At 37.7% G+C, this 139,793-nt stretch overlaps 16 protein-coding genes and 1 long non-coding RNA gene across 72 annotated transcripts; 9 read left to right on the top strand and 8 right to left on the bottom strand.

Moving 5' to 3' along the window:
- Positions 1-2,341: 2,341 nt before the first annotated feature.
- On the top strand, positions 2,342-4,814 carry LOC126611630 (uncharacterized). The gene is made up of 3 exons (XR_007618914.1): positions 2,342-3,302; positions 3,626-3,698; positions 4,468-4,814. It is a non-coding gene; the product is annotated as an uncharacterized LOC126611630 (long non-coding RNA).
- Positions 4,815-7,583: 2,769 nt separating this feature from the next.
- On the top strand, positions 7,584-16,763 carry LOC126611614 (protein TOPLESS). Of its 2 annotated transcripts, XM_050279929.1 has the most exons (27): positions 7,585-7,766; positions 8,182-8,319; positions 8,444-8,623; positions 8,739-8,852; positions 8,935-9,093; positions 9,594-9,771; positions 9,865-9,991; positions 10,154-10,263; positions 10,363-10,528; positions 10,666-10,775; positions 10,890-10,959; positions 11,068-11,141; positions 11,247-11,342; positions 11,423-11,518; positions 11,634-11,761; positions 11,865-12,099; positions 12,181-12,345; positions 12,431-12,514; positions 12,719-12,865; positions 13,434-13,544; positions 13,650-13,829; positions 13,917-14,045; positions 14,128-14,223; positions 14,702-14,890; positions 14,980-15,146; positions 16,142-16,413; positions 16,547-16,763. In XM_050279929.1, the coding sequence occupies exons 2-26, from the start codon at positions 8,240-8,242 to the stop codon at positions 16,347-16,349; spliced, it is 3,399 nt and encodes a 1,132-aa protein (XP_050135886.1). In that variant the 5' UTR covers positions 7,585-7,766; positions 8,182-8,239; the 3' UTR covers positions 16,350-16,413; positions 16,547-16,763. The 2 variants fall into 2 exon arrangements, with proteins under 2 accessions (XP_050135885.1, XP_050135886.1); XM_050279928.1 differs by having other exon boundaries at positions 7,584-7,766; positions 10,890-11,141.
- A 2,299-nt stretch (positions 16,764-19,062) lies between these two features.
- LOC126611623 (uncharacterized) lies at positions 19,063-32,023 on the bottom strand. 2 transcript variants are annotated; one of them, XM_050279983.1, is made up of 16 exons: positions 31,860-32,023; positions 29,688-29,980; positions 29,474-29,602; positions 29,133-29,340; positions 28,035-28,181; positions 27,335-27,409; positions 26,485-26,556; positions 26,094-26,165; positions 25,423-25,494; positions 25,198-25,269; positions 24,823-24,894; positions 23,083-23,154; positions 21,428-21,580; positions 21,235-21,306; positions 20,210-20,356; positions 19,063-19,584 (listed from the first exon to the last, which is right to left on the bottom strand). In XM_050279983.1, exons 2-16 carry the CDS (start codon positions 29,883-29,885, stop codon positions 19,394-19,396), a joined length of 1,752 nt encoding a protein of 583 aa, XP_050135940.1. In that variant the 5' UTR covers positions 29,886-29,980; positions 31,860-32,023; the 3' UTR covers positions 19,063-19,393. The 2 variants fall into 2 exon arrangements, with proteins under 2 accessions (XP_050135940.1, XP_050135941.1); XM_050279984.1 differs by having other exon boundaries at positions 21,437-21,580.
- A 5,485-nt stretch (positions 32,024-37,508) lies between these two features.
- LOC126611625 (uncharacterized) lies at positions 37,509-42,300 on the top strand. The gene is made up of 10 exons (XM_050279986.1): positions 37,509-37,953; positions 38,066-38,131; positions 38,218-38,398; positions 38,546-38,742; positions 39,046-39,096; positions 39,198-39,289; positions 39,943-40,052; positions 41,396-41,490; positions 41,677-41,781; positions 41,953-42,300. Exons 1-10 carry the CDS (start codon positions 37,627-37,629, stop codon positions 42,088-42,090), a joined length of 1,362 nt encoding a protein of 453 aa, XP_050135943.1. The 5' UTR covers positions 37,509-37,626; the 3' UTR covers positions 42,091-42,300.
- A 2,982-nt stretch (positions 42,301-45,282) lies between these two features.
- Positions 45,283-47,418, top strand: LOC126611926 (uncharacterized). Its single transcript, XM_050280238.1, has one exon. It carries the CDS (start codon positions 45,283-45,285, stop codon positions 47,416-47,418), a length of 2,136 nt encoding a protein of 711 aa, XP_050136195.1.
- A 10,091-nt stretch (positions 47,419-57,509) lies between these two features.
- LOC126611615 (uncharacterized) lies at positions 57,510-75,706 on the top strand. 50 transcript variants are annotated; one of them, XM_050279978.1, is made up of 14 exons: positions 57,510-58,885; positions 59,195-59,372; positions 59,508-59,657; positions 59,843-59,971; positions 60,344-60,423; positions 60,709-60,901; positions 60,983-61,036; positions 61,172-61,252; positions 62,760-62,805; positions 63,584-63,629; positions 64,793-64,864; positions 65,395-65,467; positions 74,606-74,701; positions 74,967-75,706. In XM_050279978.1, exons 1-14 carry the CDS (start codon positions 57,735-57,737, stop codon positions 75,489-75,491), a joined length of 2,874 nt encoding a protein of 957 aa, XP_050135935.1. In that variant the 5' UTR covers positions 57,510-57,734; the 3' UTR covers positions 75,492-75,706. The 50 variants fall into 50 exon arrangements, with proteins under 50 accessions (XP_050135935.1, XP_050135930.1, XP_050135927.1 ...); XM_050279973.1 differs by having other exon boundaries at positions 57,511-58,885; positions 60,709-60,847; positions 61,091-61,252; XM_050279970.1 differs by lacking the exon at positions 60,983-61,036 and adding an exon at positions 60,929-60,955 and having other exon boundaries at positions 57,511-58,885; positions 60,709-60,847; positions 61,064-61,252.
- Positions 75,707-76,609: 903 nt separating this feature from the next.
- On the top strand, positions 76,610-77,473 carry LOC126611626 (triphosphate tunnel metalloenzyme 3-like). Its single transcript, XM_050279987.1, has one exon. The coding sequence runs from the start codon at positions 76,625-76,627 to the stop codon at positions 77,345-77,347; it is 723 nt and encodes a 240-aa protein (XP_050135944.1). The 5' UTR covers positions 76,610-76,624; the 3' UTR covers positions 77,348-77,473.
- A 129-nt stretch (positions 77,474-77,602) lies between these two features.
- LOC126611628 (uncharacterized) lies at positions 77,603-80,944 on the bottom strand. Its single transcript, XM_050279990.1, has 3 exons — positions 80,608-80,944; positions 78,380-78,438; positions 77,603-78,096 (listed from the first exon to the last, which is right to left on the bottom strand). Exons 1-3 carry the CDS (start codon positions 80,716-80,718, stop codon positions 77,748-77,750), a joined length of 519 nt encoding a protein of 172 aa, XP_050135947.1. The 5' UTR covers positions 80,719-80,944; the 3' UTR covers positions 77,603-77,747.
- Positions 80,945-81,349: 405 nt separating this feature from the next.
- On the top strand, positions 81,350-84,308 carry LOC126611611 (DEAD-box ATP-dependent RNA helicase 35-like). 2 transcript variants are annotated; one of them, XM_050279922.1, is made up of 3 exons: positions 81,350-81,484; positions 81,800-82,709; positions 83,221-84,308. In XM_050279922.1, the coding sequence occupies exons 2-3, from the start codon at positions 81,811-81,813 to the stop codon at positions 84,083-84,085; spliced, it is 1,764 nt and encodes a 587-aa protein (XP_050135879.1). In that variant the 5' UTR covers positions 81,350-81,484; positions 81,800-81,810; the 3' UTR covers positions 84,086-84,308. The 2 variants fall into 2 exon arrangements, with proteins under 2 accessions (XP_050135879.1, XP_050135878.1); XM_050279921.1 differs by having other exon boundaries at positions 81,358-81,484; positions 81,782-82,709.
- Positions 84,309-84,424: 116 nt separating this feature from the next.
- LOC126611613 (uncharacterized) lies at positions 84,425-85,549 on the bottom strand. Of its 2 annotated transcripts, none has more exons than XM_050279926.1 (2): positions 84,781-85,549; positions 84,425-84,698 (listed from the first exon to the last, which is right to left on the bottom strand). In XM_050279926.1, exons 1-2 carry the CDS (start codon positions 85,471-85,473, stop codon positions 84,537-84,539), a joined length of 855 nt encoding a protein of 284 aa, XP_050135883.1. In that variant the 5' UTR covers positions 85,474-85,549; the 3' UTR covers positions 84,425-84,536. The 2 variants fall into 2 exon arrangements, with proteins under 2 accessions (XP_050135883.1, XP_050135884.1); XM_050279927.1 differs by having other exon boundaries at positions 84,425-84,641; positions 84,781-85,544.
- A 717-nt stretch (positions 85,550-86,266) lies between these two features.
- On the bottom strand, positions 86,267-90,750 carry LOC126611612 (uncharacterized). 3 transcript variants are annotated; one of them, XM_050279923.1, is made up of 8 exons: positions 90,435-90,750; positions 90,107-90,201; positions 89,867-89,991; positions 89,661-89,757; positions 89,206-89,315; positions 88,742-88,942; positions 88,010-88,084; positions 86,267-86,642 (listed from the first exon to the last, which is right to left on the bottom strand). In XM_050279923.1, the coding sequence occupies exons 2-8, from the start codon at positions 90,174-90,176 to the stop codon at positions 86,592-86,594; spliced, it is 729 nt and encodes a 242-aa protein (XP_050135880.1). In that variant the 5' UTR covers positions 90,177-90,201; positions 90,435-90,750; the 3' UTR covers positions 86,267-86,591. The 3 variants fall into 3 exon arrangements, with proteins under 3 accessions (XP_050135880.1, XP_050135882.1, XP_050135881.1); XM_050279925.1 differs by having other exon boundaries at positions 90,107-90,193; positions 90,435-90,583; XM_050279924.1 differs by lacking the exon at positions 88,742-88,942 and having other exon boundaries at positions 90,435-90,744.
- Positions 90,751-91,627: 877 nt separating this feature from the next.
- LOC126611610 (NADH dehydrogenase [ubiquinone] flavoprotein 2, mitochondrial-like) lies at positions 91,628-96,006 on the bottom strand. The gene is made up of 10 exons (XM_050279920.1): positions 95,829-96,006; positions 95,704-95,736; positions 95,541-95,606; positions 94,812-94,928; positions 93,124-93,201; positions 92,929-93,034; positions 92,774-92,820; positions 92,231-92,308; positions 92,071-92,136; positions 91,628-91,953 (listed from the first exon to the last, which is right to left on the bottom strand). The coding sequence occupies exons 1-10, from the start codon at positions 95,883-95,885 to the stop codon at positions 91,846-91,848; spliced, it is 756 nt and encodes a 251-aa protein (XP_050135877.1). The 5' UTR covers positions 95,886-96,006; the 3' UTR covers positions 91,628-91,845.
- Positions 96,007-96,312: 306 nt separating this feature from the next.
- On the top strand, positions 96,313-99,595 carry LOC126611607 (uncharacterized). Its single transcript, XM_050279917.1, has 2 exons — positions 96,313-99,135; positions 99,264-99,595. Exon 1 carries the CDS (start codon positions 96,313-96,315, stop codon positions 98,107-98,109), a length of 1,797 nt encoding a protein of 598 aa, XP_050135874.1. The 3' UTR covers positions 98,110-99,135; positions 99,264-99,595.
- Positions 99,596-100,290: 695 nt separating this feature from the next.
- Positions 100,291-104,758, bottom strand: LOC126611609 (NADH dehydrogenase [ubiquinone] flavoprotein 2, mitochondrial). The gene is made up of 10 exons (XM_050279919.1): positions 104,523-104,758; positions 104,401-104,433; positions 104,238-104,303; positions 103,506-103,622; positions 101,758-101,835; positions 101,563-101,668; positions 101,400-101,446; positions 100,853-100,930; positions 100,700-100,765; positions 100,291-100,614 (listed from the first exon to the last, which is right to left on the bottom strand). Exons 1-10 carry the CDS (start codon positions 104,577-104,579, stop codon positions 100,507-100,509), a joined length of 756 nt encoding a protein of 251 aa, XP_050135876.1. The 5' UTR covers positions 104,580-104,758; the 3' UTR covers positions 100,291-100,506.
- Positions 104,759-105,401: 643 nt separating this feature from the next.
- On the bottom strand, positions 105,402-108,034 carry LOC126611608 (arogenate dehydrogenase 2, chloroplastic-like). Its single transcript, XM_050279918.1, has 2 exons — positions 106,804-108,034; positions 105,402-105,915 (listed from the first exon to the last, which is right to left on the bottom strand). The coding sequence occupies exons 1-2, from the start codon at positions 107,933-107,935 to the stop codon at positions 105,896-105,898; spliced, it is 1,152 nt and encodes a 383-aa protein (XP_050135875.1). The 5' UTR covers positions 107,936-108,034; the 3' UTR covers positions 105,402-105,895.
- Positions 108,035-111,377: 3,343 nt separating this feature from the next.
- LOC126611606 (pyrophosphate-energized vacuolar membrane proton pump-like) lies at positions 111,378-116,620 on the bottom strand. Its single transcript, XM_050279916.1, has 8 exons — positions 116,234-116,620; positions 114,299-114,873; positions 113,830-114,209; positions 113,560-113,646; positions 113,147-113,477; positions 112,237-112,647; positions 112,035-112,094; positions 111,378-111,847 (listed from the first exon to the last, which is right to left on the bottom strand). The coding sequence occupies exons 1-8, from the start codon at positions 116,484-116,486 to the stop codon at positions 111,641-111,643; spliced, it is 2,304 nt and encodes a 767-aa protein (XP_050135873.1). The 5' UTR covers positions 116,487-116,620; the 3' UTR covers positions 111,378-111,640.
- A 14,627-nt stretch (positions 116,621-131,247) lies between these two features.
- Positions 131,248-135,058, top strand: LOC126611605 (glycerol kinase-like). Its single transcript, XM_050279915.1, has 5 exons — positions 131,248-131,722; positions 131,811-132,032; positions 132,700-133,666; positions 134,408-134,654; positions 134,740-135,058. The coding sequence occupies exons 1-4, from the start codon at positions 131,565-131,567 to the stop codon at positions 134,651-134,653; spliced, it is 1,593 nt and encodes a 530-aa protein (XP_050135872.1). The 5' UTR covers positions 131,248-131,564; the 3' UTR covers position 134,654; positions 134,740-135,058.
- The last annotated feature ends 4,735 nt before the right edge of the window (positions 135,059-139,793 follow it).

Raw genomic sequence — 139,793 nt, 5'->3', positions numbered from 1 at the left:
AATCTATATACACTCAATTCACTTTTAATGTATTATTTATCTTCTTCAATTATCAAAACTCCTCAAACCCTCCATTGTTGAACAAAACCCTAACCAATGAAACTACAAACATGTTGATTGAGAAAAATTATTTTTGACGAATGAAACAGGAAATCGATATTTCAGAAGTTTCACATGAGATAAGAATTCATATTTTTTTTATTGTTTTAGTGATTTTGATGATATCGATAATTATTTAATCTTGCTTTTGATGCGTTATTCAAGTTTCTATATTCGTATTCATCTTTTAGGGATCACATGGATTACATGAAGAATTAAACATCTAAAATTACCACCAAATATAAAAAACAGATGACATGAGTTTTAACTTTTAATGGTGGAATTAAAAACAACCCACATATGCTTTAAATCTCAAGCTGCATCTTTTGTCAAAATTCTAGTCGGCATTTTTTGTCCAAATTAAAAGCTTTATAAGATTTGAGAAATGTGAGGTGTATAGAAAAAATAGGGTGCATGTAGAAAATGTAAGATGTATATTAAGAATATGGGAAGATGTGAGATTTGTGAATGCTTAAAATATACTATGAAATCTCTCCAATTCCCTCTAATTCCTCAACTTTCTCAAATTCTTTAAAATCAATTTCTAATTGAATACACCTGGAATGTTATAAACTTCTTTAAAATCTTAATTGAATACACCTGAATTTATAAGAATTTTAATAAACTATTTTAAAATTCTAATTGAATACACCTAGAATTTCAGAGAATTACTTAAAATCTTGATTGAATACCCCTAGATTCATTAAAAGAATTAAAATCCATTAAAATCCCAATTGAATACACCCCCTTATTCAATAATTTATGGAATGTTAATAAAATAAGCCTTTTGGCAAAACATGTTAATATTTTATTATTCTTTTAATAAATCTTCCTGGGCATGTGACCTTAGGCTTAAAGGAGATTAGTCATTATCCAACCAACTAATAAAAAAAAAAAGATTAAAAAAGAAGATAAAAAGTTTGAAAAAGTCATTTTTTCTGTCTTTTTCAATAAAAGACAAGTTGATGAGTTCGTCACATTAATTTATTATTTAAAGGTTAAAAAAATTAACAGATGCATTTTAATCTCTTTCAAATCATCATTATTTGATTCACTAATGTAAAAAATCAAATTTAAAAAATACCATGTTAAATACAAATAGAAAATTCGTCTCGATTACTAGATGACTACTCTGTTGGATTGAAAAAGTCATTGATAGAGTGGAGAAGGATCACCACTTTCCCCACAAAAGGGAGCCCACTGGGGCTTACTGTCACTGACAACTGACCTCTAAAAGAAAGAGGAAGGCACAAGGCAGAGAAGAGATCAAGGATGAAGGAACCAATGTGAATAAATCGTTTCTCATTTTCTCCTGATAATTTGATGAAATTGGGATCCGGTGATCCAACTGGCTTGACTACCGTCGCTAGTTTTCTGTATAAAATATGCATCCCCACTAGGCGAAAGTGACATGTCGCCAAACCCTTGTCAGATAGGCTACGTGAAAGCCACAACTCATAGATAGGGCTCTTTTAGCATCAATGTTTCCAGGGTTTTCATTAGGTTTTTCATTTCCTTGCCGTATGGATGCGTTTTGCATACAATCACATGTTTATCTTTTATTATGTGTCACGTAATAATATATAATCATGTGTTGTATTTGTACACCACAAGATAGACATATAAATAATTATATACAATTGATTTGTATACAAGATCAAAGTCGGTTTATTGATTTTTGAGGCTCAGAGCAAACGCCAAATTAAGCGTCCTAGTATGTCTTTTGTTATAAAAAAAAATTGTTTTATTATTAATATGTTTACATACTCATTTTTTCTTCTTTCATACAACGATATTGGAACATTAGTGATTGAAATTGAAACATCTCCATTACAAGTAAAGAAAAAAACACTAGATCGTAGTAGCTACACATGGGAGGCTCAACAACGTTGAATTTGTCCGCATATGAAATCTAGAAGTTGGAATTCTAAATTTCATCTAAAGTTTAAGGAAAACTAATGAAAAAGGCTTGAAAACTTTGAGTTTTAATGATAAGGACAAACTAAAAGGTAAAGTGAATAGTACCAGGATTGACTTTTTAGTGTAACAATGTGGTTTTTCGTTAAAGTGAACAGTACCGGGTGCTTTTCGTTAAAGTTCCCTAAAGTTTATGCACGTGTTCTTAATTTATTTTTACATGGACACAAGAAATCCGATTAACCACGGTCATATGGATGAATTTAATATGATTAAACGAAATCCAACATTTTGCTAACTGTGAATGTTAATATAATTATTTATGCTCATATGTCCCGCCAAATTTCCGCATATGTATACTACAATAGTCCACAACTCAACATTATCAACTCATAGAAATTTGCCACATGTACATTTTTTAGGAAAAATAAAAAGAAAACTAATGAAAATAACTTAAAAACTTTGAGTTTTAACAACAAAAACAAAATAAAGGGTAAAGTAAATAGTACCATGATTGACTTTTTAGTGTAAAAATGTTGTTTTTTGTTAAAGTGAATAGTATCGGGAGTTTTTCGTTAAAGTCCCCAAAAATAAATTATCTTTTGTAGTTGGAGTATTCCAATTGTTGTGATGCATAGTTGACATGTAGCATGAAATACACACAATAAACTCCTCAAATCATGGACGGAAAAAAATACCAAATTTCCCAAACCAAACCAAAAAATTTCCGAAACCAAACCGAAAATCCCGAAACGTATGGTACCCAATACCGAATCAAACCGAAATTTTCAGTATGGGAATCGGTTTCAAGTCTTCGTTTTTTCGGTATTTCCAAACCAAACTGAAATAAAAAAAATATATTATTTAATTTTTAAATATATATTTGAAATTGTAACAGCCGTTGGATTCGGTTGAGATTTAATCTCAACCGTTGAATAGAAATCAAACCCTACACTTTACACTATGTCTCTCCCGTCTCTCTCGACACTCAGTTCACTCACTCTTTCTTGCGGCTCTCCTCAGACTCAAACCCTCACCTCACCACCCTTGTCGCCAATTTTTCTGTCCGTTTTCGAATCCGGCCACATAAGTGACTCACTTAAGTCACGTCTCTCTCAACTATCACTTCTCTGATCTCTCTCTCAGTCTCTCTCGACTTCTCATCCCACACAGAGTCACAATGGAGGATTCTTCCTTCACAAATCACGACCACCAGCGTCACTCTCCTTCTCAGTCTCTCTCGATTCTAGTCATCCAGTGCACTGTGCAATTCTCCACCAAATCAGGTAAAGTTCACAAGCTAATTTAGGGTTTGAATTTTAATTTAGGGTTAGAATTCTAGATTAGGGTTTGTGAAATTTAGCACTTGGAAGATAGAGTATACTGCATATTGAGGGTTTAGGGGTTGAATTGGTGGTTGGAATTCGAGATTAGGGTTTCTCTTCTGTCACAGACTCACAATTGAAGCATAAGTTTGTTACGGGTTGATAGTTCATAGTTCATAGTTGTAGTAATAATTGCAGCTGCTAAAATGAATTTCGAGAGTTGGTGAAAAATGACGAATGGAGTTCAGAATTAACCGTGGGATTTTGGGATGTTTGTAATGCAGCACCATAAATGTATTTACAGTTTGCATTTGGTTAAAAGCGAGAAAGGAGGAAGCACGCAAGCAAGAAATTGAGGTATTGTGGCAATACAGTCAATGTGTTAATTTGCATTTGCATTTGTATGCTAATGGAGTTGAACAAATAGGACTTGACTGATGTGCAATCTGAATATTGCTATCATTTTTTTGAACTCAACATTTACCTGCATTATTATTGACAACGAAACGTGAGGACCTTTTCTTATATCTGTTATGCTCTTTCTCTCTCTCTCTCTCTCTCTCTCTCTCTCTCTCTCTCTCTCTCTCTCTCTCTCTCTCTCTCTCTCTTTTCATTTTGAATCTGATATGATGCATATGATTGTAGCTAGTGTTGGGCATTGGCCATGGTTGCTTTCCTTGTTATGTTTTTATGCTAACAATTATCTACAAAAAGTTTGTTTCCTTTTTTTTTCGTAAGAATAGTTGCGAAAAACTATTGCAACATGTGTACTTATTAATGAGATAGTGATTATTATGTTGAATGTTTCTGGATGAAGGTTACCATTTTATGATTTTATCCCACTATATTATGAATGTGACATTACATATTAGAACAGCCTGCAATATATGTTGAAGAATATAAAAATTACAAGATAGGCTGGAGCAACAGAGGAGCTCTAGTATTATGTTGATCAATGATCATTGTATCATGATTCATGCCTTTTTGAATGAAGAATGATCAACATTTTAAATATGTTGCCATAATCGAATTGACTGTAACTTCTTTGGTCATGTTGGTTATATGATATTGAATGTCTTTGGTCCTCTCTACTTTAATTTTTGATGTTCCTACATGATTTTTACAGGTTGTCCAACGTTTTCAAGAACTTTTTACCCAAACGAAGTACAAAGAAGCTACTGAGCTTGCTGCGGATACTGTTGCTAAATTTCGGGTTCCCATTTTGCTTATGTATTTGTACATGTTTCTTTCTTTAGGCAGTATTTCTCTCTTCAATTTTTAGTACAATAGCCCAAAAGTCCAAAACTATTTTGGGATTTCCAATTGTCCCGAAACTATTTCGGGATTCCCGAAAATTTGGTTTGGGATCAATATTGAATTTGGGATTCCCGAAAACTTTGGTTTGGGAATCAGGACTTGCATTTCAATTCGGTATTCCATACCGAACCAGCCCTAAATCATATTAGTCGACATAAAATCTTCCATTTATATGAGGGTAAAAATACCTAGATTCAAGTGCTAATAGCATATGCTTCATCAATTGTCACATGATCGTTTTACTTTCAGGATCCAAAGTTACAAAGTAAAAATTTCTAGCGGTCTAGACAGAAGAATAACAAGGAAAAATCCTTTGTTGTCGGCTCTTGCCTTTGATCTTGGTGTAGAATGTCGCTATGAATCATTGTAGTTGTCATTTGGCCCATGCACGCGAGAGATATTTTAGTATAATAGGTGATACAACATGTGTTATTATATAAATGGTGGGATATGTGTGTTAAAAAAATTAATAACTTAAAAAATAAAATTTTCCACCCCTTATACAAAAAAATACATGATGTACCACACGTATTTCGGTCACAATGAAAATTTTCCCCATGCACTCAACCAACATAACATTTGGGCTCTAACTATAGTATTTGATATGGGTGTGGAGCGACAAGGTGCATCGGATTGCGTTGAGTTCAAATTTAGCCAGTATAAAATTATGAGTTTAGCCAATACGACACTATGACGCCCTTTGGGTTTGTCCTTTTAGTTTTTTTTTTTTTTTTTTAATAAGAGCTAGAAACTCATTGTTGGATAACAATTCAGAAAATAAATAAAATAACAAAAATTGAAATACTAATTCTTTATTAACGAAATATACTTGCAATACAGAATGATATTACAGAAATAAATACAGGAATTTAAATTTAAACTAACTTGATTGAATCACAAATAGAGGCTAGCGCAAAAGCTATGTCAATCGAACAGTATTTCCGTCTCACTCTTGTGCTTGTGGTTCTGTGACGTCTGTTCGACCAGGATACAAGTATCTAATTTTACAACCCGTACTGAATTATAGAATTCTGACGAATTGCTTTGAGTGTTTACTCTCTGTAAGGTTTTGTATGGGAGAGATGGGAAAAAGAAAGAGATGATCTACGACGGAACCGAGACTCCAATTATATAAGCTTTTTCATACCTTTTCAAATACTTTTTGAATATATCTGAAGCTACACAACTCTTTCCAAAAAGTTCTATATATTAATCAAAATATTTTTAATCAAAAACTTAATTCAAAATTAAAATGAATGATCTGATTAATTTTAATTCTTAGACACCAAATATAGTAAAAGCGATGGAGCTCTTTGATTTGCAGAATTTACGTTACTCGTTGCTTTGGGCTCATGGCGGTGGTTAGGTAATGCGGTCAGACACATGGGTATCATATTCCCTGCCCCGGTATGACTTGAGATGTCTGTGAAGTCTCCACTCATCAACACACACACACACACACACACACACACACACACACACAAAGCTTTTAATGCCGTACAAAACTCACTATTATAATTCTAGTTTGACCCCTACTAAAAGCCCTTTTAACCTTCCTTCTTCCGGATAATTTTTAGTTGTGACGGAAGCCTGGATGATACACATGATGAAAGTTTTTAATTTTTAAGTTATTAACCTTTTAACATACATATCTTATCATTTGTATGAAAACACATGGTTTACCACCTTACGTGACGATCATACCGAAAAATCTCTCCCTTCTTCCTAACCCAGACTATCTCTTTCTTCTTCCTCTGATGAATATTCTCGACACACCGAATTTCGGGTCCATAGTTTTCTTCTGCCGCCCTAAAGGATAACCCAATTCGCTAGAATTTTTGGTACATTGGGTTGAAAAATATAAACACATTAATTAATAATACGTAATAAAAAAAATTATCAATAACCACGTCTTATAATTTATAAAACTTGTTTTAAATAAGGGGTGTGATATCCACACATTATTTTTTACTTCTCTCATACATTTTTAGTTTTCGATTGTCGGATCGAATGAATTGAAGAAGATCAACATACAAAAATTAATAAGGATATGTGAGAAGTAAAAAAAAGATATGGATAGCACACCTCTTAAATAATTAGCCTGCCTCGTACTATTTTTTTCTAAAGAGAACCCAATTTGTGTCAGTGGTCCAGGTACTTCCGGAACTGGTGAGGTGGACAAAACCCCACGTTACGACTCTAAAACCACAGCCTTAACTATATATCCAATATCCTCAATAAATCCTTCCCAGCTAAATTAAATGAATAATTGCCATACGAAATCTCAAACCTCATATCGCGAGCCAGTAAACGAAAACCACTTCGTGACTTTAAAATATCATATCGCAATCATCACCTGTCTCACCGTATCACGTGATACACAATGAATTTAAACCGTATTAAGTGTCCCAGTGGTATGTTTCGTAATATTTCGCAAAATCTGGGGTCGAACTTTTGTGGGACCGTCCGAGAGAGCTTGTCGTTTGTTAAGGGGATCTGATGGTAGTGAATTTCGCTTTCCAAGTTCAGTTCCCATCCTTTTCAGGTTCGCATCAGGTTAATTTCAGCCGTTTATATTTTCAGAAAAGTCAAATGTCTACCTTATTTGATACATCCAGCGGCATGACGTACGGGTGCACAATTGTCTGCGATGTACGGGATAACTGCTCTAGGTCTTGTTCAACTCTTCAGCTGAAGTACAGTGTCAGCTACAGATTCCGCTCCGGTGGACTCGACAAACGTAGCCGGCCAAGTGGGGCCCACCTCCATTCGCCCTACGCATAAGCGACTGTGCAGATCATAGAACCCTATCACAGGCTACGATAACCTATTGCTTGATAAGTCGAGGATGGATGATAAGCGCAAGTACTTATCATCTTGTTTATCTGTCGCCCGGCCTCCTATAAAATCACCCATTTCCGTAAGTTTAACGTCCTCGTTTCTCTCTGAAAAATATAAATACAAAAATTTTCTGGAGAGAGGAGAGTTTACTATAAGTTTCTAGAGAGAGAAAGCTTTCTCCGAGCTCTGTCTCTCTCTCTCTCTCTCTCTCTCTTTTTCTTCTTCTTCTGGATGTGTGGCTGTTTGTTCTGATTTGGTTTTCTCAAGGTGCGAGTTTCTCTCTCCTGAAATCTCTAACTTCTAATTTTTCTCTTGAAGTTTTTATTTTTATTTATTTTTTGTTTTGGGTTGATATTTTTTTGGGGGTTTTCGAATTTTCGAAACCTTTTTCTTTTGCATCTTCGATTCCCACATGGGTCTTAAGAAAGCTGCTTTCTTTGCCTCTTTGATCTCCAAAAAAGTTCAAAAAATTGTCCTCTTTTTCTAAATTTTACTTAAAACATGAGTGAAAATATATGAAATTATTGGCAAAACTGGTGTTTTAGCTTTGTGATCTAGTTCTGGGTATTTTCCTTTTGAATTTAATTTTTTGTTTTGTAATTTATTTTGATTTTTGAGCTGTCTAAGTTGACCCCTTTCATATTTATGTGGTTTTTTTTAATAATATTTTTTATTTTTGCAGATCTGGTTATATTGTTGGTGATATTTCTGGTTCTGGAATCAAAGAGGGGGCGGTCAAGATGTCTTCTCTGAGTAGGGAGCTGGTGTTCCTGATCTTGCAGTTTCTCGATGAGGAAAAATTCAAAGAGACCGTTCACAAGTAGGGCTGACTTCTGTAGTTTTAAATTAATTTTTTTAATTAATGCTTTTTTGTTGGCATAATTGCTGATTATGTACTGGTATACTGCGTCATTAATTGCTTTTGTGATGTAAATACAAAATAGGCTGGAGCAGGAATCTGGGTTTTTCTTCAATATGAAATATTTTGAGGATGAGGTGCATAATGGCAATTGGGATGAAGTTGAGAAGTACCTCTCCGGCTTCACTAAAGTGGACGATAACCGCTACTCCATGAAAATCTTTTTCGAGATAAGGAAGCAGAAGTATCTCGAGGCACTGGACAAGTAAGCTTACAATGTTTTGATGTCATTTCATTGGTAACTTTCGTGGGTTGAATTTTATGATCGGTATTGAGGAATTATATGGTTGAATTGCATGTAATGTGACTGGACTTTGCAGGCATGATCGTTCCAAAGCCGTGGATATTTTAGTAAAGGATTTAAAGGTTTTTGCCACATTCAATGAAGAACTTTTCAAGGAAATCACTCAGCTCTTGACATTGGAGAACTTTAGGTATGAGAATTCCGTTATATGAAGGTCTCTTTAGATAACAGTTATGGCAAATTTACTGAAAAATGGTCTCTTGCATTATTAGGGAGAATGAACAACTATCCAAGTATGGAGATACAAAGTCTGCCAGGGCAATCATGTTGGTTGAACTTAAGAAACTGATTGAAGCAAATCCCTTATTCCGTGATAAATTGCAGTTTCCAAACCTTAAGAATTCGAGGCTACGGACTCTCATTAACCAAAGGTACTTACTCAGAAACCACAACTTCAGTTATATAAGATTAGCTTCGCACTTCTTTGGGACTTTTGGATATTGTTGCAAATACTGGTCTTGCTTTAATGTTTGCATGTATGGAATGAGTGCTTTTGTCTCCCATTGCATTCAGAAAGAGAATTTCATCAAGTTGATAGCAGTAGCTAATGAGTCTATTGTTTAAGTACGTTGTCTGTGTGGCCAATCAAAAAGTTGGCTATGGCTTGAATTCTGTGGAAACAAAAAGAAGTCATTAGTATTCTTGCAATGCCTAAAAATGTGCCTGAATCTTAATTTAGCATATGGTTCGTTACTACATATAGCACGGGCTACATCACTGCTTGATTCCAGCGTCTGGTGTCAGGATTCTTTTGTTTTTTTGTTGATGAACGGTGTCAGAAGTTTCCACACACCAGTAACTATTATTTGTGCAAATTATGGCCTTTCTGGTTCTTTTGAGAGAGAACTAATTTTCTTTCTGTAAATTCAAGCTTAAATTGGCAGCATCAACTTTGTAAGAACCCAAGACCAAATCCTGATATAAAAACACTTTTTGTGGATCACTCATGTGGACAACCGAACGGTGCACGGGCACCATCGCCTGCAAACAACCCACTGCTAGGGTCCTTGCCAAAAGCTGGAGGGTTTCCTCAAATAGGTGCACATGGGGTAAGTTATCTAGCTTAACTGTTCATACGCTAATGAAGTAGACACTTTATTGTTATTAACTTTTTGTTAATGTGCTTGGCTTTGCACTTTCAGCCTTTTCAACCTACACAAGCCCCGGTTCCAATTCCCCTTGCAGGTTGGATGTCCAATCCTTCCACTGTTACACATCCAGCAGTTTCTGAAGGAGGAGGTATTGGTCTTGGTGGTCCATCAATAACAGGTAATGCATTTGTTGATACTCAATCTCTTCGTTTTCATTTATCATGATCCCGATAAGATGGTTCTTGATTGTGGTGTTTCGGGATCAATATGGTTTTTGATTGTGGTGCGTATGATCCTGATAAGATGGTTTTTGATTGTGGTGTTTCATAACCTTGTATAGCTGCCTTGAAACATCCAAGGACTCCTCCAACTAATCCTTCTGTGGAGTACCCGTCCGGGGATTCTGATCATGTTTCTAAAAGAACAAGGCCGATGGGGCTTTCTACCGAAGTATGTACATGCTTGCAAAGATCAACTTTTGAATGATGATCTCTATATTCGTCCTCATTTAGCTTTTATTTGTATTTGACAGTTTGTTCTTTCGTGCAGGTTAATCTCCCTGTTAACATGTTGCCAGTAACATTTCAAGGGCACGGTCATAATCAAGCTTTGAATGCACCTGATGACTTGCCTAAGAATGTCACACGGACTTTGAATCAGGGTTCATCACCCATGAGCATGGATTTTCATCCTTCACAGCAGACTTTGCTTCTTGGTTTGTATTTTTGAAGTAGCTCCTTATATTTGTTTGTACACCTTCGGGCTCCACGTTTATGTTTGCTAATTGGGGTTTTCCCTTCCAGTCTTGGTGCTCATAATTGACTGTTGATTGTTCTCTATGTGATGCTTCAGTTGGTACCAATGTGGGGGACATTGGGCTGTGGGAAGTTGGATCTAGGGAGCGACTAGTTATAAGGAACTTCAAAGTATGGGATCTTAGTTCATGCTCAATGCCCCTGCAGGTCTTTCCCTTTCTATACTGGTTCATATATGACAAAAAAAATTGTGTGCACTGTATTCTTTGTGATTGTATGAGTTGGTTGACTGAAAAATAAATTTGTCTTCGTGAAATTCAGGCTGCTCTAGTTAAGGAACCTGGTGTGTCTGTTAACCGTGTGATTTGGAGCCCTGATGGTGCTTTATTTGGTAAGCTTGAGCATACTGAAGTAACCGTGGCAAATGTTTTATGGCTTTATAATTATTTAAGGACTGAACTAGATCCTAATTATTGTATCATTTACAATCCAATTACAGGTGTTGCTTACTCAAGGCATATTGTTCAAATATATTCTTACCATGGGGGAGATGACGTACGACAACACCTAGAGGTATATACTGAAGATGCTGTTTCAATTTTTTCCACTTTTGTTTTGATATCTATGAGTTTCTATGAGTTTTATGTACTAATGGTTACTCTGGAATTACTGTCGTAGATTGATGCACATGTTGGTGGAGTAAATGATCTAGCTTTCTCCCATCCCAATAAGCAGCTTTGTGTGATTACCTGTGGGGATGACAAGACCATCAAGGTTGGTTTGTTGTCTAACATATTTGCTTGTCTCACTGGAGAGCGTTATCTGTTTCTTGCTGATTTCCTTCATAAATTTAGGTGTGGGATGCTACAACCGGTGCAAAACAATATACTTTTGAAGGTCACGAGGCTCCAGTTTATTCTGTCTGCCCGCATTATAAGGAAAACATTCAGGTGTTGTGGTATTTTATTTTGTTTTTTCATTCTTACTAATTACACCTTGTGTTTCTGTCTCTGGTGCCTGTTTGTCCTTGTCTTTTGATACTCACTGTTTGCTGCTATGCTTCAGTTTATCTTTTCAACGGCACTGGATGGAAAGATAAAGGCTTGGCTGTATGACAATTTGGGATCTCGAGTTGATTATGATGCTCCCGGTCGCTGGTGCACAACAATGGCTTATAGTGCTGATGGTACAAGGTTAGTTTACTTAGCTCAGAGTTTCCTTTTTCCTTTTGCTGGATGGGCAAACTATATGGTTATTTATTTCTTTTCGTTGTTTTTCTTTCCTGGTGGGTTGCAGGCTATTTTCATGTGGGACAAGTAAAGATGGTGAGTCATATATTGTTGAATGGAATGAAAGTGAAGGCGCTGTGAAGAGGACCTATCAAGGCTTTCGCAAGCGTTCTTTTGGTGTTGTGCAATTCGATACTACTAAAAACCGGTTTTTGGCTGCTGGTGATGATTTTTCAATTAAATTTTGGGACATGGACAACACTCAACTTATGACAACTGTTGATGCTGATGGAGGCCTCCCAGTAGGTTCATTCCCTTAAAGTAAATTAAAATAATAGAATCTAAAATACCAGCTGCTCATCTTTACTCTTCCTAATTCCTAGGCAAGCCCTCGTATCCGCTTTAACAAGGATGGCACTCTCTTGGCTGTTTCTGCCAACGAGAATGGGATTAAAGTTTTGGCAAATGCAGATGGAATGCGGTTGTTGCGAACATTTGAGAACCATCTTTCTTATGAGGCGTCAAGGACCTCTGAAGTTGTGACAAAGGTATTTTAATTGATTTTGCCTACCTACATTTAATTAAGCTTATCCTTTATTAACTTAAGCATGCCTAACACTCAACCTGTTTCAGCCTGCAATAACCCCAATTCAAGCAGCTGCTAGCAGTGCTGGACTGGCTGAACGAAGTGCAGCTGCAGCTGCTCTTTCTGGAATGGTTCGTTGTATATCCTTTTTTTTTTTTTTTTGTGTTGATTGGACTGTCATTATTTTGCTTGTTTCGTATTGCATTTTGATCTGCAATTAGTCTCTCATGGTCATTTGTTGTTCTTAAGTCAGACTTCTTTTATTATATGTAAATTAGAGTTTAAAATTACCTACACTTATGATTCTTTTAATTATTCAAACATATTTATACCAGAATGGGGATGCTCGGAATTTGGGGGATGTGAAACCTAGAATAGCTGAAGAATCCAATGACAAATCAAAGATTTGGAAACTCACTGAAATCAGTGAACCATCCCAATGCCGTTCCTTGAGGCTACCTGAAAACATGAGAGTAACCAAGGTATGATATTGCTAATTGCCTTATTCTTGGAAAATTCATGTCTATTGATGGATTTGTTTGTTCCTGGTCTGGTTAATCCTTCTCATGGTACTTTATAAATACTTCCTTGTGTTCTACAACTTACGGTATAAATCTGTATGTGGTCTTGGAACATTTACTACATGGTACAAGTTAATGTATGTGTTCATCAACAAAAATATTATTACCTTTTTCTTGGCCCTGACCCTGCTTCTCGAAATGAGTGATTTATTTCCGTTCATAGTAGTTTTTATATGAAACAAATAATATTTTGTTTTCAGAATGGTGCTTCACATGATTTCATTCTTCAAAAATATGAAAGTGAAATAGACAACTTATGCAGCAGCAACAACTGAGTTATAACTTATATATGGCTTTTTGTTAATCTCTCTTTATCTTTCAATATGACATGAATGCTTTCCATTACCTATATTAATTACAGGTTGTTCCAAATAGTTTGATTCGTTGCATTTTTACATGGTATATTTTGAGTTAACCAAGAGATAATTCTTGGTGCCGTATCAATGTGATGAATCCTTGATTTTTACAGATTTCGAGGTTAATCTATACTAACTCAGGAAGTGCAATTTTGGCATTAGCATCAAACGCCATCCATTTGTTATGGAAATGGCAGAGGAGTGAGCGTAACTCTACTAGCAAGGTGTGTAAATGCTTAGTAGTAGTTTCCATCAATCATTTGTAGTTCTTTCATCATAAATTTGAGAGGTGAGTCTCGTAATGCCAAAACAATTTTTATACCCTGCAGGCAACTGCTAGTGTTTCACCTCAACTGTGGCAACCCACAAGTGGCATTTTAATGACCAATGATATTACTGACACAAGTCCTGAAGAAGCTGTTCCTTGCTTCGCTTTGTCCAAGAATGATTCTTATGTAATGTCAGCATCTGGTGGAAAGATTTCCCTGTTCAATATGATGACATTTAAGGTAACACGTCTTAAAAATAGATAGCCCTCTTTTTTCCCTCGTTCCATTTTTCATCTGGCTATAATCACAACTTGTTGGCGAGTGCAGACAATGACAACTTTCATGCCACCTCCGCCTGCCGCAACATTTCTTGCTTTCCATCCTCAAGATAACAATATTATAGCTATTGGAATGGATGATTCAACAATTCAGATATATAATGTCCGCGTAGATGAGGTATGATGACATACGTATGCAATTTGTCTTTGAACTTACTGTTTGAGATGGTTCTTAATTTGTTGTAATTTTCTTGATGCAGGTTAAGAGCAAGCTTAAAGGCCACTCTAAAAGGATAACTGGCCTGGCATTTTCTCATGTACTGAATGTGCTAGTTTCATCAGGAGCAGATGCACAGGTATTAGAACTTATCAACTTTGGTGTCATGAATTAATATTCCTTATTTAGTTGTCCTCCCTGGTACACTGAAACTGAATCTGACTCCCGAATACCTTTCCTCAACAAGTATGCTCTAACCAAAGTAAGAAAATTACTAGAGACATTGAAAAAACCACTGTTTGTGTATTTTACTTGCAAATCTATGGCCTTTAATTACAACTCATATCTTAGAGAATAACAGTGTTCTAGTTTCTGATCCAACATGCATTCATTTTACCTTTTCAAACTTTTTCCAGCGACTCCAACTTTTCTCATTAAAGAATTAATTCAATTGTCAAATTCGGAATTATTTTTCTCTTTGAAGAATTTATTCAATTGTTAAATTTGGAATCGCGCAACACAAGCATTTCTGTAAATGTAATAGTCCTTGTGAAAACAATACTGAAATCACTAATGTTCGTTGGGGTATTCCTTTTTTTCCCCCCTCCTTTCTTCAGCTTTGCGTATGGAGCTCTGATGGATGGGAAAAGCTGAAGTCCAGATTCTTGCCGCTTCCAGCTGGAAGAACGACAGCTTCACTATCAGACACGCGTGTACAGTTTCATCACGACCAGCAACAGTTCTTGGTTGTTCACGAGACTCAACTTGCCATATATGAAACAACAAAACTAGAATGTGTCAAGCAGGTAGATTTGTCTATAGGAGCATTGTTGTGAAGATTTATCACCTCCCCAATAATTGTTTGTTTAAATTAATTTTTTTTCCCTGGTTTTAGTGGGTCCCACGTGATTCTGCTGCACCAATTTCTCATGCAACATTCTCATGCGATAGCCAGCTTGTATATGCCAGCTTTTTAGATGCAACCGTTTGTGTGTTTAGTGCTGCAAATCTCAGACTACGGTGTCGTATTAATCCTTCTGCTTATCTTCCTGCTAATGTCAGGTAATTCCTTCTTCATTTCAATGGTTCATTTCAAGTTTTAATATGGGTTGTACTTGTTCATTATCACTTTCGAGTCCGGAATATGTTTGATTTTTTTTTTGAGCAACAGTTTAAACACGATCTTCGTGTTAGGGTTTAAGATTACACTTTGAATTCTGGGTTATGTGCCCAACCTTAGAAAATCACGAGGGACCAAGCAAGTTTAGTATACTTACATAGGATGGATATAGGTTCTTCTTCTTCATTGCTGTCCCTAGGAAGCTGCTGTCATCCTTGACCATCATGGCAGTATGATCTAAAACCTTATAATCTTAATCAGCTGAACCTTCAGTGCATACATGTTTTATGCACTATAATTTGAGAGAGGGTCATAAACTAAACAATTTAACATGATTCTTAATGCACTATAATTCCTGATCCATGTGATAAGAATAATGATGCGCCTGTCCGATTTATGCTATAACATAATCTAGTGGTATAGCTAGAACTTTTACTTGTAACGAATACGTAATTTGCAATGGTTTTTTTTAAAAAAAAAGTTGCCAAGTTTAGCTGCTACTTCCTTAAAAACCCAACATTTGATGCTTATGGCCTAATAGAATAGGAATTTAGTAATTCACCGATACTAGCCTTCACGGCTTATAAAAAAAATCGTACGTTGGAGTGATGATCTCTGCATGCAGTCCAAACAGAAACGTTCTTTTCCAATCTAAATATGTATATGAGCTTTAACTACCCGTTTGACAAAATTATAGTAAACTGCAGATAACTAGTCGTAATTGCAGTGCCTCTTTGATTACTTTTTATTGCCACTCTGAATAAGCAATCCTGCGCTCTTTTGTAAAAGAATGAAGGGAGATTAGCATTGAGGAGTGCATGATTACTGTTTTGGCGTGCAAATAACAACTCCCAATAAAGTTACTAGTTAGGTAAAACTAACTGGGTTTGTGATAGCTGTTGAAAATTCCAACGCTTTTGCTTCCCCTGTGCTGCAGTTCTAACGTGCAGCCCCTCGTGATTGCGGCGCATCCGCAAGAAGCAAATCAGTTCGCATTAGGACTATCGGATGGTGCTGTTCATGTCTTTGAGCCCCTTGAATCTGAAGGCAAATGGGGTGTGGCCCCACCAGTTGAAAATGGGTCAGCAAGCAGTGCGCCGGCTAATCAAGTTGGAGCTGCAGGATCAGATCAAGTGCAGAGATGATTGAGTGGCTGGCAGAGCACAAGTTGTTTTACATGCTTGGCTTGCTGGCCTATTCCAAATACAGGTATGCTTTTACATTTGACTAGTTTCTATTTTCGATTCAAGCAATATTTTTATTCGCTGATTTCTAGAGCAATCATTCGACACTTTATGCCTATTTTTTCCTTTTAACACGTTTTCATTTTGCGTTGTTGCAGTTGTGTTCTTCATGCAGTGTAATTTAATCGAGGAATGATGTGCAGATAATGTAGATTTAACAAGTTGGTTCAGAATCTCAAGTAAGTTAAATGCAGGAGTATTAGCAGTGAAATGTATTTAAATTATGTGTCGGAAATGAAGAGTAATACGTTTCTCAGGTATGCTTTATTTCCAAAGATGATCAGATCATGAATATAGTTCTAGTGTTTTTTTTAATGTCAAATTGCGTTGCTGTCGCGTTCTTCATTTGTCTTTCCTCCGTCGTTAGTTGGATGTTAGACATAACCTGCAAGTCAGTGTTTGGACAAATAAGATTTCAGTTTCTCTATGTCCAAAATAGGGCGCAGCCTATGAATCTATGATAAAAGTTGTGTGACATCAGTGATAATTTTCATCCATGTTCTTCTGTGTTTGGGGGAAAACAAAGTGCACCGAGAAAAAAACGACATAGAACGTGCATAAACTTGTACATGTACCACGAATCACTGTCGTAAAAAATGCATACCCTCGTACAAGCGCTTCATTACCATGCCGGAAATTCAGTTTTTACAGGCACCACAATAGATGTTTACACAAGCTTTTTCAGACTCAAAACTCCATGCCGGAAAATCGACTTTTACAGGCACAAGTGCTGCTGAATAAGGATTGAGTGTAAGAATTTACTATTTTCTTGTTTTTAACAACTCAAAGGGTGATGAGAATGAATTTGATGTACCGTCGGCATCTTAGTGATATGTGTAGAACCGAAAGAAAAGGCCATTCGGAAGTTTTCGTCGCGTTAGGTGCCTCAATGAGCGAGCATAGCCAACTCCCAAAGTCGACGAGCAGCACTAGTACGTTCCCACAAAGCATGCATGACATTGACAGTCAACCAAAGAAGCAGGTCTGATCTGATTCGAATTAAAGAAAAGCTTGTGCAACAAGCTCTACAAACAGGAGTTTGAAAGAGTGAGTCATAGGCAGGAGGGAGCTCAGAGCCGCAGCACCGATGAAACTGATGGGGGTGCAGGCAACAAGAAATAGTGTAGCCCGAGGAAATATGGCGCCAACGGGACAACAACGATAAGATTGTCACCAAGGACCCCCACAGTCGAGTGCTGTTCTCTGCATTTTGAGTATGTCTCCTTCCAGTTCAGAGCTTCAACGAGTGTTTCCGAATTGTGGGCTCGTGCAACGGATTACTTCTCTTCTCAGATGATTACCTTACAGAAACCAACACATTCTTTCTATGGAACCCATCAGTTCAAAAGTTCATCACACTCGCAAAACCTCGCGCGCCACAAAACTCGCCCTGTTATTATGTTTATGGGTTCGGCCTTGATTCGAAGAAAAACCTATTACAAGGTAATGAAACTGGCGTATCTCTGCCGAAGCTCGGCCTGAAGTTGAGCTCTTGGAGAACCATTAGAGCACCAGCAGCAGCTCCTCACAAACTTGCATTTCTAGTTGCCAAAGAGCTCTAGCTATCAAAAGCCAATGGTAGCTGTATGCTTCTCCAGAGCTGTAATCTGTACTTCACAGTACGCCATCCGGCAAGCATCCCCAAAGCAAATTCCGTCAGGTAAACGACATGGAACATCGCCAAGCTTGACCTGAAAAAGATTCGAGTTAGGAAAGTACTTGGATCGCAAGAAAACACCGACGAGCAAATTAGGGTTGACCAAGATTCTCCAGCAAGTCATAAAACTGCAAAATCTCTAAGAGTTGCTTGGACTTGTTCCAATAGTAACATGCCATACCACGCCAGTTGCTTCTAAGCACCAGAGAGTCGAGCAGTAAGTACGTAGGAGAGAAATAGAGAGACAAAATACTGCTGCAACCTCAAGGACGTAGGCATACTTGCCGAACCACATAAATATTATGCCTCATTTATTTTACCAACCACGATCGTATCTGTCTATTTTACCAGAAGGAATAAATTGTCGAGAAAGGTGACTTAAAACAATGAAACGTGTAGCGAGGAATACCCAATTAAGGCTAGGCAAGCAGTCCGATGGCTAAATTCCGAGGAGTACGGTTCTTTCAACCCGCATTTCAGGAAGAGTAGGACTACAAATATTCGATGAACTCGTATAATTCAGCTCGCCTAATCCATCGTCACACAGCCATTTTTACCTCCCACACATCCTTATTAATTTGTGACAATTGATCTTCTTCAAATTATTTGATCCGACAGCCAAAAATTGAGAGGGACGTGAGAAATAAAAATAGATGTGTGGATAGCATTATCCTATCCAAAATCATGGTTACAATGTAAAGGATTATAAAATGAATGTACAAGCGGCGTGTAGCTCAGTGGGTTCAACACATTCCCCTACAATCCGAGATCCCAATTTCGAATCAGCCATCCCGCAATATCACCTTGGTTATAAAAATATAGGAAAACTAATTAAAATAGCTTGAAAACTTTGAGTTTTAACGACAAGGACAAAATAAAAGGTAAAATGAAAAATACCAGGATTGACTTTTTAGTGTAAAAATGTGATTTTTCGTTAAAGTAAACAGTACCGAAAGCTTTTCGTTAAAGTTCCCTATAAATATTTATAAATAAACAAGTCTGTCTTAACAAATGATCGCCTTCTACACTAAAAACGTAGGATGGGACTCGACAAAATAGACATTGGAGGAAAGCTTTATCCACACTATCTTCCATGAGAATTCGATGACAGAAGAAAGCTTCACATGAAAACGGAGCAAATTATTTTCTGAATCCGTAGTTCTATAGACATTTGGAAAACCACATCCACGTCCAACCATATACACAAGTACCAGATGTCTTCTTTCCATAGTGTTTTTATATACACAGTTGTCTGTCCACGCTGCCAGAAGCTTAAATGTTACGAATTTCATTTACCTCCAGGGCGGAAGTTTACCAGGTTTGGAAGGTCAGTCATCTGAAGCTTCCTTATTTCGTTTGCTGTTACCTTGCAGGACTCCAATGTCAGAGATTTCAAATTCTTCAGCATTTTCAAATGCTTAAGTCCAGAATTTGTGATACGAGAATTTGATACATTTAAAGATATCAATCCTGTCAACCCTGCATTCCCCATAGAAAAGTGTGACAATTAAAAGATAATAATGACGTTAACCAACATAATTAAAATTGAAGTGTCCCATTGCTTCACAGAATCAATACTGAACCAAGGGTGTACGGATACGAGCACTCTCAGAGTCGTTTTGATATGCTCTCTGGTACTGCCAACTTTAAAACTTAGGCAGAGAAACTATAACATGCCTCAATTTTCCCTAAACAAACAACCAGGTATGCCTTGCTAATACTTGGAAGGCACTCCAACCAACCCTCTCTCCCTTTCTCATGGCCATCAACGCACGTCAGGGTTGAAAAAGAATGGGATCATGCAGTTGTCATGGTCATAATTGCAAAACAAAAGGACATTCCCAGTAGCTACGAAGATTGAAAAGTCAGCTAATCAATACTCTATATCTCAAGACGACGACGGTCACTAAATGAAAATAGAATTTTGACCACATGCTAACCAACATTGTCGACAATGGGTATACATTTATATCCTCAGCGCTTGAAAAGTTTGACTCGCTAAAATGGTCCAATCTCAAACACCGGCATGCCACCATTTAATAGTCCATAAAACAGGTAAAGCTAGCATATGTATCATTTTATAAACCAAAGTTTGAAAGCATACCAGAAATCAACTCCAAGGTTTTATCGGTCAGGTTGCAGTTCTGTGATAGATTCAATAGGGTCAAGGATGAAAGATCTTTAATATTCTTTATTCCAACATCCGTCAGTCCTCCACCACATATTTCTAGGGACTTCAGATCTTTAAAGCCTGCAAATTGAAGATACAATGTAAAAAACCAAACTCCAAACTGTTTTCGGAACTCAATCCTCTCCACTATGACCACGAGCCTCTTAAGATTAATATTTAATAGACCAGGCAATATTGTTTCCACGTTCTGCAAGTATTATCAGTAGAATTTAGCATGTTAGTTAAATACTTTATCTGACATATGCAACTATCATGCCCCCCAACAACATAGAACTCTAAGTTATCTCTATAATTATATTCAATAGTATATCTCATCTAAATTTTAACATTCCAAAAAATAAAATAAGGTCAGTTACCCAACTCTAGGGTGCAATGTTAAGCCTGCTACTTCGACCGAAACAACTTCCAGATACAATGAGAAAGTAAACTACGGTAACTCGTCACCCTGGAATATAAGGGTAACACCATCAATATCACGGTTCCCAAGACGATATGGAAAGTTCATCACTCTGGTCCCATCAATTGGCTAGTTAGCTTTAGGCTTTAGGCTTGTGAGAATAATGGCTTTTGTGTATTTTGGGATCTAGTCTTACTCTTTAAGTCCAAGTGATACTTGAAATAAAAAGAACCTCGAGATCTACATGACTGATGCCATATTCTGAATAAGTGATGCAAAACTTTAATTAAATGTGAGCTCGATGTGAAGGCTTGGTCAGGTTATTGTGATTCACCTAAATCTAAACTACCCTGCATCACAACAGGCTTTCCAGCTTGCATATAAACTGTTGATAACATTACAATAAGTTAATTTTGAATCAACAGATCCAGAACTGCACCAAGAAGTGGTTGGTGTGTGTTTCGGTTATCATCAATAACTCACATCACATGTGATCTAATTTATGTAAATGAACCAGCACAGTGTTAAGTAGTTAACATACTTCGCAGATAGGTTGTTCCAGAGTCTGTAATTCGAGCTCCAAATAGATCCAGGTGTGTCAATCCAGTCAAGCCTGCATCCAAAAGGAAAATACATGCAGTATTCATAGAATCAGATGGCTTACCAGGTAATGTTGGACAAGACTTGAAAATTTCGTCGGGAGGCCAAAATATCATAATGCAGTTTCATCTAACCATGCTTACTTGTAAGCGCTGCCAGTCCAGAATCTGTAATTTGGCGAGTGTCCAAATTAAGGGATTTGAGAGACAAGAGACCAGACAGCTTTCTTAAACCACTGTCAGTAACAGCAGTGAAGGAAAGATTTATACTTTCAAGATTAATCAAACCTACAAGAAAACAATAGTCAGGTTACGGAATAACAAAACCAAAAAATTAAAGGAAAATTAATGAAAAGGGCTTGAAAGCTTTGAGTTTTAATGATAAGGACAAAATAAAAGGTAAAGTGAATAGTACCAAGATTGACTTTTTAGTGTAAAAATGTGGTTTTTCGTTAAAGTGAACAGTACCTGGTGCTTTTCGTTAAAGTTCCCAAAAATTAAAGCTGATAAAAAATTCCATTTTGGTAATAAGAAGTAAGAACAGACGTGGATCCTTCAGTATTTTCATCTCCTGTATGGTGGCATCAGAGATGGCCACCCATTTATTCATAGAATTACCAAATTTGCACACCATTCCTTTCTAGGGTTAAAGATCAATAGAAAACACCTTTCTTTGATTAAAGTGCGTATTTAAGAAGAAAAAACTCAATGGCCATATACGGAAAAAATGAACATTAATCATGCACAGTTTTGCACTCTTTTACCCTATGGGCCAACACTTATGCACTCTTTTACTGTATATATTAATGGCATCATAATGTTTCTATAAAATTAAATTGTATTCACTTACTCAAAACCAAAGAAAAAGACAGATGTGACCTAACTTTTTTCTTTTTCAGTTTAAATTTTTCTCAAAATTTAGAATACCAAAACTTTCATTCTACAAATCTGTTTTCTACAAAACTTTTCTGTTTGTAAGGCATTCATAGGAGATATATATAAAAGAAAATTGATGATGAATTTTTAAAAATATCTATTAAATAAAGTGAGGATAATGCATCTAGACAATCACTGAAAAAATGAATTATGTTGTGTCATCACATTTGAGTATTAGTTCAAATTTATTCGGACACAAATAAATTCATTGCTTTCAAAATTAAAATTTATGCAAAACGGACGTGTGTGTATATTGTAGGTAAATAAACCACAAAGTTTAGAGGCAAAAGCCTCTATTACAACCAGATTGGCATTTCTAGCCCCGACATATAGATTCACAATCATGGTATTCCTAACTTTGAGAAATAATAAAATGAGAGAACTTATGGTGCAGCAGTAGTCATTGGTAATAGGATGGAACTTTTGTTAATTCATTGTTACTTTGTCTAGGGACCCTCGATGATTAGAAAAACGCACAGTACTACTAAATTACTAATCTTATGACTGAAGACTGAAACCTAAAAATTCCTAATTGTCGGACATCTTCAATTCTTCATATCTTAAGCTTTTGGAAACACCAAAACAGTACTAACTAATAAGCCAACAAAAACTTAACAGTACAAAGCATAGTTAAGTTACCAAAGGTACAACCATGTTCACTTGATGACCAAACTAGATGTAAGACGATTTATTTAAAAAAAAATGGATAAACCAAGTACAACTAAAAATACACAACTCTCTATTACAAACTCTCTGCCTGTGTCTTTGATTGGGTGAGCAAGTGGGTTGATGCGGCAAAAAGTTAATGAAATTCTGTATGGTTGCAAGCCAAAAGAGAAAGGTAAACGTATAACCTGACAGATGGCGAAGCCCACCGCTTCCAACAACAGTATCTGATAACTCCAAACTTTTCAAATGTTGAAGGCCTAAAAGCATGTAAACCAGCATTCATCAGATTCTATGGAGGAATAGGAAAGGGGTACCATCTGAAGATTTTTATGCTTAATTTCATAAGCATGGCTAAAGAATGATAAAGCTACTCAAAATCAGCATATTGACATATTTAAAATTGTCAGCATGATTCCGACCCCAAATATTACAACTCTGCCAGTCAAGCCACCAAGATACAATATAAGCAAAAACCACAAGACTCATAAAAATTACACGATTTCACACATAAGAAAAACTGATCCTTCCAACTGTCATGAAAATGGGTTATAATAAAAAAGCAGTGATTGATATTGTTGAAAATTTTAATTGACAGTAGATTCAGCAGCCACTATTAAAATGATAATTTTATTTATAAAAGCTTCTAAAAGAAAGAAAACCACAATAGATACATCAATTTTTCTAAGAACTGCACGCGTGGGATCACTTTTGAAATTCACATAAATCTTTAAAAGGTTCTGAGCAGCAGGATATAACAAAATCAAATGATATTCCTTCGCTAGAAAACAACTAGCAAACCCTAGAATTCACTAGGAAGAATGTCACTAAAAGACTTTTAGGGTCTGTCTGGTATTCATTTTGGATTCAGTTTTTTAGAATCAAAAACACTTTTTTCTAAAGTTGCGTTTGGCAAGCAAATTTTCAAATCCACAACTAAAAAACAATACTTGATTCTTGAGAAGAGACTTTTTATGTGTTTAGAGTTTTTGTATGTCTTTGTCTTCAATAGACTCTTCAACCAGGGTTACTCTAATGTACATCCGACATTGACACCAACGCCCACTCCGTTCATTTAGCCGCCGCCGCTGCATCTCTCTGGATCCCATGCGTCACTTAACCGAGTCCCACGTGGCTATTTGCATGGCTGCCCAGTGTCATCGCCATCGGTGTAATCACTCCAACACGACGACGTCCGAGCAAGCCCGCATTATCTGATCTGTCAAGTCCGGAAGACCGGCCAGGTCCCAATCCAATTCGATGAAGTTTTCGACGCTTCTAATCCTGACGTCTTGGTTACTGAGAATGGTAGTACCAATTTGAAGATTTTGGGTAAAAATTGGGTGAAACTGGCTCGCCGGAGTCAATTAAAGTTGGCTTCCCTTTCAGATTCGATAGATTATGAGGAGGTGAAGCTTTTCTCTGTGAAGTCATGATCTGAGGATGACTGGGAGACTGGGAGACTGGGAGGACATGAAGGGAAGATGTAGTGGTTACTGTGAGGGACAAAGGGTGTGGATAAAACTTTTAAGATTAAAAAGTACTGATAAAATTTCTTACCAAACATCTTTTTGAAATTAAAAACTGGAGCTCAACCCGAGTTTTTATAAAAATCACAGTTTTTGGAATCAATTTTTAAGTAGGGTACCAGGCCCTTACCCTTAGCTTTTACTCAAATTCCTCTACGATGGGTCTTTGGCAACTTTGTTTACCAGAAATATATGAATTCCTTTATGATGGATTTATGCCATAAGACTTGATACAAAACACAAACGGAAGGTAAGTTACAGAGGAAAAAAGACGACAAATACAACTGTGTATGGTAACTCTCATCATTTCCGCAAATATAATATGCAAGACAAACATTCTGGAAAGATTCCAGGTTAAGGGCATAAATTATAAGTATCATGCATGTTTGTAACACTGACCTGTCAAGTTAACCAGCCCTTCATCACCAATCTTACATGAATCCAGGTTCAAACTCTCCAAATTTGTCAAACCTACTTGCAGCAAGGCCAAAACCACAATTTAAAGATATGCATATATTACACAAGGGAAATTATGGGATCTGATATTGTAGTCAATATAAAAATGAAGAACCAACCACCAACTCGCTCAATGAATTAAGAAATTGCACGGTATAGGTTCCATCAGAGCATATATTTCTAATTCATATAGAAGGGCTTTCTCTATTACTAAACTTTCTCTACTATTGATGAAAAAGTAAATGCCTAAAGAAAGTCCAAAAACCAAAGTTTTGAACGCAAACAAATGCAAGAGTTCAAAAAAAAAAAAAAACCCACCTTTCAAGTGCACCAGAAAAGCATCAGTGATGTCATTGAAGCCCAAGTTTAATACTTTTAAGTTCTCAAATCCTGCAGAGTATGAGGTAAGCCACAATCTAAGCTCAGGGCTCCCCTAACAAAAAATAAAAGTAGAACGCAGCCAGCCTCTAGGTAGAGCTGTATTCCATGACTTCAACAGAAAAGGAAAAAAAAGTCATTGGGGTCAGTTTAAAAACTACTTACGGGAGAACTTCTCACATCCTTCATCAGTCAGATCACATCTGCTCAGATTTAGATATAGCAGGCCATCAAGAGCTGGTAAGCAAGCAACCCAGATAAATATCAGGCCCAATTAAAGCTAGAACAAAAGATAAAGTACGTACTTAGGCAGTGGAAAAAAAATGGCAAAAGTCTTCACATTCAGCTTTAGTAGATGACACGTATAACTTTCGGCTATGCTACTCCATAAGTCATCAGTTATTGTTCAAGACCTAACCAAAATCAGATTCCCAATCTTTTCTGTGCATAATGGTGCATTTTCATCACACACTATCTTTATGGAACAAGAAACGTTTTAATATGCAAGCAGAAAGCTTTTCAAAGAGTTTAATATTTAATTTGGCTATTCAGGCTCAGATTCAGACACATACTAATTCCAAACTAATTCTTTGTTCTATTAGCATTTCCAAAAAGTAAACCATCACTAGACATAATAGAAATGATTACACACATAATACAATCACATAGATATTGTCAAATACGAAGTAATGACATATTTAATACAAAGATGTATGTGGACAATCAATTGATAGTAATTTATCAACCTTATCAATGAGAAAAGGATTGCATGGCATACAACGACCAGAACAATATTAGAATGGCTAAGAAAAGTCTAATTACTTCAGCATACAAACCTGCAAGTGAGTCCAAGCATGCGGCAGTAACTGGGCATCCCTCCAAGTTCAAAAGAGAAAGATTGTGCAGACCTGTAAGACATAGATGATATAAACAGTTACATGGAGGAACAGCAATAAACTTACGCCTAACAACATTCATGTCTGGTTAAGTAGACTAGAATAAGTTTTTTATTAACAGAGACAAAATACTGGCATCCCATATCGATAAAATACTAAAAGGTATTAAGTTTTAAAAAATGGGTGCAAGTAGATAAGTCCTAAGGAGTACGCTGCACAATCACAATAGTTTCAAACTATAAAAGATCCATAGATAAAAACTTATTACACATGATTCTCCTTGCAGCACAAAGATGCAAGTTGTAGATAAATGAAATACAAAAGCATATACCTCTCAAGTAAGTAATGCCAAAATCAGTAACCTTACTGCAGCAGATTTGTAAGCATTTCAAATTTGTAAGCCCTGAAATACAAATGAAAAAGTGATTCACACAATGTGCTGTAACAGAAATTTAATTCACATTAAAAACCAAAGCACACACAAACATGTATTTAAATTTTAAAATGCGCTCTTCTTGAAGACTGGGATTAAAAAAAAATCATGTGAAAAGATAGATCTCTGCATCTAATTTGGCATGGATGCACTTGATTTTGCCAAATGTAAATATAATAGACTGACTTCCAGTCAAAGTTGCTTCGAATTGGTACTTTAGTTATGCTCTGTCTATTTCCACATTTTGCAGATGGAATGAAGATGTGGAACTGAACTTGAACAGCTTGTGGGGGAAGAAATTATCGACAAAGACGGATCAAGATTGGCACAAATTCTTAATACAATAAAAGGTCGTACCCAGTGCACAAGGCTCCCGCTTTACGTAGGGTCTGGGAGAGGTGAATGTCGGCTAGCCTTACCCCCATTTATGGAGAGGCTGCTCCCAAGTCTCGAACCCGAGACCTACCGCTCATGGGCGAAGGCACTTGCCATCGCACCAAGTGCGACCTCTACAAATTCTTAATACAATATGCAACTATTTTAGACATAAGCAACACATTTTTGGGGGAGAGAGAGAAGAGGGAAATGGAAAGGGATTGGTATCGAAGTCTGTCATCTGTGTCCAGGGGTGAAGCTAAGAAGTCATATCAGAGAATCATTTCAATAGAAGTCAAACCCCAAAAGTATAAGATTAAAACCTACATTTCCTTTTCACTGTAAACAAGAAGAAAACCATTATGTATATTACCTGAGAGAGGTTTCATGTCAGCATCGTCTATAGAGTTGCACCATTTGATATTAAGAGACTCTAGTTTTGTTAAGCCTGTACAAAGATTTAAATGAAATGTATTAGAATAATAATGAATTCAAAGTGATAAGAATGGTGGCATGCTGAGATGAAAGCATTATCCATAATTTAGTACATGGTTCATTTCCAACGTGCATCACAGGAGACATCATGGATCATATTATGGTGAATAATCACTATCAGACATCTCATACTAGAGGTTTGAGGACCTTTGGCCTACCATTATATCATTGTACTCATACAAGTCCACCCTCGAGTAGATTGTTGTCATATTGCGCAAGTGTTTCATTTATTGGGCCACATATCATTTACAGTATTTTTGTACGTACATTAGTTGAGTGTAAGCTAATGACATAATCACTTCAAACGGATGCCCGACTCATATACCGTAACAATTCACGTATATTATAGAGAGGTACTAAACTGTATAGACGATAATAGCACCACCTCCAACTGTGTTGTAGAATAAAGAATGCACGCTTCCCTTGAGAATGTTTTCTCATCATGTTCAAGAACATAAGAAAACTATTCTCCTTTACATAATACATAGTACAATCCTTCGGACATGGTTGTACTTTCTACCAGCACTTTCAACAAAGAAAATAACACTTTCCAGATGACTTCATTTAGAGGCGTTTACCTTGTAGATGAACAAGTCCACCATGAATCCCAGGGCATTTCTCCAAGTCCAACTTCATCAAGTTAATCAAACTAGCAAACGCACTTATTCCATGAGCAGTAATTGCACTGTTTCTTCTAAAACTCAAATTTGTCAAGCTGGACAGACCTGAAAGAATCTAACAAAATCATATGCAGAACCAAACGATAAAGTTATATTAAAACAGTAACATGAATTACAAAAAGGTGGATAAGAAATCCACCATCTAGCAAAACTAGCTAAGACCTCTCAAGTAGATCTATTTACAAGTAACTAAAGCTGAACCAAATTCATTTTATGGCTGCTAACACATCCCTCAGTTATGAAAAAGAGATTATTCCCTAAACTCATTCGAAACTGATGCCCAAAGGTCTGCCCAGTATCTTACTCTACCCATAGTTCTTCTACCCCCACTCCCTTATAATCCTCAAAAACTCTTTATTACGCCCCAACCAAATGTTCCAGAAACCTGCCAACACCAAACAACCCCACAAAGCTTTAGCTTTCCTCCCCTTTCCTAGATCCTCAATGATGGCAACCAACTCTCATAAATATTTCATTTGCAGGTGCAGTAAGAAGGAAATACAACAATGTTGAGCATAAAAGGGTTAACAAAAAAGAATAGGAAGAATAAGTGTAACAGTAACAGTGTTGAACCAATAATGAATGCTTTGTAAGTGTGGAAAACAATTCAGTCTTGGACAAAATAATTGCAGACATGGTACAAACTCCAACTATGTATACTACACAGGTTATTTATCACAAAGAAGTATCAGATGACATGCCATCCCTCCCCAATCATACCTCATTTTTCTCTTGCTTCTCAAAATTTTTTATTTAACACTGAGCTTACTGAATAGTTTTAGCTGATTATAAAAGGGATGTGCTATTCCAACAGCTATTTTGGCAGGCTACAATGGGTAACAAAATTTTGTGCAGATATGCTTCATCTTTTATCCAAAATGGCTTTGGGAATTGCGCTTCAGCAGAAAGAAATATAAACTGACTATATTGCAAATTGATTTAATACTAGAGAGGAAAGCTATCAAAGAAACAAAAATAAAGATTAAGATGGACTACCACTGATGTGTTCCAGGCCATGGTCTGATATGTGGTCACAATCATTAAAATTTAATGCTTGGAGACTTTTGCAATCTTGAAGATAAATTAACCCATTGTCAGTAACGTCAGAACCAGAGAGATCCAGAGAGAGTAAAGATGACCCTTGTGAGGAGATGACATCCATCCAACTATCATTTACACCAGGACATTCCCCCAAGTAAAGATCCTTCCAAAAAAAAAATGAAAGAAACTTTCAAGGTCAGCACAACACTGACAACAAAGATGAACAGGATGACACTGTCAATTTTTTTAAATAAAGAATTAGAAATGTGATTGCCAGCACTACGAAAAAGAGTTACCTGCAAAGCACAATCACGAAAACCTTCAAAAGAAACATCAGTGAGGCATCCGGAGTACACCAACTCATTAATGATCTGTTGACTAATATCTCTTGGGAGCATGGAGAATGTGTTAAATTTATTGATGTCCTGTAAATCAAAGCAACAATTGCAATAAGCCAAAATATAGTGAACCTCAGTCCCAAGTACAAGAAATACTCCGAAAAGCAATTACCTTGCATATTTTACGGATGCACATGTCCATGAGAGAAGGACCGTTCCTTGTGTCTGGTTGAATATCCGTAACAGGGCGGGTGAAGGAGGTTGCCAACCACTTTGAACTCCCACTTTTAGAATATCTTCTAGAAAACCCTCTCTGAAAATCATCAACATCGTCTTGGTGGTCTCTCTTCCTAGAACAAGCTCCCCCCATTAAGAAAATACCTTGTAACCAATATATCTTATAAAAACTGAATCAGAACGTTATTTATCCCTTCAATAGCCAAACTGGAAGCTTTCATTATAAACCTGTAAAAGTAGAGGGCAAGTACTCAATATGGTAATCAATTGACCTTGCAAAAAATGCCTTCAAGCACAACTCATCAATTTATTTAATGAACATTACAACATATAAAAAGGCAGTTGGTCCAAATTCTAGCGGCATAAGAGTACGAAATACAGCTTTTATGCACCAAAGTGAGCAAACTCAAACTGGTGCTTATTTGTGCTAGAACAGAAAAAACTAAATCTACAATACAGTGTTGATGCATAAAGAAAGGTCCAGATGTGGAAATATCAAAAGTTCATCCCAACTAAGCCTTTATATTGTCCATAACATCCTCCCGTGTCCCCCAACCCAAAAATACAAAGAGAAAGGAAAAGGATTGTCCTGATTCCTTTTGCAAACTATGTGGGGTAGTGTGAAACTTTCTAGTACTCAGTTTATAAACAAAAGCCATATTCTCCTCAAACTTTCTTGCAAACATCAACATGGAATGATGAACAGGAAAAACCGAAACTAAACAGCATTGCAGCTAAAAATAGACAACAAAAGAATCAACCACGGCAAAGAATGTGTACTATACAAGTACTAATGCAGTAAACAAAAGAATAAAAACCCCCGCAAACACTTAGGAACATAATTACTGAGCCCAGATTTTCTGGTTACTTGCAGTTAACACCCAGTTTACAAAGACTAGTCACTAACAAACCAATAATTAAAGCAGAGCATTAACATATGTACGACAAGTTTTACTGCATTCGGCGTCCAAGGGGCACCAGTTTACGCACACTTGCAAAAGACGATTAATTCGTGTGTCCATTTGTAAACCAAGGCACTGGCGGAGAGAGTTAAGGACCAGGGGTTGCCTGGGCCTATCCTAGCTTTCTAAAACAAATATATATATAAGGGAATTATGCATCCTTATATTGCTTCAAGTCCTGCTTTCCAAGTTTCAAGCATAACCCCATCTCCCAATTAGCTTTAATATTTTATCTATCTCCTTAACACAAATTAATAGCATTTAAAATCAAAGCAATATTTCGGTTTTCTTTAAATAGAAAACATTCAATTTTAATTATGAAAATTAAAAAAATTCTCCTTTTCTTTTTGATATCTCATACATTTTATAATCCTAAATTTGAAATCTATTAAACAAATAAGTTTTAAATTTCTTTGTTTCTCTATTGTTTCTGCTTTATTCTCCATATTACATGAGATTTATGGTTCATAAAGTTTTTATTTATCTCATTGAGTTGAATAGTCGTCAAGGATAATTATAATTTTTTGTGAGTATGTAATATTATATGTGCATATGTTGTTTTGAACATTTGATTTTGATATATATATATATATATATCATATTAGCTTTGTAAATACCATCCGCTTAAAAAAAATTAAAAAAAAAAACCTTTATGAGAGGCCCCTCCTCACCGAAAATTCTAGCTCCGCCACTGAACCAAGGTGCACTAAAACTTGTAATTCATGCTCGAGTTTTTTAACTAACTGTCATAAAGGAAAGAACTTTGGGTCACATATTGATCGGCATTAAAGAATTTCCTTTTCGTCTTCCCTTATTTTCGACTAGTTTCACGTATTCGATCAGCACACAGAGACCAACTACAAAAAGAACTACAATTTTGAACTTTCTGCATTTTTATACTTCATTTTTTCTGAATTTTCTGAGGAAACAAACAGAACCCATCATCGATAACGAAATAATGGAGTGAAAAATAAATATTTTCCTTAAAAAAACTCGTATCTTGGTTGATGAAGCGAGGGAAGGCTTACAGCAGAGAAAAAAATCACTTTTTTCCTAGGGAAATGAAAATTTTCCAGAGAAACAAACAGCCCATAACCCAAACAAAATCAGGAGGTTAACAGAGAAAAGTGTTTCTCCACTCGTACCTTGAAGGCTTGATCCGATCATGATTTCGCAGTTTGATTTTCCAGAAAAAGGAGAGATGAACAACTCCAAAAGGTCTCTGTTTCAGTGCTTTCGAGAGAGAGCTAATCAGAGAGTGACGGAGGCTGGCATATAGTGCGAGGTGGCGTACTACCGAACCAAAACCCGAACCAACAGATGGGCGCCACGTGTGGGTGTATTTCGCGGGGTTGGCTCCTGAGGCAGGTGTGTCGTAGGTGAAGCGCGCGATTAGGGGCAAGGAGTGGGCCACAAGGTTGAGTTTGAGAAGTTCCGGGCCCCACTTGGGTATCAAGCCTTGCAAGTATGTGCACGCAATCTATTCTTCTCCGCTACGGTCCAAAACTCATCTGATAAGGGTGTATTCAAATAGAATTTTGAAAATTTTTAATTCTTTTAATAAATTTATAAATATTCAATTAGAATTTTAAGTGATTATCTGAAATTCAACGTGTATTCGATTAGAAATTGATTTTAAAGAATTTGAAAAAGTTGATGAATTCAAGGGGATTGGAGAGATTTCGTAATGCATTTTAAGTATTCACAAATTTCACCTCATTCCATGAGATTTCGAGGGAATTAAATCAAAATTTTATATGGAATCTCTATCAATAAAGTTCCTCCAACTTTGCCTCTATAAAAGGTAGTTTCTACTCCTTTTTAAAGCTTACCGGTAATTAATGTTCAACATTATATCATAAGAAAAACTAATTAAAAAGGCTTGAAAATTTTGAGTTTTAACGATAAGGACAAAATAAAGGGTAAAGTGAATAGTACCAAGATTGACTTTTTAGTGTAAAAATGTGGTTTTTCATTAAAGTGATCAGTACTGGAAGTTTTTTGTTAAAGTTCACATTATTATATTACCACTAAGCTTTCAACGCGGTGCCCTAAGCACACTTTGATATCTTAAGCATCGGTGACATTAGGTACCGTTTGGTACGCAGACAGGACAGAACGAAACGAAAGTTACATGCTACATTTGGTGTACGCACATGCCGTAATGGAATGACGGATTAAATGACAACCGTACCTATCTACTTTGACGAGTTCGACCTTATCTGAGCCACTACCGATGAGTTCAACATCATCCCTCACATCTTCCACCTAATCATCGCCATCCTATCCCTCGAGCGATGGCGTCGGCCACGTCTTGTGAGTGGATGGTCTTGATGTTTTTGCGGTAGACGTCGACGGTCTCATCGTGGGACTAGTAGGGAGGAGGGAGGCAGCGAGAGGAAGGTGGGGTTGGGTTCATATGGGTTTATTGGGTTAGCCTAGGTTGCTGGGTTTGTGGTTGAGGAGGAGGAGGCTACGAGAGAGGGATGGTAGAAGAGAGGGAGGCTACGGAAGAAAGGGTAGATAATGAAATTAATGAAAAAGATAAGGGGTATTGTTATCCAAAAAGTTTAATTTTGTGTTCTATGGGTTGGAACAAGTTGTTCCAGGGGGAGGGTGACACAAAAAATTGATTAAAATATGTTCCACGGGACAGCGCGTCCCAAACAAATTGGCGCACCAAACATGGGACGAGTGCGTCTCATCCTCCGTCTCATTCCACGTACCAAACAATACCTTAAGTCAGTATCACACCAGTGTCTTTCAATACTTACTTTATTTTCTTTGCAGGTTATGTGGTGTTCTAAATATATAAATCTGAAATATAGTACCATTTTTATAAAGAATGTGAAGGCAGATGCCCATCAATTGTAGTTTTATAATAAAACAATATAAATATATGGATTTGAGATAAGCCACACAACAGGTCAGTTATAACAATTTGGTTTGGACACACTTTTGACTAGAATCGGACCTAATACTTTGCGCTTACAAACAAAAAAGAATAACAATAGACAGTTGCGCTAAGTTGCAATTCCCCAATTACAATTTAAAGTAAGGCATTTTAGCCAAATGGTCATTGAGTTTGTCTACCATCTATCATTGGTCATTTCATAAAAAAAAATTATTAAACAAATACCAAAATGATGATAAAAAAAAAATCCTCAATTTAACAACCAATGGCCAGATGATTTGACAAAAATTGAGAATATTTTTGTTATTTTATCCTTATTTAATAAAGATTTTTCACGGAATAACCAAAATAATTGATAGTTGATAAACTCATGGGCCACCTCTATTGAGTTCAAATCTCAAAAATCAACGTAAAGAGTTATGTCAATTTCAAAGACTAATTCGGCTAAAAAAACCTTAAGTTAAAGTCTTCTTCCGAAGGATGTACGAAAAGATGAAAGTTGTTTATAAATTAGTGGGTGGTACATGAGGGTGGTTCGGTACGGGATCCCAAATCGAAAATGGGATCTCGAAAATTTTTGAGACAGGAATTTGAAAACCAATTACAAATCGAAATTTCGATATTCCCAATTTTCAGTATTTCGGGATGGATCTGTATTGCATTTTCGGTTTTGAGCTTTTGGATTTTGGGGTTGAAATTTGAAAATTTTGGTGTGACAACCTGTCCCTAATTCTAAGCTTTATAAATTTTAAATTAGTGATTTTATGAAAATGCCCTTGAGGCAAAGATTTTACCTTTCATTGACCATCGATTAGAGAGACGTAGGACTTATATGTGAAAGCCGTTTGCGAGTCCGGATTATAATGATATAGTTACAGACGTTTGAAATTAGTTATTTAAAGTTCAGTTAAGTAAATTGAACTCCCACCTTATGGGAAGACTGACCAATCAGATTAAAGGGTAATGACCAATCAGATGAGAGAGAAGCAGCCAATTGGGAAAGGAAAGAAATGAGTCTCTTTCCCGTCGACCTGTGCACACCCACGACCAACCCGTTTGCACCCCGATTTGATTCCGGGCAAATCATGCTATTTTTCTCATTGAATCACCACCCTCAATCACCTTCAAATCACTCAGTGGCCTGCCATCCACCATCTTAACCCAAAAACAGAGAGTTTTGGTTCCAATTTCGTGAAGGCCGACGCACGGCTTGGTGGTACTAGGCGGCGATCCATCCATTTCTGAAACACTTACCTTCAATCACCACCACCAAAACACTTATCTGGAGGTCAGGAACAAATTGGACTTGGCGATTGAAGGTAAGTGCTTCAAATCGCCAAATTGGACCTAACTTACATTTATTATTGCTGAGATATTATGATATGACATACTTCAGTTTTCATTGCTCTTATGCATTGGTTTTTATACTTATGTAGTATTATTATTTTCTGGAAACTATACAGGTTTTACGGCGAAGGGTTATAACGTTTTCAAAAGGTTTTTATTAAAACTTTATTTTCAGGTCCACTTACCGTTGTTTTTTCGCCCCTATAGGTTCTAGTAGCAAAGTTTTCGTACCGACAAAGATTATTGGCAAATCTTGGTGTGAACGATTACCATCGATGGTATAATTCTCACTCTATTATACTATACTGTACTTATACTCTGTCATCATGTGTGAATTGAGTTCATTCCCACTCATAGCGCACTCGTATATTTAGGCACTTTTAGGTTTAAATTTATTAGCACAACTTGATTTGGAGTCTTAGTGGACATTCCGGGTCGAGGTGTGTCAGTTTGGTATCAGAGCATAAGTTGGGCAGTATTGCATTTATCACACGCATAATGTAAGCATTCTAGGTTCTTGAGCCTAATTTTCTAATCTTACCACCTTGTCGAATCACGAAAAATGTGTTAGCTTTTCCTAAGTTTTGGGCATTTTTGTTGACATTTTAGAAGATCACTTTGGCGAACGCCTTAGACTTAAAGTGAATAAATTCCCTGCCAAGGAAAGGTGTAAATTTGAGCCAAGTTGATGGCCCTAAAGCAGGGCTAATGTGTCGATCTTTGACCGACGGTTGACTTTTAGTTAATGGGTCTCAAATCATTCTAGAACGTCCTTGGGGATATGTTTTATGTAAGTTACGGGTTCTATCGATAAGAATTCTGAGACATGACTGAATATTTGTTTTAGGCGACAATCGTTCGTGACGCCTCGATATTCGTGTTAGGAAGTTGTAGCGCAGACCTCAAGTGAGTTGGTCTTTTTCCTTTTTATGGTATATATATATATAAAAACTTTATAGTTTCCACAAATGCTTTGAAGTTATGCATATGATTAAATAATGTTATATTTAAAATGTTGCATTGTTAAGAAATCATGAAATGCCAAACGATGCTACGATATGCATAGGTAAGTTTAGGTGAGTTTACTTTGTAATTGGAATTATTGCATCATATTGACATGCATATATTCATTTAGAGCTTATCATGGCTGCACCCTGGTATTAGTGTTCCCGCTCGGGGCTAGGGCCAGCCTTCACGTAATTGTTCACTTCCCGCACTGCATGCTCATCTTGGATCCAAGTCTGGTGCTAACCTGTCGTACATACCACAATAGGTGGTTCCGACTCGTAGGTGATCCCCGACTTATCGCACAACCTTCACGTGATCGTAGCACTTGAGCGTACATATTTATACCTACCCTGTCGTACAGGTCACACCAGATGACTTCGACTCGTGTGCTAGCCTAGATTGATGAGATACAGGTCCAGTCATACAGGTCGTGTTAGGTGACTCTAACTGACATACTATTTTATATTGGTTTCACACCAGGCTGACATTTATTATTGCTGAGATATTATGACATGGCATACTTCAGTTTTCGCTGTTCTTGTGTATTGGTTTTTATACTTATGTAGTATTATTATTTTCTGTAAACTATACAGGTTTTATGGTGAGGGTTTATAATGTTTTCAAAAGGTTTTTATTAAAACTTTATTTTCAGGCCTACTCACACTTGTTTTTCGCCCCTCCAGGTTCTAGTAGTAGAGTTTTCGTACTGACGAGGATTATTGGCAAATCTTGGTATGGACGATTACCATCGATGGTATAATTCTCACCATATTTTATTGTATTGTACTTATGCTCTGTCATCACGTGTAAATTGAGTTTATTTCCACTCACAAAGCAGTTTTATATTTAGGCACTTTTAGGTTTAAATTTATTAATATTTTCAACATCACTACACTTTATGGCTTCATCACTTTCCAGGTGTCGGCTATCACGACTTGATTCGGAGTCCTAATGGATATTCAGGGTCGGGGTGTGTCATTTGGGCTATAGACTATAATTTGGGCTTTTTGTCTAAAATTTTGTCCTCTAATTTCATATCAATTGAAATTTAGGTTTTTTGCCTCATACAAATTGAAATACTAATTCGTTCATACCAAGTCAAATTAATGTTCCAAAGTTCAAAACTACTTAATTTCATACTTCTATTTATAATATAGTCTACTATTAAACTACTTAAACTTAACATTCAAATTGTATGCAACCAAAATAAATATATATATTTTTGGTTCAATTTGGAATTCTCGAATCATTGAACATGTAATTCCGATTTCCGTACCGAAAAGTTCAAGATCGGTTCTATATGGATTCCAAAAATTTCGATATTATTGGTTTGAGAATTTTTTGGTTGGAGATCAAATTTTTGTTGGTTTGGTTTGTAATTTTCGAAAAAAAATTCCAGCTCTAGTGGTACATAAAAGATGCAAAATACAAAACCGCCCAAAGAAAAATGAAAAATAAAAATCAAGCGCGTGGGTGGCTCTGATTGGTAGATAATTGCGAACACAGAACAATCCAGAACTACCATTTTGGCGCCGTATCAGTCTATCCGCCTCTTCACTCTTCAAACAAACCTCACATAAACCCTCACCTCTTTCCTTCTCTCTGTCTGAACCCCTCTACCAGAGCGACGCCGTTTCGCTTCCATGGCTTCCATATCGGCGGACATCGCCACGACCCTTACCGGGCTAACTTCTCCCCGCTCCACCCGATTCCCCAGGGTCGGAGCCGCAGCCCTCTTTCCTTTCACGTGGAGACCGAGGACTTTCGCACGCTCCCAAACCCTACACTACTCGGTGTCGTCGTTTTGCCGACCTCTTGTCGCCAAGCCCAACCGAGGCTACAGAAGGTTCACTGCGGCTGCGAGCAGCGCAACGACGTCGCAGAGCGAGAGCTCCGACGTTTTGACCCAGATTGAGCCGGATAATCGCATCCCCGCCACCATAATCACCGGTTTCTTGGGCTCCGGAAAGGTTCGATGTTCTTTGAATATTTGGTGGCCGGTTTGTATCGGTGTTTCATTGTTTGAATGCCGCAATAATCTTCATTATTTACTGAAATGTACTTGTGAAATGGAATATGCAGACTACATTGCTTAACCATATATTGACTGCGGAACACGGGAAGCGAATTGCGGTGATTGAGAACGAGGTATGGGGCTGGGATTTGCAGTTTATTATTTCTATTGGTGCCTTTTTGTGTGGATACGAAGGTATGTGATTGTGTTGATTTTTCAGTATGGTGAGATAGACATTGACGGTTCTTTGGTTGCTGCGAAAACCACTGAGGCCGAAGACATTGTTATGTTGAATAATGGTTGCCTTTGCTGCACTGTGAGGGGTGATCTTGTGCGGATGATTGCGGACTTGGTCGATAAGAAGAAAGGGAAGTTTGATCATATTGTTATAGAGACTACGGGTATGGAATTTTTTTTGTTTTGTTTTAGTGCACTAAGCTTTGAGTAATGTGTTGTTTGCAAGTTGTAGGGTGCATGAAATCTTAATATTCTGAATTTGATTGGCCGGTATTGACCACCGTGTGATTTTGTTTTCTGCTTATTTGTAGGATTGGCAAATCCGGCACCGATCATTCAAACCTTTTATGCTGAAGATCAGGTTTTTAATGATGTCAAGTTGGACGGTGTTGTAACATTAGTTGATGCTAAGCATGCTGTTTTTCATTTGGATGAAGTTAAGCCAAAAGGAGTTGTCAATGAGGCTATAGAGCAGATTGCTTATGCTGACCGTATCATTGTCAATAAGGTACACTAATTTACTATGATTTACTTGTGAATCTAATTGCACTGCACTCAAATTGAATCCTCTTGATTCTTGAAAACTGAAAATAATGTGGCCCTAATATTTCAACATGAAGGTTTTCTATATTGTGGCTTCGTCCCTTTCCTTCGGGGCACCATTAATTGGAAAAAAACATTTTGACAAAAAAAAATTGGAAAGAACTTATGTTCACTTGAAGATTATTGTAGGATATTATATTCAGAATTACTTATGATTGTTACAGTTTTATTATAATGCCTGAGTACTTACTTGTCCATTCTCTCCTAGACCGATCTTGTTGGTGAGCCAGAAATTGCTTCTTTGGTGCAACGAATTAAGGTCTGTACCTTTTTTTTTTATTGTTTCTAAATTTTTTTCCCCATTTCATCATGCTTGCTTATGATCAGTCCATTGAACAAAATGTTTTGTCTTGGCAATAGAACATCAATGGCATGGCTCAATTGAAGCGGACTGAGTTTGGGAAAGTTAACCTGGATTATGTTCTTGGTATTGGAGGATTTGATTTGGAGAGGTAATCTTTCACAACCATTTCATCGTTGTTGGATTTAGACAATTCTGTCCTTGCTTAGTGGACATTACTGCCATTTCTATAAAGGTTCTCCATGATGATGCATAATGGTTCTAATTGTTCTGTACAATTTGCATGTGAAAAGAAAGGCAGATTACCCTGCAAATTATGCCTTTATCTTTAGGCATCAAACTAACTGTATCAATTGAATATTTGTGTCTTTGCGCTTTTGTAAATATTAATTTCAGCAAGTAGGAACATTAAGGGGGACTCGTGAATCTGTTTGTAAAAGTAGTAAATGTAATCAGACTACTCATATTTTGACTAAAATTTCACTCGTATGAGTCTTGGATCGTTGATGGAATATTTTTTTTCCCCTTTCCTTCTCATTTTTTTGGTTTGCGTTTCTTCGATTCGCCCTTTGTATACTACTTTCGAAGTTGTGTTGTCCACCATTGGTCTGATATATTGTCTAAATTTTCAATCATATGTCCCTTACTCTCCCATGTGTTAATTTTCTTTGGTCTAGGTGACATTAAGCTGTTTCATATTGATATATAATGCCCCATAACATGCTTCCATGCTTCATAATTTCACACCAGATCTTGTATGTGGAGTTTGATATGATATCCTAATCTTTGCTATAATCTTGCCAGGATAGAGAGTGCTATTGATGCTGAAGGTGAAAAGGAAGATCATGACCATGACCATGACCATGACCATGACCATCATCACCATCATGATGAGAAACACAATCACAAGCATGGTACATCTTTTTTATCATTAGGGCACATACTCATCTTGATGGTACCTTGTTAATAATTGTTTTATTACTAATTACAAGTTGTTTTTGCTGAGAAAGATAAGTTATTTTTTCTACACATTGAACATGCTGATGACGGTACTCTTGTTCATCTGTTGTTGAAGTAAAGCTAAATAGTTCTCAAAGTCTGTTTGTTGCACACACATCACTGCCTTTCTGGAATGGGTCCCAGTAGGCAGTGTTTTTGGAGTTTGAAAACAAATCATTATTGTGTATGCTTGAAAATTAGTGGCAGGGTGGTAAGTTTATGTTTTAGCTTTGAAGTTAGCTGCAGGTTTATGGCGTCACTTCAAAACCGAGTCCTCTGATTTGCTGAAACCCTTTTTTTTTTTTTTTTTTGAGAAGAAACAATTTTATTAAAGAGTAGAGTAATACACAGAAGTGGATAAGAAGTCCACCAACTATATTAGAAAGGAAAATCCCAATAGGATTTGGCTACAGCAGCCATTTCTAGACCTAGCTCACTTAATTGCCGCTAACAAATCCCACAGTATTTGAGATAGAGAGCAATTATTAAACTCTTTAGTGACCGAAGCCCAAAAAGCTGCCCAATATTTTACTCTCCCCCAAAGTACTTCTGCCCCCACTCCAGTATAATCTTAAAAAATCCTTTTGTTGCGTTCCAGCCATGTATTCCAAAAAATTGCCGATACCAGGCAACCCCACAAAGCTTTGGATTTTTTCCCTTTTCCAAGTGCCTTAAAATTTGTACCTAGTAGCTCGAAACACCCTTTAGGAATGACCCAACTTACTTTAACCTCCTGAAACAGTTTCCACCACAGTTGGATCGAGTAGGAGCAATGAAGAAAGATGTGATTTACACTCTCCTCCTTAGCTTTGCACAAACTACACCAATGTGGGGATAAACACATAAGAGGGTTTCTCCTTTGAATTTTGTCGCAAGTGTTGAGATTCCCATTGCTGAAACCCTTGCATTACTGAAGTGTTAAGGATAAGATTTTATTATACTATCTTAACCGCTCAGCAGCTCAGTCTTTTCCCTCTGACTCCAGTTGTCTTACGTTTTCTCTTATGCATTTCGTATTTCTTGGAATAGATAATAGATAACTACATATTCGAAGTTGGGGATGATTAGTTTTTTTTTTTTTTTTTTTTTCTTTTTGTCATGGTTACTCATAGTTTTGATTTAGTTTGGCTTTTTTTTGGATAGTATTTTGATTTACTTTAAGAGTTTCGATCTTCCACTATAATTGTAATTTGACATTGCTACTATTGTTAATATAGATTTATGAAGTGATATTCACACATTTGATACTGATATGCAGATCATCATGATGATCACCACGCCCATGATCATGTTCACGATCCTGGTGTTTCTTCTGTCAGCATAGTTTGTGAAGGGAACTTAGATCTTGAAAAGGTAGGATCCTGTTTCATCTTATTTAGCGATATATATGATAATTTCTCTCTGTGTCTTCTATGTGGACCTGTTGCCTTTTAAATGACACAAGTACACATTTGAGGGCCAGTTGCATCCAGAGGCTTTGTCCGGCAGGTATGAAAGAAAACCTGACAAAGACTACTAATTTTGTTTTAATTTTTTCAGGCTAACATATGGCTTGGTACGCTGTTGTTGGAACGAAGCGACGACATATATCGTATGAAAGGTCTTCTATCTGTTCAAGGAATGAATGAGAGATTTGTCTTCCAGGTGAGAAACTTGCTGCTAATGTACATTGATATCTTTTTTATGTAACGGATTTTTGGATCGTGCCTTTGCTTTCTGATAAAGAAGTTCGATATGTAGTTCTGAACAAATTTAGTGAGTGTTTATCTTTGTTGTGTATGTTATTGTAATAATGTGTTTTCGGTTGGGTAACAGGGAGTTCACGATATATTCCAAGGCTCGCCTGATCGGCCGTGGGGCCCCAACGAGCCAAGAACGAACAAGATTGTTTTCATAGGGAAGAACTTGGATGCGCAGGAGTTGGAAAAGGGTTTTAAAGGCTGTTTACTGTGATCTCTGAGACAAAGCTCGGTACTTTTATTCCCCTATTAAAGATTGACCAAAGGGGATGATTGAACATTTTGATGTACATGTACATGTACATGTGGTGTAGCCGGAAACAGTGTACGAGTCACGATAGAGAGAATCGATCGATGATGTTGTATGATAGTAAATGCTTATTTCCACATTATCGACCCGAAAATTGATTTCGAGCTTTCGTAACCATGTCCATTACATATAACAGAACAAAGTATACATTTTTAATCAAACTTTCTAGACAGCAAAGTTGCAGAGACAGACGGTAGAACAACATTCCTTTTAACCTCATGAGAGTGGATGTCCTCCAAATCCGAGTGCTGCAGAAGAGGAAAAGATCCCTTCAACTTAGGCCAATCTCATGCACGCCTGCAGGCTGCAGGTTGAAGTATCATAAGATGACATCCTTGCCCATGTTGCATCAAAGTGAAACAGCCTAGCTTCGCTGGCCAAGATGATCAACATACAGCGGATCCATGCACATGTGACTGTGGAATGAGTTGTGGGGCGGTGGCGGGCAAATTCTTCACTGCCTGGATTGAGCCTTCAATTATCTGATCGACGACGTTGTTTTTCATGAGAACTAGGGCCTTGTCCATGTCTGCTTGACTGCTGTAAATGGTTTCAGCTTGACAGATAATGCCACTAAGGCGGCGTTCTAGGGCAGTAAATTTCTCCGACCGAGTTTGATTAAAGATCTTCACTTTGGGTAGCAAGTCAGTACATTCCATGAGGATGAGCTTATTTTCAATATATTCAAGTGCCCACCTGCTTCAGGATCTTTGGCCATATCCTTGTTGGCTCTTCTCAAAAGATTGAGCAACTTTGGTATGGATACCTCCAAATCCATTGCGGTTGACATTTGCAATGTCTGAAAAGGTGTAGCAGCTGCAGAATAAGGTGTGGAACTGAACAGATACAACCAATGCTTTTCCCCTAGATCATCACTTTCTGCCGCCAATAAACCAAAATCATCAGCTCCCCTTGGTGCTAAATCCAAAACCAAATTATATAAAATAACATTATCAAACGATGAAGGAGCATCTCCGGTGCTGGGGTGTCAAGTGGGGCTCTACCACCACTTTCAACACTCTTTGTCACCGTTCATGCTCTAAATTGCGGTGGTGATGGTCAAAACAGCGCATACATTGTGTAAATTTACACATTTTCTTGCAAGGAATGTCGTTTTGAGTTGCTGAAAGCACCAGGGAGGAGGATTTATTTATTTATTTATTTTTTTGAGTTGCTGAAAGCACCAACCAGGAATTTCTTTTTGAGTTGCTTCAACCATCAGCGAGGAATTTTTTTTTTTTTTTTTTTTTTAAGTTGCTGAAAGCACCGACAAAGAATTTTTTTTTTTGAGTTGCTGAAACCACCGGCAAGGAATTTCTTTTCTGTTTTTATTTTATTTTATTATTTTTTAATTTTAAGTTGCTAAAAGCACCAACAAGGAATTTCTTTTTGAGTTGCTGAAAGCACTAGCTAGGAATTTCTTTTTGAGTTGCTGAAACCAACCGCAAAGAATTTCTTTTTGAGTTGTTGAAACCATCAGCAAGGACATTTTTTTTTTTTTGAGTTGCTGAAACCACTGCAAAGAATTTATTAAACCACCATCAAGAATTTTTCTTTTTTTGAGTTGCTAAAACCACAAGCAAAAAATTTTATTTTATTTTATTTTTTTGAGTTGGTTAAAGCACAATTAAATTGCTAAAGTAAACCTGCAGGGAATGCTGATTGACTTGGAGGGAAAGATATTACTTTTAAGGAAAATTTTATTTGAACCCATATAATTTAGGGAGCATTTTTGCTCACCACCATAAACTATGATGTATGTTCACCATACACCTAATCAATTGACACGTGTCATTTCACTTAATTTTAGTTAATTTTTTTCAAAATTGAAAAACTAACATTTAATGTGAAAGTTAACTAGAGTTAAGTGAAATGACACGTGTCAATTGATTAGGTGTATGGTGAGCATACACCATAGTTTATGGTGGTGAGCAAAAATGCTCCCATATAATTTATTTCTACACCTAATTTAAATTTAAATTTAAATTTAAATTGTCTTTTTTACTCTATTGCATAATTATCATCAAGTACGAAATGAAATTAACAATAAAACTAAAACTTATCAATAAACCCATATAAACCCTACCGTCACTCCTTGTTTCATCCAAATTAATAATCCATGTAATGGTTTCATCTGGACTTCTAGTGCATGGTTCTTTCGTTACAGTACCATGGGTGAGACATGATTCATTCAAGCCATGAAACTAGCAATCATTGAAATGTCATCTGCTTCTGGTAGGGACAGAGGGGTACCTTTTCCCTGTCAATTGGATAAGATTGTGTCAACCTCACGCAAGTCAGTGTTGATCAACCGTACATGGCATTTGGGATCTGCACTAGTCTTCAAGGTCTGAAGATGTGAAAAATGATTCTTGATTAAAGATATGAACACACATGAAATCAAATAAGCACTCTTCCAAACATTACTAAAAGCAAGTAAATTTGTTGCATCCCATACAAATAGAAAATAACTTGAATTAGCCCTATATCATATCCATGAAGAAAAGGGCCATACTTCAGTTGGTGATTTGATTTCAACTTTGATGAGCTCTCTCCAAAAAAACCAGTGCATGGTTTTTATAGTTTCACAATTTAGTTTAGCGAAACAGAAATTGAAATATTATTGATTGGTAACCCTATCCTAATACGATTGCAAAGAAGACCATATTTCATAGATTATGAATTTGTCCACTTTTTCATAGTCCTAACTTGAAATGGACTTTTTTTTGCAAATTTTGAATTTGTATTTTCTAAAATGAGTATAGAGATAAATTTATCAATTGAATTAGGTTTGTGACGGTAGTTTAGGTAATAAATTTGGGTTTAAAGAGATATTGATAATTTAATTAAAGAATGTTAAGGATTAGCAAGGACTGCATCCAACGTATCCCTTTAATAATAATACAGATTAAGTAAACAATTTTCGTATTTATTTTGCTTAATTTAATTCGTGGTATTTCTCTTTCCAATATATGCAAAAGAGATTCAAATTTCTTAAAAGAGAATGGGAATCTCTCCCCTGCCTGCCAATATATATTGTAGAAACTAACTTTAAAAATTCTCTCCAGGGAAGGGAAAGGGAGCCAAAGAAAGTATATGGATTCCCCAACGGATTCCCCAATTCCTAGCAGCGTCATGAAGATATGGGATCAGTGGAATCTCCGGGGCATTATCATCTTAAGCCTCTCATTACAGACCTTTTTAATTCTTTTTGCGCCCTTGAGAAAGCGCACTTCCAACAAATTGATGCTCATGCCTATTTGGTTAGCTTACTTGCTCGCTGACTGGGCTGCTAGCTGTGCAGTTGGATTAATTTCGAGCAGACAAAGCGATACTCAGAACCATGGAGATTATGGTGATCTTCTGGCATTTTGGGCTCCCTTTCTTTTGTTACACCTTGGCGGTCCATACACTATAATTGCCATTGCTCTTGAAGATAATGCCTTGTGGCCAAGGCACTTGCTAGGGCTCTTATTCCAAGCTATAGCTGCACTTTACATCTTCGTTCAATCATTACCGCGGAACAAACTATGGATCCCAACTCTCCTCCTGTTTCTTGCAGGAATCATTAAGTATGTAGAATGCACACGCGCTTTGTATCTTGCAAGCGTGGATGGTCTCAAGGAAGTCATGCTAAGAAAACCTGAACCTGGATGGGACTATGCAAAGTTCATGGAGGAGTACTCGTCAAAAAAGGATGCCAACCTTCCAATTGAAATCCATGTCACAGAACACTCCATAATGGATAAACCTAATGCTTATCGCCTAGGACGAGACGAAATGGACGATAATGTTGCAGTAGTGCGACACGCCTATCACTTCTTTCAAATCTTCAAGGCTCTTATTATAGGCCTTAAGCTTAGTTTTTATGAACGCAAAGAGAGCCGTGCGATTTTCCTTGAGAGAACATCACAAGAAGCTCTTGACTTAGTTACTGCTGAACTCAACTTTATGTATGAATCTTTCTACACAAAGGTGGCTGTGGTGCATTCTAAGCTAGGATACATTTTCCGTGCTATATCCTTCTGCGCAGTTTCTGTTGCCCTTTTTTTCTTCTATAAATTAGAGAAACACGACTTCCAGAGGTTTGATATTGTAATTACTTATACCTTGCTTTATGGTGCCATAGGATTGGATTTAATGGCTGTTTTCATCCTCGTATTCTCTGATTGGACTACCGTTGCTATGAGTAACCCTTGGAGAGATTCTGTTTTGGGTACTATCTTAGGTGCATATCTTAACTTCAAGAGAACAAGGTGTCCTAAGAAAGCAACCAGTTGTTTGGAGCGGACCAGGCGATTTCTATTTCGAAGATGGTCTGAATCTGTCTCTACATTCAACTTGATCGATTATTCGCTCAAGGAATGTACAAAAGTGAGACCTACAGTTATCGACTTATTGGGCCTCAAGGGTCTTCGAGAGAAGATGAAATATGTGTTCCACAAGCCATTCACTATGGGGTTATGGGATTTCATATTTGAAGAGTTGAAATATAAATCTATACTTGCTAAAGACCCTCAAGCTTCCAAAAAATTATTTTCAGCCAGAGGTGATTGGATTCTCCAAGATAACGAATTGTGTGGTGAACGCAATGAGTTACTACCGTTTGTTGATGATTTTAACTATGCTCAGAGCCTTCTGTTGTGGCACATTGCTACAGATCTATGCGATACCCTTGACAAGAGCAATGCAGAGGATCGTGGCTGTCGTGAATACAAAGCAGATGATCATGGCTGCCGTGAATATAGTAAGACCATGCCTGGGTACATGCTATACCTCTTAGTTATGCAGACTACTATGATGTCGTCTGTAGCAGGAGTTGCGCAAATCGAATTGTTGGATACGTGTGCAGAAGCCAAAAGTTTCTTTAGCAAAAGGAAACTAGGACCAGGAAAACATGAAGAGGCCTGTAATAGATTCCTCAAGGTGAATACAGAATTTAAACCTGTATTTGTGAGAGGGCGAAAAAGTAAATCTGTATGGTTTGATGCATGCATTCTGGCCAAAGAGTTGATGAAATTGGAAGAAAAGAAATGGGAAATCATCAGTAAAGTGTGGGTGGAGTTGCTATCATATACTGCAACTCATTGCAGAGCACACAACCACGCTGAATTCCTGGGTCAAGGTGGAGAGCTTGTCACCTTTGTTTGGTTATTGTTGTCTCATTTTGGCATATGGGAGCAGTTTGTCGTGGAAGAAGAATTGACAGGAAAACTGATTGTGGGCAAGTAAACAAACGTATTGAACAAATTGAGCAGTAATTCATATTCATGCAAAGACCTGTTTTGTAAATGGGGCATTTGAATTGCAATCAGTTTGAAGGTTAGGTACATAGCCACAGTTTGAAAGACCATGTTCCAAATCTTCAGTAAACATTTTTTCCCTTGTATAATGTATTCTGGATGTCATAAAACGTAACTATTTCTTTTCTTTAGTTATTTGATTGTTGTCAATAACTGTCATCTCAGAAGCATAGTAGGCACGAGATTTGTAGACAACGATGGTCTTGAAGAGAAGACATTGGGGTTAGCCTAGAAGCATCGGAGGGGGTAGACGCTATGAGTTATGCTTATGATACGCTTATGGGAGATTCTTTCCATCTAAATGATGCAGACCAAACATGAAGTCCTTTGAACAAGAGCGTGCAATGTGCTTTCATTTTAACCAGAATCATATCATTCGGCCTACGGAATAATTCAATGCTTAGAGGAAATTAGATCAGTTTTTCTTTTTAGCAAATTTAAATCATTCAACGCTTAGAAGAAATTAAATTATTCAATGCTTAATAAGAACAATCTAAAATATAGCTGCATATCAAGTCAACCAAATTCCGAAAAAGCAGATTGTTCAGTTTCCGGTTTAAGATCCTCTTTTGCTGCTTTTCTTCTTGATTTGAAAACTTTACAGCAATTTTCCTCTTTCATGGAGCGCCCATCCCCCTCGGAACACCGCCATGGGCAACCCAGTTGCAGAAACCACCAACAAAGAATTTCTTTTTTGAGTTGCTGAAATCAAGGTCTAAAATATCGATATTATCCCGATATTTTCATCGAAATTTCCGTATTTTTGGAATATTTCCGATATCATTGATATTTTAGACCTTGATAGGAACTCTATGTGGTACGAAGTCACTCATGTATCTTACCATGCAATGTATAAATTGTAAAATATTGTACTAATTCATTATATATAAATGATTATGGTGTGTTTAAACTTCTTTAATTAATTACTACATATTTTCTACACTCACAATGTTTGCCAGCTCGCTATATAATCAACTTAAATCAGTTAAATCCATCATGCAATACATTTCCTTCCAATTTTTTGTGATAAACTAATAGATAATTGACTAAATAAACATCCTGCAAAGTTTCAATAAAAATTTCCAAGTTTTTCTTACAATTTCCGTGGTTTTTATTCAATTTTTATCGATATCTATAATATCCCGATATTTCCATCGAAATTTCTGTGTTTTTGGACTACCGATATTTCCGATATCAATGATATTTTAGACCTTGGCTGAAACCAACAACAAGGAATTTCGTTTTTGGAAAGTCCACTTTTGGTTCATGTCCTTGGCCCAAATTTTCACATGGCTCCTTTTCTAAAGCACAACTATGATAGCCATGATAGCTTAGTGGTTAGATGTTAGATTAGGGAGTCGACGAGATTTGAACCCATACTAAGATGAAATGACATAACTCATTTTTACCATTGTGATAAAGGGCTACTTGCAATAGCCCATTTGTTAAGACGTGGCAAAGCATGATGGTGTCTATTTATTATTTGTTTTTTGGGTAGTTAGGCTTTTCTTAGTAGGCCAGAAAAAGGGATTGATTGTTATACTTGAAGGGAAATTTATGAGTTTCATGTGGGATTTCTAGATGACTAGCATGCATATACAATTCAAAATTTATATACATGAGCAACGGAAGCATGTTATCAAATAAAATCAAAGCTATAGTCATGCAAATCCCCTTCAAGGTTCATAGGTTTATATATAATGCATCAAAACATTTTAAAGAATCAAGAACAAAGTCAAGGAATAGATCTATACCTCTTGATCTTGATTTTAGACCAATGATGGACCACCTCCAAGCTCTTTGCTCCTTGAAATCCTTGAGCCTAGCTTCCCTCCTTGCCTCCTCCACTTTGAAAGAATGAGTGCTCCTAGGTTCTCTTCAAGTTTCCAAAGTAGGAAACCTCTAAAGATCCTCACCCACTAGTGTAATGAGAAGGATGAAGGAATAACCAAAAGGGTGAAAGATTGTTAGCTATTTTTCCCTTAAGGTGGCCGGCCCTTGTGAGTATTTGAGAGAGTTTTTCTTTAGCCTCTTTGTAGTTCTAAACACACAAAAAAAAAAACCCTTATGAAACATTTGCTATAAAGTTCCTTTTATAGACAAAAGAAACCTAGTCAACAACTTGACTATTCTTCTCTCCTAAACACCTAAAGTGGCCGGCCCTTGTAGTGTTGTTTGGGCTTTGGGCTTTTATTATTTCAAGTCATCCAATGCTTGAATGAAAGCCCAATGGGTTTAGGCCCAATGGGCCCAATTAAACCCGAACGTTTCTTTAAGCCCAAAACGATCTTTATCGCTTTTATGATTTCTTTAGACTTTTCTAAATTAATCACAACACATAATTAATCCAATTAATTGTTTCCATCATCCATTAATTACTCACTACAATAGTGTATTGGTGAACAATCTTTTAGGTTCTAATTAGCAAGGCAGTGAGGTAATTGGCACTAATCCAATTAATTCAATCACTTAGTGAATTGAAACTTCATTTCAATTCACCATTCTTCTTTGATGACTACATTTAATCATCTAGAAGAACTCACAAGCTATGAGTGACATCTAACCATATGTCATAGCTACCCAAGCTAATGTAGAAGTTTATTCAGAGAACCTATTCAGTTAGAATTACAATGTAATTCGATCCTTCTCTAATACAATACTCTCAATCACATCATTAGGGTATGGATATATTATGTCAAACCCCTAATGTGATTATTCCTTCTTATATGATTCATTTGAGTCGTATAGGAACACATTCCTTTTAATACGCTCGATACTTCGGCCGAAGATTCTCGAATCATATCTTAGAGCATTCTTCCTCTCTTACCGAGGATTAGAGATTCCTTGTTGCGCATACACTTGCCTTCATGACTAAGTGGCTTAACCCCAATCATGCCGTGGACACCCTCGAATGGGGAGACTTTGACATAATCAAAGATTAAGTACTTAGCCACAAGACAACGACGATGCCTCAGGTCTAAGGACTACTTACATTATTCCAACCATTAGAGTTACTTGCTTGACATGTGAGTAGACCTCCATGCAAGTACTCTCGTTCGATTGTGTTCAGTGAACTCATTCCCCTAATGAGCACCTACATACTTGTCTTAGTGTCACAACACGAATGGGATGAGACTTTCCATCCTTCCATTTGAAGCAGACACAGTATGTACCAGTCTACGCATTGTCAGTATCCCTCCGACAATCCAATGACTAGGAACCTTTTAGACATTTGGTTATATGAAGAAGGTCTCTGTAATCTAACATCATTAGATTACTTCTTCAATCAATCTATTGTCCATGGATACACTATTTAGGACATATATCGTTCATTGAGATAGTCCTAATTCGTGTTTTTGCCTTTGATGTATAAGATTCATCCATACATCCATTCATTTGTCCCGAAAGATTTCTTCCAAAGATTGACTTTCAGGGCATATTTCCAACAATACTAATATATTGAATACATATAATAATCACACTTTTACAATGTGCAGAAAAATTTACCCCCAAAGAATGTCTTCTTTGTATGTGTCCTCTTCAATCTCATGACATTTTCTTCTCTCCAAATAACAAAGATGGGGAAACTCTTCCAAATCAACATTGGCAATCCTATTTGCAATTTCCTCAAGTATTTGAGAGGCAAGATTTCTACTCCCCACATTTCAGCATCCCCATGATCCAAGCTATCAAGTTCCCCACCCCGTATATAGAGCTTCTTTAAATTCCTCAGTTTGCTAGGCTTTATCCTTTCTGGTACGCTTGCTAGATGGATGCTTTGAAGATCCAATTTTTCTAAATCCATGGGAATGAGAATTCAAAAGATTGGAATATGATTTTTGTTTTCATCCTTTCAGAAACCACTCCCCAAGTGGTTTCAAACATTGAGGCGACAAATAGATTTACTTTCCTTCAAATTGTGGTTCCCCCTTTTGAACAATGGCCTAATTCCCCATGTGTATGCTAAGCCGCTTGAGCTTCTTTAACTTGGCAAGATCACCAAGTCTGCAGGGAGTATTTCTATTTCTATTTCTGGGTGGATGTGATGAAGCCCTCACCGATCCACCAGTAAACCAGATCTTCATATGTCATCCTTATATTAGCCATGGCAGGAGTCTCATAAATTCTATCCTCTAGGCCTAGTTGTGACCACTACTGTGACATCTTCTGATCGACCTTCGACCAATGCACCCGTGACTCTGGAATGGGTTCTTGGTCAGACATTTTCTTAGAAGGATTAAGCCTTTATTTATCTGATCGACATTATCTTTCATAAGAACTAGAGTCTAGGGCCTTCTCCATATCTTCTTTACGCTGTAAGTGGTTTCACTTTTAATTGGCATTAGTTACACTTTGCACCTTGAAATTAAGTGAAATTTTATAACGGACCTTAACTTTGAAATATATGCAGTATTTACCATCCATTGCTATTTGTTTGGAGATAATTAACATTTCTTGCACGAGTAATACTAGGTAGATTAAATTTGAAAACTAAATGATGTGTCACCAATAAAAATAAGCACGTTAATCAATACTTTAGTAATAATCCAATCATCAACTTTCATCTCATTTAGTTTACAAATTTAGTCTCTCTAGTGACCATTTTAAGTAAAGACCTTAGTTCAAGACCAAAGAGGCATGAGATGGCAGGTTGGTAGTGGCAATTGCATTAAGATATGACATGATAATTGGCTGCCCCGTGCCAATTTTTTCAAAGTAATAACCCACCCCCGTTGGACTGGAATAAGGAGGCTACCGTTGATCAGTTATTCTGTGAAGGAACACGTAGGTGGGATGCAATGCTCCTGGGGCAATTATTTTGTCCAGAAGAGATTGATGTGATACTCAATATCCCCCTGAGCGTAAGGGATGTACGAGACAAGTTAATTTGTCATTTCGAAAGAGATGGATGCTTCTCGGTTCAGAGTGCTTATCACATAGCTCGGAGTGAGGTGGAGTCGGGGAATGAGGCGGCTGGAGGGTCAGCTTCAAATGGACAGGTGGGAAATCTTTGGAGAAAATTGTGGAAGGTGTGTGTCTCGAACAAGGTCAAAATTTATGCTTGGCGGAGCTGCTGCGATGCCCTCCCTACTCGCAATATCTAGCTAAATGCAAAGTCGCTCAGGACGACGGTTGTCTTTTCTGTGTCGGAAAACCGGAAACTATCGAACATGTCTTGAGGGACTGCTCTATGGTAGCAGCCGTGCAGTTTTATTGCTTGGGTTTAAGAACTAATGATTTTTGCAGGTTAAGCTTGCATAATTGTTGTGGAATGGGGTGCAATTGCCACCGAGAGAAATACGGGTCCGTGCGGAGGGTTGGCTATTGGAGTATAAGAAATGGCACTAGCCACAAATGAAGATGAGGATCGCACTAAGCAAAGATGGACTAAAACTGACGATAGATGACTTAAGTATAATTTTGATGGGGCTTGGGAGGAACGAACAAACCGTGGAGGATCGAGGGTAATCCTCAGAAACAGCCATGGTGATTTTGTTACTGTGCTCTCTGCGCGAGTTGAGTTTGCGGCATCAGCGCTGCATCTGGAGCTTCTTGCCGCGCGAAGTGCTCTCCTGTTCACCAAAAAAATCCATCATCATGAGTCTCAGGTTGTGCTGGAAGGGGATTTTCTTATTACCATTGCCACCATGAACGGCTATGGAGATGATAGCTCTCCCCTGGGTCCAATAATCAATGACATCGGTGCGTTTCTCAGTGACTTTTTGCAGACAAAGCTCCACCATGTCAGACGAGAGGAAAACCAGGTGGCTCATAGGCTTGCTCGAGCTGGAGTTGGAAGCTTTCAGGAGCTAATATGGCTGACGGAACCTCCAGACTTAATTTTGGATGCTTTATTTGAAGATGCATCAAATTAATTTGTATTTGCCTAGCGATGTGAGGATGGTAAACATTTGTTTATTTGTGCGAGACACTCTTTTTCCTTTCGACCAGGTTGAAAGCCTCGGGCTCACGCATAGGTTTTTATCGAGCCCTATGTTAACACACTATTCATACTTTGTACGTATTCCTCTCTTATCAATGAATATCGTACCTTCTTTATATATATATATAATATACTATAAAATAAAAAAGACGTTAGTTGAAGACTGATAGGAGCATATTTATGTGATTGAGTTAGCTTGTTCTCATGCATTTATGTTGTTATTTCTTAGTTAATTATGTATTTTAAGCTATTTTCGTGTGTTTGTAGGTCCATAGGCCTTATAAAGCAATAAGGTGCATTTTGGAGCAGTTTTGGGCTTGGAATGGATAGCACATGCATGGAGCAAGGTGGATGGACGAAATTGAAGACTAAAGAGGCTTGGAATGTGTTAAAAAGAAAGAAGAATTAATGTAAAAATGACAAAGAGCTCAGCAACCAAAGAAGAAACATAAGTCAAGATTACCTTATCATCATCCATGTTCCCTCCTTGCACTCAATTGCTACACCATTCCTTGTTCCCTCAATCATTTCAGATTTCATGCATCATTACTTTGAATAATTTCAACACCACTCCATTTTACCCATGCTTTGCATCATTACTCCACTTTCACCTTTGAATCATTTGAATCATTTCAACACCACTCCATTTTACCCATGCTTTGCATCATTACTTCACTTTCACCTTTGAATCATTTCAACACCACTCCATTTTACCCATGCTTTGCATCATTACTCCACTTTCACCTTTGAATCATTTCAACACCATTCCATTTTACCCATGCTTTGCCTTGCACTTCCTCTATAAAAGGAAGTGTGTGCAACATAAATGGAGTTTATATTTTTTTTAGATCATTCACTCCCATTTCAATACAACCTTCATCCAAACACATCCATTCATATTTACATCCATTCCTCCATACAAACAAACCTTCAAACACTCACCAACACCTTGTGCCGTAGCAAATGAAGGAAAGGAAAGTGCTTGGACGTGCGTGCTGTCAACTTGGATCGTTGGAGCGTTTATGTGTTTTCTTTCTTTTGTTTCCAATGTTAAATTCATTTTCTGATTTTGTTGCAATTATGAGTGGCTAAACCCCCATTTAGTTAGGGGGAAGTTTGAAGCCATGAACATGCTTGAGATATGAATTGATTTCTTCCAATTGTGATGTGATAAGTTGTGATTGCAATTCAATTATCTATTTTATTCATAACTGATTCTTGTATGTTTATTAAGGATGCATACTTAATTTTCATGGATGAATTAGATGCTAGAATATAAATGAGTATCACCTAATCGTTACAAGTTTATATTCATGAGTAGTGAAGGTTGTTTATCACAATCGCGTTAATTGAATTCTTGGCAATTGTATCATGCATTCATAGTTATAATTGTCTCGTCAACACTTATGATTTTCATTGAACGTAATGATCTCTAATTGTATCTCTATTATGCATTCATATAGGGGACTTTTAGAGAATGATTTGGGTTGTCGCATGCATTCATCCAATTCAATGAGTAAAGAAAAATCTGAGGGTTAATTTGTGCATCACGGTTAATCTGGGGTGTTGAGCATAATAGTTTATTGAAAAGCAATTGGAAATCGATTTATGTACAAGTGTGTCATGTGTGAAGAACGGACCTCTAACTAATCCATCCATCATTTTATTTCTCAAATTCATTTTATAATCTGCCTAGTTTTATAACTTGCTTGTTTATTTCAAATTCATCCAAACCAAAATCCCCTTTTTACTTTCTTGTTTCAAAATGTTAAATTTATGTTTTGTTTGTGTTTTTGAGTGTTTTGATTCAAGCCAAAACACTAAATTCGTCCAAAGTTGATTTAGAGTCCAAATCTGCCCAGTTTGTGTTTTTAGGCAGTTTTAAGTGTTTTTAAGTTGTTTTGAATCTTTAGAATCTGTTTTGAGTCCCTTGAGTCTATTCAAACGTTTTTAATTTTGTTTTTATGTTTTTGAGTCAGTTTAAAGGTTTTAGCAAGCCATCCTAATCCCCGGTTTAGAACGATCCATACTTGCATTTATACTACAATTTGACAACAAGAGGGTTTAATTTGAGTGCTTAACTTTCATCGCATCAAAGACCAAATTCCACTTTTGGTTCATGTCCTTGGCCCAAATTTTCACTTCAATTCATGGCTGACATGCCCCGATCCCGATATTTCCCCGAATACTAGGATAGGCACATGCTGGCCGACACCTGATGGTGACGAAAGCCATTTATTGAGTGCAATTGCTGAAAACAAGGAATAGATAAGGTTTATAAATATAAAAGAATAAAGAATATGCATTTAAGGAACGTGTTCAGAACATACGACTAACTAGAATACTAAAAGAAATAATATAAAATTGAATGAATAAAAGAATGGGTCCCACACCAAGAGGACTCGAAGATGCCGATGCGGAAGTGCCTTGATGCCGAGATTGTATGCCTCGATTCTAAGTCCTGAAAGGGACGCAAAACAAATATGAGTGGACCAAGTTGATATATATATAATAAAACAGTTATCAACATACTAACCCCCATGTTTTATGAAAACACATATATAATGTTAAACATAGGTTTTCCGAAACCTAGCATGCCGTGTAATGTCTCAAATCATAACTCATATATAATAATCACTAGTGAATGTTCGTTAACCCCCAAGCCCTATGCCGGCTCCCTGTCCCTGTGCTAAATAGCCAGATGAAACACACTCCAGTCCCTATGCCAACCCCAAACCGTCGCCCGGGAAGGACCGGAATCTATTCATACGTCCCGTAGCGGAAATGACCACTAGGTAAGTACAAAACCATTGAACATATATATATTGAAAAGCAACTTCATAGTATAAAGTCATCCATCATTTATACTATAAAGAGGTGTTCGAAACATGTTCTAAATATCATATCATCATCCATCGGATATTCTATAAGAACATGGGTTATAGGAAAAATAGTAATAATTCAAACTAGCTTTAGTAAGCATGTTATCTCAAAGCGTTTCATAAAACGTAATCATTAAATCATGCCTTTCCATGTATGCATTTCTACTATTAAAACATGCATTTTTAGAAGGGGTCCACTCACAGTACTTCGCTGCCGAAGAGCCACGCAACTAGGGAAGACATAAATGTCACTATAATTGCCCCTAAGCACATAAAGGGCTCAATTAATAAAACTATATAATAGCAATTGAATTTGGGAAAACGGACGTAGGAAATGGATTCAGGACGTCGAATTACGCTAAGAAAGGGTTTTGGGTTTAGGGTCCTAAGGTTATTGGTTAAAAAAGGGTTAGGGTGAAAATGGGTGGTTTGGGCTTAGGCCCAAACCCCCACACACACACCCACGGCACGTAACACACACTCACACAGCACACATACACACACACACAACACACTCACGGCCCAAAGGCCTCACAACCAAAAGGGTTGGGCTCGGCAAGGAAGGCCCAAAGGCCTTGGGTTTGGTGGGTCGCCAGACCCAAAGGGAGAGAAAGCCGGAAATCGGTCGGAAACTGCACAACCTTTAAACGGCTATAACTTTGTCAAAACTCAACGAAATCAAGTGAAACAAGAACGAAAGTTGTAGTTCTCAAAGAGATGAAGAGAATGGTACCTCGCACGACGTCTAAATCACCGTGGGTTGGCTGGAAAAAGCCTCGAAAGCTGTCGGACTCGCCGGAAACTGGGTAAGATTCAAATGAGTATAACTTCTTCAATACTCAACAAAATTGGGTGAAACAAAAAGGAAAGTTGTAGTACTTAGGGAGAGGAAGAGATTGATACCTTACACTCCTAAACAAATTTTCTGATTGGCTGATTTGCAAGATATGGAAAGGGATCCTCTCTAGATACCTTTCTCCTAATTCATTAAGTTTAGGATTCGGATCATTGAAATTTGATCCAGCAGTTAAAGTTATATAACTTTTAAAGTGAGTTTTTGTTTGTAATCGTTGAATCAAATTTCAATGGTTCGAATTCTCGAACTTGATGAATTAAGAGAAAGGGTTCCGAAGCAAATTACTTCCGCCGACTTTCTCTACGTATCTTTGTATTTTATTTTGGCATCCATCAACAATTAAGCACCCAAATTTCAAATTAGAGAGCGGAAAAGAGATGACAAGTTTTACTTTGGAATAAATCACAAGTTTTTAGGGAGTGTTTAATAATTTTTTACTTTTTGATTCTTTTCTTGGTCCATGTGAAATGCATTTGATGCCTAAACCAAAGGCGGGGTTTCCTTCCCTTATGAATTCATAGAATTGAAGCTAAGCGCCCACTGTTGGACAACAACGAGCATCAATGGCAGTGGACGTTGCAGAATTTCAATGGAGAAAGTTCTTGAGCTCGCTTCGAGACGCCGAGTCGGAATTATCAGGTTCAATTTCCATCACCTACTTCAGAACAATAAAAAATCTCATCTCTTCCTTCAAGTCGATCAAAAATCGGGCCAGAGAGATAGATATAATGCCCCGCAGTCCTTACGACTACTCTGAAATCATCGATTTTCTCTACAAACTCAACGACGTTTTGGCCGAGTGCCGAATCTTCGCAAAGGAATGCAAGGAGCTCAACAAGAAGCTCTTACTCTTCAACCCTTTTGGATTTTACTTCATCCAGAAGATGAATAATAGACTGGATGGATTGAGGAAGGAGCTGGAGAGTTTGGGGGACGCCCGGGGGCTGGACAATGACGTCGGAGATTGTTGGGCGGAGGAGGTGGAACCGCCACCTTGTCCAGTCGTTGATGGGTTTGATGAGCAGGTTGTTTATGGGTTTGATGAGCTGGCAGAAAAAGTTGAGGACTTGCTGTGTAGGGAGGGCTCTACCGGAAATGGGTTTACGACAATTGGGGTGGTGGGGATTGCTGGTGTGGGTAAGACCACCCTGGTGCACAAGGTTTTGAAAAGGGAGAGAGTAAAGGGTAAGTTTAATCCTATAATTTGGTTACCCTTTTCGGGTATGAGGGAAGAGGAAGAACAGTTTAGTAGGTTTAGCTTTGAGACGTGCATTCTCGATCATTTGGGCAAAACTCTGGATGGGAGGATTGTTGACCTTGGTAAGATCTTGGAAAGGCTCAACCAACTGTTTTCTGGTAAGAGGTATCTGATTGTGTTGGATGATGTGCAGCGGCGCCACATTAACATTGAGGATCGCTTATGGCGCGGATTGCCTAAGGGTAGCGGTGGTGCGGTCATTGTCACTAGTAGGTTAACAGAAGTGGCTCGAAAGGTGGTGGAAAAAAGGGACTTGATTTATGTTGAGCCTTTGGACAAAGAAATTTGCTGGAGCATATTTGAGGAGACTATGGAGAATAACAAAGAAGTTTTAAACATTTCACTTCACAAAACTTTGAGTAAGATTGAGAATGAAATTAAGGATCAATGTCATGGCCTTCCATTGGCTGCTAAGGCGCTTGCAGGAATCATTCCGGAGCAGATTCGTGAGATTGAGTATTCTTCTAAACCCCTCTTTTTCATTGATGGGTTTTGTATATATATGGGTGAATTTTGGTATTTCATTCTTCAGTTTAACTCCTTTATTGTGATAGTGTTACATACATATAATATTGAATTTCGTGGAGTATAGACTAATGCTTAGTATTTGATGCTGCTGTTCCTTGAATTTGTTTCAAGTTCTTTTATATAAGATTACCCCTTATGAAGAAGTGAACTAAATAGGGTGATTCTTATATTTGTTAAGCTTTGGTTCCCCAAAATTCATATTTACATGCAATAAGAATACTGTGGATCAAATTGTAGGTCCAAACGTTTCTTGAAGCAGATGTATATACCTGACGAATTGCTTAAACATGATTTGGTTGGTGAACCTTCTGTCGATATACCAAGCTGCCCAGTTTTAGTGTTTGTTGATATAAAAGATGAAAAACTTGGAGTACAACTCTATAACGAATTTTGCTACCGTCTTAATAAAAAGCAGGTATTATTTTCTCTTTGTAATTGTCTCTCCTTGAGGAAAGGCATTTTGAAATGATTATTTTAAAAAAGAAATCTGACCTGTATGATTGTAAACATTCTTAACTTGATAGTGTTCAAATTATAATTTCTTTCCTAGGTCCTTGCTGTGCTGGAAGAGGACTCTGATTCTAAGGGACCAATAAAGGTAGAGGATCCTGAGAGCGTGCTAAAGGAGGTTTATGGTGCTCTACATAAGAGTAAAAAATTTGAGTTTGCTGATTATATTCAAAAGAGGATGAGAATTATAGTGAGTAACATGTTAAATTTATCCCATGTAGTCAATTGTTCAACACTTTTTTTTTTTTTTTTTTTTTTGTTTTCGGATTTGTATTTATAATTTCAACAATTTCTGACATACATTTTGGATATTTTTCGTTTAATTAATCTTTGGGTTGTGCTGTAGCTGTCTTTCTAACATATATTTCTTTTCAGATTGTTGGTGGGGATGACGTGGTTAACCGGATTCTTGGAGTTATTTGTGATTTGAAATTACCAGAGTCGCCCTCCATTGTGCCGATATCACATGGGACTGAAAATAACATCCCACTTTCGTTTGGATGGGTAGGACATCTTTTAGTTTATGAAAGCATCTTTCAAGGGATCAATTATTTTTCTTCTTTTGTTGTTGATTGAGGTGGGTTATAGGAATAAGGTGAGGTTTTGGGAAGAGCGCTGGGTCAGGACAACTTTGAGCCCGCACATGATTCCAGAGCATGATTTGATAACTACTATGAGTATATACAGACATGTAGAAGGTGTGTGTGGTTTAGAGCTTCGGAAGAGGGTCTAATTTCATTATCACATTAGAATGAAACTGAAAGTGGCTGTTACCTCCTTCTGCACTTTCTTCTTCTGCTTTCTGTCTAAATTAGGGTTTTGCTAGGTCAGTATTGTATGCTTCTTTTAAGTTATAATTTGTTTGCTATTTTGCAGAAGGTGCCTAAAGTTGATCGTCAATCAGTGACATCATTCCTGGATCAAGTACAAGCGGCACAACAGATAAAAACTGACAGGTCTAACTCATATTTATTGTTTTCTTATTAAAAACAAGTTGGAATTTGAGGAAAAGTACAATAAGGGTTTGGGCAAACAAGCCAGGCTTGAGACAATATATTGATAGACCGTTTCCAGTAGACAAACAAGCCAAACTTGAGTATGTTTTAATGGATCCCATAATTTGGTTCTAAGAAAATTTAGAAATTGAATGGTGTTGGGTTATATATGGGCTTTTGTATGTGAATTGCATATTTGTTATAGGCTTCCAGTGGTAATCTTATGTGATTATTATTGGGTTTCAGCTGGCATATTCTCATTAAGATGAAATCTATTCAAAGTTCTACAGATCTTAAAGAAATACCACACTTTTTTCATGTATTTCGTCCTGTTCGCAAAGGGGCTACAGAAACTGAGGTTCACAAAGGGGATACAGAAACTGAGGTTCACAAAGGGGATACAGAAACTGAGGTTCACAAAGGGGATACAGAAACTGAGGTTCACAAAGGGGCTACTGAAACTGAGGTTCACAAAGGGGCGAGAGAAACTGAGGTTCACAAAGGGGATACAGAGACTGAGGTTCACAAAGGGGACACAGAAACTGAGGTTCACAAAGGGGATACAGAAACTGCGGTTCACAAAGGGGCTACTGAAACTGAGGTTCACAAAGGGGCGAGAGAAACTGAGGTTCACAAAGGGGATACAGAAACTGAGGTTGACGAAGGGGATACAGAAACAAAGGTTCACAAAGGGGCGACAGAAACTGAGGTTCACAAAGGGGCTACAGAAACTGAGGTTCATAAAGGGGCTACAGAAACTAAGGTTCACAAGGGGGCTACGGAAACTGAGGTAACCAAGTGCTCAATTCCCCATCCCCAATCCCCCTACTCTATCCATTTGAATCACTTCTTTGAGATAAAAAAAAAGATCACCATTTTCTTCGGACCAACAAAAAATCTCTCTTTTCATGCCTTTATCCTCTAGTGTTAAGTGTTATTCTCAACGGGCCCATCTTTTCTGTGATCCTGAGACTAATGAAGTATTCAATGAATGATGATGACATCATACTTTAACTTAAATCATAGATTAGTTCAGTTTATAGAAAATATTTGTTACTTGTCAGTTGTCAATTTAATATATTTTCTCAGACCTTTGCTCTTGATTTTATTTTCTTCTCTTCTTCAAACATCCTTTACCTTTATAAATTATAATATCTTTGTAGATAACACCTTGGGAGTGGATAAATCCATAATAGAGGGCTGGCTTAACCATAATGGTAATCAGAGTTATGTGCTGACGTTAGTACCACACAAATGCTGGTGGCAGCCCTGTAGAAATTTTATATTGCATGGACTGCACCATGTTAAGTCAATCACGTCAAAGGTGCAGATCCCATTGCAACCTTTGATTACTCTAAGACAGAAAGACTTCTAAGCTTTCCTTGTAATTTGAGATAAAATGTGTTCACCATAGACACCACTACATGGAGAAATATTCCACCTCCCTCCTATACACCTCTAAGTTTCATCTTTGGTATTTGTGGAAGGTTGGTATTGGGTCCTAATAGACTTGATGTAGGCTCCTTGGATCCTGATTATAGCCTATATCCAACGAATCTTGAAATTCCAAAAATACCCTTGACTTCAAGAACTTGAGAACACAAACATGAATTCCTTATGTTTTCTAATTCAAGTAAACAAAATGGTTTAGGCATCCAAAGGTTTTATGGGTTTGTTTCACACTGTTGTGACAATAACAAAAGACCTTCCAGATATCAACAATTCTTTAGGTAGTGTTTGGATAAAATAGACAGAGGTGCTTTTATAGTGGTTCCTGGAGAAACACTTATTGCTTGCCAGTGAATATAAGAAGCACTTGGGTTACTACTTATTAAAGGTTTATGCGTTTCTTAAAAGTTCCCACTAATTAGAATACTACTAAGTAGAAGTGCTTTATACAAAGTACTCTCAATTCGGTGAGGAGTGCCAGTATGAGAGTCCTTGTGAACTTAAATCTTATTAACGTTGGCAATTTTGATATTTCTTGGGCCTTTTCTGCCCCGTCATGGTTGGTTCCGATTTATTTTGGAATGATCATCAGTATTTACTGGGTGAATCAAATGGTTAGCTGGATTCATGGTGATTTCTTGTAATCACCATGACTTCAAGGATATGATCCTGACTTGTTTGTACTTTGAATTGGCGGTTGGTAAAAGAGGTTTCAACATGCAGTACTGAAGGACCACAGTTTGACATTTCTGTTTGAAATCAGCACAACATATGAACAATCTACTTATGAAGTCTGTACTTTTTCATTTTTATTTAATTCTCCTTACCCTGACTTCTCATTTTTTTAGGATAATCTGGAATTATCAGGAGGATTCTGGAGCTATTTCAGCTTGGGTAAGAGTATATAAGGCAGCCACCAAGTTTTTGGATTTTGGTTTTGGGTTTTTGTTTTTTATATTTTCATTTTCCTTCTTAATCCTGTCAGATATTCCCTTTTTCCATGCATTGATACATAGCTGTATAGTTTTCCCTTTAAGAATCAATTTTGCAAGAAATCTGTTCAATAGGAAACTTTTAGCCATTTGGTTATTCGCTAGATGAAGATGTCATTGTTTACCTGAAATCCATGCTGCAATTTATTTGATTTACTCGCTAGATGTCTAAATTCTCCGTGAATGTTAAAAAGGTATTCTGAAAACCTAATGGAATACAACAAAACTGATGGATGATAATGCGGAGAACTAAAAATCAGTGCAGAAGCACATGAAATAGGAAAGACTGCCAATAAAAGCATTATTAATTCTTGTATTCAAGATATAGTGAAATGAGATGGGTGCATGGACATTTTAATGAACTTTTCTATATTCTAATAGGACCACGGTTCCTGATTATATACTATTTTTCCAATGAAAACCAAATAAATTACCATAAAAACAGACCAGGGTTCCTGTTGTGTTTATGTTTATTGGTTTGAGGACTTCATCATCTTCCTTAATTGAAGCATATCTAAATATTGGTAATGTTATATTCTTGTTTTCTTGGTATGGGGTCCATAATTACTTTGTGAAGATAAAAGTTCTCTTTCATTTGGAGTTAGGTCTTGTGATATTCAAGTTTAATGACCTTAATAAATACTACAAGTACAGTGTCTTGTCTATTTATATGCCAACAGGAGTTGATGCTCCAAGATCGTGCGGAGGTTACTGGTCTACTGCAAGGTAGTTATTTAGCTTATGTTCATGTAATTGAGAAGTTGGTTTGAAAACTCTTGTTATATATTTTGTATCTGTTAGTGATTGTGGGAAAAGGCACTGTACTTGTAATAGCCGACCCCACTTAGTGGGAAAAGGCTTTGTTGTTGTTGTTGTTGTAGTGATTGTGTTACTACCATTCTGTGTGTTGTTTAAGCACTTTAGACAGTCACAGATGTGCTCATTAGATTTCTATCAAAGGAAATCGACAAGATCTATGGTCATGCTGGTGGCAAATGCACATTTTTAAATACAGATAGCTAACATTGTAGTTTTAAGTTTTATTAGTGTACTTATAAAATGGGGGTAAGGCTAGCCGACATTCACCTCTCCCAGACCCTGCGTAAAGCGGGAGCCTTGTGCACTGGGTACGACCTTTAGTGTACTTATTTTTATTAATACAAGGCTTAATCCGTTAGTATTGAAATTCTTGAATTTTAACCCTTCAAGACACCAACAAAAGCCATTAAAACTATAGAATCCCTGAATCGGGTCATGTTGATGTCAGCCTTAATCATTATAAGCCTTCACCATGACCCACAAAGTTACCCTGTTGGTGTCATACAGCATTAAACACAAAAAACTGTACCGTAAGGGCTACATGAGCTCAATCTTCAAGATGAGGACTTAATTTATGCATTCCCTGACCATTTTCGTGCTTGTTTACATTGCCAATTAGGCGTTAAAATCTAGTCTATTGGTGTATACAATACCCTGCTTTTATTGCTGGGTTGAAATTACTATCAGTTTTTACACAATGGTTTTATCCCACGAGTCATGACATATGATTTTTATGGTTACCGACATAATTAGCAGGGTGTGACACTTCATATATACTTTAAGCCAAGTTGAGTACATAATGTTACTATGAATAGTCATTGAAACATGCTGGTTAAGGAGCAGATGTCCACAGTGCAAACTCCATGTTTTATGAATTTCTGGTACTGCATCATGAATACTGGTGGTGGCCTGGCATATGTACTTATGGCTGACCAGCAGTGCAGAAGCATGGAGTCTGCACTTGAAGCACTTGACATTGAATTAATATGGCACTCCAGCTCAGATGTTTTAGGTTTTTTGTTATTATAATATTCGTTCTTTGATATTAAAATTATTTCTGTCCCAAACAGGTCCTTAAAATCACTTGTAAACGTTGAGGTTATAAGGCATGGTCGTTTGGAACCACTTAAAATTCCTAGCGGGTAAATAATCAAACTTATATTCACCTCATTTTTGTTGCTTTTGACTCGAACACTTACATTTTAAATCAATTATACTAATGTGTAATTTAGTTTCTTAAATATGTTGTTATGAACCATGCTTTCTCTCATCTCAGATCTCACTGGTTTGCATGATTAAATGGAGAAAAAATGTTTCTTGACTTTTCATTATGGCGTCTTCCAGCCATTTTTCCTTTTTCCCCCTTGGATTTCATAATTGTTTTACTCCAAACAGATGGAAAGTTTCATTAGTGTATCAAGTATTGACGAAGCGACTATGGACTATTTCCCCTATCTTGGCATATTTCTGTCATTGTCAAACAAACTGAAGGGCAATGCTCTGTACACACACACACACACACACATATCCATTCTTCTATTACCAAGCCATCTTTTTTCATGATATGTATCCAAGTGTGCATAGACAAATGGACAACAGAGGAACAAATTCACAAACATGCATACTGATGCGGAATTCTTGCTGGCATTCTAAGTTTCTTTTTGGTGTACAGAATCAAGTCAATTGTTTGTCTTAACTTGCCAAGCGATCTTGGGGGATCATCCAATATGAACAAAGATCGAAAAGTGAGGTTCTTTAGTTTTTAGCTCTTTACCTTTTATAGGAACCTTAACGGGAAAATCTATGGAAGTAGTGGAAGTTATGGTGAGGAGAAGGATAAATATTATGTGCCTACAAGAAACTAAGTGGGTTGGTAGTAAGGCAAAGGATCTAGAAAACTCAGGGTTTAAACTTTGGTATTCGGGCACAAATAGAACGAGAAACGGTGTTGGCATCATCGTGGACAAGACCTTGGTACAAGATGTTGTAGATGTCAAGAGGGTAGGAGATAGAATCATGGCAATCAAGATTGTAATAGGACAAGAACTTATCAATGTGATTAGTGCGTACGCACCTCAAGTAGGGTTGGATACGAGTTCGAAGGAGAAATTTTGGGAAGATCTTGGAGACTTGGTGCAAGGAATTGCTCAGACGGAGAAGTTATTTATAGGAGGAGATTTAAATGGACACGTGGGCAGGGAGACAGGCAACTATGGAGGTTTTCATGGTGGCCATGGTTTTGGGGAGAGAAACGAGGATGGGGAAGCTATCTTGGATTTTGCAATGGCATATGATCTCTTCTTAGCCAACACCTTCTTTAAGAAGAGAGAAGAACATGTGATCACCTACAAGAGTGGGTCGTCAAAAACACAAATAGATTTTCTTCTAATGAGGAAAGGGGATCGTATAACTTGTAAGGATTGCAAAGTTATACCAGGAGAGAGCGTGGCTAATCAACATCGCTTGTTGGTGATGGATGTACATATCAAAAGAGTAAGACAAAAGAACAAGACTTGGAAGTGCCCAAGGACTAGATGGTGGAATCTAAAAGAAGAAAAACAAGTCATTTTCAAAGAGAAGGTAATCACCCAATGTGTGTGGGATAGAGAGGGGGAAGCTAGCCAAATGTGGGATTCCATGGCTAGTTGTATCCGAAAAGTAGCAAAAGAGGTATTAGGAGAGTCCAAGGGCTTTGCCCCACACCAAAAGGAATCTTGGTGGTGGAATGAGGAGGTACAAACAAAGGTGAAGGCTAAGAAGGAATGTTGTAAAGCCTTATACAAGGAGAGGACCGATGAAAATGGTGAAAGGTATAGAAAAGCGAAGCAAGAGGCGAAGAAAGCTGTCAGAGAAGCTAAGTTAGCGGCTTACGACGATATGTATAAACGACTAGATACCAAAGAAGGAGAGTTGGATATCTATAAACTATCTAGAGCAAGGGAAAAGAAGACAAGGGACCTAAACCAAGTGAGGTGCATCAAGGATGAGGATGGAAAGGTTCTTGCTACAGAGAACGCGGTTAAAGACAGATGGAGAGGTTATTTTCATAATCTTTTCAATGAAGGACATGAAATGAGTGCTTCTTTAGGGGAGTTGAGTAACTCAGAAGAGTGTAGAAACTACTCTTTTTATCGTCGAATCCGGAAGGAAGAAGTGGTTGTAGCTTTGAAGAAGATGAAGCATAAAAAAGCAATAGGCCCAGACAATATACCAATCGAAGTGTGGAAACTTTTGGGAGAGACAGGTATAACATGGCTCACTGACCTTTTCAATAGGATTTTGAAAACGAAGAAGATGCCAAATGAGTGGCGAACGAGCACTTTGGTGCCTATCTACAAGAATAAGGGCGACGTACAAAATTGCATGAACTATAGGGGTATTAAGCTAATGAGTCATACAATGAAGCTCTGGGAGAGAGTCATTGAGCATAGATTGAGGCAAGAGACACGGGTTTCGGACAACCAATTTGGGTTCATGCCAGGGCGCTCAACCATGGAGGCAATCTATCTCTTACGAAGATTGATGGAAAGATATAGAGATGGGAAAAAGGATTTACACATGGTCTTTATAGATTTGGAAAAAGCGTATGATAGGGTCTCAAGAGACATTCTTTGGAGGATTTTAGAGAAGAAAGGAGTACGAGTAGCATATATCCAAGCTATAAAGGATATGTATGAAGGAGCAAAGACTGCCGTAAGAACTCATGAAGGACAAACCGAAAGCTTTCCCATAACTGTAGGATTACATCAAGGCTCATCCTTAAGTCCTTACCTTTTTGCGTTGGTAATGGATGAGTTAACAGGACATATTCAAGATGATATTCCTTGGTGTATGCTTTTCGCAGACGATATAGTGTTGATAGATGAAACTGTGAACACGGAAAATTCCTGAAACGAAAGAGACAAGAACGACGTGCACAAACAAATATTATGTATTTGATGATTTTGGGTTACAATCTCTCTCTATTTTGATCCTCTGATTCGATCTCCGTAAGGTGTTGATTGGTGGATGTTTTGTTGATCCAAGGGCCGTTGATGCTTGATCTTGGATGAATTGTTGGAAGTTTCTTCAAAGGGCCGTGGGCTTGATCTTTGAAGGTGGATTTGAGCGGATCTTCAAGGAGCCGTTGGGACTTGATCTTGAAGAACAGTGATGAACGGATCTTCAAGGGCTTTTGGGCTTAATCTTGAAGAACGGTTGGATGTGTGTGGATTTGTCGACGTTGTTGATCCAAAGGGCCGTTGGGGCTTGATCTTGGATGAACGGATGATGAACGATGGTGCTTTCTTCAAGGGCCGTCGGGGGCTTGATCTTGAATTGGTGGATGATTGTTGATCCAAAGGGCCGTTGGGGCTTGATCTTGGATGAACGATGAACGAAGAACGAAGAGAGCTTTCTTGATTCTTCGGGAACCTGGATGCTTGAGAGCTTCGGAGTTTCAGAGCTTCAGAGCTTCAAGGTGTAATATGAATTCCTCCTCAAATGAATGAAATGGGCTTGTATTTATAGAATTTTCCAAGGCCTAATTTTGAATATAATATCCCAGATGAAATAAGTCGTTTCTGCCAGGTGTTGACACGTGTCTTATTTGATGACTTTTCCAACTCATTTCAATTTTCGTTGAGTCACATGCTACGTGTAAAATTTATGCAATACATGAGCGTTGACACTTTGATTTATCGGTCAACATTTATTTACCGAAATTTCGATGTCTACAGAAACTCAGGAAGGGGTAAATGCAAAGCTTAACCTTTGGAGAGAAGTGTTGGAATCTAAAGGTCTTCGCCTAAGCCGATCAAAGACAGAATATATGGAGTGCAAGTTCAGTGCAAATGGAGGCCAAAACGAGTTAGGGGTGAGGATCGGAGATCAAGAAATACCAAAGAGCGACCGTTTTCGTTACCTAGGATCTATCTTGCAAAAGAACGGAGAATTAGATGGAGATCTCAACCATAGAATACAAGCTGGATGGATGAAGTGGAAGAGTGCATCCGGCGTGTTGTGTGACCGCCGTATGCCACTGAAGCTCAAGGGAAAATTTTATAGGACGGCAATAAGGCCGGCGATGCTGTATGGCACAGAATGTTGGGCGGTGAAACATCAACACGTACACAAAATGGGTGTAGCGGAGATGAGGATGCTTCGTTGGATGTGTGGGCACACGAGAAAGGATAAGATTAGGAATGAGGATATCCGGGGTAAAGTAGGAGTAGCCGAAATTGAAGGAAAGATGAGAGAAAATCGGTTACGGTGGTTTGGACATGTGCAAAGAAGGCCTACTGACGCTCCGATTAGAAGATGCGACTATGGGACAGAGGTTCAGGGCCGAAGGGGTAGAGGAAGACCTAGGAAAACTTTGGAAGAGACTCTAAGAAAAGACTTAGAGTACTTGGATCTAACGAAGGACATGACACAGGATCGAGCACAATGGCGTTCTAAGATTCATATAGCCGTTCCCACTCAGTGACTTGGATTTTCCAAGTCTCCAACCGAGAAGTTTTCCTCACTCGGGAAATTAAGGGAACACTACCCCAACCTACATGCTCCACTCAGAAAGCTTCAATATACAAGCTTCAACAAAAGAAAATTCAAAGAACTTAGCGAAGAAGGCTTTGGTGTATTTAACACAATTCGTTGAAATGAAGGAAAGCTTATTTATTGATATCCCCGATAAGCTACAAATATGTACATATACATGAGTCAAAATAAACACACAAGAGGGAGCCTTCACAAAGGTTGCTTAGGAGAAGTCTGAGCAGTCGGTACAGCCCCAGAAAGAGAAGGCACCGGAGGGGGATCATTTGGAGCCTCAGTACTGGACAGAACCCTAGAAGGAGGAGGCATCAGAGGTTGATCATTCGGAGCTTCATTACGCGGTACAGCCCCAGAAGACGAAGGCAATAAATGCCTTTGGAACAAACCCACAAATCTCTGATGATCAAGTAAAACCTGACCATCAGTTTCCTTCATCTGGTCAAGCTTCCTCTTCATGTTTGTAGCATAGTCATGTGCGAGCCGGTGCAACTGTTTATTCTCATGCTTGAGCCCTCTAATTTCCTGTTTGAGACTCATCACTTCAGCCGCCAATGATTCAACTTGGCGGGTTCGCGCAAATAGGCGTTGGGCCATATTAGACACAGAACCTGCACACTGAACACTGAGAGCCAGCGAATCCTTAACAGCTAACTCATCAGACCGTTTGGAAAGTAGTCTGTTATCTTTGGGAGTGAGAAGGTTCCTGGCCACCACCGCAGCGGTCATATCATTCTTCATCACGGAATCTCCAACGGTAAGAGGACCAGTAGGGGAGACGAAGGATGGGCGCCATATGTTGTCTGGAGAAGGCGGGGCTGCCTCTTCAACAAGGTTCAAGTCAAAACGACGGTCGGAGGGGCCAGACATTTTCAAAGGTGTTGAAGAGAGAAGAGGTCGGACAAATCAAGATCTTAGAAGTGCAAGAATGAAGCTTCTACTGGTGGAGATTCAAGTGTGCTTTGGAACTTAATGCCAGCCCCTATAAAAATCTGCACTCGACGGAGCTTCAGAAATCGAAGAGGCGCCTGCTCAGAAATCGAAGAGGCGTTTGCTTTCTCAAAAGCTGGGCTGCTTAGAGATCACGAGGGTTGATCTTAGAAATCGAAGAGGCGTTTGCTTTCTCAAAAGTTGGGCTGCTCAAAGACCAAGAAGGTCGATCTCAGAAATCGAAGAGGCGCTCGCTTTCTCAAAAGCTGGGCTCCCCAGAGACCACGAGGGCCGATCTCAGAAATCGAAGAGGCACCTACTTTTCCAGCCTTGTCAGCACTTGTCACACGCACACTCAGCTTTGCGGAAATTATGGGCATTCTGTCGAAGACTTCTGGGGAAGTAGAAAACACATGAATCTTACTGTTCAATCACCCACTTCCCACACGCAACAATAGCTCATGGGTACCACATATAACTTTGCCAAAGTTCTCTGCCAAAGTTGAGCACGTGAAGCTTGCAGCTCCCACTACATCGCTCTGACCAAGAAGGGTAAAAGAATAGCAAAGAAACAACATTAACAAAGTTTAGACCCATAAATTTTGAAGGTCTAGCTACCATATTATTACCCACAAGGGTAAAGGAACAGTACCACTGCTGGATAATTGGAAAGTCCCTGTGTGTCAACCTCTGTGCTTCGTGGCAAGGTAGACTAGCAAACATGCCCAACCTTTACTCACATTCGAGAAAACACTCCCAATAAGATTGCTTGCTCCAAAATCGAAGAGGCACCGTCCTCCGAATCTCGAGAGCCAGACTTCCAACATGACTACTTTCTTAAAAATCGAAGAGAGGGTAAAGGAACAGTACCATTGCTGGATAATTGGAAAGTCCCTATGTGTCAACCTCTGTGCTTCGTGGCAAGGTAGACTAGCAAACATGCCCAACCTTTACTCACATTCGAGAAAACACTCCCAATAAGATTGCTTGCTCCAAAATCGAAGAGGCACCGTCCTCCGAATCTCGAGAGCCAGACTCCCAACATGACTACTTTCTTAAAAATCGAAGAGAGGGTAAAGGAACAGTACCATTGCTGGATAATTGGAAAGTCCCTATGTGTCAACCTCTGTGCTTCGTGGCAAGGTAGACTAGCAAACATGCCCAACCTTTACTCACATTCGAGAAAACACTCCCAACAAGATTGCTTGCTCCAAAATCGAAGAGGCGCCGCCCTCCGAATCTCGAGAGCCAGACTCCCAACATGATTACTTTCTCAAAAATCGAAGAGACACTGCTCCCCGAATCTTCGAGAGCCAGACCCCCAACATGATTGCTTTCTCAAAAATCGATGAGGCATCGTTCTCCGAATCAATTGAAGAGGCGCTCGCTTTCTCAAAAGCTGGGCTGCTCAGAGACCACGAGGGCCGATCTCAGAAATCGAAGAGGCACCTACTTTTCTAGCCTTGTCAGCACCTGTCACACGCACACTCAGCTTTGCAGAAATTATGGGCATTCTGTCGAAGACTTCTGGTGAAGTAGAAAGCACATGAATCTTACTGTTCAATCACCCACTTCCCACACGCAACAATAGCTCATGGGTACCACAGATAACTTTGCCAAAGTTCTCTGCCAAAGTTGAGCACGTGAAGCTTGCAGCTCCCACTACATCGCTCTGACCAAGAAAGGTAAAAGAATAGCAAAGAAACAGCACTAGCAAAGTTTAGACACATAAATTTTGAAGGTCTAGCTACCATATTATTACCCACAAGGGTAAAGGAACAGTACCACTGCTGGATAATTGGAAAGTCCCTGTGTGTCAACCTCTGTGCTTCGTGGCAAGGTAGACTAGCAAGCATGCCCAACCTTTACTCACATTCGAGAAAACACTCCCAACAAGATTGCTTGCTCCAAAATCGAAGAGGCACCGTCCTCCGAATCTCGAGAGCCAGACTCCCAACATGACTACTTTCTCAAAAGCGAAGAGAGGGTAAAGGAACAGTACCATTGCTGGATAATTGGAAAGTCCCTATGTGTCAACCTTTGTGCTTCGTGGCAAGGTAGACTAGCAAACATGCCCAACCTTTACTCACATTCGAGACAACACTCCCAACAGGATTGCTTGCTCCAAAATCGAAGAGGCACCGCCCTCCGAATCTCGAGAGCCAGACTCCCAACATGATTACTTTCTCAAAAATCGAAGAGACACTGCTCTCCGAATCTCGAGAGCCAGACCCCCAGCATGATTGCTTTCTCAAAAATCGAAGAGGCATCGTTCTCCGAATCTCGAGAGCCAGATACCACAGACCACTTTTTCAAAGTGCTCTGACAGAGTTAAAACATGTGAAACTAGCAGCTCCCACTACCGTGCTATGACCAAGCAGGGTAAAGGAATAGCATTACTACTTGTTGTTAGGGAGACTCCTATATATGTCGACCTCCATCCCCAACGGACAGGCAGACCTGCAAAAATGCTCAACCCTTCATCATATCTGAGAGGGCACTCCCAACGAAGCCTTTCGAAATATTCAGCTTTCTTTCCCCCCGATAATACCTCTGCAAACAAGCTATACTAGAGCAAGAATATCTCATATCATCAGGGTTAAAAGCAAGAGTATCCCATATCATGCTTTTTCCCTGTCTTTTCCTTTGGCCTTGTTTTTACCTGCAAGACAAGGAGAAAGAGAGCAATCAGTCAGCACTTGGAATCAAGCTTCCAGCCAGGAACTGATTGCCTGGAACCCCTTACCTGATTACTTACCTGACATTGCTCTCGAGTACTCATCTTCAACATCTTATGTTTCCAGGGAAGATTCCACATCTGCTTGAGGAACAGATAGGGCAAGTGCGAAGGATACAAGGAAGCATGTGGAGACAAGCGTAACAGCACACGTGCCGATACATCCATTACTCTGTCAAAAGCAAAAGTATCCCATATCAGCAGGGTGGAACGTACTCTAGATTTGATGGACTTGTTTTGACCCTCAAATTCTTCAGTCGGCCTTATATTCTGGAGGAAACCAGAAAACCCTCCAGCTCAGTTCAAGAATAAGCCTGTGGAAAGTTACTTCTTCAAAAGCAAAAGTATCTCATATCATCTCTTCTCATTTTTCTTCTCTTTATCCTTCATGCTGCTGCAAGATGGGGAGAAGGTGAACAATCAGTCGGAGCTCTGATTGCTTACCTTGTCTGTCACCTCTTTCAGCAGACCCCCTAGCTCGGCAACTTGGGGGACTCCTACTACATGGTTTGTATCGCGCTTGACCAAGCCTGAAACTACAAGTAAGCTTCAAGTGAAATTGATACATTACCTTGTGCATCTCCACCAGTTAAAGATACCACCCCTGGATGGAGGAAGAGTACTTCCAGAGAAGATGCCACATCTACCTATGAGACAGATAAGGCAAGTCAAGACGACACCACACTCCGATATTTAGAAGTTTCGTGATTACGAGATCATTCTCCCACAATATTTCCTAATGTCATTTGTACTAAATCATTCACTTGTACTCACTAAAGGAGAGCTTGAACCTATGTACTTGTGTAAACCCTTCACAATTAATGAGAACTCTTCTATTCCGTGGACGTAGCCAATCTGGGTGAACCACGTACATCTTGTGTTTGCTTTCCTATCTCTATCCATTTATATACTTATCCACACTAATGACCGGAGCAATCTAGCGAAGATCACAAAAAGCGACCGTTTTCGCCACCTAGGATCTATCTTGCAAGAGAACGGAGAATTAGATGGAGATCTCAACCATAGAATACGAGCTGGATGGATGAAGTGTAAGAGTGCATCCGGCGTGTTGTGTGACCGTCGTAGGCCACTGAAGCTCAAGGGAAAATTTTATAGGACGGCAATAAGGCCAGCGATGTTGTATGGCACAGAATGTTGGGCGGTGAAGCATCAACACGTACACAAAATGGGTGTAGCGGAGATGAGGATGCTTCGTGGGATGTGTGGGCACAAGAGAAAGGATAAGATTGGGAATGAGGATATCCGAGGTAAAGTAGGAGTAGCCGAAATTGTAGGAAAGATGAGAGAAAATCAGCTCCGGTGATTTGGACATGTGCAAAGAAGGCCGACTGACGCTCCGGTTCGAAGATGTGACTACGGGACAGAGGTTCAGGGCCGAAGGGGTAGAGGAAGACCTAGGAAAACTTTGGAAGAGACTAAGAAAAGACTTAGAGTACTTGGATCTAACGGAGGACATGACACAAAACCGAGCGCAATGACGTTCTAGGATTCATATAGCCGACCCCACTTAGTGGGAAAAGGCTTTGTTGTTGTTGTTGTTGTTGTTGTTGTACCTTTTATTTGTGTGAGTGCACAGGCTAATGATTTTTTTTTTTTGGTTAGAATTTGCAAACAGTGTTCTTTGTTATTTCCTAACACTTTATTGGTTGGAATTGAACAACAGAACATGAAGCCGTCTGTCATAAATGATGGACAGCTTGAAATTGTCGGTTTGAAAGAAGTTTTGCTGGCTCAGAACGAACGTATTTATCTTGATCAGGTCATATAACATCTTGCAGTTATGTTTAGACTTTTCGATTGTTTCTTTCTTTTATTTTATTTAATCTCTAATTTGTAAAACTACCCAAATATTACACATATGCATCAGGCAAGAAAAACATACCATAAAGCCAAATTTTGATTTTTAGGAACTTGATTTCAGTACTTAGTTCTTTATGTGCACGTAACAAGCGAGCAAATTTATGTTATGTGTATGAATTTTAGAAATGAAGTCACCGATGAATTGCTTTTCCCTCCTCTGTTAGGTACAAGAAATTCGTTTTGAGTTTAAGGGTGCTGCAGAATCTGTAAAGATGAGGATTGATGGATCGCCATTGAAACAACTACCACCTGGGATTATAGATATTAAAATCTCTAGACACTCTCAAGTCAACATTCTTGGCAACGGAGATTGCGCGGCAAAAAGAGGTTTCTCTGACTCATCGGAACCCCGTGCTTCTGGAACCGATGATAGTAGCAATGCGAAAGATAAGTCAACTGAGGAAAGTAGCAATGCGAAAGATAAGTCAACTGAGGCAAGTAGCAGTGCGAAAGATAAGTCAACTGAGGAAAGTAGCAGTGCGAAAGATAAGTCAACTGAGGCAAGTAGCAATGCTCAAGATAGCTATAAAGGACGTAAGAAGTTTGGTTCAGCGGACACTTTCAAATACTCTGAAACCGAGGATAATAGCAATGCGAAAGATAAGTCAACTGAGGAAAGTAGCAATGCTCAAGATAGCTCCAAAGCACATAAGAAGTTTGGTTCCGCAGGCACTTTCAAAATGCCGTAATCCTACAGCCATCACTCCCTGTATTTTACTTGCCCATCCCCCTGAAATTACATTGTTCTCTTGCACATTTCACCATATTATATCAAACAACTTTGCCGCATGAATTTCATCTAATTCGTCGTTGTAAATAGTTTGGATATTGCCATAACTCATGAACTTGTATCGAATTTTAAGTGGAGAACAAAAGCAATGTGTAGCAAGAGGACTTTCTTCTACTTGTTTGTCAGTTGATTGTTTGTGCAGTACAGTGTTCCACTCATCTAGCGCGTCGTCCATCTCATATGAGACATCTTTCAGCTTCTCCAACCAGTCTCTCGCAGTGGCTTCCTTCATTTGCCTCTTCTCTGCATCGGCCCTTCTTGGCGTCGGAGTTGGTTGACAATGGAAGAAGAAAAACAAGGAATATATGAAGTAAGAAATGCAGAATGGTTCTGCTATTGCCCTTCTTCCCAGTTAATGTATTGTCCAATACCAACTCCATGTCAACTACTCCAGCAGCAAAGAGAATAATGGACCGACTATATTAATTTAGTATCAAACTTGTCATTCAAGTTAGCCGAATCTAACACATCCGGCTCAATTCCAAGCAAGAAAGAATATTACTATACCAAAATGTCAACTAGCAACAAGAAGTTTAGCAACTGATAGTTGTAATACAAGGGCAAGTTTGACATATTCCCTTCAACATACGGGGCATCTCAATTGTTTTGAGGTTCGTCAATTTCCTCCATGTTACCACATGTAGCAGGCTCGATATTAAATTATTAAGTTTTATTTATTGTATGTTTAGCCTTCGTCAAACGTTATCCTTATTTGGATCTCGACCTAAAACTGAAATTTCAAAGCAACCTAGTGGGACCAAAATTGAAATTTGCCCATGAAAAATTTCTACTACATTTTATGGCTGTTCTATCCCTGTTTTGGTGTCTCTTTCATGTCTCCTCTTTATTTGCTTGACATGTGTTCATTCACTTAACTCAAGCTGAAGAGGTGTTAGTATAATGGCTTAAACATGAGGGGGTTTGTGAAAATTCGATAAATATCAGGGAGTGTTAGCATAATTAACTCATTTTGGGTCAAGTAAATGGACACATGTCAAGGAAAGATGGAGGAGACATGAAAGGGACACCAAAATGGGGACACCAGATCCGCAGCCACATTTCCCACCACCAAGTGCTTCCATATCAAGTTATCAACGACATTGTTCACTCGTTTGGTCCTTCCTTCAGCAAACCCCCAAAGCAATGGAAGTGGAAGTGAAGCTCCGCCTCCCAGACGCCGCCGCACACCAAAAGCTCACCGACCTCCTCTCCCCCTTCCACACCCAAACCCTAATCCAAGAGAACATCTTCTTCGACGGCTCCAACTCCGAGCTCTCCTCTAACCTCGCCATCCTCCGCCTCCGTTTCTACGACGTCGACAGGCGCTGCGTCCTCTGCCTCAAGGCCAAACCCGTCATCTCCGACGGCGTCAGCCGAGTCCTAGAGCTGGAAGAGCCCTTCGACCCTGTCCTCGGCCGCGTCTGCGTGGCCGAGCCGTGGAGGCTTACGGCCGTTGACTCCTCCGACATCTTAAAGCGCGTGAGGGAGGAATACAGTGTCGGAGGAGGGCAAGGGTTTGTGTGCTTGGGTGGGTTTAGGAATGTGAGGGGTGTGTATAAGTGGAAGGGGCTGAAGATAGAGGTGGACGAGAGTATTTACGATTTTGGGACGTGTTATGAGCTCGAGTGCGAGAGCTCCAACCCTGACAGGGATAAGCAGGTTCTGGAAAACTTGTTGGAAGAGAACGGGATTAGGTTTCGGTACTCGGAGGTCTCCAAGTTTGCGATTTTCCGGTCCGGGAAGTTGCCGGAGTGAAAGCTACTTTGGAACTTGGACGCCAAGTAATTGGTGTGTAAATTGTGTTGGGATTCAAGGCTTTCTTGTGTAGAAAATGTAGTGCTTGTGCATTATCATTCAATTAACAAAATAATTCCCTAGTAATGTGCAATTGTGCTCATGCTTAACAAACCGTGAATGATTGTTAGCCGTTGATGATGTGCGTTGGTTCACTTCGGTTTTTTCCTCCGACGTGATTCTGTTTTTCTTTGGGTATGGAGGGAAACATTGTCGTTCAATTGACAATCGGAAGACGCTTTCCATCTTTATAAAAGGAAATTCGACGGTTTTGTCTTAACAAATAATGTTGTTATAACAGTAATATTTTCCGACCTGCCCCAAGTTTCTAAAGAAACAGTCTAAAACATATTGAAACATTTTATTTTACTTTCTTTCTTTCTGAAGGCAACTTGTTAAGCTCCTCGTCATCCTCGTCATCCTCATCCTCCTCATCATCATCGTCTTCATCATCATCATCACCATCATCATCTTCGTCATCATCTTCATCTTCGTTTTCTCCATTGCCATTAGCCTCAACCTCATCATCAGAATCTTCTTCGTCATCATCACTATCTTCTTCTGAATCATTACCGTCATCCTCATCATTATCGTCACTGTCCTCATCGTCGACATCTTCATCATCATCAGAGTCGGCATCCTCTGGTTCACCTGCATCGTTGTTTTCAGCATCAGGCTCTTTCCCTTTATTAAGTTCGGACATTGGAAACCTGAAATGCAGTCTCATACGCACTGCCCCATCACTTTCCATTCCCCATACTATGGAGATACAACAAACAATAAAGGTCGTACCCAGTGCACAAGGCTCCCGCTTTACGCAGGGTCTGGGAGAGGTGAATGTCGGCTAGCCTTACCCCCATTTATGGAGAGGCTGCTCCCAAGTCTCGAACCCGAGACCTACCGCTCATGGGCGAAGGCACTTGCCATCGCACCAAGTACGACCTCTAGATACAACAAACAATACAAAAAGTAAATGCAAAATGTCTTTCCTACCTCTGATCTGTTCTCACTGAATCTTGAAATGCATCACGATCATCACGCAAAGATCCAACCTATTGAATAACAAACATAAAGCCAGCCTGAGAAATGTAATAAAATGCATAACATGTATCGAAAAGCATAGAATTTGGAAAATCAAGCAAGCTCTTCACTCCAATCATTCTTCATTGAAAGAGAGCAGAAAATCCATATCCTTCATTGAAATTTAAAAAAAAAAAAAAAGGCAGAAAAGTTCCGTATCATATACGAGTAATGCAGACCTCAAAAAAAAAAAAACAGACTGTTAGGAAAAACGTTATGTCTACATACACTATCCCACCAGTATGATCCATACACGGAAATATAAGCATCTTTCTTTCAAATTGTAACATCAGAAATGCTCAAATCTTCAGCCCGCCATTGTAGCCCCAAATAAAAAATGATCAAATGTACATGTTTAGGGGGGTGTAGTCAAACTCGGATTTAAGAGGATTTTAAAAGACTTTAATATCCTAGTGTAGTCAATTAAAAGATTTTAAAGGATTTTAGAATCCATTCAAATATAGGTGTAGTTAATTAAAGGATTTTAGAATCCTTTAAAATCAAAGTGTAGTCAATTAAAAGATTTTAAAGGATTTTAAAATCCATCCAAATCTAAGTGTATTCAAAAAATTAAGATTTTGGAGGATTTCAATAAGTTGTGGATTTTGTAGGATTTGAGAGCAAAAAATATATATAACCTAGACTAAAAAGAATCCAACCCCCTAGGATTTCAAATCCTTCCACCACAATCCACCATAATCCATTCAAATTCTTTAAAATCCATATGAATTTTGTAGAATTCTTTAATCCTTTTAAATCCTATAAAATCTATCACTTTTAAAATCCTTTTAAATCTTAGTTTGACTACACCCCCCTTAGACAACATTAAAGAGCATGATGGTCTGAAAACCAGCTTTCTTACTATAAATAAGATAAAGCTAAACCCATCACCACCAGAGCATGTAAATAAATCATTGGAATTAATCGCTTCTGCAAAAACAAAGCTCGTATTAAAGGCTTCCAAGAGAACATTAGTGCTTCAATTGTGGAAAGGAGAACAGTTCAATCTGAAAGCCTTACACTTTATCATTCTATTTGCTGATGAGAAACTGTGAGAAAGGAAAAATCAAATAGAATACTAAAGTACGATTACAGTTGTACTTCAACAGAAAACCGTGCATATTCAATATTGATGATGTTTAATTTTGCTGGAAGAAATTTCAAGGAACCCACTTCACTCCAAGACGTATATTTTTTTTTAAGAAGAAACGATAACGTTTTTATTGATTTAAGGATAAGTACAATCAACTAAGAGAAAAACCCGATAATATCTCTGTTGGTGCCTCGAACCAAAAAGAAGAACCCTAATCTGAACCTAAGAAGTGTTGCAGCAGGATGCCCCAATAAGTGAAAACAGCCAAATAACACTTTTGTATCGAATCAAAACCTAAATGTAGAGGTAGACGCGAGAAAATTCACAAAGATTTGTTAATGGACGACTACAAATTAACACAAGTATTCATAAAATCATTGATAACGACCCAGAGAAAAAGAATCCTCATAGTTCAATCAATTGTATCAATTTTTGGGCTTCATGGTATATACAATTCACGCAAGTCAAATTCAAAATCACAGAAAAAATCATTTGGGAATGAATAATGAGCCCCGGCAAGAAATTAAATTCATTATAAGCTAATTGGAGGAGATTATCAGCAAACTATAAGGGGGTGTATTCAATTGAGAATGTGAGAGATTTTAATGGATTTATAAATCCATGAATTTTTATGGAGTTTAATTGATTTGTAGAGATTCCATATAAAATTTTGATTCAATTCCCTCGAAATCTCATAGGAAGATGTGAGATTTGTGGATACTTAAAATACACTATGAAATCTCTCCAATTCCCTCTAATTCCTCAACTTTCTCAAATTCTTTAAAATCAATTTCTAATTGAATACACCTGGAATGTTATAAACTTCTTTAAAATCTTAATTGAATACACCTAGATTTCTAAGGATTTTAATAAACTATTTTAAAATTCTAATTAAATACACCTAGAATTTCAGAGAATTCCTTAAAATCTTGATTGAATACCCCTAGATTCATTAAAAGAATTAAAATCCCTTAAAATCCTAATTGAATCCACCCTAAGTCAAAATTAGAGAAAATAATAATATAATTAGGGATTGAGTGATGAGTACCTTAAAAATCAGTAAAAGAAGAGATTGGTGAGCAAGAATGGCAGCATCCACCAGCAAAGAAAGCAGCATAAAATCAGCAGCAGTAGTGTGGCGGGAACTCTGGATCTCCATTGTAGCAGAGAGGAGTGGTGTAGGCTGTAGGTAAACTACTAGTAGAAAATATCACGCGCTTGACAAGTAGAGGAGACAAGTGTTGCCCAATTCGCTCAAACCCTTGGAGATGGTGGCTGACTGCCGGTGCTGCTCGCGGCGGTGAACTTCTCTGTGTTTCTCTCAAGCTTTTTGTGAGGCGGCATTAGTTGTTTGCAAGGAAGGAGAAGGGAAAGGCAATTAACACAACAGGGTCATTTGGTCTTTTTACGTGAGATTAAGGGCAAAAATTCTAAAAAAACATAAAATAAGGCAAAAGTCTTTTTAAATTATCATCAATGAAATGTCAAATTCATAATAAAATGTATAAATTTCACGATATGTATTCTAGGTTCAAATTTTGACGCAATGCGACATAATAGTGACTTAAAAAAAAGTTAAAATATCTATGTTAGTTTTTATAATTTCTGAAAAAACTGGATTTGCATGATGAAATTATCAATTAATTTTATTATATAAAAGTGAATTCGTAAGAATAAAAAAATACTTATAAATTATATAATGTGTCAATAAAAAATAAGTACATTGATAAAAACTTAAATAAAAATTCAATCCTATAATTTATAAAATATAATTTAAATAGATATATTTGTCATGACCCCTTCTCTAAAACCGCGGGATATAAAACAGCGAGACTCACAGACGAAAACCCATCGAATCATTGGATTTTGCAGAAGCTGTAGCCATCACGCCCCCTATCGTTCTTCTTCTTTCTTCTGCTGTGACTGTAAGTTTTCCCTCACCTTCTTCTTCTGCTTATGTAACCGTCGTTCCCGTCATTTCATTAGTTTACCATCGAATCGGGGATTTTTTTTGTTAGTTTTGTGAAAAGTTAGCTTAAATCGATAACCTTGTTGCTAAACGTTGCATAAATTGATTAATTTTTGCTTTTTTTCTATTGAGTGTTTGCCTGTGTAAAATTATGCCTATATTTCATCAAGGTTTTGGTATTAGGATTCTTGGGTCTCTTTAGTTTTTTCTGTTTTGGATATCCTATGTCTTTAATATTCAATAATTGTTGTAGATTTTTGTTTGACTGCAGGAACTTGAACCATGGAAGAAGAAGATGATTATTCTGAGTATGTTCCAGTGGCGAAGCGACGAGCAATGGAGGCTCAGAAGATTCTTCAGCGCAAGGGGAAGTCTTCCGGGCTTGAGGAAGAGTTGGAGAAATCGAAGCTTGCTGAAGCAAAACCTAGCCTTCTTGTAAAAGCATCACAGTTGAAGCGTGACGCTCCTGAGATCACTCCGGCTGAGGAGATTCTGCAACAAGAGAAGGAAATGATTGAGCACTTATCAGATCGCAAAACCCTCATGTCAGTTCGCGAATTGGCAAAGGGAATCACTTACACGGAGCCTTTACTGACAGGTTGGAAGCCCCCATTGAATATAAGGCGGATGTCGAGCCAGCAATGTGATTTTATTAGAAAGCAGTGGCACATCATAGTTAGCGGCGATGATATTCCACCACCAATTAAGAATTTTAAGGATATGAAATTTCCTGAACCGATTCTGAAGAAGTTGAAAACCAAGGGGATTGTTCAGCCAACCCCCATTCAGGTGCAAGGTCTTCCGGTGATTTTAACCGGGAGGGACATGATTGGTATTGCGTTTACGGGTTCAGGAAAGACATTGGTTTTTGTGTTGCCGTTGATTATGATAGCATTGCAGGAGGAGATTATGATGCCAATTAATCAAGGTGAAGGGCCTTTTGGATTGATTATTTGCCCATCCAGGGAGCTTGCAAGGCAAACTTATGACGTGGTGGAAGAGTTTCTGCATCCTATGAGAGAGGCTGGATATCCAGAAATAAGGCCTTTGCTTTGTATTGGTGGAGTGGATATGCGTTCGCAGCTGGAAATTGTGAAAAAAGGTGTCCATATAGTTGTTGCTACTCCTGGGAGGTTGAAGGATATGCTGGCAAAGAAAAAAATGAACCTCGATAGTTGCAGGTAAGGAATGCCATTATAAAAACTCTTAAAAGTCATTATCTTGACGTGTTCTGTCTGCAATTCTATTAGTGTAATGTATAGCTACTAGAATAATGATATTGAGCAAACAACACTGCTTTTTCTGGTATACATAACTGAATCGTGAATCCCTAATGATTTTTATCTAATTTTGACTCTGATTTTTTTTGTAGTCCTTAACATGAAGTTTGTACATTGATGCAATTGAATTATGAGGAGTTCATTTTTTGGGTAGTTCCCCAATGATTTTAAGAATGCTTATGTTATTGGTTGTTGTCCATTAACAAGTGTTTGTGCATTTTCTTGCTTCTGCCTGTACATTTAGGTTTCCAACTTTCGATACGGTTGTCTGATTTGGCTGGTTTTAGTTAAGTTAAGTTATTGGGGCATCCTAATTCCTAGGTTTAAATAAAGATTCGGGCTATGATATACAATCTTTGATATGGAGAAACTTTTACTGAGCTTCGTAGACTTATGCTACTTTTATTTGCAGATATTTAACTTTGGACGAGGCAGATAGATTGGTAGATTTGGGCTTTGAGGATGACATAAGAGAAGTTTTTGACCACTTTAAAGGTCAACGACAAACACTTCTATTTTCAGCCACCATGCCCGCAAAAATTCAGAACTTTGCTAAAAGTGCTTTGGTAAAGCCTGTAACTGTAAATGTGGGAAGAGCTGGAGCAGCAAATCTTGATGTGATTCAAGAGGTTGAGTATGTGAAGCAAGAGGCCAAGATCGTTTACCTTCTTGAATGTCTACAAAAGACCCCACCTCCTGTTCTAATATTTTGTGAAAACAAAGCTGACGTGGATGATATTCATGAGTATCTTCTGTTAAAAGGAGTGGAAGCAGTGGCCATACATGGAGGGAAGGATCAGGAAGAGAGAGAGTATGCCATTTCTTCTTTTAAGGCAGGGAAGAAAGATGTTTTGGTTGCCACTGATGTTGCCTCAAAGGGTTTGGATTTTCCTGACATTCAACATGTCATTAATTATGACATGCCACCAGAAATTGAAAACTACGTTCACAGGATTGGACGAACAGGTAGATGTGGCAAGACTGGAATAGCAACAACTTTCATAAACAAGAATCAAACTGAGACAACACTTCTTGATTTGAAACACCTCCTGCAAGAGGCAAAACAAAGGATTCCACCCGTTTTGGCTGAGCTTAATGATCCAATGGAAGATGTGGATGCAATTACAAATGCAAGCGGGGTTAAGGGTTGTGCTTTCTGTGGCGGTCTTGGTCATCGTATCAAAGATTGCCCCAAACTAGAGCATCAGAAAAGCATGGCAATTGCCAGCTCTAGAAGGGATTATTTTGGATCCGGTGGTTACAGAGGGGAAATATAAGATTTATGTATACCTCCTTCACTGTTCACTTTACAAGCTGAAACAGGTGAAACTTTGATCCTTTGTACTCTTTTTTGTTTATTTAGGCATATGTAGTTGAGCCTTTCCCTAGACGTGAGCCGTAACTTTAATTTGTTAGTGCTTCTAGACCATCTCATGTATGTCTTATAGATGTTTACATATTTATATCTGATAATATAATATCTATGAACACGTTTTTGCATTGCTGTGAGCCTCTTTAATGGGAGTGAATGTTTAACATGCAGCTGTTAGAACAATTTAAATAGAGATTATTGTCTGTTTAATTATGATATAACAGTAAAGTTCTAGCCAAGAAAATACAGAATATGGTTGTCTATATTAATAGAGAGGAGATTCGAACATGGTGTTTACAAATACTATCTGGGATTACATGTTGATGGAATCATCTATCTAGTTTACAATAGATGCATCACATGAGCATCGCCAAATTATTAGCTCTAAGATTTCTGTTGACCAGAGATGGATTTTGATCTTGGCGTAAAATATGTGACAAACTAACTCCCATTCTTTGATCCTGTTTATCCATCAAATGCATTGAAATCAGTGAGCCAAACATTTCAGCATATGAGTGCTGAGAAAGAATGAAATTTTGTTTCAAACTTACAGTTCCAACCAATAACTTGTATATGTATTGAGGATATATCATAATTTACCTGTGACGAGTAGATACTTGTGTTTCCATCGATAGACTTGAGTTCTATTGCTGCCAAACATCTGGGATCAATTTCTAGCATCTGAAACTGCTGATATATCTCCTTCATCAACTTGTTTCTCTCTTCTGCAATCTCCAACATTTCTTGCTTCATAGTTTCAGTTTCTTCTTCAAGAACTCTCAGTCGCTTGTTTAGTTCTTCAACTTCACCAGTGCACACTACAGCCTTCCCCTTACCGGAAACATTGAGAGCCTTACTCGTTGAACCACCTCCAAGCAGCAGCTTTTTCTTCTCTGCCTTTTTAGAATCCGAAGCGCTTGAATCCTGCAATGGTTTTTTACCACTTGACAGAGTCTTCAACTTGCACCGAGTAAATTCTCTTTCCTTTCCTATCCTTTGGCGCACCAACATAGAACAATTGTCGCCAATTCCTTCCTCACCAGTGCTTGCACTTGCACACTTCATTCTCGAAAGCTCTTTCGTCGATGAAAATGTTTTGGAACTCACCGTGTAACAATTTCCATTGCAGAAAGTATAATGATTTTCCTTGGAATTTTTATAATTTGACAAGAATATTAGGGCATACGATAGAGAAGAATTGGTTAAAGAACATGTGGGGGGTAGTGGCTTATGATTGCTTCCATGATTTTGCTTCACTTGTAAGAAAGACGGTGGTGTTTGTAGTGTCATCATCTGTTATGGCATATGGATGCGTACTTCAGAATTGCAGTACTGAGAGAGAGAGAGAGAGAGAGAGAGGAAATTGCAAAGCAGTTGCAGATAGTGTCCTTTTCTGCAAATTTGGCCTCCATTCTTATTGGGAGGAGGAAATGTCAGCAAAATCCAAGCGAAGCGTAAGTTATACGCAAGTCCTTCCCTTCTGTTCTGATAAACAAGAAAATCGTCAGCTTTGTATGGTGGGCGAATTTGGCTCCGTTCCAATTTACACCTGGTGCAGGTTCGATCCCTATCAATCACTCTTCCTTCTAACAATTAACAATTTAACCTACTAATGCTATCATTTTTTTCCAAAAAAAAAACAGTCGGTCCGCCTATTTCTACAACCACGACAAAACAATGAACTTGCACCAAAATGTTTTGAAATCAAATAATGTGAATGGTTTTCATTTTGACATACAAATGATCGATCAAGCAAAAGACGAAAGCTCTAAGATGACAATTTTTTGGTCCATGGTGCAAGTGTGAGTACCACATCAACATTAAATGGATCCAATAATTGTCACATCATCATTTTAACAAAGGATCAGAAGTTAAATAACTTAGGAGACGGATTTAAAAACAATAAACTTGAAGGGTGTAAACGTAGTTCGCCCTTTTTTCTTCATCCAGTATCATTAAGCAACAAGGAAAGCCTAGGAATTTGTCTTCAAAAGAGAACAAACAGAACTCATAGTACATCCTATATTCCGGTATATAGTGTGCGTGTGTGCGTGCGCGCGTAGTTTCTGAAATATAGCGTAACATATAGACACAATGTTCTCAACTTCTCATTTCGACGGTACAAAATCATTTACAGAGGACCTGGAGAAGTAGCCATCCACAAAATTGAAGAGAGAAAGAAAAAACGGAGATTTGGCATTTTATTGTACTTGATACACAGGTTGGTTGCCTACTCTGTTTTATTGAATTTGGAAACAGAGAATAAGAAGCATTCATACAGGGCGTCCGCATCGACTTTCATCTAATTTGTGCAGCAGGGATTGTCGATGTAGTTTACCCGCCACTTCAAACTTCTTGAATTGATACAAGGGGAAAATCGAACGGAAAAGAAAAAACCAGGCCAGCTTAACTTAGTCGATTGGCACTTCAACCTCCATTTTCAGACCATAACTACCAAGAACCTGCATCAGATACAAAGCCGTAATGAAACATGTTAAACGCCTGACGAAAATTTCAAAAGTTAATAAAATCACGGATAGGTATTGCAGATGTAAAAGTTATTGATCACGTTATTCATATTCAATGTCTCAGAAGCCATCTGGAATTTGAAATTGGGCTTATATGGGACAATGAAACAGTATAATAAACAAATGCAGACTTTTATAAACCTGCAAGTTTGTTTTTTCTTTGTAGAGGCAGGTAATCAGATGATTATTTCATGGTTTTTATTTTAACTGGGAAGGTGTGAAACCAAATGCTCGACCCAAGAATCTAAAACCAAAAGTTCGAATTCGCCCTGAAAGATAAAGCACACTCGTGCATTTGGCTAAACTTCCATCTCTACGACGGCATTTCCACACCATTCTAATCAATGACTCCTTTTTCTAGCTTCTGGGTTAGGATTAAAATTTTACTCAAAAGATAAATTTCTAAAGAAAAATAAATTTACATGCTGTAATACTGGGAATACCTATATGAGCACTTTAATTATTCATTAATTAGTGCGCATTGGCAATATACCAGAACCCGGCTTAGTATCTTACAGCTACATGAAGACTGAACACTATGTTCAACTTTATAATGTAGGCTTCTGTAATGAGTTCGGTCCACAAAATATGAATTTCTGATATAAATTACAACCTCAGTTACTTAGCTAGCCACCTACTTGCTGAGTGTCTGTAATGCAACAGTTTTTTATACTTCCTTAAGACGATAACTTCAGGAAGCAAAGCAACACACAAATAACTGCACTTGATTTTTTAGCACAAACTACCAGCTATGGAGACACACAGGGTACTACTTATTGTATGCGTCATTGGGTGTTAAGATAACGGATAAAACAGTGATGTATGCTTCTCTTTCCCTTGTTCTTTCTAAGTAGAGCAACTTTTGTTATTGGACTAAAAGGAATGCAATGCTGAAACATTTTAAACGGCGTTCAAACAATTCAAGATCTGTAAACGTTTAACTTTGACTTCTGTTGTTTGGCTAGGCTCCATATAGACCTCTAAAATAGCAAAGGTAAGGTAAACTTAATGTAGATAAGCCTCAATTATCAAATATGTTTGGACATAAAATCAGCTGCTTTAAGATTTTCAGTTGGATAAGTTTTCTGAATTTCTCTCTGTTTAGAAAGGAATCGTATGTCCTTCTCATTTTTTGAAATGAGAAAAAAATTATATAAATAACAGCCATATCAAGTTTCGCATCATTAAAGGCCTAAGAAAGTTCTAAGCAAGATATAAGCCAGCAAGCGTACACATTGTCTACCCCCTTTGCTATGATAATTGTTGTCACACAAAAAAATATGACAGCAAAATGTAAATACCTTAACAAAGTCATCTGACGTCAAATAAGATTCCCTTGTATACCCTGCTTCTTGCAGGACTTGAGTCAACACTTTCTGCATTTGAAAGACATAGAGCACAACGCAAGTTAATAATTTGGTCCATGACTACGCAACATTTCAACAAAGTAAAACAACTTATCAATGTATCCTAGTCAAGAACTGTCAAGAAAACAAACAACGATAAAAAAGGCGATGGCAAGACCAAGACCTAGGATCCACATGTGTAACTAAACATGCATACCTAATCATAGATCAGATATGGATGACGAATATTCCAATTTTATCTTAAATGACTAGTCTGAAATTGTCACAAGTTTTGGCCAAAGAAATTGTGAAAGAAGACTAGATATTTTCCGTGACACCAAATATCACTATGTAGCCACAGTATCAAGGATCAGTACCTTCTGGTTCTTCATCAAATTAAGGTATTGATCGGAGGACAAAACTTGATGATATTTGCGGAAAATGAGTTTTTTTTTTTTTTTTGAAAAGAAACAAACATTTTATAAAAGAACAGAGAAATACACAGAAGTGGATAAGAAATCCACCAAGAACAAAAACAAGAAAATCTCTCAAGAGGATCTGGCTACATCAACAAAACCTAAACCTAAATCACTTTACTGCTGCTAACATATCCCACAGTAACTGAGAAAGACAGTAATTTTTAAAATCATTTGAAACTGAAGCCCAGAGGGCTGCCCAGAATCTTACTCTTCCCCAAAGTACTTCTACCCCCACACCAGTATAATCCTCAAAAATTCTTTTGTTATGCTCCAACCAAATGTTCCGAAAAACTGCCGAGACCAGACAACCCCACAAAGCTTTAGCTTTCCTCCCAATTCCTAGGGCCTCAAAATTGGTGCTTAGATGCTCGAAACAACCCTTTGGAATGACCCAACTAACTCTAACCTCCTGAAACAATTTCCACCACAGTTGAATCGTGTAAGAACAATGGAGAAAAATGTGGTTTACACTCTCCTCCTTAGCTTTGCACAAACTGCACCAATGGGGGGTGAAGCAAATAAAAGGGCTTCTCCTTTGAATTTGGTTACAAGTGTTGTTTTGAAATAATACTCAATATCCACCAAATAGGTGATATTCAATCAAAACCATTTAACTCTTGTTGTGCAAGGCTATGACTATATAAACAAAAGTGGGTAAAACCATGATTTTACCTCTCTTTGCTCGTCAGACAGGAATGAACCCGACAAATCACGCAGCACTTCTAAAATATCATTGAAAGACACCTTTCCATTACAGTCTGAGTCGTATACCCTGAAAATAACTGGAAAAGAGACAATGTCAATGTTAATCCACCACATAAACATGTTCCTCAGAGTGCAGATTTTTCCTAATTGTGAAGAATGCAAGAAAAATATATGAACATGTCGCACAGATGCATATATGTATATACATATATATACATACACACACGAAGTATTCAAATGAGTATTTGAAACAGTCAATAACATCAATAATGTAAACAGAAATACGAGTAGTCCCTAGCCCACTCATTACGACAAGCAATAACCTATTTAGAACAATTGTACTCAAAATAAACCAAAAACATCACAACTGTAAAAGAAGCAGTTTGCTATGACTATTAAACTTAGCACGACCAATCACTTACGTTCACTTTTTTGCTGCATACTAGCTCTAGCGCTGAACGCAGACAAGAAGGCCACAAAGTCCTTAAAGTTCAACCCATCGACCATCTTAAGCAACCTCTAAGGAAAGAACACAGCAGAGCCATAAATTACGAAACACATACCATGCATTACCAATTAAACAGACGGAGTGGATTAAACAACTAAGCTCTTCGTAGCAGTGGACTACCTGAGAGAGAGGATTCATCGCTAACTCGGGGACCGATAGGAATTCATCAGCTGAGATAAAACCCTTTGCATTTCTATCTAGTTGACAAAATCTTTGATACAAGGATACAATTTCTTGCTGAGAAACTAATTTTCACATAAAAATCAGACAACCAAGTATTAGTATTTAGCATTAATAAAAACAATAGCAAAAGGGAACAAATGAAAGAGAGACAAATAAAATATCAAAACAAAAGCTTACAAAAAAAGTTGCAGTGTTCTTGCACTTCTTCAATGTCGTACTGAGTTAGCATGGAAGAGGCATTCCCCATTGGTTCTAACAACAAAACTGAAAAACTTGATCAAAACAATAAAAACCCATTAAGCAATTACACCTGTAAGACAAAACCCAGAAACCAATAAATAGATAAACACTAATTTCCCACTTCAAAAGATTGGGCTGCAGTGTTTGGCAGCCGAGAAAACTTGCCAAGAAAAATCAAAACTTGACAAAATCAAAACTTGACAAAATCCTATCTTGTCTTATCGCCAAACAAGATAGGAGGCTTGAAAATTAAAAGGGTCATTACCAGAATTCCTTGTTTTCTTTTTCTAGGCAGCCAAACAGAAAGCGAGAATAAATAGGAAAACGAGAGAAAAGGTAGCTGGAATCTGAGCCAAATGGAATGGTTGGAGGATCAGATAAGATGATGATACGATATGTTGGGGAAAATATAAGAGAGGAGCTATAGTTTGTCACCAACGATAAACTTGAAAAACAGACATTGTTTTTGTCTTGGGAAGTGACGACGACGATGTGGTTGTGTTTGGCTAATTGCCCCAATTCCCAAAACAGTTCGTCAGGGTCTAAGAAGAGGAAGGAACATGAAATAGGATCAGCGGCAAGTAGCATGAAGAAACAAAAAAATAAATAAATAAAACTATAGATATCATATAGACGGTGACGTAAACTTATTTATGTAAATTTTTCTCAATTTTTTAGAAAAAGGATACATTATCTTTATTAGCTAACTTAATCAACATATGCATCAAGTATACATTATATTTATCACCTAACCTAATCAACATATGCATCAAGTAATATTTTCTTATAAAATATGTATCATACAACATTTCTACACATGAGAATGAGATGCTATCAACCTTCGCAACTTTCTTCTTTTACTTTTTCGGCTCTCATTCTCATTCTGTAATGTTGCTTAATGAACAACCGTCTACTTCTTATATCACCCTTTAAAAATTAACTACGTAAAAATCTACCAATAAAAATTTATTTAACTATTTGATCAACGTTGTCAAAATTTGAGTGTTTAAATAAGTAATAAGGTTCGTCAATGTATTGGATAACTATTAAATGACTAGCTGATTTCAGATTTAGTTAATTTTTGCAATGACAATATTTAAAGGGTGATCTAAAAAGTAGACAATTCCGATCATAAAAAAACATTGTATGATGAAAAGGAAAGTCGACAAGGTCCAAATAAGTAAGTTGCTAGCATTCCGCTTCGTACCCCTTTGGTGATTTGGTATCATCTACCATTTCCCATCAACTAGCGGTTTGGCATGACACGGTACAAGTCCTGACATGACACAGTACAAATACCTGCATCTTGTTCCAAGTCTCAAAGTTGTATTCATGTATGATGCATCCAGTGCACGACATACACCGAAACATACTAGAATTTCCGCCCAAATACTTTCCAATTCACGACGACCTTAACGTTTTTGACAACTCGGTTATTATAAAAGAGGAAACAAAGGATTCAGGTGGTTTAAGTTCTGGATATCAATTAAAAGCTGTATAACTTAAAACCACAGCATACTGAAAGACGAAAACATACACAATTACATCACCGGCAGAAATGATACTGCCATCTTAGTACCAAAAATGGTCGAGCATAACAAATTCGACAAGTTCTCACAGCAAAGGGAACCCTGACAGCATCAACCTTTGCTTTATTAGAGACATGTACCATAGTTTTAACATGCGTCAAGATCCCGGCACGGAGGAGGTTTGGGCTCACCGAGCAATGTGGTATTTCCTCCTTCTGGACCGCACATAATGCGCTTAGGATTCTGAGTACCATGCTGGAAATGTGGAACAATGGTATTACACTTCATCGCAACAATATAGATAATCTAAACAAGAGCAATCAACTAGGAAGAGGGAAAGTTTCACAACGTAACAAAACCTAGTTTCCTTACCGGTGGCTTCTCGCCCTTTTTTAACTTCTCAACTATTTCCACAACTCGCTCGGGAGTAACATCTTCCTGAAATTGACAAGAATACAAATATAAATTCCAAAATTTTCTGATCAATATTATAGTACATGAGTAATAATAAATTTATAAAGTCATAACTCACGTAGTAATTGTATGTATATCCCTCTGATCCATTCGAGTAATCAGCAACTGTAATCATGGGAGCATTCACACAGCTTCCCTGTAGACAACAAACGACTTATATGAGTCCATGCATCACTCGTTCAAAATGAATGGCAATAATTGTTGGAAAGGAACATTACAGAAAAGAAGTGGGTAAAAAGAGGGTCGACAGAAGTTATTTATCACAGTTAAGGTCACAGGCTGTCAACCAAGGAATAGTGCGAATAACAGGAAGGTGAGGACAACTAGTGAAATTCCATAACAACATTATCTCTTAATTTGTGTTAATATGAGATGAATCTTTTCTCTGTCGGAAACTGTAACTTAAGTTTTCAGGCACCAGCCTTTCTAAATTTTATCACCAGACATTATAATAAAAGTTTCATGGACCACTACTCACCAATTTATCTATTTGTTTCTACTGTTATTCTTATCTTATTCAAGATGAATCATGCAAAACCAGTGCTAAACACTAGCCAGAAGCGGAAAGTTCAGATCACTAAACAGTTAAGAACAGACTCACCATGCATTCCATTTCTCCAACAGAAAATAATCCATCCTTGGTTACTTCTGCACATGGCCAATACAAAGTTTACTTGTACATGCCATTTTATCTTAGTGTTGTAAAATGAAAAAAAATAAAGGATTTCAAAGCCATATATACTGCATAAGACTCACCATTGCGCTTCACTCCTAAATGTTTCAGTAAAGCTGCTTCAATGTCTCGTGAACCACGAATCATACACGGTGTTGTGCCACAAACCAAAAGGTGGTACTTACCCACCTAAAACCAATCAAAGAAATGCACATGGGTACAGGAATTGGCATAATGACAAAATGATACATAGATAATAAAATCGAAAACTTTTTTACCTTAGTCCGATTGAACATTGAGTAAAATGTTGCAACCTCATATACACGTATAGGTGCAACTTCTATTACCTTCGCTACCTAGACCATCCATGAAACAATAAAAATAAGTTAAACTGTTCATGTAGCCTTTTTAATTTCCAATGACTGGAACGTGAAATCACCACAATAATGAGTTTTTTAACATGTTAAGCTGTGAAAAAAAATACTATACTAAGGACCAAATTGCATTTCAAGAGCAAAGTTTGAATCTCACAAATATGTGATGCAATCTAGGGATAGAACTTCACTTAGGCCAGTCCAACCAATCTGAAGTTCAAGGACAATTGATAAATAAAGCAAATACAGATGTAATTTCTTAACCTAAATTAAAAGTTGGACAATTCTTAAACTATTGGGCAACGCTTAATTCAGGTTAAGAAATTACATCTATGGTTGTTTTATTTATCAATCGAACGTACTTGTTGCCTGAATTTCAGATTGGTCGACCAAATGGACAAAGTGGATACTGACAAACACTGATAGACACTAACCCTCTAGGCTGCTCATATCCACCCCTAATGCAGAAAGAATGACACAACACATAACGCACACCAAATTCATAAACAAATCCTCACGGATAGATGAACAATTGACCAAAAGAACCACCAGCCTAATTGAACAGAAAACTTATGAAATAACAACAGACAAATAGCTAGCCTGGCAATTATAGATGAAAATTAATACTGCAACAACACAATCTAAATATCACTGTCAAACAAGTTTTAAATTGTTAAATATCAGTGTCCAACAAGTTAAATAAACTGAAAGCAGGAACTGCTGGTTGTGCAAACATTCATATATTCTAAATTAAGAAAAGTGTCAGACTAGAATTATTCTCTGGTATTGGAAACAAACAGCGAAAAATGCTCAAGGAGTTTTTTTTCAGTTAAGGCCTTTCAATAATTTAACTCCTGCCGATTACTTCTTTAGTAGTGATAAAAGCATTATTATTATTATGCTGTTAAATCTTACAATTAACTAGGCAAATGAGTCTTAGCGAATCACTCTGATCCCCAGATTTGTCTCCTTTTTAACAGAACACATATGAATCTTAGTTTGATCTAACAACTATAGATATGATTCGAATTGGGCTTGCAACTAATATATATACACACACAAGCACATACGCATGCATATAACAAGAACCGAAAAACTTAAAGTACAATTAATACAATATTAATAACTAGGGCAAAGAAGAAGGTGTCTATCAAATACTTCAACACATCCTAGTGAATCTAGGAAAAAGCAGACCTCAAGTACGTATCTATCATATAATTTTCTCTTGCAATTCCCATAGTAAGGTTAAGATTGTTATTTGTTAGATCAAATATGGATGGTTGAGGTGCATCGTGGATGAGAACCGAAGCATCAATACATATCAAACCCTCATTCAGACCTAATTTAAAGACCCTAGGAGAGTTTTCTTATGTGTATTTATAATCTAAGTATATAATCCCAATAAAATTTGTACCCGTTAAGTGATAACATCTTGTGTATCAGATATGAACAACATAAATGCTCAATGAGTCAAGCGCATGTTGAGATGCTACTAATCAAAAGTTAGCAACTTGTGAGAATGGCACTATAGACACCTCCTTAAGTGAGAACAAGATAAACATCATTCAAAAAAAGCATTCATGCAAACATACCGCATTCATTGCTGAAACAGGGAGCCACCCTCCATGCTGCTGCTGTGCAAGATCCAGCAGAGGAATCACTGCAGACTGCTTGTAGTTGGATGGATAATGGGATAGTATCTCTTTCGCCTAAAAGTGGAAAGACAACACCTTTTAGAACTCAATAAACACAAAAATAATCTTGCAAGTGTCAAGTAATTGACATAATCAGTGCTCGTGGTCCAACAGCTTATATTCAGAACCCCAATTCAAGAACTTATATAACATCATCATCATCATATGAAGCAGTAAGAAAACTTTCTAAAATGCGATATATAACTTGGGGAGATATAAACCTTACAGGACAATCCAATTCTCTAGTAACTCAACTTGGCTACGCGGTTGGAACGTTCGACCCATTGGGCTCTAGTAATGCGTAAATTCAAAGCTCAGCATGTTTGAATTGAGGGTGCTAAAAAATCCTAAACCTTTTATACACATCTTTGCTTAAATATCCAGGCTTGTAAAGTTCGACATAAATAGCACAGCCTAAAGCACACATTGACAACCAAATTACACAATCTTTCTCCTCTTTTTCACCTTTTAACAATTACACGTCTTGCGCCGCAGTAACTGCATTGCATCATCATTGAATAATATGCTAATACAAATTACAACAGAAAGGGGCATTCCAGAGATAACAAAACAAACAAAGAAATAAATATATTTTAGATAAATGAAAAGTAAGAAATTTTGGATTACCTTCTGCTTGTTAGCGTCGGAGAACTCCCATGGTAGGTCTGGATTGTTCTCCGGCGAATCAAGATGCTGCTCCAAGTTTCAAATTTCAATCAATAATCCAATTCTTAATACATTAATTTCGGAAAAGAAAACACGTCGAAGGAATGAAAGAATTGGAACTCACGTAGTTGAGGGCGGTAGAGAAGGATCGGAGAGGCTGCGGAAGATTCAAAAAAAAAGAAAATTTGGGAGATTAGGGGAGTGTTTGGGAGCTAAGAAAATAAGGAGGGAAAATGAGAGAAAATATACCTGAGTGAAAGTCCGACGGATCTCCTGGAGCCGATTGGAGGCGAGGCGAGCCAGCATTTTGGAACAGCTCCGAAGTTCAAAGGGGAGCTACTACGCAAAGCAAGGCGAGAGGAGGAGACAGTTTTGGGACTTCCGATGGAAGCCGAAGCTGATGAGATGGGATGTGGGAAAAGATTACGGACCGTTGGATCTTGTTGCTGTTATGAACCCAATTTGTAATTGAGGTTTATGCTTAAAGTAAAGAGTCAAATTAGTTGTAATTGAGGGTTTTTACTGGTTATTAGGGGAATTTGATAGAAATGCCAGCTGGCAGTCACACTTCATGTATAAGAGCACCTGCTCTTTGGTTTGAAACGAAACAGAATTTAACAAAACAAATCAATACAAAAATATTGGAGCTCTGCTCCTTCTATCTTCCTCATTCCTTCTCTTCTATGTGCAATAGTTAAGGTTTGAGTTAGGGTTTGAGATTTGGGTTCTAACAATGGTATCACCCATATCGATTCCTGGATTCCCTTCTGTGCACACCCGCCAATCCGCTGCTACTTGCGACGCTGCCTTGGAATCCCGTCTTGCTTCATTGGAGGCTTGCGTCGCTGCTTTACCTTCCCTCATCACCGCTGCGATCGACCAGGCCTTCGCCGACTCTCTTACACAATTTCGTCGCGACATGTTCTTTCGAGGTGCCGGGGAATGTATCTCCGCCCCTTTTGCGAGCGATCATCATGGTTCTCCTGCAATTGATCCGATCCAGCTAACTCGGAGCCCAATCTGTGCTGAAGGAGCCCAATCGCAGCTTAGTCCGTCGGCAGTCCAAGCTCCACCGCTGCTTTCATCTTCACCGTTGTTGCAAGCACTTGCAACTTCGGCCGTCAAGCCACACTCGAAGGACTCCGCTGCAGCTACAGTTTTGCGTCCGGAATCGAAAGCAGGGATTCATGCTTCAACGATGACCTCTGCTCCGCGGCTACTCCATGAGCACTCGTTATTCGATACTACGAAAAATAGACCTGAGGTAGTTCTTAATTTGAGTATCATTTCAGCAACTTCGGAGGCTAAATTCCCTTCTCTTTTGACTGATAACTATGGTGCATACCTGAAAGATAAATTTGGATTGGTTCATTGGTATCTTGTGGGAAAATTTGTGAAGAAGAATTTCTGTGCATTGAAACTGTTTGATGAAATGTCTAAGAGACAGAATGACAATATGTTCATTCAGCCACTGGTTCACAATATTGAAGTTCTCCATCTTGACTGTCTTGCCATCCAGCTCCATTATTTTGACTTAAATTGCTACCTTGGTTTTGAATATGGAAGTACAATTGTTTTAGGTAGAGCTTTTGCTTGTTCATCTGGTTTTAGTCAGAAGCCTATGTTTGGAGCATTTGGGTCCAATCTTGCTCAACCAAGTCCTTTTGAAAGTCCAACTCACACATCACAGGCAGCATTTGGGGGCAGTATAATTGGTTCCTCCACGCCAATTGGTGACATATGCTACTGTAATAGCATTTGGGATACGGGTGGAGGCTCTAAATTCAACAAAATGCAATTGAAGATGGCGGTGGCTCGAATAAAGTTGCTGAGGAACAAGGGGCAGGTGGTAGTGAAGCAAATGAGGCGTGTCATTGCCTTGCTCCTACAATCTGGTAAAAACGCTACTGCTCGAATTCGGGTTGAACATGTGATTAGAGAACATAACACTTTGGCTGCCAATGAGTTCATTGAGCTCTTCTGTGAATTAGTAGTATCTAGACTTTCTATCATCGCAGAGCCAAAGGAGTGTCAGCCTGGTCTCAAAGAAGGAATTGCTAGTTTAATCTTGGCCTCTTCTAGGTGTTCTGAGATTTTGAAACTGATCTCACTAAGGCATATTTTTGAGGTAAAGTATGGTAAAGATTTTGTATCTGCGGCTGTTGATGTACGTCCCTGCTGTGGTGCGAATCGCATGCTGTGGTGTGAAGGAGGACATATGCAATTTGTAGACTCAGCTTCAAAATCTGCCAGTTATGCAATGGCTGCTGCACAAGTTGCTGCATATTTGGCTAACACGGACTGCAATCAGGACATTAATATTGTATCTCTCAAGAAAATAAAAGAAGCTTCCCCATTGAGTTTGATAGTTTCCTTACGATCGATATGTGAGGGCAGATTTCAATCTCTTGACCAGTTTCTGTCTCGTGAATATTGTATATCTCTTGCTGACAATATAGAAAGTAAAGTCAAGGTGAGGGAGGAAGGTTATTCTCAACTATTTCTGAAGTGCATAAATTTGCTGATGTGATTTCCGAATTCAACAATATGGTTTCTGCAATTCCAGCGATGGTTACACAGTCTGATGAGCTTAAGCTTAAGTTTGATGAAGGGTCCACAATGAGCAAGCTTTGGATTGTGAATGTGGGTGGCAGTGAGAGTCTAGCAAAAACTGTAGTTCTAGGGGAAAACCTTAAGGAAGCTCAAAACGTCAATAAATCTCTTTCAGCTCTTGGGGATGTGATCTCAGCTTTGTCAAGAATTAAGGCTTTAAACCGGGTGGGACATGTGGATGAAGACAATGCCAAGGCCATATCCTTGTTTGAGAATGTAGTGGACCTTAGTGATGCTATTGAAGATGAAGTCAAGTGGGTAGAGAATCTGATTAGAGGAATAGTTGCTGGAAATATATTTGATCTTGGTTATGCACAGCTTGCAGAAGTTCTCTCAAAGAAGGGTATGTCCTTTTTAGTTACTTGTCAAAACCTTATCCCTCAACCTTGGGTTATTGATGACTTAGACGTGGCAATGGTTGTGTGTGTAAGATCTGCGTGTAGGCACTCGGGTGCATTAGACCATGGAATAATGGTGTACTCTGCCTGCTCTATAAATTCACTTGGAAATGAAGATGTGGTTGCTGAGATTTTGCAGAGAGGTGGTGGGGCTCTTCACGGTATCAAATTACAAGGAATATCAACATCCATTGAAGATAAGAGCAAGAAAAAGAACCCTCTTGTCTTCTTAGATATATCAATTGATAGGGACCCTGTGGAACAACTTGTTATTGAGTTTTTTGTTGATGTTGTTCATCAGACAACAGGGAATTTCAGGGCTCTCTGTACAGGTGATAAGGGATCAACATGTCATCGAGCAATAAATGGTGTTGAGAACAACATCAAATGTGTGGTCAGAATTTATCCAATGCTTGAAACGGCAAACATTGCTGATGTGCAGGACTTGAGTTTTATTATGGAATTTGGGAATAAAAGTGATATGGTGCTGAATATTTTGCAGCCTAGCCATAATGTTGTGAGAAATGATGCTATGGACCAAGAAGGTAAAGGAACAAATGGAGTTGAGCCTCATGACTTACGACCCATTATATTTGAGTTACCTCTCCTTGATCCTGAGGAAGTCAACAATGGTGTGCTTGAGGTGTCTGAACTAAATGCTATGGCTGATAAGGTAATTGCAGTGCGGAATAAACAAGTAGCTATTGATGGTGAGGTTGTTGCTATGACTGTTGATGGAGTGAATGATGCACCTACTTTGAAACTTGCTCATATTGGGATTGCAATGGACATTTCTGGAACTGAAGGAGAGTGCTGCTGCGTTCAAACAAGTTTCCACAGTTTCTTTTTTAAGCCTTGAGGACAAGGCTAATTTTCAAGGGGGAAATATTGTTATGAACCCAATTTGTAATTGAGGTTTATGCTTAAAGTAAAGAGTCAAATTAGTTGTAATTGAGGGTTTTTACTGGTTATTAGGGGAATTTGATAGAAATGCCAGCTGGCAGTCACACTTCATGTATAAGAGCACCTGCTCTTTGGTTTGAAACGAAACAGAATTTAACAAAACAAATCAATACAAAAATATTGGAGCTCTGCTCCTTCTATCTTCCTCATTCCTTCTCTTCTATGTGCAATAGTTAAGGTTTGAGTTAGGGTTTGAGATTTGGGTTCTAACAGTTGCTTGGTTGGGATGATCAGGTGCTTCGCGGCATTAGTGACACTGTGCGAATGCGAGTTAAATGGACTGAAAAATATGGGCCTAATGTTGGAGAAGTTCCTCCTTCAGGTCACGGGATGTGGTGGGTTGTGGGTGTGCGGTGTAAGTGGGTTAGAGGGTGGATTTTCAGAAACCAATAAATAAATAAACACTAATTTCCCACTTCAAAAGATTTGGCTGCAGTGTTTGGCTGCCGAGAAAACTTACCAAGAAAAATCTGAACCCTACAAATTCAAAACTTTACAATTCTGTATAGGAGGCTTGCAAATCGAAAGGGTCATTACCAGAATTTCTTGTTTTCCATTTCTCGGCAGCCACACAGTACAAGTACCTACATCTTGTTCCAAGTCTCAAAAGTTGTATTCATGTATCATGTCATACACCGAAACATACTAGAATTTTTGCCCAAATACCTTCCAATGCCCGACGACGACCTTAACCTTAGACAACTCAGTTATTATAAAAGAAGAAACAAAGACTCAGGTGGTTTTGAGTTCTGGATATCAATTAAAAAGCTGTATAGCTTACACCACAGCATATTGAAAGATGAAAAATACACAATTACATTACCGGCAGAGATAACACTGCCATCCTAGTACAAAAAATGGTCGAGCATAACAAATTCGACAAGTTCTCACAGCAAAGGGAACCCTGACGGCATCCAACCGTTGCTTTATTAGAGACAACATATACCATAGTTTTAACATGCGTCAAGATCCCGGCACGGAGGAGGTTTGGGCTCACCGAGCAATGTGGTATTTCCTCCTTCTGGACCGCACATAATGCGCTTAGGATTCTGAGTACCATGCTGGAAATGTGGAAAAATTGTATTACACTTCATTGCAACAATAAGGGGGAAAGTTTCACAATGTAACAACACCTAGTTTCCTTACCCGTGGCTTCTCGCCCTTTTTTAACTTCTCAACTATTTCCACAACTCGCTCAGGAGTAACATCTTCCTGAAATTGACATAGCATACAAATATAAATTCCAAAATTTTCTGGAAAGTACAAGTGTAATAATAAATTTATAAAGTCATGACGCACGTAGTAATTGTATGTATATCCCTCCGATCCATTGGAGTAATCAGCGACTGTAATCATGGGAGCATTCACACAGCTTCCCTGTAGACAACAAATGACTTATATGAGTCCATGCATCACTCGTTCAAAATGAATAGCAATAATTGTTGGAAAGGAACGGAACATTACAGAAAAGAAGTGGATAAAAAGAGGGTCGATAGAAGTTATTTATCATAGTTAGGGTCACAGGCTGTCAACCAAGGAATAGTGCAAATAACAGGATGGTGAGGACAACTAGTGAAATTCCATACCAACATTAACTCTTAATTTGTGTTGACATGAGATGAGTCTTTTGTCAGTCAGAAACTGTAACTTAAGTTTGCAGGAACCTGCCTTTCTAAATTTTATCACCAGACGTTATAATAAAAGTTTCATGGACCACTACTCACCAACGTATTATTTGTTTCTACTGTTATTCTTATCTTAATCGAGATGAATCACGCAAAACCAGTGCTAAAGACTAGCCAGAAGCGGAAAGTTCAGATCACTAAACAGTTAAGAACAGACTCACCATGCATTCCATTTCTCCAACAGAAAATAATCCATCCTTGGTTACTTCTGCACATGGCCAATACAAAGTTTACTTGTACATGCCATTTTATCTTAGAGTGGTTTAAAATTGACAAAAAAAAAAATAGAGGATTTCAAAGCCATATATACTGCATAAGACTCACCATTGCGCTTCACTCCTAAATGTTTCAGTAAAGCTGCTTCAATGTCTCGTGAACCACGAATCATACATGGTGTTGTGCCACAAACCAAAAGGTGGTACTTGCCCACCTAAAACCAATCAAAGAAATGCACATGGGTACAGAAATTGGCATAATAACAAAATGATACATAGATAATAAAATCCAAAACTTTCCTACCTTAGTCCGATTGAACATCGAGTAAAATGTTGCAACCTCATATACACGTATAGGTGCAACTTCTATTACCTTCGCCACCTGGACCATCCATGAAACAATCAAAATAAGTTAAAGTTCACTTAGCCTCTTTAATGTCCAATAACTGGAACTTCAAATAAGCCTCTTTAATTTCCAATAACTGGAACTTCGAATCAGCACAACAATGAGATTTTTAACATGTTAAGCTGTGAAAAAAAATATTATACTAATGACCAAATTGCATTTCAAGAACAAAGTTAGGATCTCGCAAATATGTGATGCAATATAGGGGTAGAACCAGTCCAACCAATCTGAACTTCAAGGACAATTGGTAATAAAGCAAATACAGATGTAATTTCTTAACCTGAATTAAAAGTTGGACAATTCTTAAACTATTAGGCAACACTTAATTCAGGTTTTTGAAATTATATCTATGCTTGTTTTAATTATCAATCGTCCTTGCTTGCCGGAATTTCAGATTGGTCGAACAATTCGACAAAGTGGATACTTAACTTGGACAAACAGTGATAGAAACTAACCCTCTAGGCTCCTTATATCCACCCCTGATGCAGAAAGAATGACACAACACATAATGCACACCAAATTTATAAACAAATCTTCATGGATAGATGAACAATTGACCAAACAGAACATCAGCCTACTTGAACAGAAAACTTATGCAATAACAACAGACAAATAGCTAGCCTGGCAATTATAGACGAAGATTAATACTGCAACAACACAATCTAAATACCACTGTCCAACAAGGTTTAAATTGTTAAATATCAGTGTCCAACAAGTTTTCAGCTAGTTTTCAGCTAGTTAAATAAACTGAAAGCAGGAACTCTCATGTGCTGGTTCTGCAACACATCCATATATTCTAAATTAAGAAAAAGTGTCAGACTAGAATTAATCTAAGTTATTGACAGCATGACCTTCAAACAAACAGGGAAAGGAGTTTCTTCAGTTAAGGCCTTTCAATAATTTAACTCCTGCTGATTACTTCTTTAGTAGTGATGGCAGCATTATTATTATGCTGTTAAATCCTACAATTAACTAGAGCCAATGAGAGTTAGACAATCACCCTGATCTCCAGATTTGTCTACTTTTGAACAGAACACACATGAATCTTAGTTTGATCTAACAACTATAGATATGATTCGAATTGGGCTTGCAGATAATATATATATGTATATAGTATATACACACACATGCATATAATAAAACAGAAAAAATTAAAGTACAATTAATACAATATTAATAACTAGGGTATTGAAGGAGGTGTCTATCATATATTTCAACACATCCCAGTGAATCTAGGAAAAAGCAGACCTCAAGTACGTATCTATCATATAATTTTCTTTTGCAAGTCCCATAATAAGGTTAAGATTGTTATTTGTTAGATCAAATATGGATGGTTGAGGTGCATCATGGTTGAGAACCGAAGGATCAATACATATCATACCCTCATTCAGACCTAATTTAAAGACCCTAGGAGAGTTTTCTTATGTGTATTTATAATCTACGTATATAATCCCAATAAAATTCGTACGTGTTAAGTGATAACATCTTGTGTATCAGATATGAACAACATAAATGCTAAATGAGTCAAGCGCATGTTGAGATGCAACTAATCAAAAGTTAGCACCTTGTGAGAATGGCACTATAGACACCTCCTTAAGTGAGAACAAGATAAACATCATTCAAAAAAAGCACTCATGCAAACATACCGCATTCATTGCTGAAACAGGGAGCCACCCTCCATGCTGCTGCTGTGCAAGATCCAGCAGAGGAATCACCGCAGACTGCTTGTAGTTGGATGGATAATGGGATAGTATCTCTTTCGCCTAAAAGTGGAAAGACAACACCTTTTAGAACTCAATAAACACAAAAATAATCTTGCAAGTGTCAAGTAATTGACATAATCAGTGCTCGTGGTCCAACAGCTTATATTCAGAACCCCAATTCAAGAACTTATATAACATCATCATCATCATATGAAGCAGTAAGAAAACTTTCTAAAATGCGATATATAACTTGGGGAGATATAAACCTTACAGGACAATCCAATTCTCTAGTAACTCAACTTGGCTACGCGGTTGGAACGTTCGACCCATTGGGCTCTAGTAATGCGTAAATTCAAAGCTCAGCATGTTTGAATTAAGGGTGCTAAAAAAATCCTAAACCTTTTATTCATACACATCTTTGCTTAAATATCCAGGCTTTTAATGTTCTACATAGATAGCTCAGCGTAAAGCACACATTGACAACCAAATTACACAATCTTTCTCCTTTTTTCATCTTTTAACAATTACACGTCTTTCGCCGCAGCTACTGCATTGCATCGCCATTGAATGATATGCTTATACAAATTACAATAGAAAGGGGCATTCCAGAAATAACAAAACGAACAAAAAAATAAACACATTTCAGATAATGAAAAATAAGAAATTTTGGATTACCTTCTGCTTGTTAGCTTCGGAGAATTCCCATGGTAGGTCTGGATTGTTTTCCGGCGAATCAAGATGCTGCTCCAAGTTTCAAATTTCAATCAATAATCCAATCCTTAATACATTAATTTCGGAAACGACAACACGTCGAAATGAAGAAATGATTGGAACTCACGTAGTTGAGGGCGGTGGAGAAGGACCGGACAGGCTGCGGAAGATTCAAAAAAGAAAATTTGTGAGATTAGGGGAGTGTTTGGGAGCTGAGAAAATAAAGAGGGAAAATGAGAGAAAATAAACCTGAGTGAAAATCCGACGGATCTCCTGGAGCCGATTGGAGGCGAGGCGAGCCAGCATTTTGGAACAGCTCCGAAGTTGAAAGGGAAGCTACTACGCAAAGCACAGCGAGAGGAAGAGAGTTTTGGGACTTCCGATGGAACCTGAAGCAGATGAAATGGGATATGGAAGAAGATTACGGACCGTTGGATCTTATTCTTTGGTTTGGATGATCAGGTGCTTCGCGGCATTAGTGACACTGTGCGAATGCGAGTGAGATGGCCTGAAAAATATGGGCCCAATTTTGGAGAGGTTCTTGTGTCAGGTCACAGGATGCGGTGGGCTCGGTTGGTTGGAAAATAATGAAGGCGAGCACACGCCCTGACCAAAGATAATTTGACCTTAAGTTGCAAGGGACGAGCACACGCCTTGACGAATTAGCTTAACTCACAAAAGAGTGTGAGCTCAAATAAAACTTATGCTCATTATTATGGTTTCTATATTGGTCATTGACTTTAAGAATTGTCCAATTATAACAATGAGGGACGTTTTGGTCTCTAGAATTGGATTGGCGTGGATAATCTAATATATTCAAAGTATGTTGATAGACGAAATGGAAAAGAAATTGCTTCTCGAGACCCAAAATCTTATATATCGTGTTCCAAGGGTTTGCTTCCCAATGTGGCAGTACTCCTAAACAATGACTCGTTTGGCATGCCCTATAAAACACCGGATAGTACCATACTACTACTATAAAATAGTGAGATTACAAGTCCAGACGACCAAAATAATCTTTGCATAAAATTCCCACAGTAACCAAATAATGTAATCCCTTTCTTATCAGGGAGGAGGGAGGAAGAGTTTCAACACTGGAAACATAAAAACCATTAGACGAAGTACAAGTTCATACGAATCAAACCCTTCCATAACAACTAACAACACACGATACAATGTCCTTCACAAAATAATTCAGGTACAAAGCTGAATCGATTACTAATTCGATTGAGCGGAGAATGGATCTTGTTACCTGCTCTACTCTTTCACTATTCTCTTGTCCTCTGCCCACCTTGTACTTTATCAGTGGTCACTTAATTTTGGACGTAAACAAGAACAAGGGTCCAATGTGTTCCAATCATTGCACGTATCAACGACAATTACACAGCGGAGTTCCTCGTTGAGCCGCTAATATGGCTGGTATTTCACTTCTTCAAGAAAAAGTACGACTAGTACTGATTCATGGACTTTCACTAGTACTGATTTAAACTGAATGGGTTCCTTCTTATCTCCAACTTCCTCGCCAACAACACTCTCCTTTCATCAAGCACAGAGCCAGATCGGCACTCAATTCTTGGGGCTGCTTTCAAGGTGATCGTTTACACTACATAGTTGCTGTTGCTTTAGTGCAGCTGCTTTGTTCCTGCAAGCGTGTGTACAAGAAAAATAACTTTCCCCATCTTCTTAAGAAAGATTGTAACACATAGGAAGCCAATATATACTAGGAAGTGATCAAAGGCCATGTAGCAATTCGAGTGCAAATAGAGGACATCAACTTATCAAGAGCCAGCCATAACTTGATTGTTTTAAAGATGAAAAGAAAGACGAGAAAGACGATCAGAAAGTATAATGTTGACAAAAGTGTTGTACATATCAGATACTAAGTTATCCATATCCATATAGTTGTAATTCATATATTCTAAACTATTTTCCAATTTCCAGTGCAAACTTAAACTTTGGAGCATGTTAATCCATTTCCTTCCTAATCTGCAGTGAAAAGCAACAACATTTTATAAGCAGTCAACAAACAGAAGATATGAAGAGGACCAGTTGCACTCCTGATGTTTTACAATTCTAATGCTACCAATTTCTCGTGCTCCTTTCAATTTCACCAAAATCTACAAGATTGTGGGGATACTAATTCGAATAGTTTACTATAATATACATTCAAACAGATCAAATCAAATGGTTTAAGATATTAATTAACACCCAATGCTAGTAAGAAACTATATATTAAACAGAAGCAAATCAACTTTGAATGTGAAATTTCAACCAGAGCAAGCATGTTTCCATTAATTAATTATACTACTAATAAAGAATTTGAAATATGTCTTAAGTACTTCAAATACATGAAGGCATGTGCCACATTGTGCAAGGCTGCAGGGCTTCTGGCCCGAGGAAATCAAATCCAGTCAACGATTCACAAAATCATACATCTTAACTGAAGGAGTAAGACGAAAGACGAAACACAACTTGTTCACACATTGAGCATATTATCTCGGAAATACAGAAGGAGAATTCAGAGGAGCACCATTTTCGTGACCTTTCTTAGGAGTCTCATCACGTCCGTTTTGAGCATCAACCATAAGCAATTTCTGGGGCTGGGCAGGCTCTTCTCTTGGAGCTTCTGCTGCTTCTGCAGTCCCAAACAACTGCTTCCTACAAACCTCGTGCAAATTCCCAAACAACTCTTGCTTAAGAGCCTCAAACGCATTGTCCAATCTCTCCAACTGCTCCATTGCATTCTTGTTATACATAAACAACCCGTAATACAAATCAAAGCTATCCCCGGATGTATTCTCCACCAAATTCAACAATGTCTCGTACCCTTTTGTATTAATTGGTGAAGACTCCAAATTAAACTTCTCCAACACCCTCCCCATTGTGTGTGTCACAAATTGTGACCCTGCCGCATGCCTATCATGTTCGGCACACGACATTTCAACCATCCTACACCCCTCCTTAGCAAAAATGCCTAGAAATTTCTCACACCTATTGAGCCTAAAGCCATTATTCCCAATCCGAACTTTATCGTACACAAAAGGAAGATTAGCCCACGAGTTCTTCCCACTCTCTGGTCCAAACATTGGATGGGTGCACAGAATATCAAATTCAACAGGCAAGTACTTCAACAACAAATCCCTCGGAAATTCCTTGACCGAAAGAACATCAACAAAAAGAGTGTTTCTTCTAAGCCGCTGGAATGGGAACGATCTGATTACCTTTTCAGAGGACAAAATCGAAGTGCACAAGATAACAACTTCTGGGTGTTGCTCGCAGAGATCATTGGGGTCGGTGTAGAACAAAACCCCGAGGCTTTGTGCTGCTTTGGTGTAGTCGGAGCGAGATTGTGCGAGGACTCTGTGGCCTTGCCGGACGAAGGCTTTGGCAAGGAACTGACCGAAGTTTCCGAAGCCAAGAATGGCGATTTTGAGGGCGTTGGATTTTTGGTAATTGGTTTTGATCTGGGTTTCGTAGTCGAAGGGCTGAGCTGCATCCATGGCTCGGATTCGGAGGCGATGGGGATGGAGGTGGGTGTGGTTTTTGGGGAGCTTGAGAGTGGAAGGAGGTGAGGGGAGAGAGTGAGAGATTGAGTGGGAAGAAGGGTAGAGATTTGGAGGGGGAGGTGAGGGGGTGGTTTGTGTGGAAGAGAATGGGAGCATCGTTGCTGTTGATTGCGGCGGGGAGTTTTGAGCAAGAAGGGGGGAGGGAGGAGATGCGGTGCAAATGCCTTCTGAGTCTTGTGAATTATATGAAAGAGAGAGAAGTTGGTGAGAAATGTGAAAGACGTAGGAGTGAATTATTTTTTTTATTTTTTTTATTTTTTTTATTTTTTTTATTTTTTTTATTTTTTTTATTTTTTTAAATTAGCGATATGCTTTGATGGCATGTAAGTGAAAGAAAAAAAAATTTATAAACGCTAATACAATGCCGGCCCTGAGAATTTGGGAGCTTTAGGCTAGCTTTTGAAGTGGCTCTAGAGTTCTTTGACCTACAACTCTTTGTACATTAATATGTATATGTTTGGACCCAATTTTACATCATCGGCCAGTGCAATTAAGGCCGTTGAGTGAGCATAACTTCCAATCGTCGGATGGAAAAATGAGGATAGTTTTGTTATTAAAGGATAATATTATGGTTTTTATCATAGTATGTATTTTTTTAATATGAATTATCTTGACGTATTCTTAAATGGAATAGATAAGGTGCAAATTATATTTCTAAGCAAGCGGTATGTGTGTGGACATGTGGATATACTGCAAAGCTGGTATTCAAGAAAGAAGGGTCAGGATGCATGCATGGATGAGTTTAAAGGTGATAAGGTAGGAAGCCTAGGTAGCCTAGGCTTGGTGACATTAATGGGATGTGATGAGGCTTTCAAGAGTTAGCATTGCAATTAAATTGTAGGGAGATGGATTGTCTGCCCTCCCCTTCCCATACCCTCTTGTTTTATGTGGTCACAGTTAAGCCACGTCAACATTTGCTTTTTGTCTTATTATATTTATAAAAAAATTAATATAAAATATTGACGTGACTTAAGTGTGACCGTACAAAACAGGAGGGCATGGGGAGGGTATGGGAAAGGGAGGGCAGGGCAGACAATCCATCTCCAAATTGCAAGTGCTTACGACATACATAATTCACATACACGTGGAGGATTTGGCCGCCAAGCAGCATGGAGGGTTTGAAATTAATGAGAGTTCTAATGCACGTGGTTAGCATCAGGCATTTCGAATATGCTACCTAACTAGCACCAATTTAGGTTGTGATAATTATTAGCAAAAGGATTGGCTTATCAAGAGAAAAAATATGGTGGTGATGCCTTGTGTTAGCGTGTGGAAGGAGTTTAATTTTTAGTTGGACTCTATGGAATAATCCAGGCCATGCCAAACAGAAAATATGACTACTATAAATACAAGGCTGCAAACAACGTGTAAAGCCCCTCCAATTCAACAAACAAACTGTCATGCACAAACTCTCGCTCTACACGAAACCTCTCAACTACCTTGAGATTTTTATTTTCCTTTTTCGCCAACATATCTTCAGTTTGGATAAACAGCACTGTGAAGGCAACCAGCGAACATCTTCAGTTTGGATAAACAACAATGCACCAAGGCCAACTGGTTATCTATCAAAGTCTCGATCGAGAAGGATTTTCAAGCCCTTATTGGCAGAGGTCATCTCATTAGCCTTCTGGGCGAAGTGAGGTGTTACAAGTTACTACATTCGGCACATTGAAAGCTGAAATTTGATATTGAACTTCACAAAATTAGCAGTCTTGTCTTTAGGCTCTAGAACCCGAAGGTCGAGAATGTTCCTTCCTCGGCCATAGTCGCAAGATCGAGAAGTCAGTCGCGCCCTCAACGCAACATCAACACATTTTACTCCTCGACCGGACTCGGCCGACGAGTTGGCACGCCCCGCATCAAACCAAAGGACGTAGTTAGCTTATTAATTACTTGGTATGCGCGCCACGTAAGCTTGGTAGTTTTTAGGGTCAACAGTATAATAAAAAGTTTGCTAAATATACGAAAAGTCTATTTCTATATCAAATATCTTTAATGATTGATATCAAAAGAAGAAAGATATACAAATATTATACGTCTCACGTTTTTAGACACAAATGTACTAATTAAGTTTATATAATCTAATTTTTCAATCAATTCGAATTGAAATAAGAGTCTCTACCCAATACGCCAAATTCCATTCATTTTTCTATTGTTACAATGTTACTTTACGTTCAGTAAAAGAATGAATTACAACATACTAGAGTGAAGAGAATAGTAATTTTTATAAACGCGAAACTATAGTTACATGTAGGTGAGAGAAAAGAAAAAAAAAGAAAAAAAATTGTGGAAAATTATATTATTGCCCATGATTTTTTTTTATATATTTTTTCATTGAATATAATTGTAATATTTATATAAATATTTATTTTTTAAATTGGGGGCCCCTTTAAAGTGGAGGCCATAAACGGGCACCTACTTCGGCTACTCTTAGGGTCGGGTCTGCGCTAATAGAAAAGATCTTTTAGATCTCATAGGATTTCTATATATAATTTATTAGAATTTATACAATCACACGTGTCATAATTTTAACAACACTACTTCCATTGAGTGTGTAAATACTCAAGTAGATGCCCTGCACAGTTTCAGACAAGTAACCCGTGTTAGCAACCTAACAAGACAATCATCATTCCAAATACCAGAGAGTAATCTATTTTGAGATCCATCAGGATAGAATAAGCCCAAATATGAAATACCTTTAAGGTAACTTACGATGTCTTTATCAGTAATTCAATGGTGGCATGTAGCGTAGTGCTGCATCTTTAGGCTCCATTTCCTCTTTAGAGGTCTCCTTTGCATCTAATGCATAGATGATAATGGGTAGGCAACACCTTCTGGTGTAGTTCGACTGGTGAACTAGAATATCGTCTAAACAATGCAAGTACATATAATATTACTAATTTTGAACTTCAGGCCGAGATAGCGTTGAGTTTTCCAAGATCTTTCATCTCAAATTCCGATATCAGGTGCGAGGCAATTTTCTCAAAGCTGAGTTCAATTGAGATTCATGTCATTGATTGAAACTCTGGCACATTCAGAATGTAACTTGAATACACAAGGCATAGTTTATTCATATGATAATGCTAGGGAGACCATATATTTAAACTATATTTTGTAAAAATATGACATGATTGTTAATGATTGAATTATTACTTAAGTATTTATTAGTGTGTTTATTTTCTATTGGTGACGCATCACATGATTTGTAAATTTGGTCTAAACAATTGATTAACCTAGCATTACTCTTATTCATATATATATAACTAATCAAATACTCACTTAAGAGAGGGAATACCACATCTGCTCCGATTGTTTCAATCCATAGAGTGAACGCCTCATTCAAATCAAATCGAGAGCTAGAAAACTTCCATGCAAATTTTGTAATCAATCACTGGGCATATTGAGTATCATCCATGTCAGAGTCGTACCTATCCATGTCCAACACAATGCCAAACAATACATTCAGTTACCATCAACAAATTGTGTTAATGACAGAAAATCAAATTGATGATCCCAAAAGTCGGCAGTGCTACCAAAATTCGGGGGAAAACGAAATCTCGAGTTCAAGATAGAACCCAATTTTCGTTGAACATTTCATTTCGGTACATCAAATCTTCGTCATTAATTCTCAGAGTTTGCAATTTAACTGCAACACTGCCTAAGAAGCAAGGAGGGAAGAGGAATACTGGTACAAGAAAAAGAAAAGTTAATAAAACCTCCGCTCTCTGGACCAAAAATAGAACAAAATGATATTACAAGGCCATTTCCCCCTGATACAATGGCCATCATACACTCCTTCCCTCAAAAGATCTTGAAAAGTAGGCCGCCATGAGTGGCGAAGAAGGGAGCAAACACGAGGGACTCCACTGCCATGAGCTTAATAAGGATGTTGAGTGATGGCCCTGAGGTGTCCTTGAGCGGGTCTCCAATGGTGTCACCAATCACTGCTGCCTTGTGTGGGTCTGAACCCTTCGGGCCAAGGGTCCTTGCATGCTCTGAAGCACCGGCCTGAAAACCAAAACCCCCATATTAATCCATGATTCGTTTCAAATTTTAGTAAACAGATAACTTAACCCGATGGATCAACAGGGAGGAGAATTCAAACTCGGGACATCTTCCAACATTCGTAGGAGAAATACAACTAAGAGCTAGTTGATTAAAGAATCTGACCTAACAATAGAGTCAAAATGTTTACCTCAATGTACTTCTTAGCATTGTCCCATGCACCACCAGTGTTAGAAGCAGATATCGCTATCTGATATATTCAAATCAATAATTGGCGATCAATATCGAATATCCACAAGTATATACTTCATTCCCAAATTTCAAATTGATTATTGCATATAAATAAACCAGCAGTCACAGATATGTGTAGTTGCCTATGGTCACAACATTACCTGCACACCAGAAACAAGGGAACCAGCCAGAACACCGGATAGGGTCTCCACGCCAAAGAATGTTCCAACAATAAGAGGTGTAAGAATGACAAGGGCACCAGGTGGAATCATCTCCTTGATGGATGCATCAGTGGAGATCTTGACGCAGGTAGCATAGTCAGGCTTAGCAGTGCCCTCCATGAGACCTGGAATGGTATTGAACTGCCTACGGACTTCCTCAACCATTTTTAGTGCAGCACTTCCCACACTCTTCATTGTCATGGCAGAGAACCAGTAAGGAAGCATTGCACCCACAATAAGTCCAATAAAGACCTTTGGGGTTAAGACATCAACAGTTGAGATTGCTGCACGACTGACAAAGGCGCCAAATAGAGCCAATGACACCAGAGCAGCAGATCCAATGGCAAATCCCTACAATAAAATAATTCATTGATCAATCAGAAAGACCTCTTCACATGCAAAGTCAGGAAAAAAATAGAAACATCCAAGCACAATATAACTCTCGTAGGAGGACATTTTGAGTTAGCTCAGCACTGTAAAAGTAGGTTTCATAAAGACAAGCAAAGGAAAACAGACACAAAGCAGTAGTTAGCGAAGAACATTATACTAAATATGGCAGTCTTAGTAGATCAAGTTGCCGAATTCCTAGCATTTCCAATAACAGCAGCAATAAATAGTATTAAATCTAACTGTAGGACTCCGCAGTCTACTTTTAGAACACACGGGCATACTTTTTTTATAAGAAAACAACAAAATTATACTATGTTTATTGGTGTATTTTTCAACTTCAGAAACAGGCCAAACAGAAGAAAACAGACGTCTAATTCACACAGAAGGATGGCTTGCACAAGCGAATAAGACAACAAGCTACAGGTAGATATGGCACATTCTGAAAGTATGTCAATTATACCTTTCCAATAGCAGCAGTGGTATTCCCAGCAGCATCAAGAGCATCAGTTCTCTCACGGATTCTATGGCTCATGCCAGCCATTTCAGCAATGCCTCCAGCATTGTCACTGATGGGACCGTAAGCATCAATGGCCAATCCTGTAGCAATGGTGCTCAGCATCCCAAGTGCAGCCACTGCAATGCCATACATAGCAGCAAAGCTAAAACTAACATAAATGCTGACTGCAATGGCAAAAATTGGAATGATGACTGATTTGTATCCCAGAGCAAGCCCAAAGATAACATTGGTGGCAGCACCAGTTCTGCAGGAGTCAGCAACATCTTGCACAGGGCTGTGGACAACAGAAAAGGATGGGTCAAGACAGGAAGTGAAGGCAGTAAAAGAGGAGCAGTATTGTCAAGTATATTTAGTACCTGTATGCGTTGCTAGTATAATACTCGGTGACAAACCCAATAATGAGTCCAGCCCAAAGACCAACAGCCACACACAAGAACAATTGCCTGCAAAGCCAAATTACATCAATGACATACTTAAACAACATGCCAACTCAATTCACAGCTAATCCATGGTACTCAACATAATCAATTACAACTTGATAGACTAAGTGCTGATAATAAAATAAACCTTAATTTTTTCGTTTCGCAAATAAAGGAAACACATGTCTGAATTCATGCAGAATTTACCAGTTTTTAACAACTTTCTGAACTCCAAAATTGAAAATTGTGAAGGATGATGGCAGAGCAATCCAGCTAACAATTGCAATTCCAATAGTCATGAGACCAGTGGAGATGATAAGCTGCTTTTTCAAAGCTGGTTCAATTTCCTTGACAGCCTTGATCTCAAAGAAATCAGTGGCAAATAGGGTTGTGATTAAACAAACAATGATGCCCACAGAACTGATGAGGAGAGGATACAACATAGGGGTGAACTCATGGTTGATTCCAAATGAGGAAATGGAAGCAACAACCAAAGCAGCACAAGATGATTCGGCATATGAGCCAAAGAGATCAGATCCCATACCAGCAATATCCCCAACATTGTCACCAACGTTGTCAGCAATCACCTGAAAGTTAAACCAAAAAAATTGAATGTCCAAACCCCATTATAATCTCCCAATAACAAAACTTAATGAGAAAAATTGATACTACTTACAGCTGGGTTTCTTGGGTCATCTTCAGGAATGTTTCTTTCAACCTTTCCTACCAGGTCAGCCCCAACATCAGCAGCCTTGGTATAGATACCACCACCGACTCTCCCGAAGAGAGCCATAGATGATCCACCAAGACCATAGCCAGTAATGGACTCAAAAAGTCCTTCCCAGTCATCACCATAGTACAGCTTAAAGAGATTGATAGTAATGAAAAGTACTAAAAGACCATTTGCTGCAAGGAGGAAACCCATAACTGCACCAGACCTAAATGCAGTAATAAAGGCCTTCCCAACACCTTTTCTGGCCTCCAATGTTGTCCTAGCATTGGCATAAGTGGCAATTTTCATGCCAAGAAAACCAGACAGGACAGAGGTTATACCACCAAGTACAAAAGCTACAGTGCTGAAAATTGCAGTTGCAAGTGCTGGCTTGCAGGTCTTTGCGGCATCATAGGTGCAGGGCTGGCTCTTTGTGCTGAAGCCCTCCACAGACCCGAGGAAGAGGAAGATCAGGATTGCAAATACAACCATGAAGACCCCAACATACTGGTACATAGTGAAAAGAAAGGATGTTGAACCTGTACAGCCATGCATATGGAGCTTATTAATAACATGGAGATACATATAAAAAGCTAAGAAAATCTGCTTGCGGTCTAGACATACATAGAAATAGCTTATTTTCTATGAGCATAACACTGTCTGAGCATACACTTTGATTATAAACATCTAAATAAATCCAAACTCAAAACCCCCAAAATAAAATAAATTAAAGGGCCAAAAAGACCAGCAGTGTCTCACTCTATCAGTGCTAGAGAAGTAAAGCTAGTAGTTCATCGCTCCATGTTCAATGTTATTCTCAAGGTACTAATCAAAACGATGCACAAATCCGATTTATCTTTGTACATTATCATGTCAACAGACATAATTGTATATCCTGTTAAATTTCATATATGTGCCACTTAGCCCTTTCCATGACACATTTCTGGTTTGAGATCTACACTTTAAATAGTCAGAATACAGCCCTTAAACCGCATAGTTTGTTCAACTGCATTAACATGTGAAATACCAATAGTTTGAGATCTACACTCCTAAATTGCTAATTGCAGGAAAAAGAAACTAAACTCACTACATATCTTTGTATAAGACGCAATTATTTCACAGCACTAGCACAATAATTCAAATCAGGAAAAAAAATTAAAACTTTAATTTATATACGACAACAAGATAAATTATGCTCCCGACAACAACAACAACACGACCCATAAAACAAGATAATAAAAAATAACCTTAATTTTATACTGTAAGATGCCCTACCACATGCTAGAAACAATATTGATACAGGACAAAATTATTAACTGCGATTTATCACAATAACAACAAGGTCGAGAAGATAAAGCTGCATTATTAGTATTAGCATATTCTTCCCAGTATTAAACTAGATCTGGATAATAAATTAAACAATTAGTTTAACAAAACGCAAAAGTAGATCTTGAAAAAAGACCCAACTCGGATATGCAATCCAAAGCTCAAAGCTTGAGCTAAGATAAACCCTGGAATTCCATGAAAAGCCATTCATCTTTATCCAGAAAGAAAAGCTAAATCTGGGTTTTTTGGGTCTTTCTCTTATTCCTAAGACATTGTTTGGCCGCCGAGAAATTGCAAGAAATTACAAGTTTAGTTAGAGGGGATTTTGACACTCAAACCAAGTTTAAAGTGACAATTTGAATGAACTACTAATTATTTTCCGTCAAATTTCTTCTTTTACTCAGCGGTAAATTTCTGAACTTTCCTCTCATTTCCTGCCTTTTCTGAGCAACCAAACACAGTATAAAGCTCCAACACTGTTGGAGGTAACAAAAACAAATCTAAACACTGTAAAAAATTCAAAAGAACCACCAGATCTAGCAAAAAGCTCAAAAGATCTAAAACAAGCTCTACCTTCAGAGATAGCGTTCTGTATCTCAGCGCACTTAACGACGACGTTCTGGTCATTCAAGCCTTCCTCCTCCTCAATTAGGTAGTCATTGTAGCCGTTCTTGTTACTGTTGGGGCCGGAAGGCGGCGCGTTGCGCTCGGGCGTGACCTTCACGAGCGAGACCAGGAACCACTGGACGAGAGAGAACACGATCCCCACGACGGCGGCGACGGGGATCACAATCTCCGTCGCGAGGGTTGAGAGCAGAACTGCCATACTCGCCGGAACCCTAGCTTAGCCGGTGTCCGTATGCCGGAGAACTTAAAAGACAAAAAAGAAAGCCTCTTCGAGCTGCTGAGAGCTTCGGAGTGTGAAGAGATAAGAAGATGGAGAGCCTTTTGCGTGAGGCTCGGGTGGATTTTATATTCGCAGAGAGCAAATATTGGAGGAGCATAAGGGCAGTGATACTGTGTGTTGCGGCTGTATGGTACCATGCAGTGTAGGAAATCTGGAGCGTTGTTTGGGATCTCTGTTGTTTGATTGGACGGTGGGATTGAGGTGCGTGGGGGCGAGAGGGGTGATAAAGCAGTAAGGGGTAAATGGACAAAAATAAAGGTTGATCGCATATTTTTGACGCATAGATGCCAGAATCACTTTTTTTTTTCTTTTAAAAATGGGACCGGCTTGTGACTTTATCACGTTAGTTCACTTTTTTGAGGGTCAGAAAGATTCAAATGAGCATTTCAGTTCCCTTTAATCTTCCTTTTGTAATTTACCAACGTCAAAAATCGAATTTAAAATATATCGTGTGAAATATAAATTTAAAATTCATCGACAACCACTAAATCATATCGCGGAATAACTTTTCTATTACGCTATTCTGTTTCGGTGATGTGTGGGCTGTTGTTGTTGCCACATTTTTGAACAAGGTAGGGCTGCGTTGCAAGTACAGGATTCATGATGCACCCAATAAAGATTTAACCTTGTGATATGATGACATCCCATCCAAAGGTTCAACGTATTCCTCATGAAATGGATATCACATTCCTCATCGTTTTTTGTATTTTATATTTTATATCTTTATAAGAGCAACAAAAAAATTGAACTTGTGATTTCATAAGTAAATTTTTGTAATCACATTGTTATTATTATTTAAATGGCATGATGCTGAGTAAAAGATGAACTTTTTTAGTACACATGAGAATGACTTCTTCTATAGACGAAAAATTTGAACTCATGATTTTTATAAGTAAATATTCTTAATCACGTTGTTATTATTATTTAAACGGCATGATTTTAAGTAAAAGATGGACTTCTTCAGTTGGCAGATTCTCCAGTGTCTTTCTGGCAGGGGTTCGAAACCAGCTAAAGAGCACTTTGTGGCTAGAAGCAAGCAGAACCTCGAGCGGAGATTAGTCCCCCCTCCAGGTCCGAGGACACTTCGTGGTTTTTACTCAGAAAAAAACATATATAGAAGAAAAAAGAATGACCTGCTTATACCAGGAGTATATCACTGCTTTACTGATGAGTGGGATAGGGATGACAACATATTGTGATAGGGATGACAACATATTCTTATGTGAAAATGATGAACATACACTATTTTCGTCTTATACACATTTATGTTTTATTTTGTCTGTTGATTTAATTGGATTTATTCAATGTATTTTCCAAAAATAAAAAATGGTGTATGAGAGATTAAAAATAGTGTTTGAAATCAACTCTCACCCCTATAAAAGAAAATAGTTTTTTTTAGTATATCGATGTATTTTTACATTATAATGGAAAGAGAGTTCAGCTAAGTCACATAATAGACAATCTAATTTGGTATTGAATTCATCATTCACGAAATTCGAACTTAAGACCTCTTACTTTTAAGTGAAGATGAATACTACTATATCATAATATTGAATGTAAAAAAAAAAAAAAAAAAAAAAGAAAAGGGTTGATCGGGAGACAGACATCATTGCCTACGTGAGCTACTTCAAGTATAGTTAAAATCTTTTTTTTTTTCCAATTTCAAATTGACTTTATGATATGCGCTATCATATTAGGCAATCAAATTCTAACTGTCAATTTAGCTAATAATCAAGTGAATTTGTGTATACGTCAATTTGTAATCAACACCAATAGTTACTGATCTTACTTCGGCAGCTAAACTTTCAATTCAACGATCAATAATCTACTAACTAATTCTTTATCTAATTTATATTCTAATTTTCCAAATTAAAATTGATTTATCAGTAACTATTATAAAACGATTTGAACACATAACTTCTTCCTAACAAAATAAAATAAACTAACTTACAAATGTTTTCTAGGAATATAATACTTTTTTGGTACAGTTTACATGTTACTTATATGAAGGTGGATTGTCAACCCTCCCATTCCATACTATTCTCACCCCCTCCTATTTTGTGTGATCACGGTTAAGTCACGTCAACATTTTATATTTCTATTACTTTTTGTTTTATTATTTTTATAAAAACAATCAATATAAAATGTTGACTTAGTTTAGCTATGACCATACAAACAGGAATGGATGGGAAGAGTATGAAAATTGTAGGGCAAACAATCCACCTCCTACTTGTATATACACAGTAGGGCACCTAAACATGCCAAAATAATACAAAAGTAGATCTCGCAAAGGCATTATGATTTTTTTATTTTTTCTTTAAAAAATGAGTTAATTTGTGGATTCGCTACGGTAGTTTATCTTTTTGAAAGTCAAAGAGACTCACAAAAACATTTCAATCTTTTTTTTTACCATCATCATACGATTCATCGGTATCAAGAACCGAAGTCAAAACGCATTGTGAAAAATAGGTGCACGAAATTACTCTCCAACCATGGGCCAGCCCGTGGTGGTTCGCAAAGCCATTATTTAGATGCTATGAAATCTGTGATGACCATGTGTTTATAGTAGGTGGCTCATTCATTCTGTAGGTGGGAAATTCCCATATGTGTGGTCCCCACCGCACATTTGAATCAAGTGGAGCCCGTTGTTTGTTAACCGAGTATGGATTATTCCTTTGTTAATTGAGCATTACGCTAATATGCTGGATTAAGAAGCTTTAATGCTGCAACTGGTCTGGTGTGATTTAAGTTACGGTGGGGAGAGAAGCAGGGAATAACTGCCCATCCGGCCGAGAGCAAGTTGAGGATATTGTGGGTTGTTTTCGAGCGGTTGAAGGGGTCCTGACGTTGCGTGTGTTGAATGGCGTGCAGAGCATCCTATCGGATAATTCTCATTTTTCCCTTTTTTTTTGTTTTAATTTTTAATTTTGTCTTCCTCCATATCCACTCAAACCATAAAAGAGTTCATCTTCAGATATCTTCTATCAAATTAATCGAATCAAATGATCTGAATTTTTGAAATTTCATCAAAAAATTAAAAATTATTATAGCTTTTAAGGGATTAAAATGGGTGGACGATGCTTCAAAAAAAAAAAAACGGGTGGACAATTGGATAAAATTTCAAAAATTCATATCATTTGATCAGGTAGCTTTGATGGAAGAGATTGAGAATCCCTCAAACAAATCATTTTGGGGGGAAGAGATCCAAGGTCCTCTCAAACAATACCTCGCATTGCACTCCAACGATCTAGGGGTTTGGATTAAGAGGTGGCCACCTAAGCGAGCTAAACGATTCGGTGAGTTTTTTGTGCAGATTCGATCTTTACTGATTATCGTTACAATTAATAATTTAATCCGCTATCATTTGTTAAAAATAAAATATAAAATAAAAATACACATAAAAGTTAAGAAATGCTTAACAGTCATCAATCTTATTTATTAGATTAATGTTAAGGATACCAAATTTTTTAAACCAAATTGCAAACCAAATAATGTGTTACTAATAAGAAAACAAACATGTTCATCGACACTTAATTAATAATTCAATCATCTACAATCAAATCATTTAATTTACAAATTTTATTTAAAATTTTATTTTTCCTAACATTACCATACTTCCTACGTAGCGTAACCAAAAAATATACTACAAGTTTTAAAACCATTTTTAAATTTAAAAGCTTTTAATCACACGTTGATGTATCGACCGGAAAAGGTCTAACTTATTGTTCTTTAATTTTGGTAACGAATATATATAATACAATACTAGCTAGCACATTATGGCCTCATATTGTTTACTAACCTGCATTAATTATTTCAGTCTTATAAATTAATTTAAGGAAAATTAATGAAAATAACTTGAAATTTTTTAGTTTTAACGATAAAAACAAAATAAATGGTAAAGTGAATAGTATTAGGATTGACTTTTTAATATAAAAATATTTTACTAGATTAAAAGGCTAATTATATTATTCATTGTCTATTGTTGCACCCAAAATTTGCTTTATAAAAAGGCAAAAATGTTATTAAAATTACAAGAAACGTTCTTTCAACCTTGTGTGTCGTCACCCCATTAAGTTTGAGTCATGCTGTCAACATTCCTTATTGGTGCGCGATTTGTAAATTCCTACATAAATTCATAATAGTTGCAGCTGACAGTTAGGTGCCATATATTATTTCTTTGGACTTGAAATTGTAAGTATACTCTGATGCTAATGGTAAAAGTAACCAATTCTTTCCTAAATTTTCTTTCAACCAAAAAAATTAAAGAAAAACTAATGAAAAGGGTTTGAAAACTTTGAGTTTTAACGATAAGGACAAAATAAAAGGTAAAATGAATAATACCATGATTGACTTTTTAATGTAAAAATATGATTTTTGCGTAAAGTGAATAGTACTGAGAGTTTTTCGTTAAAGTTTCCAAAAACTAACAAGCATGCCAAATTATTAATGTGAAAAGAAAACAAAAAATTAGAAGGTAATCAATCATATTAATTGACATGAAACCAAACCCTAGTAGGGTAGTAATGGAAAAGAGAACAAATGAAGAGAAGTGGAATTAGCAAAAGTAGAAGCGCAAGCAAATACGCAATGGTATGGCAAAAGGGGCTGGTGACCTTTTTGTAAGCATACAAAAAGACAAACGAGTAGTGGGAGGGGGATCAACTTCCGCTCTATTTTATTTGTTTGCTTCGTCGTTAAGTGAAACTGTACAACTCGGAAAGAAGACACACAAAGTGTGGGCCGTGTGAGTGAAACAGAAGATTAATTAGAGCATTTCCAACGAAAGTTCCGATTTAGGGGTTCCCTTCATTATATTTGAGGACTCATTTACAACTGTAAAAGGAATATATCTGTCCTTAAGAATTTTAGCTTCGTGAGGGTTCTTAGATTTCGTTTGGCAGCTCGGACTGTACTGACTATTTTAGTCAGATAGGATAAATAGTCATCGTATAGTACTGACTAATTAGTCAGGGGTTTGGTGCTTTTCCGGATAAATTTGTATATCGGATAATATATCAGATTACAATAAATTTCTAAAAAAAAATTCACCGAATAACTGATGTTAAAATGAAAAAAAGGAAGAAAACCAAAGAAAAAAAAAGAATTAATCCTCATTGCACCGACAAAATTAAAAAACAAAACGTAAAAAAGGAAGGAAAGAAACCCAGGTTTCTCTCACAGTTGTGTTATCCTTTCTTCATCATCATCCCCGCGCGTCAAATCTCACTCTCTCTCCCGAACCCATTTCCTTATTTCTTAATCTCCCAAAACCCAAATGGATTCTCCGCACCAAAATCAATTTGTAAGAAATAGACAAATCAACCAATTTCATAAGAGAGGGAATAGAGAGCAAACAGAGAAAGGGAGCGGAAAAAAGGACGAAGAAGAATGAAGGATAACAGATGAATTCGAGAGGAGGAAGAAGAACAAGAACAACATATGGAGTTCATTTCGGATAGAGGAGAGAACGGAGAATTTATTTGAGAGTGAAGAGACAACACGATTAAATTTTCCTGGGCTTTTGAGTTTTGAACCTGCTAAATTATCCTTAGCTTTTGGAGTGTATTATTTAGCAAGCCGGTCTAAAAAGTGGGCCCGGGATATATAATCGGCCGGTTAATTAATTCAAAACTGCACCAAACACCTGTTCCGCACTATTAATCCTATCCGGAGTCTAATACGGTGTTTCAAATGAGGCCTTATAGTATAATCTTTAACTTTAAGGACTAAAAAAATTAAAATAATTGTTAATTTTCAAACGTTGATTTAAAAAACAAAAAAATTTCAAAAAACTATCGATAACCTTCGATCTCAATCAATAAGACCATCTCCAACTCTTAGGTTAAAACCTAAAATTTTTAGCCCAGAAACAGTTTTTCTGCTCCAACTATTCTGAGATTATTAAAGAATAAATTTAGGCTAATTTTTTCTTTTAAAGTAATTTTTTTCACTATCATAATTTAAATTCAAATTCCGAGAAATATTGAAAAATCACTAAATTTAGGTGAATTTTGAGTTAAATAAATTTTTTAATTATTTTAGCCGTTGGATTTAAATTTGGGCCGTTAGATTTTTTTTTTACCGTTAGATTTGATTATATTCGATCTCAGACATTAGATTCAATAAATCCTGAGAGACATGCCCATGTGGGTGAAGTCCCGTTGATGGTGCCCACACCATTTTCTAGGCTAAATACTGGGAGGAATTTGGCTTTTGTTTGGTTTTTAGCTTTTAGCCCACACATTTAGCAAGTGTTGAGTTGGGTTTGGGAGATGAATAAAACCTAAAAAATAGCATTTAGCCCAGTGTTAGATTTGATCTAAGCAAAAGAAAAGGTTGTGGGACCCATCCCATTGAAAGCTGCACAATATTCTAAGAATTTCATTCATGTGCTTGATACTTCACTCAACTCAAAATGGACATGGGCTCGTCCTATTTGAGAGTCCATGAGTACTCCTCAACTGTGAGGAAATACGTGAGGTCTCCGACCACTCCCTCTACTATAGGGACTAAAGTTCCGGCCATTGGAAGCCACAAAATCTTTAAATTTAAGGACATGATGTCACATCCTGTCCTGGGATAATTTAGCGATGGTGTGAAATGACGGTTTTACCCTTAAACGTGGGTAGTGGTGTGTATACATGACTTAGTTTTAGGTCCCAAGTTATTTTCCTAAGTATGTGGAACTAATGGAAATTAAGTTGTTTTGTTGTTTTGGTTGGTTGGAGTGGACAACTTTGGACCACACACACACTCTCTCTCCTTCCGTGTACTCTCTCTCTCCTCCCTCTTGATTTTCTTCTGTTTCCGTCAACTTTGTACGAACGAACTCCAAGCTTTCCATTTCAGGCACGAATCGAGGTTTTAAAGGAGTTTTTAAGGGCATCGGAAGCTTTGAATCATCCTCACGAAGCTAGGAGAAGAAAAATGGCATGATTTGGACGTTGGGAAGTCGAGATCGAAGCATTTGAAGTTTGGTCGGATTATCGAAGGTTCTCCGGCAAATTTTCGTAGATTTTAGGTCCCATATTAGGTATAGTTGTGTTATACTTGTCCTAAGCTTCAATTTGGTTCAAGTTTCATGGAATTTGGTTGAGAATTGGACGAGATATGAAGATTTTCGTGTTTTTCCAGTTTCCGGCGAACGGTGACGGCGACGACGACTAGCGAGGCTAACCGGAGAAGAAGATAGAATGTTCCGTCAAAGTTGACGGAATATCCTGACGCCGTCAGGTAGAATTAACTGTTCCTGTTACTTTTTAACGGAATATTCCTAACGGGGTTAAGGGATTCCGTTATGGTCCTTGATCGTGGCCGCGGGTGTTGCCGTGCCCCTGCCAGCGCGTGGGACGTTGGAAATTTTTTCTAAAAATATGGGGATGTTCGTGAGGTTGTGTAAATCACGTTGGTATATTCAAACATCCTATTTGAGCAATGTATGAGAAGTTATTAGCTAGTATTGGTTATGTGCTTTAAATTAACGTTTTTATAGTTGTTTCGTATATAGGAGAGACTTATCCCGAGGACGAGCGCAGTCAAGGGCGACTCGGGGGCTACGACCCTTCGACATACCAGTGAATGGGCTTTTGATTTTCAGTATATATTTATATACTTGATATTTTCCCATAAAATGTGCTTAAATGAACGTATGCCTTGAAATGCCATGCATATAATTTATATTCAGCATATGAATTAGTATATGATGTATAATATATAATTGTGGTGTTGTGGACGCTCAGGTAAGCCCATGTGAGTTTATGAATTATGAATGTGAATAACGGTTGTGATTATTTGAGAAGCATAGAGCTTATACACCTGCACCCCGGGTGATTGTGATTTAGTCAGAAATATGGTACATGCCTGTTTATAATGTCACCTCCCACACCCTATGCTCACATTGGATCCAATTTAGGTGCACAGTCTTGTCGTACAGACCATCATAGGTGGTACCGACTCGTAGGTGACTAGCGATTTATCGCAGAGCTATCATAAGTGCGTAGCATTGAGCATAATTATATTACACCCAGTCTTGTCGTACAGACATTTTCAGTGGTTCCAACTTGTGTGCAGTGTAGTGCTGTATAGGTCATTTGCAGTGACTCCGGCTAGATTGACTAATGAGCTATGAATTCAGCCGTACAGACTTCTGCAGGGGTTCCGGCTAATGTGTTATTTTCTATGAATTTATTTTCACCTGAGTTACTTATTCTGTTTATATCTTGGCATGGCATACTCATGATTATGAATATGTGAAGCATGATTTGAATTGATATATATATATATATATATATATATGTTTATATTCTATTTATGGGAAAAATTATACATGTTTTACGGCGATGGGTTAGAGCATTTGATAAATGAAATGGTTTTAAAAAGCTTTGTTTTTGCCTACTTACACTTTCTGTTTTGCGCCCCTCCAGGTTTTAGGTATACTTGCTGTTGGTGGCATTTCATGATCTCGGCGGTTCTGACAATATATATTATTAGTAGGACATTTTTGGTACTGTATTACTAGTACTTGTCATACTGGACTGCACCTAGACTTTCTATGCCCTGATTAGGAGTATTTACACTTGTATCTCATTCCTAATACTTTCTGCTTATAAGTGTACATTAGTAGCTTTCGGTTTTTATTTATTCGTATATTTATTATCCTTATCGCTTCTGCACTATGCACATGGCTACGTCACCCTCACGTGACAGCCATCACGCCTTGATTTTTGGTCGAGGTGTGTCACATGAGGTAGTGAGGATAGGTATAGAGAAGAGCGTTGGAGATGCTCTTAGGAGTAAAAGTTTTTACTAGAAACGGGAACATAATTCATGAAGTGTATCATTTCAAATGAATTGAGAATTGAGAAGTGTAGATGACAAGGTCGAAAGAACGTTTCTTGTAGTTTTGCTAAGATAAATTCAGGTCCCTTCTCTTTTGGAATAATTATATGTCTCTATTCATATCTTAAGTAGGAATTTATAAGATGTTACAATCCTATCAACAAGGAAAGAGCTAATTTACATGAAATCATATTAAATTAAGAATCCCGATATTACAAAATATACACAAAAGTCAACAAATTCATGTACCATGATTTGAGTAAAATAGTAATATCATATGTTCGTGTTTTATAGCGTTCTGTGTCATATAAAAGAATAACTTATATGACATGTGTGCACCACTTTAATAGTATCCGTATCAATAAAATAAAGACATTGTGCAAATTTTCATTCAAATGTCCTTATTTCATCAGCACAAGACGTTACATAACTGTATTCTTGTACTATGTAAGTTATTTTGGTGTTTTGGGCACCAAAAAACTCTTGCTCAGTTAGGAGTTAAAAGGACTCACTACCCTTTTCTGCTCAAAGAGACGATTGCGCTCTCTTTTGGTCCCCCCCCCCAAAAAAAAGTACTAGTTCCCTAGTTTCTGACGATTCGATTGGGTTATTGATTTACTAACTTCCATTTATATTCCATTTGGCTTTGCTGGCTGTAGTTTAACGTCAAACCTAATCCTAACCCTAACGGGCCACCATACATTGCACACGTACTTGCTAGTTGGATTTGAACCCTCAACACTCGAGGACACAAAGTACCCTACTTGTAAACAAAATCCACCTAGCAAGGAGAGCGACTACTACTTGGATGAAAAAACATGGCAAGTTGCTGTGGGATAAAAGGATAACGGACGCATTTCAAAAATCTTGATAGTTTATCGACTCTAAACGTCAAGTTTTTCCTGATAGTTATACCTTGACAATCTGCATGTGTTGTTCGATTTTGTGTGCTTTTTTAATAAACAATATTCTCTATACTAAGGGGAAATGGGTGAGTTTAGCCTTATAATGGGCTAGTAATAATGTGGTTCAATTTCGCTTTTGGTGAGAATCGAACCTAAGATCCCTCACTTACAAATGAAGAGGAATATCACTAGACTGTAATACTAAGTGACGAGAGATTGTGTTTTGATATCATATGATGTGAGAAAATATATTTATATAATGTAGAATGTGCCACATCATTTTGTGCACGAAGTTAATGCATAAATCTGGTGTTTGTAGCTTCACCTATTAAAATTGTTGAGGCATGAATCTCCAGTTTAGTTTGGTTTGATGCTGCATATGATGCTATTGAAGTGGGCCTAAAATGAAGGTCGGGCTCAAGTTGGGCCGAGCCCAAAGGCCTCAGATAAGATTCAAAAACCCAATTTTATATAAGACGACCCAAGTAGATGACCCGAAACATTCTCTGTTATCACATATTCTTTTTTTGTTTTCACTTCGACATTTTAAGACCTTTTGTTAACAAAATAATATCCCAAAGGGAAAGGTGGACAAGCTCTGAAACGTTGGACGTTGGTCTCACGTATATGATATAAGAACGCAGAAATTCAACGAAAATGACGGCCGTCTTTTGTCGATAATATGTTGATAACATGTTAATGCATATTTTTTACCACAATTATAACGACACATAATTTATGGTATGTCGCCATTATTTAATTTTTAAAAGGTTGTCCATTCGGTTATCAAATATGTTCAAATTTTATGCAGGCAAGGGTTTTGGATGATTTTGATGTGAAAAATGTCCTTTTTGCAAAAGTTAAAAATGTATCTTGCAATCGGCATTTTTCCTTAGTGAGATACAATTATTGTGTTAGCGCTTTAGATCTGTGGCGGTGTGATTGTGTGGTGATATTAATTAGTATTTGCTTAGTGATGGTAATTATGTTAGAGACTTAATTAGCCCTAACTTTAACTCAATGTTAGCATAGATGTGTGCGTATAGAATCAACAAATAATTTGGAGCCCTCTTTTCATGGAGAGAATGTGTGCAGAATACGGGCACTTATATCATATGTCATTATACAAGAAGAGGGACACTTAAAAAAAAAAAAAAAAAAAAGCTTTCCTCCACTTGTATGACATATGGCATACCACCCTGTGTACCGGACATATTGAAAAATCTCTCCCTTTCATGACAAAGTCTTCCTTCGCATCTTTTACATTTAGTTATTTCACTCTTTTTTTAATCAATGTAACAATGTTGTCATGGAGTGTGGCTAGAGTACATTGGGGCTTTGTAGAGATTGTATCCTCGCTCATTTACACTCAAAATTTAGATCTTTTTCTCGTAAACTAAAGTAACATAGAATATCAGTACAAGTACTCAGCACCACTATCATCATCTAACAGTCAGATCTGTTATAATGACACCCAAGAAGCATAAATGACCGCCAAATAGGATAGTACTAGTTAATTATATTCTTAAGTAATTAGTCATTGTTGTCAAAACTATACTCATAAATAAAGACATGGTTGGGACAAGTAAGACTAACAAATATTGGTGCAACTGAATCTTATGCAGGTAAAGGTTACTAAGCTGCTCTATTCCTACTTTAATAAGCATCACTGCGCGTTTCCTAATATGCAGTGACAGCGGCCTTTGCATCCATCTGACTTGTAGATCACTTACGTCATATCGATTTGAATATAAAGTTAAGAATAAATACTTAGACTACTCAAAGATGAACATAATCTCCTACTAAAAAAATTTCGTATTCGAATAACAGAGCTTCGTACTTGTGATCAGAATCGTTCATATTATGATCACTCTGTAAAAATCATATCTACAAAAAAAAAAAAAAAAAAAATCATATATGCAAAAAATGAATTAAAACTAAAGTCGTTTAATCAATTTATTGTAACAAATGAATAGATGGTTCGTAATATAGTCCGATGACTAAACAACCTTATTTTTTAATTGATTTTTAGTATAGACGATATTTGTAGAGTGATTTATAATATAAACGGTTCTGATCATAGACGCGAAATTCTATATATCTACAATGAATAATTTTGAGTAGAAACTTTTACTCATTTTTAAGTAGCTAAGTATTATTCTAAAGTTAAACTTCAACTTCCTTTCAACAAAGAATCTGAATGGATTGCAAGCTTCTTCACCACTAAGTCTTTCGCTAGTATAGGTTGCTAGCAAGGCCTCGTATTCTGCTTCGTCGTTGGATGCTTTGAAGTTTGAAGTAACGTCAGCTTGGTCGGTGCAGATAGGAGCCGGAAGGTGGCACGACTGGGAGCTGTGGTGCAAGATCGACAAGGCTGGGAGCCATGGTAACAGATCAATGGTGGTCGGGGGCCGTGGAGCAGATAGGCAAGACTTTGAGCGCGAAGTTGTGATGAAAACAAGACATGCCCTTGGTTCTTGGTGGTTGGGCCGGTGTGTCCATCTAGTACTTCTTTGCCTTCGGTGTGCGATTAGGCTGAGTTGATGCGTTTGTTGGAACAAAAGTAATCATTGTATGCTCTAATGTATTTGGGGTGGTTCCATCTGCTCAATCTTGTCAATGAAAGGTGACCTGTTTATGTTGGTTATGTCTTGTCGGAGCACTTTGTCAGTAGCTTTGTTGCATTGGAAACCACAAAATCGTGCAGTCAGAAGCCTCTCAACTTCCTGAAATTGCCTCTCTGAGGCAGCAGAGCTTCCGGCTACCCTCAGTTGTGACCTGTTGGTCTAGGCTGTTCTTCCTTGTGCTCGGCTCGTTTATGTCGATGTTGCAGTGCATGTGGTACATTCCTGGTAGGTGAGTGGGTTACTTGCAGGCAGCCCGTTGAACTTGAGCCAGATTGAGTGACTGCTTCTCTCCGTCCAATGTGCTGCATACTCCGATGTGAAGTGGATGATGCTCATTGCAGGCCTAGCCACGGATGAACACTTCGCCTGGAAGGTTGTCCATGTTGATTATCGAAATGTGACCCCAACTGTGAATATATGCTCATTCGTGGGCCTAACCGGGAGTGTACGCTCCTCCGTGTGCTAAGACAAGAGTATATGCTATCTTAGGGGCCCAGACGAGAGTGTACACTGTCAGAATGCTTGGTTTGTGAATGGTCGAAATGCTGCTTGCTGGGACGCTGTTGGAAAGGTTCATCGTCTGCCCTTGTCTTACTTTGGGATACCTCATTTGGGGCACACTGCATCTCGGTGCGCTGCAAAAGCTGATTCATAAAAGGTTGTCTACTGCGCAAGGGCGCTTGTTAATTTTATGACTTGTCTAGACAAGTGTTGTTCGCCATTTAGGATGGAATCGCTTGGACAATATACGTCTCTTTGAGTAGTGGAATTGCAATTGACTCCAGGCGCGAGATTTGAGTTGAGATATGTCAAATCTGTAGAAAATGGGGTGAAAATACCCCTGGTTCAATTGTCGGTTCGAAAATCTGAAACGGGGACAGTTGAACAAGTCTGGGTAGCTAGGCAAGCCATGAGAATGAGTTGGACCGCAGGTGTAGGTCGGATTGTGGGCATGGGCTGGATCGTGAGTGTGGGCTGAGCCACTGGGGTGCGCGAGCGGGCTTTTCCTCTTCTCAACGCGGCTTGGCCTCGCGCTGCATCATGGGTTTACGAGTCTTGGGTTGGTTGCCACTCTTCACTGCCACGACAATTGCTGTGGTTGCCATGGTGGTGATGCTCCGTGGTGGCAAGGTTACTCCTCTTGTCGCGGTGAGTATTATGAATCGTCATTGTGGGTCTACATCGCGTCCTCCATCATTTAATCCGGATCTTTGAATGTAGGAAGTTTCATTCGTTGTGGTTTTCGAATTTCCCGCCATTGTATTTTTCTCCTACGTCTATTCAAAGAATTAAAAAAAATTCTAGGAATAAGAATGTATGAAAAATTTATGAATGAACAAGAAATGAGAAATTTTGAATGCGAGAGTCTTCTTTGAGCGTGTGAATTAAACTCTCAATGAAAGCACCAATTTGTGAATGCAATTTTTCGCCGTCTTTTCATTTGATGAAAATGCATCTGTAAAATAATCACACCTTCGATTAAGGTCAAAAGTCTCACGCGCCCATAATGAATGTGGGGGACTTTGGCCAAAGAATCTTCGATGCCAAAGTTAGAATTCTGAAAAGAATGTGTTTAGGAGTTTATGGGTAGCAGATGACCCTCCATTTTAGTGGGATAAGATGGGTATTTATAGAAGGATGGCTGACCCTCTTTGGAGAATAATGGCCAGCCATATATGGTGTAATTGGAAAATAATTGCAAGATATTATGTGAAATAATATCTTACAATTAGCATGATAATTAATCCCAAATTAAATTGGAAGTTTTAGGAGCTTCATTTTGAATAAGGATTTGATGAGGAGTGATGAGAAAGATTTGAATAAATATCATTTTGATCACCTTTGACTCTTTTAAATTGGAAGTTTTAGGAGTTTCCTTTTGAATAAGGATTTGATGAGGAGTGATGAGAAAGATTTGAATAAATATCATTTTGATCACCTTTGACTCTTTCTTGATTGAGCCGTTATTATCCGTTGCATGTGCTTAAGAATTCTGGTATGCCTTGAGGGTAATTTTGTCATTTTAACCTAAAGATCCATATGTCATCTCCATAATTTTCTTGATTATTTTTATCGCCACAATACATGTTTATCATTAGCATGATACACTTCCATAACATTACAAGCAAAAGTTTGAACGTGAGATGCATCACAACATTAGTCAGAGAGTCCCGTGGATGTGGAGAAGGGTGCGCACCAAGTCAAGAGCGTGCCGACAATCACAAGCAAAAGCGCGTCACAAAATCAAAAGAGGCGCCATATTTGCCAATGGCGGTCAAAGTAGTTAACGAAACCAACTACCTCCGAGTCCGGAAATGAAACTGCATCACACAAACTTAAAACCTCGAACTCTCCGCCAATAAAGAAGCTCTCTACTAAAATTTCAAAATCCCAAACAAAAATCCAAAATTTTCTCTCTGTATTTCCAGGGTTCATTTCATCAATCTTATCCAACCAATACAATCTTTATAATTTTTTAATTTGACCCCATTAATGGTGGTTGGATAAACTTTGTCCACAATCCCAAGAAACCATTTCTCCCAAAATCCTCTCTCTTTCTGTTCGTTCTCTTCCTCTTCATAAATCCAGAACAAAAGTTTGGATCTTTGGAGCTTGCAGAAACAAAAATGTCGAAAAAACCAGAGGACTCGAAAAAACCAGATGAAGTGTTGATTGGGTCGATTGACCAAGGCACCACCAGCACCAGATTCATAATCTACGACCGTTCGGCCCGCGCTATTGGGTCCCACCAGGTCGAGTTCACTCAGTTCTACCCGGAAGCCGGGTAAGCAAATCAGTCAATCAAAACTCCATTTGTTTTTCACTTTTTCTTTGAAATATGATGTTTTCCTGAATTGGGTTTTTTGGGGCAGGTGGGTCGAGCATGATGCGATGGAGATATTGGAGAGTGTGAGAGTGTGCATGGCGAAGGCGCTGGACAAGGCCACAGCTGATGGGCACAACGTGGACAGTGGGCTCAAGGCCATAGGGTTGACCAATCAGAGAGAGACAACTCTGGTTTGGAGCAAATCCACTGGATGTCCTCTCTACAATGCTATTGTTTGGATGGATGTCCGTACCAGTTCTATTTGCAGGTACTGCTTTCACAATTTCATTGTTTTTTCATGTCTGCAATTGTTTACATTTTGAAATCAGGATCTGCAAATGTGATTTCTCAATTGGGTTTCACTGATCCTGAATTGGAATTTTGTTATTTTTTGGATTTTGATGAATATTGATAGTGTTTTTGTTTGGTCAATGGACGAACATTGATAATTAAGATATAATTCTGTACTGATTTTCCTGCTAATGGTGTATTTTCGTTTATTAGTACAATACCCTTTTCTTCGATGATTTCAATGATAGGTGGGTTTCCTAGATTTTCAAATTTTGATTCCTGCTCATTTGATTGGGTTATTTATAGAGAAGATTGAAGCATTGATCCCGGAGTTTGGTCCAATTGGAGCTTTGTCCGTAAACTAAAAATCCGTTGAAACTTCCATGCACGGTTAAGGATTTTAAGGCACAATAAGGACGGAAGTTTTACCCAAAAGAACTATATTGCTCCACATTGTGACAAGTTCAGGACCAATGTTCCAATTTCCCCTTATTTGTATTTTAAGTTTGGCGTGAATGTTTTTTTATGATCGATCCTTTCCATGTTTGGTTTTTTAGAAAATTTCAATTCGCCTGCTGTTCACCTCATTTAAGATTTGAGGAGCTGTCTTATGATTGTAAGTTTTCTGATTATTTTGGTTACAGAAAATTGGAGAAAGAATTATCTGGGGGAAGAACTCATTTTGTGGAAACATGTGGTTTGCCCATAAGCACCTATTTCAGTGCATTGAAGCTGCTCTGGCTGTTGGAAAATGTGGATAAGGTGAAAAAGGCTGTGCAATCAGGGGATGCTCTCTTTGGAACTATAGACACTTGGTTAATCTGGAATTTAACCGGTGGTGTCAAGGGAGGGATACATGTCACTGATGTCTCAAATGCATCGCGGACTATGCTTATGAATCTCAAGACCCTTGAGTGGGATAGTACGACATTGAAAACGTTAGGAATTCCAGCTCAAATTCTGCCCAAAATTGTCAGTAACTCTGAGGTTATTGGAAAAATTAACACAGGATGGCCAATCACTGGAGTCCCAATCTCTGGATGTCTCGGTGATCAACATGCAGCAATGTTAGGACAAGCTTGCAGGAGAGGAGAGGCCAAAAGCACTTATGGGACGGGGGCTTTCATCCTTCTCAACACTGGTGAAGAGATAATTCAGTCAACGCATGGGCTTCTAAGCACTTTGGCATTCAAACTTGGCCCTAAGGCTCCGACAAATTATGCTCTGGAGGGATCGATTGCTATTGCTGGAGCTGCAGTTCAGTGGCTTAGAGACAGTCTTGGGATCATTAAGAGCGCGAGTGAGATTGAGGATTTGGCTTTACAGGTTGAGTCCACAGGTGGAGTTTATTTTGTGCCAGCCTTCAATGGATTATTTGCTCCGTGGTGGCGTGATGATGCTCGTGGGGTTTGCATTGGTATTACAAGGTTTACGAACAAGGCTCACATTTGTCGAGCAGTGCTAGAGAGTATGTGTTTCCAGGTCAAAGATGTGTTGGATTCAATGCACAAAGATGCTGGGGAGAAGGGAGAGGTTAAGAACGAGAAGGGGGAATTCCTGCTCAGAGTAGATGGTGGTGCTACTGTTAATACCCTTCTAATGCAGATTCAGGTTCGGGCCTTTTTTCATATTTTATGCTATAACTTGCAGTATGTAGTTCAGTTTTAATCAAATCCACCGATTGAGCCACATATTCTTTCCTTTTCATTCTTCTTGTTTCTAGTTTACAAGCCTTCTCTTTGTTCCCTCTTTAGTTCTTGAACCATCCATGAAAATATTTGTTTTTGTATCTTTCTATTACTTTCGCAATTGTGGTTTCCTTGGCATCCTCTTAGCATGTTGTCCTCATGTCAAAATAGCCATTAGTTGTGTAATCCAACAATTGCTGGTGAAAATACATATTTGACATTTCTCCAGTACGTCAGATAATGGAGAAGTTCAGTTCTTTCCACTCATTCCTTTACCAACAAACCATCCTCGGCTTTCCTTACGGAATTATATATATTACTATTGCTTGATATGAAAACATGCGAAGACTGCAATTTTGCTTCTACATACTTAGTAAAGAGTGTTCAACTACATTTGTTTGTATAAAGAAGTTTGAAAATACATATTCGTTGCTCATAATTTTTATGACAAACATGTAAAAGGAGTAGATATCTTTGCCTTACCCCCATCTCCTTGAACGAAATGCCAGTGGACATCGTGTTTATTAAATAATTTTTATGAAATACAGATCAGAAAAAAGAAAAAAGGTGTTCCTACATTGCTATATGATCTTCCTCGTGTATTGTGAAACCGTTTCGTATTCTGTTAATGATTGAATTTATTCTTTGTTTTGTTGTTCTGTAGGCGGACCTGTTGGGGAGCCCAGTGGTAAGACCAGCTGACATTGAGACAACAGCTCTTGGAGCAGCCTATGCTGCTGGATTAGCTGTTGGTGTTTGGAGCGAAAAGGAGATTTTTGCTTGTGAAGAGAGGACTAAGAGTTCCACCATTTTCCGTCCAAAATTAGATGAAGAGTTGAGGAAGAAGAAGCTGGACTCATGGTTCAAGGCTATTTCAAGAACCTTTGACTTGGCCGATCTTTCGCTTTGATGTACTCTTCTCACTTCCTTTACCTTAAAAGTTTTCTGTCTTCCTTTCTTGCTTAGCTTTGGGATGATGGGTTCTCCCTTGCGCAGATTTCCATAGGACATATGGGAGCAAAATAAATCGCAACTCGAGGATCAATTCTTTGTTTGCACCAAATGCAGGAATATCTTGCCCCTGACAATCTGCTCTTGACAATACATGGTTCGTCGATTGATATGTTCTTCCATGTCCCTCCCAGTCGTCTCTTTCAGCGATTTGATTTTCTCAAATCCATCTGATGCATAGTTTGGCTGCAGAGAAATAATGTCAATGGTTTTCTTAAGTGGAGGTCTTGTTTGTTTGGTATAATACAGTACTGTGATATGTATGTATACAAATTTCAGAATAAAAAGCAGTCATTAGTCCCAAGTGCTTTTGGCAACCACTTATGTGCCTATATTAAGCGCACATAATTGCACTTTCTTTTAAAATACGCTTCAAGTGCTTTTCAAACCTGAAAACATTTTCACAAAAAATATTCCAAACGAATGTTAAATTAGTTCTCAACCCACTCATCATTTGCAATGATACTGTCCTCTACATGCATAACACATGGTTCAATTGATTAAATTGTTCCCCCGGCAATCATCTACCATGCTTTCTGGGAATCCAAACAGATGACATATATATATGATAGGTGACCTTTTGACTTTGCAGAAGGATAATGTAGATATATTGTTCTCTGGTGATTGAGGAGTATCAAACTCTAAAGCAGCCGTCGTCGAATCTCCACCGTTGATAGTCACCAATGGCCACGGACTCGACAAGTGTTCGGTCTGTGGTTAATAAGAAATAACAGGGAACCTAGCTAATGAAAATAGTAGCATATATGCTTAAGGGAAGAGAATAAGCACAATTTTTAAGGTTATCTGGAACTTAGAAAGCTGAAATGCTATCAATTTGAAGCATAAATCTTTATAAAGGAAGAGGATCCGGTCCAGTTCTCTCCCATCAAAAGTCCAGGATTAAGTGATTCGGACCGTTGAAATTTGATCCAACGGTTACAAATAAGAAGTCCCTCTAAAAGTTATAATAATAATTAGCCGTTGAATCAAAATTCAACTGTCCCGGATCACTTGATCCTAGACCCTTGATAGGAGAGATCCGGACATGATCATCTTCCCTTTATAAAGACCAAAAGAGAAAAGGAATATAGCTTTAGTAGTCCTTTTACAAACGCACCAGTCAAATTTAACCCTACTATGAAAATGTAATCTTTTTCTAGCCCTCTTTAAATACAATTATGTGATAAAAACTATACTCAAAACTTACCACGTGACAAATTTTGAGTGATGGATAGTGTTACTCAGCACAATCTAGTGGTAAGTTTAAGCCCCAATGTCCACATAAGTGTTTTTGTTCCAAATCTCTTTCCCTAAACACTTTTGTTTGTGTTGCAACCCTATATCTTTCTCGCATCGTGCCAATTTACCAATAGATTGTGTTGAGTGACACAGTGGGTAATTTTTGACAAAAAACCAACAATAACATTTGGTGTATTTTTTGTTGAAGAATAACCTTGGACATATAACAAAATAATATATAGTTAGTATGTGACAGGTTCAACAATACTATTATACCGAGTAAAAAACCTTACAACTGGTAATAGATAGTTAAGTTGGAGATAATATCGGTGAGACATGATGTTAAATCAAATCATTTTTAGTGTAAATTAAATAATTAGGCTATGAGTTTTCTAAATTAAATAATAAACCAACACCTAATTTTCAACCCATTATATTAACTTTAAACAAAATATTAATAACATCAAAGGGTTTGGCAACCAAGCAGAATGAGCCCCCTTGGATTATATCTTTGTTGCTTTCCGATACTGGACAAAGTCTCTCATCTTTTTGTTCCCCTTTTATCATCACTTGTAATCTTTTGTCCAGTTTTTTCAATGAATGAAATCTCTTTTCACTGGTTCACATTCCAAGCCAACAAGCTTTCCAAGTTTACGGGACTAGGAGGAACGTCTATCGTATACAGTCTTATCTTTATTTTGCAAAAAAACTGTTTTCACAATTCGAACCGGTGACCTTTCGGTCACAAAGCAAAAACTTTTTCATTACACGAAAGCTCGTCTCTAAATATATTATATTATATATTTGAACATAGGAAAATAAGAAATTGCAAGATTTCGTTAAAATTGTTCGTTTGGAAATTTTCCGAAAAGGTTGAATCGATCATCAGAAGAAGAATTAGGCAAAAAATTAGGACACCTTATGGGAAAATAAAACTGCCATTGAAGAGAAGCAAATGAAAGATTTTTATAATAATTCTCGTAGAATCGAGAATGAAGTTTTCATTATGTACATACCAGATCATGAATTAGTAATCGCATCCAATCTAAAAAAAATTCAATTCTTTCGAACTTTTTTTTTTTTGAAAAGAAGCAACTGTTCCATTACACGAAGGCTCGCCTCTAAATATGTAATATTATATATGTAGGAAATTATTATTAGCATTCCAAAAATCTCATTTGGCACTCCAAACTTTCTATAATTAGAAAGAAAAATACAATTGTAGAGACTATAGAATGAGATTTTTGAAGTGCTAATAATAAATATATATATATATTGTAATATTTGGCTCAGGTGTAAAAACCGTGCCCAAACAGTTGCAACAATGGTACATTCATCAAATTTGTTTTTTTGGCTAGAAAACTTTCTTTCCACTTTCCATGTATGTAACAGTAACATAAATATCAAACTGAACTATCGATCCCATGTCGTTGAAATTCTCAATCAATCAACTATTTTCTTGCTTGTTAATTTGGCATTCATATGAAGGGGAAATTGAACTAGAAAATAGGAAAGAAAATTTAGAAGTGGGAGAGCGGAGAGGGAGTAGAAATTGAGCAAATTAGGAGGTTGGCAGGGAAGACTTCCACTAAAACACGAAAACTACAAACGTCAAAAAGTACACAAGACAAAACCAACCCAACAAGGCAATCCACAAACCGCGTACAGAGGAGGAAGAAGAGTGAAGTAAACAAACTAGAATACTGAAATCATCGTTCAAATGACTCACATGAATTAGATTTACAGTCACGTAACGTTTTAGATCAATAATATATTATTATGTGTAAAATTTTTACCAAAATTATATGCTATTGAATCACGATAGGATAACACGAACTTGTTTAATGTCAGTTACACCAAAACGAAGTCAAAAGAAAGAACGGAAAATTATAGAGAAGGCTGTAACAAACGTTATTATTTTTGCCTAAATGTCAAAGGGGAAACTTCACGCAAACAACCAAGAAACCTCAGAGACCAGGAGGAGAAACAAATTTAGGTACAAAATCCAATAATTTAATAAAAAATAAAATTTAAAAGAAAAAGAAGAAGCTATTTCTGAGGGTCTGAGAGAGGGCTGAGGCATCAGACAGACTGCATAGTCTCTCCTCGTTTCTTGTTTCAATGCCTCGCTGACCTCCATGATTCATCATTCAATGCCAGCTAGCCCCCTTCGTTACATTTATCACCTTCAAAACAATTTCAAATTCAAAACACTACACTTGCTTGGTCACGAGGGAAATGCGATTAGATCAACTCTCATATCAGATATGATCAAATGAGATTAGTTGTAACAAGAATACAACTAGAAAAATCGCATGTTTATATGACAAATGATTTACGAATAATCAGACGATCTCACTTAAGTTGAAATTATTCTTCTTTTATCTCAATGTTATTAACTTTCAATCACTACGGGATAGCTCAGTGGTTGAGACGAATTCCAGCCTGTATTCCATACAGTACGTTCTAAGTTCAATTTTTAGTGCTGGTAAATCGCATAATGGTTGTCAAGGAAGGTTGAAATGCACCTGTGAATTTTTTCGACCTCCGAAAAGATGGACCGCCATGACGAAGCCACTAACAGGTACTCATTTTAAGAAAGAAAAAAAAACATTATTAACTTTCTATTTACTTAGCCCAATTCCTTGTTAATTAACCACAATTATCGTTGTTAATGATGACAAAGTGTATTTGTCTTTCCGCTAATTATGAACATCATAAAATAGTCCAATCGCTCGTTAATTGACCACAATTATCATTGTTGTTAATTATGACATAGTGTATTTGTCTTTCTGCTAATTATGAACATCATAAAGTCGCATTATGCTTGTGCTTCACTTTATGGGAAGCTTGGCAGAAGTTTCAAAAACGTACACAAAGCAAAGAAAGAGTGTGAGACCATCAAAAGTGGAGGCTTATCTCATTTATTATTCTTCATGTTGCTTCGATATTTGCTTTCCACAATTGCCATCCGGGATATGATATCTACACATATATTTTACTTTTCACGTGTTTTTTTAATTTTTGACTGTCGGATCAGATGAATTGAAAAAAATCAACGAAAAAAAATTAATAAATGATGTATGAGAAGTAAAATAAGATGTGTAAATAGCACATTCTTGCCACCCCTTTCCTTCTACGACCTCCAAATTTTCAAGTCTTCGTCAAACTCTTTACATATACATAGGTTGACAATTGTCTATTCTCCAATTGCCACATAAATTTCTACTCAAGAATTTGTCACGAGAAAAAAAAAAACAATGTAACACTTGTGTTACTCTACCGCCGATTAACTAAAATGAATCACATCCGTGATGCAGACCGCATTTTAGGAATAAATAATTCTTTTTAGGGTATATTCATATTTTTAGTTCTTCTTGGGTTGAGGTTTTTTTTTTTTTTTTTTTTTTTCAATGAAAACTAACTTTACTCCTAAATCTTTACATAATAGGAGGTGAGCATTTTCATATTCACGTAAGTAAAGTAATGAGCATTACTATCATTTAACGGTGAATAAAAATACTTTCCGAAATATTGAAGAAAAATTGCTAATCTAAGAGCAAATATTCTACTGTGGTTGGAACCAAAACTAGTATAATTGACTTTGAGCCCAAAAAAGTGAAAACGCGGAGTATTAGAAAATAGAAAATAAACTTACCCAACTGCATCACGTTCGTAGTGGGTTCCTTTCTCTCTCTTGCTTTCTGTCTGTAGCTGCCTAATTCACGAGAAATAAATTTATATTTTGGATTCTGCCTCTGACTTTCGCCGTATACCTGACATTTCCACCTCCCACCACC

This window comes from Malus sylvestris, chromosome 17 (assembly GCF_916048215.2).
Source record: "Malus sylvestris chromosome 17, drMalSylv7.2, whole genome shotgun sequence".
NCBI lineage: Eukaryota > Viridiplantae > Streptophyta > Magnoliopsida > Rosales > Rosaceae > Malus > Malus sylvestris.
Note: the sequence above shows the minus strand (reverse complement) of the source record. Positions and strands in the feature narration are given on the sequence as shown.

Bases quoted from the DNA above. Each gene is read 5' to 3' on its own strand.
- LOC126611625 (XM_050279986.1), top strand. From the start codon at position 37,627: ATGGCTTCCATATCGGCGGACATCGCCACGACCCTTACCGGGCTAACT. The intron at 38,132-38,217 runs GTATGGGGCTGG...TTGATTTTTCAG, and splicing joins TTGCGGTGATTGAGAACGAG to TATGGTGAGATAGACATTGA. The intron at 38,743-39,045 runs GTACACTAATTT...ATTCTCTCCTAG, and splicing joins ACCGTATCATTGTCAATAAG to ACCGATCTTGTTGGTGAGCC.
- LOC126611611 (XM_050279922.1), top strand. From the start codon at position 81,811: ATGGAAGAAGAAGATGATTATTCTGAGTATGTTCCAGTGGCGAAGCGA. The intron at 82,710-83,220 runs GTAAGGAATGCC...TTTTATTTGCAG, and splicing joins ATGAACCTCGATAGTTGCAG to ATATTTAACTTTGGACGAGG.
- LOC126611623 (XM_050279983.1), bottom strand. From the start codon at position 29,885: ATGGGGGGAGCTTGTTCTAGGAAGAGAGACCACCAAGACGATGTTGAT. The intron at 28,182-29,132 runs GTAGTCCATCTT...AGATTCTTTCAG, and splicing joins TGGCCTGGAACACATCAGTG to GTCTGTCCAGCTTGACAAAT. The intron at 25,495-26,093 runs GTTTGTATGCTG...CTTGCTTACCAG, and splicing joins ATGCTTGGACTCACTTGCAG to CTCTTGATGGCCTGCTATAT.
- LOC126611607 (XM_050279917.1), top strand. From the start codon at position 96,313: ATGGTATCACCCATATCGATTCCTGGATTCCCTTCTGTGCACACCCGC.
- LOC126611615 (XM_050279930.1), top strand. From the start codon at position 57,735: ATGGCAGTGGACGTTGCAGAATTTCAATGGAGAAAGTTCTTGAGCTCG. The intron at 59,972-60,343 runs GTAGGACATCTT...GCTATTTTGCAG, and splicing joins TCCCACTTTCGTTTGGATGG to AAGGTGCCTAAAGTTGATCG. The intron at 74,702-74,966 runs GTCATATAACAT...CTCCTCTGTTAG, and splicing joins AACGTATTTATCTTGATCAG to GTACAAGAAATTCGTTTTGA.
- LOC126611605 (XM_050279915.1), top strand. From the start codon at position 131,565: ATGTCGAAAAAACCAGAGGACTCGAAAAAACCAGATGAAGTGTTGATT. The intron at 132,033-132,699 runs GTACTGCTTTCA...TTTTGGTTACAG, and splicing joins CGTACCAGTTCTATTTGCAG to AAAATTGGAGAAAGAATTAT. The intron at 133,667-134,407 runs GTTCGGGCCTTT...GTTGTTCTGTAG, and splicing joins CCCTTCTAATGCAGATTCAG to GCGGACCTGTTGGGGAGCCC.
- LOC126611613 (XM_050279926.1), bottom strand. From the start codon at position 85,473: ATGATGACACTACAAACACCACCGTCTTTCTTACAAGTGAAGCAAAAT. The intron at 84,699-84,780 runs GTAAATTATGAT...ATTCTTTCTCAG, and splicing joins CAAGTATCTACTCGTCACAG to CACTCATATGCTGAAATGTT.
- LOC126611612 (XM_050279923.1), bottom strand. From the start codon at position 90,176: ATGGGGAATGCCTCTTCCATGCTAACTCAGTACGACATTGAAGAAGTG. The intron at 89,992-90,106 runs GTAAGCTTTTGT...TGTGAAAATTAG, and splicing joins AGAACACTGCAACTTTTTTT to TTTCTCAGCAAGAAATTGTA. The intron at 89,758-89,866 runs GTAGTCCACTGC...TTCTTTCCTTAG, and splicing joins CGATGAATCCTCTCTCTCAG to AGGTTGCTTAAGATGGTCGA.
- LOC126611614 (XM_050279928.1), top strand. From the start codon at position 8,240: ATGTCTTCTCTGAGTAGGGAGCTGGTGTTCCTGATCTTGCAGTTTCTC. The intron at 11,519-11,633 runs GTGTTGTGGTAT...GCTATGCTTCAG, and splicing joins ATTATAAGGAAAACATTCAG to TTTATCTTTTCAACGGCACT. The intron at 12,866-13,433 runs GTATGATATTGC...TGATTTTTACAG, and splicing joins AAAACATGAGAGTAACCAAG to ATTTCGAGGTTAATCTATAC.
- LOC126611609 (XM_050279919.1), bottom strand. From the start codon at position 104,579: ATGCTGGCTCGCCTCGCCTCCAATCGGCTCCAGGAGATCCGTCGGATT. The intron at 104,434-104,522 runs GTTTATTTTCTC...AATCTTCCGCAG, and splicing joins TCCGTCGGATTTTCACTCAG to CCTGTCCGGTCCTTCTCCAC. The intron at 103,623-104,237 runs GTAATCCAAAAT...TTCCACTTTTAG, and splicing joins CCGAAGCTAACAAGCAGAAG to GCGAAAGAGATACTATCCCA.
- LOC126611926 (XM_050280238.1), top strand. From the start codon at position 45,283: ATGGATTCCCCAACGGATTCCCCAATTCCTAGCAGCGTCATGAAGATA.
- LOC126611610 (XM_050279920.1), bottom strand. From the start codon at position 95,885: ATGCTGGCTCGCCTCGCCTCCAATCGGCTCCAGGAGATCCGTCGGACT. The intron at 92,309-92,773 runs GTGAGTCTGTTC...TGTTGTCTACAG, and splicing joins TTGGAGAAATGGAATGCATG to GGAAGCTGTGTGAATGCTCC. The intron at 92,137-92,230 runs GTGAGTTATGAC...TGTCAATTTCAG, and splicing joins GATATACATACAATTACTAC to GAAGATGTTACTCCCGAGCG.
- LOC126611606 (XM_050279916.1), bottom strand. From the start codon at position 116,486: ATGGCAGTTCTGCTCTCAACCCTCGCGACGGAGATTGTGATCCCCGTC. The intron at 113,647-113,829 runs GTAAATTCTGCA...TTGGCTTTGCAG, and splicing joins CAGAAAGTTGTTAAAAACTG to GCAATTGTTCTTGTGTGTGG. The intron at 111,848-112,034 runs GTAAACATTTTG...TTTGGTTTTCAG, and splicing joins ATGCTAAGAAGTACATTGAG to GCCGGTGCTTCAGAGCATGC.
- LOC126611608 (XM_050279918.1), bottom strand. From the start codon at position 107,935: ATGCTCCCATTCTCTTCCACACAAACCACCCCCTCACCTCCCCCTCCA. The intron at 105,916-106,803 runs GTGCTCCTCTGA...ACACGCTTGCAG, and splicing joins TAAGAAAGGTCACGAAAATG to GAACAAAGCAGCTGCACTAA.
- LOC126611626 (XM_050279987.1), top strand. From the start codon at position 76,625: ATGGGGACACCAGATCCGCAGCCACATTTCCCACCACCAAGTGCTTCC.
- LOC126611628 (XM_050279990.1), bottom strand. From the start codon at position 80,718: ATGGAGATCCAGAGTTCCCGCCACACTACTGCTGCTGATTTTATGCTG. The intron at 78,439-80,607 runs GTACTCATCACT...GTTATTCAATAG, and splicing joins TTCTTTTACTGATTTTTAAG to GTTGGATCTTTGCGTGATGA. The intron at 78,097-78,379 runs GTAGGAAAGACA...ACTGCATTTCAG, and splicing joins TCAGTGAGAACAGATCAGAG to GTTTCCAATGTCCGAACTTA.